The sequence below is a fragment of the Sorex fumeus genome, unplaced genomic scaffold, assembly GCF_029834395.1.
Source record: "Sorex fumeus unplaced genomic scaffold, SorFum_2.1 ptg000072l, whole genome shotgun sequence".
Taxonomy (NCBI): Eukaryota; Metazoa; Chordata; class Mammalia; order Eulipotyphla; family Soricidae; genus Sorex; species Sorex fumeus.
The window spans coordinates 44,766,972-44,880,257 of record NW_026606129.1 but is presented as its reverse complement, the minus strand read 5'-3'; the positions used below and the strand labels follow the sequence as shown (position 1 = coordinate 44,880,257).

At 51.3% G+C, this 113,286-nt stretch overlaps 4 protein-coding genes across 9 annotated transcripts; 3 read left to right on the top strand and 1 right to left on the bottom strand.

Moving 5' to 3' along the window:
* Nucleotides 1–27,275: 27,275 nt before the first annotated feature.
* HIGD1A (HIG1 hypoxia inducible domain family member 1A) lies at nt 27,276–37,124 on the top strand. 3 transcript variants are annotated; one of them, XM_056129326.1, is made up of 4 exons: nt 27,276–27,371; nt 33,826–33,940; nt 34,869–35,003; nt 36,112–37,124. In XM_056129326.1, the coding sequence occupies exons 2-4, from the start codon at nt 33,844–33,846 to the stop codon at nt 36,159–36,161; spliced, it is 282 nt and encodes a 93-aa protein (XP_055985301.1). In that variant the 5' UTR covers nt 27,276–27,371; nt 33,826–33,843; the 3' UTR covers nt 36,162–37,124. The 3 variants fall into 3 exon arrangements, with proteins under 3 accessions (XP_055985301.1, XP_055985302.1, XP_055985303.1); XM_056129327.1 differs by lacking the exon at nt 27,276–27,371 and adding an exon at nt 28,644–28,705; XM_056129328.1 differs by lacking the exon at nt 27,276–27,371 and adding an exon at nt 31,296–31,392.
* A 7,939-nt stretch (nt 37,125–45,063) lies between these two features.
* Nucleotides 45,064–90,486, top strand: CCDC13 (coiled-coil domain containing 13). Of its 3 annotated transcripts, XM_056129554.1 has the most exons (16): nt 45,064–45,137; nt 54,629–54,855; nt 56,829–56,977; nt 57,510–57,652; nt 59,259–59,333; nt 61,605–61,721; nt 62,684–62,788; nt 68,004–68,165; nt 70,085–70,261; nt 71,066–71,272; nt 73,659–73,798; nt 74,272–74,355; nt 76,048–76,170; nt 87,732–87,886; nt 89,367–89,481; nt 90,287–90,486. In XM_056129554.1, the coding sequence occupies exons 2-16, from the start codon at nt 54,632–54,634 to the stop codon at nt 90,444–90,446; spliced, it is 2,136 nt and encodes a 711-aa protein (XP_055985529.1). In that variant the 5' UTR covers nt 45,064–45,137; nt 54,629–54,631; the 3' UTR covers nt 90,447–90,486. The 3 variants fall into 3 exon arrangements, with proteins under 3 accessions (XP_055985529.1, XP_055985530.1, XP_055985531.1); XM_056129555.1 differs by lacking the exon at nt 74,272–74,355; XM_056129556.1 differs by lacking the exons at nt 74,272–74,355; nt 76,048–76,170.
* Nucleotides 90,487–96,041: 5,555 nt separating this feature from the next.
* HHATL (hedgehog acyltransferase like) lies at nt 96,042–104,597 on the top strand. Of its 2 annotated transcripts, XM_056129387.1 has the most exons (12): nt 96,042–96,322; nt 97,825–97,933; nt 98,390–98,457; nt 98,905–99,018; nt 99,147–99,341; nt 99,641–99,850; nt 100,177–100,348; nt 100,797–100,941; nt 101,035–101,070; nt 103,595–103,796; nt 104,138–104,279; nt 104,464–104,597. In XM_056129387.1, exons 2-12 carry the CDS (start codon nt 97,828–97,830, stop codon nt 104,583–104,585), a joined length of 1,512 nt encoding a protein of 503 aa, XP_055985362.1. In that variant the 5' UTR covers nt 96,042–96,322; nt 97,825–97,827; the 3' UTR covers nt 104,586–104,597. The 2 variants fall into 2 exon arrangements, with proteins under 2 accessions (XP_055985362.1, XP_055985363.1); XM_056129388.1 differs by lacking the exon at nt 97,825–97,933 and having other exon boundaries at nt 96,044–96,322.
* A 626-nt stretch (nt 104,598–105,223) lies between these two features.
* KLHL40 (kelch like family member 40) lies at nt 105,224–110,811 on the bottom strand. The gene is made up of 6 exons (XM_056129635.1): nt 109,573–110,811; nt 107,967–108,127; nt 107,442–107,549; nt 107,112–107,297; nt 106,076–106,222; nt 105,224–105,363 (listed from the first exon to the last, which is right to left on the bottom strand). Exons 1-6 carry the CDS (start codon nt 110,740–110,742, stop codon nt 105,252–105,254), a joined length of 1,884 nt encoding a protein of 627 aa, XP_055985610.1. The 5' UTR covers nt 110,743–110,811; the 3' UTR covers nt 105,224–105,251.
* Between the last annotated feature and the right edge of the window lie 2,475 nt (nt 110,812–113,286).

Sequence of the window (113,286 nt, the reverse complement as noted above, 5' to 3'; positions counted from 1 at the left end):
AGCTCTGCAGACACTGTAGCAGGCTCCCAAGGAAAGGCAAATCAGCTTTTAGGTCTAGAAATGATGCATTTCCATATTTTTATCCACTAGGTGGGGCTGCTTCTCACTCTTTATCCGTCAAACATTCACCCACCCCAACATTTTCTTTCTCTTAGCTTCTCTGAGTCTGACTAAAAGAAAAAAGACTAATAATGGTGGTGATTATCCTGACATTTAATACCAAAGGCAAGTTTTGTTTGTTTTAAAACTTAGTTTAGGGGCTTGGTTGATAACTCAAAAGACTGGAGCTGAAACCCAGGGATTTGGTCCCTGAACGTTGTCAAGTATGGCCCCAAAACAAAACAACACACACACACACACACACACACACACACACACACACACACACAAAGAAAACAAAACCAAATAGAGCCATGTATAGACTTGCTCTTCAAGCCAGTGTTCTCCCTTGAACATGCATCTCCCTTGCTTGTTTCTTTCTGTTTCTTTGCTTGCATATTTCCACTCTGGAGAAACCTGTGTTCTCTGTTTCTCTCTTTCTCTTTCATCACATCTCTCTAAACAAATTTCAATAAAAACTATCTTACAAGATAGAGGCTGCAGCTGAGCTGACCCTGGTAGGTTCAATCTCCTGACTCAGGTCACCGGAGCTTTTTCAGGATGGGGCAGGCCAAGTCCCCACCCTATTGGAGGGCCCAGCGTTCCACCCACCCACATCTGCTTCCTCTTACATCCAAAGGGCAAAACCCCACAACTGATCTGCCACAGCTAGCCAAACCTGGTAGGCCCAAGACACAATGCTGTTGAATCATCCTAGTGCCACAGCCGCTGGAGTGCAGGGCCACATGCATGGCTGTGTGACATCTCCAATGTCAGATGGGAACATTGCATAGAAGACCACTAAAGCTCAACGAGTGAAAACAGTAACACAGAAGGCTCAGCTAGCACCAAACAGCTCAGCAAATCCTCCGACAATTGTGTAAACTCCTTGCCGAGGGAGCTGTGTAACACCTTTGCGCTCTGGCTGAGCTGTAAGAGATTACACGTTAAAAGATGTTCCCAGGCTCTCAGGTCGGCTCTCTCTCGCCACCCAAGTTTGGTGCTCTCAGACTGCTTTCCCACCTGGATCAGCTGTTGCCTTGGGTAGACAAAGGAGGAATGAAGGCCAAGCTGGTTGATTATCAGTTGCCGTTTATTCCAACTCTCATCTCTCCCAAACTCTCTCCATAACTCCCACAACTCTCTCCCCGTCTCACCTCAAACTCTCTCCAACTCTCGCCCAGCTCTCTCCAACCTCTCTCTAACTCACTCCACAACTCCTTCTTTAATCCCCGCAGCCACTCTCTACGTTGCACCCTCTCCAATCCCACAGACACTCTCTCTTTTTAATCTCCTGGAAGAAGAAGAGCCCTCTGTCTCTTCTCTCATCACACCTCCCCAACCACGTCTCCACACAAGAAGCACAATCAACATGTTTTTCAAGTCTTCCGGACCACCAGTAGCCCATAAGGGCAAAATAGCACGTAAGGTGTGTTTCTCCTCTCCTTAGACCAGAAACTTAGTTTACATCTTTAATTCTACTTCCTAATATTTACCATTCTGTATGGACACAGTAATAGACACTTTTAGGCTTGTAGGGTGACTCTATTGGGAACATCTCGCCACAGACTCAGACTACAGTGCTCAGGCTGAATTAATTATTCCTAACCCCCAGCAGTGTTCAAATCTAGTTATTACTTTTTGGATCATGACAGAATTTGTCCAGGACATTGCTCTCGACTTGTAGTTAAGCATTATAGCACTTTGGCCAGGCCCATTTCGTTGCCAAGGTAGCACTACTTGCCCTGGGTCCATCCAGTCCCTCCTCAGGACCCTGCTTTGGGGGAATCTAGGAAGTAAGGGTAACTGAGGCTTAAGTTGAGAGAGCAGATGTCCAGGAAGTAATATTATCTGGTGTAAATTAACTCCCAAGTTACAGGCTTAACTTTTTTTTTCTTTTTTTTGGAGGGGGAGTCACACCCAGTGATGCTCAGGGGTTATTACTGGTTCTGAAATCAAGAATTAATCCTGGCGGTGCTCGGGGGATCATATGGGATGCCAGAGATCGAACCTGGGTCGGCCACATGCAAGGCTAACGCCCTACCCACTGTACTATCGCTCCAGCCCCTACAGGCTTGTCTTTTTAACTCTCTTCCTGTGTCCATACAAAAAGCAGCTGCCTTGAAGTAACTAACCATGCAAAGGACATTAGGGAGAAGAGAAACAATACTTACAAGTCAGCAGAGTCTGATCAGGAGGCAAAGATAATTGACAGGTTGGGGGAACAATCAATAAATTCAAGCTCCCTGCCACCAGGGAGGAAGGGCAAACCAGTGTCATCCAACAGACAATGACTTTAGTAACACCATTATGAGATGTATGTTGTAACAAACAATATAACGTAAATTATTTTGTGCCTTCTAAGGGGGACAGGCTGGGTTGGGTAACTGGGGACATTGCAGAGAGAAGGCCACATTGGTGATGGGATTGGTGTTGGAATATTGAACATCTGAATAACTGTATTATGAACAGCTTTGTAAGCGATAGTGTTTAAATAAAGTTCCAAATGGGGGAAAAAAAGCTATCTTGCTGAAAAAATGTTACATATAATATATTCCTTTTGTGTTTGATTTATTTTGTTCAATGTTATGTTTGTAAGATTATTTTCATTGCTTTAGTTTCCCTTGGGTGAATATGTAATAAGTTCACTTGTCCACTTACTCATTGCCTCTGCATTTGATGGATTTCCAGTTCGGAGTTTGTTTTGTGGTTGCTCCATGGGAGGTAGAATCCACGCCTCTACTTGTCCCAAAGTGATTCAGAGTCTCAGAGAATTGTTGAACACACCCATGAAGAGAGTTCTAAAGATGACAGGGCTATCTCGGGACAGCAGGGCCTACACTCAAGTCAGTCTGTCTGTCTGCAAAAATGCTAAGTTACTCTTACTCTTCCAATGGGGCAGGAGATGATGATGGTAGTGACCTTCTCCCAGAGTTTTCGGGATTTGAACTTGCCACAGAAGGAATAAAGTTCAAGAACCTGCTTGAACTGCTTTTTATTTGGGGTGGGGAAAGAAGCCTTGGAGGGGGTTTTTCAGCCACATCCAGCAGTGCTTGTGGGTTGCTTCCAGCTCTGTGCTGAGATTTCCCCCTCTAGTACTCAGGGGATAATGGGTACCAAGAATAAACTCAACCTATGAAGCTCTTTTCTCCAACATGACCTCCCACTTGGGCTTTCTTATTAGCGTGCTCAGGTATGTAGTGAAAGGGAAAAAGTGGGCGGAGAGGTTCGAAAACTGTCAGTAGTCAAACATCCAAAACAGAGTCAGACTTGATTGAATAATTATTATAAGTGGAGCTGCCATAAGCATGCTCATATAAGCCCTTTCTATTAGGTATGTCATAGGAGTGCCACTGTGGGCTCTGTGTTTAGCTTCAGTAAATGAAGCTAATGGATTTCTCAGTGTGACTATACAGAATCACATTCCCTCCAGCAAGAGTTAGGCATATACCACAGTTAGTTTGCACACTCCACAATGGAGGAGTACTTATGATGTTTCTAGTTTTTGTTGCTTTATACATTCCTGCTCAGGTTTTTGTGTGAGACGTAGGTATCCTCATGTGGGCAAATACCTACAAATGGAATGACCCGGTTGTATGATTAGCCTATGTCAGAAGACTGCTAAATGGTTTTTCCAGAATGGTTGTACCATTTTTATATCTACCAGCAGAACAAGAGAGAATCAGTGACCCGTTCTAGTAAGCAGTGAAGAGTACTTCATTTTGGTTTTAATTAACATTTTTCTTATTGAATGCTTACTGAATGTTGATCACATTTTCACAAACTTTCTTACCATCTATGTCTTCTTTGGAGAAATATCTTTTCAAATATTTTTCCTACTTTTTTTTAATGAGCTATTTGTTTCTCCTACTGGTGAGTTTAGAGAGTTCTTTTTGTATCTTTGTTTTTTATGTAGGAGTACTGATGTTTATTCAGCCACTGATTAAGCTGATTGAATTTTGCATGAACTCCACCTTACTTTTTTCCCCATTTTTTTATAATTTTATTTATTGGATCACCATGAGAGCAGTTACAAAGCTTTGGGGCCTAAGTCTCGGTCATACAATGAAACACCCAAACCATCACCAGTGCCCATTCTCCACCACCAAAAACCCCAGTATACCCCCATCCTACACCCTCCTCCTACCTGTGGGGCAGATGATTTCCAAATCACTCTCTCTATACTTTGATCACATTCAACATTTTGACACCAGACCCATCATTATTATTTGGGATTTTACCCCAACACTCAGATCTGCCAAAAAGGCAACAGTAGACAATTTGTTTTCTATTGCTGGTCATGAATAATATATGATGTCACACAGTTGCAGTAGTGGCTGCACAATTTTGAAATTCCGAAATTTTAACAATTAAATCTGGAGAGATTTTCTGCCAAAACCTGCTATGTTCCGAGATCTGTTCCTGAGTCTCTGGGATCATGGCCATTAAGCAGCTTGATCAGGAGACAGAGAGGCCGTTTGTGGGCGGCAACTCGTAGTCTCATTGGGGTGGGAAGGAAAGGGCCGGTTCCACCCCCATCCCATGAGGCCCTGTGTGTCTCGTCACTGCAGGCCCAAACCTGACTGTCCAATGGTCTCTGGCGGATGGCGGCCACCGAGCCACCTAGGGGAGAGCAGGTGGAAGGACAATACCCTTTCCCCCCTGGGGTGGCCCTGCAACAGTAACCTATTGCGTGGCCCACACACATTTCTGCCCAAAGCCACTGGGTTTTGAGATTTGTTTCTGAGACTCTGGGATCATGGCTGTTAAGTTGCTCGATCAGGAGCCAGAGAGGCCGTTTGTGGGCGGTGACTCAGGGACTCGTTGGGACGAGAGGAAAGGGCTGGCTCCACCCCCATCCCATGAGGCCCCGCGTGTCTCGTCACTGCGGGCCCAAACCTCACTGTCCAATGGCCTCTGGAGGATGGTGGTCACCAGGCCGCCAAGGGGGAGCAGGCGGAGTGGCAGCAGCCTTTTCCCCCTGGGGTGGCCTGGCAACAATAACCTACTGCGCGGTCCAGACGCATTTCTGCCAAAAGCCACTGGGTTTTGAGATTTGTTTCTGAGTCTCTGGGATCATAGCCGTTAAGCAGTTAGATCAGGAACCAGAGGGGTGATGCCTCCAATTATATAGCTGAGCCGGAGGTGGTTTGTGGGTGTGTCTCCCACATACCTAACTTTTGGCCGTTTACTTTCTTGGTAAACTTTGCCCCCAAAGGCGCAGCAGCAATTTGGGGGTATCTAGGAGTCTGAAGGCGCCATCAGGCTGCTGATGCACTCGCCTCACAGGTACAGATTGACCTGCTGACGGCACCAAATCCCCTGAGTTCTTTTTGCATCTTGATGCAAGTCTTTTCTCAGGTATATAGTTCGCAACATTTTCTCCTAATCTGCAATGTATGTTTTCATTGTCTTAATATCTTTTGCAAAGCAGGAGTTCTTAATTTTGGTCAACTCCAACCTTTTTACTCCATAGATTTTTTTTCTCCTATGTTTTCTTCTAGACACTTCATTATATCAGTTTGCTATTTAGATCAAAGATCAGTGGGCCTAAATTAGCAAACCTCAGGAGGCTATTGAAAGGGGACAAGGTCTGTGCATTTTGAAAGAAGTTATAGTTTCTGTCCATTTAAGTTGTAGTTTCTATCCAATTAAAATTAAATTAAATTAAATTAAAATCCAAATAAAAAGGGCTGGAGCGATAGCACAGCGGGTAGGGTGTTTGCCTTGCACGCAGCCAACATGACCGACGCGAGTTCGATTCCTCCGCCCCTCTCGGAGAGCCCGTCAAGCTACTGAGAGTATCTCGCCCTCACGGCAGAGCCTGGCAAGCTACCCGTGATGTATTCAATATGCCAAACACAGTAACAACAAGTCTCATGATAGAGACGTTACTGGGTCCGCTAGAGCAAATCGATGAACAACGGGAGGACCGTGACCATGATCCAATTAAATGCTGAAGCTATAGAAGGAGGGTCCTGGTTTCTGTGCATTGGAGCCAGACATTAAGGATTTCTGCTAAGGCAGGGTTCGTTTTTCAGGATAAGTTGCATGAAGTTCTGGGAATAATGAGAGCTGTTTTTGCATTCCAAAGCATCTGGCCAATGCACATCTATGTCAGGGGACAGGGTGGGATGGGAAGTGACAATAGACCTTGGCTAGTCTTTAGAACTTACAAAGGGTCTAAACATACATAGGGAGCAACTTACATAGGGTCCAGCACACTGTAACCTAAAGGTAGAAAATGCAGCAATTGGAGAAAATCAGGACACCAAAGCTGGTTGCATTCCAACAACTGTGATCATGGCAGTAAAGACATTTGAGGGAGGTGGTGAGGGGCAGGGAAGAAGGATCTTGTTCCTAGGAAGCTGTCAGTGGTGGTGGTGATGAGCAAGGCAAGGCTTTAAAAATCCTCAACTGGGGGTATGGTGCTGCCAGCAGATCAATCTGTACCTGTGAGGCAAGTGCATCAGCAGCCTGATGGCGCCTTCAAACTTCCAGATATCCCCAAATTGCTGTTGTGCCTTTGGCCAGACCCCAAAAACTTGGGGCAAAGTTTACCAAGAAAGTAAACGGCCAAAAGTTAGGTATGTGGGAGACACACCCACAAACCACCTCCAGCTCAGCTATATAATTGGAGGCATGGCCTCTCTGGTTCCTGATTGAACTGGTTAATGGACATGATCCCAGAGACTCAGAAACGAATCTCAGAATCCAGTGGCTTTAGGTAGAAATGCGTCTGGTCTCTGCAGTAGGCCACCGGTGCTGGGACAACCCAGGTGGGAATAGGTTTCGTGCCGTGGCCTATTCCTTCTGGCAGCCCGGTGGCTGCTATCCTCCAGAGGCCACTGGACAGTCAAGTTTGGACACGCAGTGATGAGACATGCGGGGCCTCATTGGATAGGGGTGGAGCCGGCCTTTTCCTCTTTGTCCCAACAAGACCCCAAGTCGCCGCCCATGAACAGCCTTTCTGGCTCCTGATCAAGCTGCTTTATGGCCATGATCCAAGAAACTCAGAAACAAATTTCAGAACCCATCAGGTTTTGGGTTCCCTGAAATCCCTCCAGATTTAATTGTTAAAATTTCAGAATTTCAAAATCGCACAGCCACTACTACAGCCACGCGACATCGTATGTTATTCATAACCAGCAATAGAAAACAAGTCGTCTACTGTTGCCTTTTCAGCAGATCTGAGTGTTGGGGTAAAATCCCAAATAATAATGGTGGGTCTGGTGTCAAAATATTGAATGTAATCAAAGTAGAGAGAGACTAATGTGGAAATCATCTGCCCCACAGGTAGGAGGAGGGTGTGGGATGGGGGTATATTGGGGTTTTTGGGAGTGGAGAATGGGCACTGGTGAAGATACGGGTGTTTCATTGTATGACCGATACATAAACCTGAAAGCTTTGTAACTGCTCTCATGGTGAAAAAAAAAAAAAAGTAAGGTGGAGTTCATGCCCAATTCAATCAGCTAATCAGTGGCTGAATAAATAGCAGTATTCCTACATAAGTCTCCCATTTCCCATGCTAGTCCTGAGGTTATTTACCTGACCTCGCCATAAAGATTCAACTTCTCTATTTTCTTTATTCGGCTTTTTTTTTTTTGAGGAACTGAATTAGAGGTGAAGGAGCATGTCACCCCTGGTGGTTCTCGGGGACCACTCCTGACACAGTGTTCATTTCAGCAGTCCTCAGGGGACCATGTGGTCTCCTTTAGAAATAATTTAAATAATTTAAAGACAAGCTGAGAGGTCAGACAGTTGACTCGACCAGTTGAGCACTTGCTTTGTATGTGGGTGCTGCAAGTTCCATCCCTGGCTCTAAATTTTATTTAGTGCCTTGGGAGTTAGAAAGGATTTGTGGTTTATATTTGTGGTTTCTCAGATATATAATTTTCAACATTTTGGGGCTGGAGCAATAGCACAGCTGCTAGGGCATTTGCCTTTCACGTGGCCTACCTGGGTTCGATTCCCAGCATCACATATAGTCCCCTGAGCCCTGCCAGGGGTAATTCCTGAGTGCAGAGCCAGGAGTAATCCCTGTGCATTCCCAGGTGTGACCCAAAAAGCAAAAAAAAAATTCAGCATTTTAAAATGTTGGAAAACCCATGCCATAAGGTGAGAACACTGGTGTGAGTTTAGATACAGTCTGTCTTCTCCCCCATCATCCCCATAGCACTCCCAAAACACAGGTATGGGAGTGTTCTTCTGACTGTTGTGTTATGGCATTTATCTTCCAGTAGAGGTCGCCTCAGGCTAGCTAGATAATAAGTATAACTTAGACCCATGGATGACATCCAAAGGCTCCTTCCTAAGAGTAAGGCAGTGCCGAGTGAAAGGCCCCTAGACTAGAAAACTTGGAGAATGGCTAGTTTTTGTTTGCTTGTTTGTTTTGTATTGGGGCCACTCCCCGCTGTACTCTACTACTGTCTCTGTGCTCAGGAATCACTCCTGTCAGGTGAGCCACGTGTAAAGCAGGGGCCCTATTCACTGTTCTCTCTCTCTCTCTCTCTCTCTCTCTCTCTCTCTCTCTCTCTCTCGCTCTCTGACCCCATACCTAGCACTTTTAACAGCTCCTTCATCTAAGTATGACCTGAGTAAGATGCTGGCTTTGATGAGCAGGGAGAAAGAAGAATGAGGTATCCAAGGACCAGGGGTTGCCCATTTGTTGGAGGCTATAAAAAGCAAACTGTTAAAATCCAGGCAGCCTGGCCCAGGATGTAGCACACTAGCAGACCACTTGCTTTGCATGTCTGAGGCCCAAAGTTCCATCCCTGGTACTTATATGAAATCCATATAAGTAAATGAAGCCATTTCTATGTCTGGATATGATCCCAAACAAATAACAACAACGAAAAAGCTTCAAATGAACAGACACGAGGAAGATTGGAGCACTCTCCCTGCCCTAGTGAGAGTACCCATAAAGCGTTTATCTAGTCAAGGGCAATGGCTCATGCCTGATTCAGAGGGGCTGAGTCTAGAAAGTAGAACAGCCAGTCAACGGCAAGTTTACTTGAGTTTGCTTGGCTGAAGAGACATTCCTTCTCTCAAAAGAAAACCAGCCCTAGGACAGAACTTAAATATAGCATTCCTAGGAGTGTGTGGCAAAGAAGGGGAGTCAAAAGTAAGGCATTAAGGGTTGGCATGGGGGGGTACCTATTTTGTCCCATATTGCTTGTCTGTCCTACTAAGAGCTGTTATTCTTTCTCTTGTTGACTCAAATGATTGGGAGGTGAGGGCAGTAGGCACGAACACAGCTCAAAAACAAGATCTTGGGGCCAGATAGCTTAGATGAAATGACATTTGCTCTGCACACGGCTGATTTGGGTTCAATCCCTGGCATCCCATATGGTCCCCCAAGCACTATAAGGAGTGATTCCTGTGTGTAGAGCCAGGAATAAAGCCTATGCACAACTGGGTGTGGCCTAAAAGCCAAAAAAAAAATAAACAGAACAAAACAAACCAAGATCTTGGCATGGGAGAGAGAGCTCAACAGGTTGAGTACATGCTTTGCATGCAGGTGGCCTGGTTTGATCCCCAGCAGTGCACAGTGCCGTAGTATCATCAGGAGCCATCCCCAAGCACTGAGTCAGGAGTAGCCTCTGAGTACTGCTGGATAGGATGCCCAAAATATTATATGCCTAAAACTCAGCTATCAATAACTTTGTAAATCATATTTCTTTAATTAACTATTCTTTAAAGTTTCAACTTCAAAAAAATTAAAATATAAAGGGGGTACTAAAAACAAAATTTTAAAAGGAGGCCCAATATTGAAGATCTATTAAAGGGTGATAGTGCTTATTAGTGTAGAGTTTGGACTTTAGAACGTATGGTCTGAATCTGAATTTTTTTTTTTGAGAATAGGGTCATGGAAGATGAACTTTTGTCCCCAAACCCTTCCTGCTGCTCCAGGTCACACCCTGGTCTGTGTCCTTTTTGCCTCTGAGTTTTCTCAACAGCAAGAATACACAAGCCAGATGGCAGAGGACAGAACTCAGGGGGAATGGTAGGCAAGATACCCTTCTAATCCCAACTCAGAGCAAATTGGAGGAATAAAGGCTACTCCCTCATTCTTTTTCTTCCGCAGGGTGCAGGTCTATAAGTTCTGTCTCAAGGCCCTGGATCCAAGTGCCATGTCCTGTCAAGGATGAAAGGGTTGACAGAACCAGAATTGGGGGAAAGAAGAAAAGATTGAGCGTCAGGGGCAAGTGACCTTGACCTAGTGTTTGCCTGTGGGAGGGTGACTCGGCCTGGACCACTCTAAATTACCCATCATTCCTGGACTGTCACTCCCATTTTCCCCCGGAGCTCCTTAGGAAGAGAATTTCTGATTAGTCAGAGGTGGACCTTAGTCATCACCTTTGTGCCCCTAGCAGAGTCATGTGGGTGATTTATAGGCACCTACAGAGCTAATCTTGTTTGAACTCACTGGAGTCTTGACACACCTACGTGGACACCTAGAGGTCAACTCTCCTGTGCCTCACTCTCCCAAAGCCCAGACCTGCAGGCTTCTTAGTACTCTGCAGTCAGGTCAATATTGTATCTTACTCAGCCCAACCTTTGTGACTCTCAACTCGACTTTCCTTCTATTCATCCAAAAGTCCCTCATTCTTCCATCCTGCTGTGGCCAGTGGGAGATGTGATCTACACTCAAGAAAGACATGGGGGGCCAGAGCAATAGTACAGTGGGTAGGGCATTTGCCTTGCACACGGCTGACCCAGGTTCAATCCCCGGAATCCCGTATGGTGCCCCCTAGCACTGCCAGGAGTGATTCCTGAGTGCAGAGCCAGAAGTAACCACTGAGCACCTACTTGGAATGGGAAAGAGAAAGGGGGTCTAACCGCTTTTCTCTCTACCCACCTTAGTCACCCAGGGAAGTGCCTGGGGAAATGTAAGAATGTTGAGGGTCCTCAGTGAGTACTTTCAAGCTGCAGACTTTGCATCTCACCACCTGGAGAGGGAGAGGTGGCTATCAAACGACACCTGGGTTCCATTTGTTCTGCCCCTTGTGGGAAATGGTCCCTGACACTCAGTTTCTCAGAAAGCTGTGAACCTGGGCTGGAGTTGATGTAGGCAGGTAGATAGGGAAAGGCTCTCTGCAATGAAACAAAGTCTCATAGAAGAAGAATTCTAGGACCAACCCACCCTGTGGAGACAGAGAATAAGGACTTGATAAGACCATCCCCAGACCCTGAAGATATGGGCCTCCTCCCCATGAAATTCCTCCTTTCCGAGAACCCCCCTTTCAATCCGGTTGACTCCAGCGACCCAGCCCCAAGGTGATTCCAGGACATTCCAAGTCAGATGATTCTCGAACCCCCTTTCAATCCGGTTAACTCCAGCGACCCAGCCCCAAGGAGATTCCAGGACATTCCAAGTCAGATGATTCTCGAACCCCCTTTCAATCCGGTTGACTCCAGTGACCCAGCCCCAAGGAGATTCCAGAACATTCCCAGTCAGAAGGATCTATAAGAACCAGCTCAAAAGAGAGCCCACTTGGCGCTCTCTCCACCCTCGGAGAAGCCCGCGTTTCCTCTGGACGCGTTACTCTCTCTCTCTTACTATCTGCTTATCCCTTTCTCTCCCCCTCCAAAAGCCTCCAAATAAAACCTGTAACTTCACTGCTCGTCTACTCCTGAAATTCTTTTCTGCGAGCGAGACAAGAACCCCAGAAACCTCGGGTAAGGCTTGGGACTGGTCTCTCCTTTCCTGCAAAGAGCAAATTCTCGCCCCAGCTTGAGTCCGTGGCTCCCCGAGCAATCGGGTGGCGGGGATTAACTCCCGTGCCGAGAAGATCAAGTGGACTTCAGGTGTGGCTTGACGGCCACCTTGTGGGGCTCGCGGGGCTTAGGCTCGTGCCGAGCAGGTGCTCACTGCAGACTTTACCGGTCCTAGCCTACCCAGGGTTCCGGGTGGCAGAGGCGGGTGGGGAGAAAGTGGCCGTCTTTCTCCTCCCCACTTCACATAAGTCACCCGTGGGGCCCACCGACATCAGAGTGAGGAATTGTTCTTCGCAGGAACGGAAAGTCAGTCCTAAATTCTTACCCAGGTTTTCCTAGTCTGTCACTTTTTACTCATAGAATTTCAGAGGGAGACAAGTAATAAAGTACAACAAATTAATTTGGAAAATAAGGGGAGAGAAAATGAAAGTGAAGAGAGTGATATATGGTGTGGAGAGAAAATAACTTCTCCAGAGCAGAAGGCAGAGCACATCATGCCCAGAAGACCTGCAGTGATTGCCCTAGATGGAGAATACAAGGAGTAAGGATCTCAGGCAGATGTGGCCACTTCTTCAAAATGAGGAAATGCACCCCAAAGTAAGAAAGTGCATCTCTTGGGGAAAGATGTATGTATTTTGCTTCTGCCAAGTTAGTTTATATGCACTTTTCCCAAACTGCTTCCAAAGTCCTTTGCTAGAATGTTGAGAAGGACTGGCTTTAGAGCTGTTGATAGATAGATAGATAGATAGATAGATAGATAGAGATATAGATATATGATATATATATATATATATATATATATATATATATATCTTTTGGGCCGCCTCAGCAGTGTTCTGGGATCACTCCTGGTAGTGGTAGTGTTGAGGGGGACCATATGGGGTGCCAGAGATCCAAAGCCCTACTTCAGAATTATCTCTCCTGCCCCCTTTTTTAAAAATTTTTTATTTTTTTAATGAATCACCATGACGTGCAATTACAGACTTAGAAACTTTCATGATTACATTTGTCATAAAATGATGGAGTACCCATCCATCCACCAATGCACATTTTCCACCACCAATATTCCCAGTATCCCATCCCTCCCGCCACCCCCACCCCATCCTCCTCCCCACCTGCTTCTATAACAGACACATTCTCTCTCTCTCTTTCTCTCTCTCTCCCTCCCTCCCTCCCGCCCTTCCTCCCCCTTTTTTGTTAGTCAGGTGTGACCTTTGTCCAGGAAGTCCAGCCTTGCTTTTGTCCTGGAAATCTGCATCTTAATGGTTTTCTGGGCTGAGCGCCAGCCATAGATAGGTTCTGTGTCTCAAAGACCTTTATTCCTTTGGGCTGGTTTGTATTTTTCCCAATACAAAATACAAAGTATTTTTCCCAATACACATTCGGAGGGAGGCTTACCCTCTGTCTGTCTGCACTAAGGCTCCAGTCTGTTAACCACCAGGAAACATTCTGTCCTTTCTCTGATTCTCCATTTAAGATGTTCCTTCGGGTGTTGTGCTCAGAGAGTTCTGACTGACTGTCAATAATTATGACCAAGAGGACTGTAATCAAAGAGGCCACCCATTTAGTCCGTAGTTATTGTATTTCAGTGCACTTGCCTTCTCTCCTTCCCAGTTTGAGGCCTCTGTAGCAACCATGTTCTGCCAGATCTTCAGCCAGGCTAAGAAGCATCAGAGCTGGGTCGCCCTCTTTATTAGAACTGGAGCTACTAGTACAGCATTGTGTATCACTTGCCTGGCATTGTTCAATCCGATGTGAGTTGAGACAGAAAGAATAACCCAGAGCCCTGGAACAAACTGGGTTCAAATGAGCAAATCAAGTTTTCACAGTGAATGTAGATTATGGCAAATGAAGAAAAAAGGTTCAAACTTCTAAATAAAATGCTCCACTTATAAAGCTGCCGAAAATGAAAGTCTCACAGAAGCCACTGCACAATTTCCTACTTAACTAGGAAGTATTTCCCTGCTAAATGCATAGAAACAAATTGATATATTATTGGGGGTTACAATGATTAATAAGTATATAAAACTTAAAAAAAAAGATTTGTTTGGTTTGGTTTGGTTTGGTTTTTGGGGCTACACCAGCAATGCTCAGGGATTACTCCTGGCTCTATACTCAGGAATCACTCCTGGGGGTGGGGGAGTTCATGGATTCCAGGGATCAAATCCAGGTGGATCACATGCAAGGCAAGAACCTTACATGCTGTATATGCTGTACTAGCTCTCCAGGCCCCAAATCGTAACTTCTAAATGTAACTGTTTCAAGGATAAGGATGAGTACCTCTTCCCATCCATAGGTGTTAGAAAAGGCACAAATCATTTTTAAAGGGTTTATTGACACAAACTGACAGTATCCTGGTATTGTAGAGTTCTCATTATGAGGGAGAATCAAAGCCACCAAGTTTAGTTAGCTCCAATGCAGGCTCAGTGGAATGGTCTTCAAAGGCTGAATTAGTGGCCAAAGTTCAGATCACATTTATATGGGCTCATTCTAAGGCTGAAGAATGGTCTGCACTTGTGTTTGGTGAGGGCAGCTGCAGAGTTGCATATGACAAGGTGATACGTTGCATCTCAGGGTGATGTAATATAGGAAAAAGCAGGACAGGCAGCAGGCTGCCCCTGATAGTGGTAATGAACAAAAAGCAGAGACAGAAACCAGACCTCTCTTCACAGGAATTCCACCTGCACCCATTCAAATGGGTACAGGCCTCATCAGTCAGGTACCTGAGTCAGGCTTCCCTGATCTTGGCACTGAGAATTCTAGGCTCACAGCTTGCAGTGCTCAAGAAGTCATGTACATCCTTCTGCCATTGGTGAGTACTTTGCTGTTCTGTTTACCTTTTAAGTCATGAGACAAACAGAATTTGCTTTTTGGGTCACACCCGGTGATGCACAGGGTTACTCCTGGCTCATGCACTCAGGAATTACTCCTGGCGGTGCTTGGGGGACCATATGGGATGCTGTGGATCAAACATGGGTTGGCTGCATGCAAGGCAAAAGCCCTACCTGCTGTGCTATCACTCCAGTCCCGAGACAAACAGAATTAAACCATGTAATGGTTATATAATGGACCAAAAAAAAAAAAACCAGAAATCTATTTTCAGTTTGCTGAAGAGTTTCTCTACATGCTGACTGGAGGTCCTTCTTTGTAACACTGTACCCCTACAGGAAAACTCCAGGAATAGCCTGAGTGGTGACCAGTCACCAGAAGTGACCAGTCTTTACCTTGCTTTAGAGCAAAAAGTCTAAGTGGTACATGGAATGAATTCACCTTGCCAAAGCTCACATCTCAGATCTTCCTAGAACATTTTCATATAATGATGGGTGATAGAATAAGCCTCAGGAAATTTCTTTTGGTTTCTCTGGAAGTGACTCTCATAGAGTGAACTTGGTCTGATATTCCCTACCTGATGTCCAGCTTCAGTGTAAGTATTCTTTGACACATTCCACTATCATTAAAGCTTATGATCAAAGCTCTTCGCACTCTCCTGACGTTATATTGAAAGAATCCATATTAGGGCATCAAATTTTTGTGTACTTCAGCTAACTTGCAACAAATGCTTTCTGTAAAACTGCTTGGCTGCTTTGCACCTGGGGAGAGGGGACTTGGAAAGTGAACAGGGCATAACTTCTTTCTAAACCAAGTGTGACAGGATTCAGGTGTATTTACTGTTCCTGAAATGTATTGTCTCAGTAAAGCACCCTGCAGATTTGGGTAAAGGATAACTCAGGATGCAGGTGGTTGGGGGAAATTGCCCTTTCCTGGAATGTATTGTCGCACTAAAGCACCCTGCAGACTTGGGTAACTCAAAACGAGGATGATCAAGGGAGATTACCTAAGGCTTAATGATTCTGGCTATAACCTTGCTTGTGCTGACAATCGATGTACGTAAATGCTGATCTTTGAATCTATAGGCTAAGGAGTGAGGTACTTTTAAATGGATTGGTTAAGAAAGTATATGTTGTTACAAATCTATTGGCTATGAAATGCGCGGGCTTTGCTGTAACAGCCAGTGAAGGCCTATATAAGATCCCCTTTGAAGAAGTTCGGGGCTCTCAGCCACTACCCATTTTTGGGGTATGCTGCGGAGCCCCAGCATGCTGGTCTAAATAAACCCCGTTTTTACTCCTGCAGGAATTGTGTCTATCTCGTCTCTCCGCGCCTCCCAGGGCTAGGGAACTCCCGATCCCAACAACATATATGCTTTCAGGCTTCTAGTCCCCTTAATGGAGAAGAGGAAGGACATATAGCTAAAAAGCAAATCAATTTCTTCCTCCTCACTGAAGTTGGTAAACATCTTCAAGTCATGAGTGGGGATTATTGGGGCTTCTCTATGTGTACAAAAGTGTCCAGGTGAGGCTGCATGATCAGCTGCCAGAGATTGCTGATCTGATGACAGGAAATCACTTATGAACCTTATAACCCTGTGAGTCTCAGGCATGGAGAGGAAGACAAGATGAATGAACCCAAACCCCTTGACTAGAGTCTTCATCTTGGCACTTAGTAGATTCTGTATTAAGAGATTCTGATATGGACATTTTGTCTTTATTGTTGTAGTGGTGGTGGTTTGATTTGGGGGGCACCCACCAGCAATGCTCGAAGGCTACTCCTAGCTCTGTACTAGGGGTCACCCCAGTGATAGTAAGGGGACTATGTGGTGCCAAGGTTCAACCCCAAGCCCCTGGTATATAAAACATGTGCTTAGTCTGTTGAGCCCTCTCTGCTCCCATCTCACTTTTTGGTTTTGTTTTTAGAACACATCCAGGGGTGCTCAGGGGCTGCTCCTGGCTCAGGGGTCACTCTAGGTGGTATTCTGGGGACCATATACAGTGCCTGGGATTGAACAGGGTTGGCCACGTATAAATCAAGTACCTTAATCCCTATATGCTCTCTCCAGCCCCTTGTCTTTTTTTTTTTTTTGACTTTTAAATTTTTTTATTTATTGACTTAATCAAATATCCATTTTACTTACATTTTAATTTCTTGCAAAACCTTTTTTTAAAATTTTTTTTATTAGTGAAACACCATGAAGTACAGTTATAGACTTATAAATTTTTGTGCTTGGGTTTCAGTTATACAATGATCAAGTATCCATCCCTCCACCAGTGCCCATCCTCCACCACCACGGGTCCCAGCATCCCACCCACCCCCCATCCTCCCTGTCCCACCCTGCCTCTGTGGCAGGGCATTCCCCCTTGTTCTCTCTCTTCTTTGGGTACTGTGTTTTGCAAGAGAGGCATTGAGTGGCAATCATGTTTGGTCTATAGTCTACTTTCAGCATGCTTCTCCCACCCTGGGAGGATCCTCACAACACCCTTTATTTGGTGCTCTCTTCTCTATCTGAGCTTCCTTTTCCCCTAGCCTAGAGAGGCAAAAAAGTATAGTCAAAGTGACATCTGCAATTGTTTTTTCATTGCAGCACTCTTTACAATAGCCAGAATCTGGAAAAAACCTGAGTCCCCGAGAACAGATGACTGGTTAAAGGAACTTTGGTACATTTACACAATGGAGTACTATGTAGCTGTTAGAAAAGATGAAATTATGAAATTTACATACAAGTGGTACTACATGGAAAGTATCATGTTAAGCGAAATGAGTCAGAAAGAGCAGGATAGACACAGAAAGATTGCATTCATCTGGGGAACATAAAGCAACAAAAAGGGAAACTAACACCCAGGAATGGCTGAGGTTAGTACCAGGAATTTTGCTCCATGACTTGGAGCCCTTGTCTTTTTAACTAGGTCCACTAGAGGCCAAATGCTCTCTTTCTTCTTCTCTTCCTTCAATTAATCCTGGTTCAGTAACCACAGATTTATTTCATCCTACAAACACATGCTTTAAAAAGAAAAGATTTTTATCGGAAGTTTCAGGAATACGGAGAGTCAACTCAGACATAATCTGTACACAAAAGAAACTCAAAGCAGCAAAGCTTAGGCAGAATGATTTGTGAAGAAAGCAATAGCACAGATGAGCTATAAACCTGGCCATTCATATAATACATATGGAATGGGGCACAGGGTGGGGTAGGACTGAGAGTCACAGCATGTTCAGGGGTATTCCTGGCTCAGAACTCAAGGGTTACTCTGGTGTTCGGGAAAACATATACAGTGTCAGGGAGTCAGTTGTTTGCAAGGCCAATAGCCTTACCTCCTGTGCTATCTCCCCAGTCCCCATATAATAGGTTTTATCAGGGGTTAAGAAAACAAGGGGGGTGGGTAGAAAGGATAAGATAAAAAGTACAATCTGGGTGAGGGGGAGGAGAAGGCTCTTTCGAACTTCACTCAAGTAAAGGAAAGCAGAGGCACAACCTGAATCACATTCTGGTATAATAACCGGGCCCTATCCAGGACAAAGTGATAGGAGAGAGGCCAGCATCATTTACAAACACTTGGGCATGACAACAGCATCTGGTTTATGTCATGTGGAGGAGATGCAGCCAAGACCACAGAAACAGGAGACAGAGCTGGGCTTCTGTCCCTATGGCAAGGAAGTCCCAATATTCACTAGTTGATGAGAACAACTGCTCTCTTAACCATTTTCATTGCTGTCCCAACTTCCCCCCTTGTTGTGACAGGTTAACCCTGGGGAACTGAGGTTACACAGAAAAGTATAATACACAATGCCAGGAATGACTAAGAAAATACACAGTGGTGGAGAAAGAGAATATGCTTCAAAAAAGAAGGCATGGCTATCAGGAAAGATTTTACTTGCAGAGGTATGAACTTGAAAGGATGTAAAAGATCTCAAAAAGTATATTTGAATCATAATAATAACAACATAAATTTAGCAGTATAAATTTGTCAATGAACTTATAAAGACAGAAAAACACAAAGATAATTAAAATCATAAATTATGATACTACTCGGATAAGATCACCAATAACATTTGAAGGATATGTCATTTTATTTTTATCTTTATAAATATATATCTATGAAAATAGATACATGTAAATGCATGTGTTTGTGAACATATGGGTGACAGTATATGTGAAGATAGATAGATAGATCCAAAGATAGATATTTCAAACGGAAAGTTGTGATTGGTAAGAATTCTGATGGGGAAATGAAAGGTCAGAGAGAATAGACATAGGAAGGAAAAACAAAACATAGCACGGCAATGAAGCATTTAGAAAAGCATGAACTAAACAGGTCTGGGCGGAAATCTTACCTCTGCCTTTATGGAAAATCAAGCAAATTACTTAATGATGTTATTTAACACTACTAGCCCTGTATATAATGCTGATAATAATATTACTTGATAAAACTGTTTTGATGATCCTCAGAGATACATTAATGTGTCGAGTGCATAGCTGTATCACTTGGGAATGATAGGCACTGAGCACGCATGTGTTAGTGTTGTAGAGAAGTTTGGGATGCTCCATATGTTTCTACTTGCTTCTGTTGTAAGTAGGTAAGGGGAAGTATAACTAGAAGATCTTGCTCCACTGCCACTCAGAGGCAGGGGCAATAATCTAGAGAACAAACACGACTAATAAATGGCAAAGAAAATAAATCCAAGGTGGCCGATAGAGAAAGAACTTTATTAGCAACAAGCTGGGGTGAGGGATTGCTGGAGATATGGTTCACAATAAAGCATTTATGGGGCCAAGAGATATTAGAGCTGGCAGGGCACTTATCTTGCATGCAGCAGACCCAGGTTCAATCCCTGGCACCACATGGTCCCCTGAGTGATCCCTGAGTGCAGAGTCTGAAGTCAGCACTGAGCACAACCAGCACCCCCCCCCCAAAAAAATAGAGCACTTTCATTGCATGCATGAGGCCCTGAGTTCAACCCTCAGAGCGATCAGGATTGGGAGACTCTATTAGCAACAAACAGTAGGCTCAATCAAAGATGGCAAACACCACCCTGGAGCCCCATAATGCCTACTTGCCCACAAGAAGTATTTTATTTTATTTTTGCTTTCATTACAAATGTTCTTTTTTATTTTTGTTACGTGTAGGTATTCCTTTGAATTAGAAAGTTTAATTTTTTATTGTAGTGAGCAAAAGACATGAGACTTTATGTCTAATTCACAAAATAGCAAATCCAAATGTGCCAAAAATGTATGCACAGTTGTCTATTTCACTAGTACCAAAGAAATGCATATGCAAATTGAAGTTATACTATATCCATCAAGCTGGCATAAAGAAGTATTTTATTTAAAAGAACAGGAAAGCCCACTTTTAGAAAGGGCTTATTTTGTACACTGGTTGGTGCCAGAGTAATCAGTAATTCCCCTTGCAGATTGTCCTCTGGGGCAAAATGGCTCAGCCTACAGGTTATCAACCTTTATAGATTTGGTAGTGGGGGGTAGTAAAAGGGGGGAGGATAAGATAAGGAAAGCATTCTTTACATTCTCCACAGCCAGGCCCAAAGCGTTTGATGGTTTTAATTGTGAATCAGGCTTCTAATTTCTCCTGTTCTAGCTTCATGAGGATAGAAACATTTCATTTTCCCACCCTTGGCACATGAGGATTCCAGATCCCAGTGAACCATAAGAGCATATTAGCTAAAAGTGATAACAAGTCTTAAGATTATTGATGAATTGTCCTTGAAGAATAGCCCGCCCCTCACTTCTTTTGTCTTTTGGGCTACACTTGGCAGTGTTCAGGCTTACTCCTGGTCCTGTTTAGGAATCACTCCTAGAGGGGCTAAGGGAACCATATGATGTGCCAGGGATTGAATGTGGGTTAGCCATTTCAAGGCAAGTACCCTATCCACTGTACTATCTCTCCAGTCCCTACCCTGTTTACTTTATAGAAAAAATTACAAGCTGGATAGTATACTTAACCATCTCACTGCCTTGATTCCCTCTGATCATCCATGTTACACTTGGTAACAGGCCATGATTACCACTTTTTTTTTAAAAAAATTATGCTTTTTATACCCAATTTTGGGGCCAGAGCAATAGCATAGCAGGTAGGGCCTTTGCCTTGCACGTGGCCGACCTGGGTTCAATTCCTCCATCCCTCTCCAAGAGCCTGACGAGCTACCTGTGATGTATTCAATATACCAGAAACAGGAACAACAAGTCTCACAATGGAGATGTTACTGGCACCCACTTGAGAAAAATCGATGAATGGGAGGACAGTGCTACAGTGCTAGAGTGCTACCCAATTTTGAGAGGACAAGGTGGGGACTAGGCCATACCTGGTAGTGTTCTAAGGCTACTCCAGCTCTGTGCTCAGGGGTCAGTCCTGGCAAAGCTTAGGGGACCGTGGCTGTGCCAGGAGTGGCACCTGGGTCAGCAACATGCAATATAAGCACCTTACCTCCTGTACTCTCTCTCTCGGGCCCCCTCATAATTCTAGGAAGACTTAATAGCTTCATAAAGCAGAATATCAGGACTTTGGTGGCTTTGACTTGATGGCTGATTCCCTGAAGATCTTGAGGCAGGCAGATCATCTTTCTTAGCTGGTTTCCTCTTAGCAGGGCAGGCAGGTTCCTGTCCCTGAGAAAAAGTATATGCACCGGGAGAGCCACTCAGGCCCACCTATTTAGGCAAAGTATCTGTTAGCATAATTGATTTTTCTCCAGAGTTATGAAAGTAATTGTCCATCCATCTCTGGCAAAGGAGACAATTATCCTGTCCTTGCTATGATTTGGATCTAATTTAGATGTCAGCTACATTTATGAACCCTCAATTCATTAAGCCATCAATACAAACAGATGGTGCCTGGAAGTCACAATGAGGGTAAAGTGGCCTGGAGAGCCTGGAGAGCAGTCAATAAAAAGCTATTTGTAGTGCCATTGAGTGTGGCAGTGCCTCGCAAAGTGGTGCCTCATTCTCGGAGATTCAGTAGACTGTAAAAATAACCCTAAAACGTTGTTGGGAAGACACAAAGCAGGGGAAGCAGAGTCCATCAGCGTCCAAGGCAGTGGGGAAGAGAGCAAATTTCTGAAAGGTAGACTGTGTAACTGGTGGGCAATTCAGACATTAAGAAGCAACAGAAGCCCACCGACCTGCCCAGCTACTGCAGCCCTAGTATTGAAATGCAGCTGGAGGCACAAAACTCATTTATTGAGAAAGTCAGGGAGGCAATCAGTGTTTATTTATTTATTTGTATTTTGGTTTGGGATCACATCTGCCTGTGCTCAGGGCTTTCTCCTGGCTCTGCATTCAGAGGTCACTACTGGTGGGCACAGGAACCATATGGGATGCCAGGGGTAGAACCAGGGTCAGCCACATGCAAGGCGAGTGCCCCACCCTTGTAATATCTCTCCAGCTCCATACCATATTCTTATATTTTTATGCCTTCCTTGGTACTTATCGAGAAAAGTGTGTACGCCAAACAACAATAACAACATATTTCCATGGAATAATCTATTAAAGACTGAAATATTAAAGTGCAATGATTTTATTCACTAAAGCATCATTACATATACACACCAGTCCTACAGCTACTTTGGTTTCTAGTGGAGAAAATTTTGGTGTGGTTGATTGAAACAATATGAAATAGACTATAAACTAAAGAGATGGGTGGCGGGAGAATAGTACAGAGGGTAGGACACTTGCCTTGCATGTGGCCAACCTGGGTTAGTACCCAGCACCCCATATTGTCCCCCAAGCCCTCAAAGAGTGAACCTTGAGTGCTGAACCAGTAGTAAGCCCTGAGCACAGCCGAGTGTGGCCAAAAAATCAAAAACAAAAAAATAGATAAAAAGGTGCACATGAATTACTTGCTGCTTTACTGAAGTAACTAAATGTGATAATCTTATACTTTATAAGTATCACTGTCACTGTCCTCCCGTTGTTCATCGATTTTGCTCGAGCAGGCCCAGTAACATCTCCATTTTCAGATTTCTTGTTACTGTGTTTGGCATATTGAATATGTCACGGGTAGCTTGTCAGGCTTTGTCGTGCGGGCAACATACTCTCGGTAGCTTGCCAGGATCTCCGAGAGAGGCGGAGGAATCGAACCCGGCTCGGCCAGGCTGGCTGCGCATAAGGCAAACACCCTACCGCTGTGCTATCAAGTATACTTATATTTATTAAATATAAGTATTTGTTTAGATCCTTTATAACCAAGACACTAAAAAATGTAAATCACATAGGCCAGAGCAATACTACAGTGTGTAAGGTGCTTGCCTTGCACACAGACAACTCAGGTTCAATCCCTGGCACCACATATGGTCCCCAGATCCCTGCCAGGAGGAGTGATTCATGAGAGCAGAGCCAGGAGTAAGCCTTTAGCAAAGCCTGGTGTGGCAAAAAGGAAAAAAGAAGTACACATGTAAATGAAATTGTTTTTATGTTAGGTAAATTAGACCTGAAGGGATGCACTAATACCCACAATCACGATCACAATCACGATCATCCTATTGCTCGTCAATTGCCTCAAGCAGGCACCAGTAACGTCTCCTTCATCCTAGCCCTGAAATTTTAAAGTGCCATAATCAAGGCCCTTTCAGGGTTAGGAGAATGAGACCCATCATTTTTACTGGTATTTGGCATATTGGGCACGCCATGGGGAGTTTGCCAGACTCTGCCGTGTGGGCAGGCTACATTCGGTAGCCTGCCAGGTTGTCCAAAGTAAGAATTAAATAAGATGTCTTCCGGGAGCGGCGGGGAGGGGGGCGGGTATCAGTTGGTGGGTGTGACCCCTGCCTACTGGAAGATGGAGGATCTGGGTGGAGGATGCTCAGCCCCAATCCAAGCAGGCTTGGAGATCTCAGCCCAGAGACCTGCATACTTTTGTTCCTCTGCTGGTACCTTCATGCGTGTGGAGACTGGTCTCAGCATGGTTGTGGCTGGTTCTGGAGGTCTTCACTAATACCCACAAATATAATTATGTACCATTTACAATGTGTCATATATTGGGGGTTTTACATAACATTTAACTCTATAAAGAGTACTATCAGGTGGGTCCTACTGTTGGGCAAGTGAAAAACCTGAGATACCAAAGTGATTATTGTGCCCAGTACCACACAGCTAGTAAGTAGCAAACTCAAGAGTCTGTGGTGTAGGGGAAAAAAAAAAGAGTCTGTGGTATGAATTAATGTTATATTGCCTCCCACACAAAATTTAATATGTGTTGTGCCATTTCCCCCTCTGGGTGAGTTTTGTGGTTGCATTTTAGAAGAATTCTTTTCTTTTTTATTTATTTTTTTGCTTTTCGGGTCACACCTGGCGATGCTCGGGGGTTACTCTTAACTCTGCACTGAGGAATTACTCCTGGCGGTGCTCAGGGAACCATATGGGATACTGGGAATCGAACCCGGGTCGGCCATGTGCAAGGCAAACGCCCTACCTGCTGTGCTATCACTTCAGTCCCAAGAATTCTTCTTAAACAGTAGAGGAACTCTTCCTAAAGGGCAGAACTCTTCCTCTATGACAGACTCAAATGAGATATAAGGGGGAGGCGAACAAGTGTGCATCTTCCACACAAGTAGGAATGAACACACCTAAATTTCTTTATTTACATAATTTCATCACAGAATTTATCTAAACCTTTGCTTATATTTTTAAGAATCCAATTTATATATATAAAAGGTTTCCTTTTTAATCAAAATAACTGCTTGTTAAAATATCTGTGAAATGGAGTCAAAAGTTTTAGTTTCCTTGCACCAATCACCATGTCCAATAGTAATTCGTTAAATAAGCATATCTCCTTATTATACAATCTCCTTTAGGAAAGGGCCTGCTTATTTCTGAATAGAACATTTCATTATTTTACTTTAGATATCAGTTTATCGTAATTTTGAAGTCCTTGTTTTATAGTTGCATAATTAATACATGGCATTGGGAATTTTATATATTTTTTTACATTTTTATTTATTTTTAATTGAATCACAGTGAGATAGTTAAAAGATTGTTCATGATTAGGTTTTTGTCATATAATGTTCCAACACCCATCCTTTCACCAGTGTACATTTCTCACCATCAATGTCCCCAATTTCCCTCCTGCCACCTACCACTCACCTCTATAACAGGCTCTTTCTATCTCTCTCTCCTTTTGGACATTATAATTTGCAATACAGACACGAAAGGTTATCATGTATATCCCATGATAGGGAATTTTAAAGCAATGTCAGCAATTACATGAATTTCCTCACTAACCATTACTACATGTCTCCCTCACTTCTGAGTTTCATCTTATTTTTTAAAAATTTTACAATATTGTGCTCATAATCATCATGTTTTGATATCTTCCTGGGCTAGTGATATAATACTCTCTGATCTCCCAGTCACAAATCACAGTAAGAACCCACAGAGGAGCTGGAGAGATAGTATAGCAGTAGGTTGCTTGCCTTGTATACACTGATCTGGGTTTGATCCCTGGTATCCCAAGTACCAAGAGTAATTTCTGAGTGCAGAGCCAGGAATATCATGGAGTTGTGTTTATAAGTGCCACACACTGAACCTGGGTGGTCCACGCGCAAAGAAAGAATCCACCAGGTTTTTCTATGATAGCTAATAACATATGAATTTTTCAGCAGGCCTCATATAAGATGACTTTGCCCAACTACAGAACTTAAGTGTTCTGACCATGTTTAAGATCAGAGAGGCGAGGCTAAATTACAATGTTCTGTAGGTTAGGTGATACTCTCCATCTCATCTCCGAAGATTAGGTGTTTTAACTACATTTTCAATTTTAAAGCGTTGCCAGTTGGGGCTGGAGCAATAGCACAGCGGGTAGGGTGTTTGCCTTGCACGTGGCCAACCCGGGTTCGATTCCCAGCATCCCATATGGTCCCCTGAGCACCGCTAGGGGTAATTACCTAGGGGTAATTCCTGAGTGGAGCGATAGCACAGCGGGTAGGGCGTTCGCCTTACAAGCGGCCAACATGGCCGACCCGAGTTCGATTCCTCCACCCCTCTCGGAGAGCCCGGCAAGCTACCGAGAGTATTCGATATGCCAGACACAGTAACAACAAAGTCTCCAATGGAGACGTTACTGGGCCCGCTCGAGCAAATCGACGATCAACGGGAGGGCCTTCTCAAATTCCTGAGTGCAGAGCCAGGAGTAACCCCGGTGCATTGCCGGGTGTGACCCAAAAAGAAAAAAAAAAGCGTTGCCAGCACTTTTCAAGGGAGTTTTCAGAAAGAAATTTCATTATAAAGAGAGGACAATCATTATTGCAATTGCTGTTTTACAAGGTAAAGGCCAAGGTCATGGTTAATACATGCCATGGCTAATATATGCCAACCTAGGGAAAACCTTAAGTAGGCCTGACCCCATATCTTTGTGGATATTTGTTAAATAACCTTAAGATTTATATACGTCCTCTTGGGGAACAAGCTTAGGTCACATTCTTTGGTCATTCATCTTTGTTATTCTCAGACTCAAGCTCCTTTATAATTTCATCACCCAGAGAGAGTCATTGATTATCCTCTATTGAGGCCCTCTGATTACTGCATCTGTTTTGGCTTTTCTTCCTCTAACAAAATTAAGTGTCGGCTGAGCTCACAGACAAGATTTCAGGGAGATGTTTTTGAGAACCAGACAAAATGGGTGCCTTTCAAGGAGTGGAAAGCCACGGCATCCAAATCTGGGGTTTCTGGGGGCTAGTAGGGTGTTTGCCTTGAACGTTGCCCATCCCAGTTCTATCTGGGGGCACCGTGCCCCGCCAGAAAGCAAATAGGAGTAAGCCCCAATTACTAACTGGGTGTGACCCAACAACAAATTAACTTATCACTCATACAGGTAGCACGAATGTTTACTACGTGATTTCTAAGTGAACTGCAAGCCCTGGAGCCGAGGGGCGGGGTGGGGGGCGGCCCTAGGATCGACCTCCAGAATTCCTCCCCTCCCGCCAATTTTTTTCTCCTCAAATCCTAGGTGGCGCCTATTTCGATCTTTAGGCTAGAGCCCTGGGCAACCTGCCTCGTCTTATGATTATATGAAGTCGTGCACCTTGGCGTCCACCTGCCAGTTACTATTATCCCTCCCACACATTAAGAGCTCTCTGGCCGGGGGTCACTGTCACGGGGGACTTTGACCGCGTTCTCAGTGATTTTTAATCACCAGGTTTGGGTGAAGACACCGTTAAAGGTCCTGCTACAGTAAGCTCCAGAAAGGGGGCGTCGCAGGGCGCTCCTTCACCCACCCGCACCCGTCGGCGCTCGGGCGGGCACGACCACGCTACGCTCCCTCCCTCCCCAGACCCGCGGGGTTCGGAATCCCTCCTCGCCGGGCCCCGCACAGCCAGCCCCTCCCCGGCTCGCGCTCGGGACACGGCGTTCGCGGGACCGTCGGGCCAGCGTCCAGGTGGCTTGACCTCCTGCGAACCCCGGACTCTGGGCTTCCAGGTTCTGACGACATCCCCCGACGTGAGCGTTTACGCGGAGCCACCGCCCGTTACCTGTCGCCCCAGCCAATCGGGAACCCGCTCGGGGACGCCCCGCCCACCACGTACACGCACGCACACCCGGGACCGGCTGGGACCGGCTCCCCACCCCCCACGGGTCGGAGCGCTGACTTCTGATTGGTCGGGGCCGGCCAGAGGCGGGACCTCAAGGAAGCCGGGTCGGGCCGAGGAGGCGGACGAGGGGGAGATCCACACAGGCCGACTGCGGCGTCCAGGGTTTGGGGTGTCTGGAGGCTGAGGTGAGACGCGCGAGGTGAGAGGAGCTAGTGCGAATGCGAGTGACCCCCACCTCGTGATACGGGAAGCGGCTGAGTAACTCTGGGCCTGACCCAGAGCGGCTTGGAGAGGGTTGGGGGGGGGGCGCGCGTCAGAGGAAGGGGGCGAGTGGGGTTCGGGGCCCGGCGTCGTGGGTCAGGGTCGCCTGGCGGCTGTGGAGTAAAAGAGTCTCTGAGGAGACGAAGCCGAAGCGAGGGGCGGCGTGAAACTTGGCCGAACGGGTGGAGCCGCCGGGGGGGGGGGGGGAGGAAACCCCGAAAAGGACGGGGAAGGGGGGGGGGGCCGAGCCCCACCTCGGGGAGCCGGGAGCCTCTCGCGCGTAGGCGGAACCTGTGAGCTTCCGGTGAGCGCGGCCCCTTCTCGCCCGGGGATGGTGGGACGAGGGCCGGGGGCGGGCCGCGGGCAGCCCAGTGCGCCAAGGTCACACCGGCCGGGAGCGAGGAAGGTTGCGCGGGGCGGGGAGGGAGCGCGAGGCCGCGCCCGTCACGGCGCTGAACTCCCCCCTTACCAAAAAAAAAAACAACAACAACAATGCGCCCGTCGGTTCGGGATGAGGAGACGCTAAATGTGGGTTTAGCGTGGGGTGCAGCGCCATCCAAGGGCCTGGCGACCCTTGCGCTTCCCCCCCACCCCGGAGGCGCGGTTGCGGGCAGAGGCGTCCGGGAGGCCTCTACGGCCCGACGGGTCTAAGGCTGGGCCCCCGCCGGACGTGCACATCGGGGTGGGGAATCCCTCGCTGGAAACCCGGGTTCTGGTTCCGTGCAGCGGGATTGCAGGGGAAGGAGGTGGTGCTGACAGCCCCCGGTCCAGGTGCCCGGCTCCGCGCCGGCTGCGGCTGCGTAGGAACCTCTGGGTGGGGCCCTGGCCGCCCTGTGTAAAGTAAACAAGCCCCGCTGGTGGATGCTGAGGCGAATATGAATCCATCCCCCCCCACCCCCCGCGTTGTTTGAGGCGGTACCAGGGGTTCCCAAGAAGAGCCTTCCGTGTCCCATCCTGGATTCGGGGCAGCTCCCTTTCCACTGTGCCTGGTCCAGCTTCCCCAGAGCGTGGTGGTGGGAGTGTCTTTAATGTGGTCTGAAACAGGTGACGAAATAATTCGTGGTTTCCACATGGGTTTTAAATACTGGGTTGTAGGTGCCTCTTTGCACGTCTTCGGCTTTCGGATGGAGAGCTGAGTCAGTTTCCCCTCCCCCCCCCCCCCCCCGCGGGTGAAAAATGAAAGATGATGAAGGGAAGGAAATCTGGGCGTTCTGCTACTGAAAAGATAGTTTTCTAGTCAAGGTCGAAATTGTTTTAGGTGAATTAAGTTACGGGGGGGGGGGGGGGAAGAGAGAAATTCGGTCATACCCCAAAATGCTCTGAATTTTTGGTATTATAAATGTGTTAATAGAAATCGATTCCCCTTACTGTCTCCCTCTTATTGGGCGGGGAGAGTCGGGATGGGGGAGTGAGGAAAGTGTCTGTAAAAGGGGAATGATAATAACACTTGGTTATGGCGCTCACGCGGTTTTGCAGGGGTGCACGCTTGTGGCACCAGGGATCCTGAATCTCGGTGCCTTGGGCTGTACCAGGGATTGAGCTGGGCCTGGTGCCTGTGCTCTGCCACTGGGCTAACTCTGGGCCATGCATGTTTTTCACAGTTCAAATAGAGATCCTGTTAATAGTTGTATTTTTTCCACGTTATAAAACAGCATCATTCAGTTTGCTGATATGGGAGTGTATTGTCGATCAAAAAAAACCTGTACTGAATCGGGAGAGCAAGGTTCCAAATATACTCATACCAGAGGTCTTCATGGTGATGGGCAATTCATGGACTCCATCAGAACCTTTCATCTGTAAAAAAGGCTCTGGGCATGGAGTAATCATCCATTCTCAACTTACATGGCTTGTAGTTACTGATAATTTTTTAATTAACCATTTTTCAATCTTGGTGACTAGATCATGATGACTGGGGAAACTTCTGGGTGGTAATTAGGAAGTTTTCAAAATCTTAAATGCAGAGATTTCCTAGAGAAACATGAGTTAGAATTTATTAGATTATATAAAAATAATTTGAGGAAACAGAGAACTAGTACAGGGTATAAGGTGATTACCTTGTTTGTGACTGACTTGGTTCACTCAGACCTCCTCTTCCTCCCCTAGTTCAATCTAGGATAAAAGTTAATTATAACTTGGGTTTTAAATATTTCTCTTTCCATACAAATTTGCATGTATAGTGTTCTGGATAAGAGATTATCATTAGTCACTGTATTAGTTTCTGTTGGGTGACCATACTCAAAGATGCCCAGGGCTTGCTTCTGGCTCTGCTGAAGTGTCACTCCAGATAGAACTTAAAAGGACCATGTGTGGTAAGATCCCAGGATTGGCTGCATGCAAGAGAAGTGCCTTTTCCTTCTGTATTTCTCCATTCAGTTCCATCACTTTATTTTCCTAGGGGCTACTTTAGGAGGTTGTGCTAGAGGAGGTAATGTAGCTCTGCTGTGTAGTTACAGAAATCAGCCTCAGGTCCTCATGCTGGGTGTGTCTAATAACTGCTTGAGCTATGTTAGTCATTTAAAGCAAATAATGACCCTATGGTTTCCCACATGCAGATTTAACCTGAGGAGTGTTACCTGAGGATTGTTGGCAGATCAGAATTTTAGTGATACAGATGTGAAATTCAGGAAAAACGTCAACTTTGCTTTAGTGAAGTGCAGTTTATTTAAATAAAAATGAGGGGAGAGAAAGTATCATGAGTAAAGAAGTGATGCACCCCAGATAGGATGCAGGCAGCTCCAGAATGGAGTGCCCCCAACTTTCTTGCTTTTAAAGATAATTTCCAAATAAATGATCTCTTAAGATTAGGAATTATGTCAAAGGAAGAAAATGTGTTTATATCTGCTAAGAACTGAGGTGTGTAATAGTTTCATTTCATGGTTACAAAGAACCAAGATTTTGGTTATAATTTCTTCCTTCATTAAGTACAATATAAGAATTTGAAAAGAAAGATAATTATGAAAGGTAGATACAGTTGACCTTTCTACAAATAAAAATAAAAATAAATGTATATATACATATATAATTGTTTTACAAAATATTTATAAACTATCTGAGGTAATTTTAATTGTTGAAAAATTGAGGTTTTGTGTATGTGTTTTTAATGTGTCCAGCAGATATTTTGTGGTATGCTTTTACATGCAAGGCGTCATGCCAGGCAGTGGAAATGCAAGCAAGGTAGTTGCAACCCCTGACTTAAAAGATTCTAGCAAGAGAGGCTGGAGAGATAGTACAGTGGTAAGTTGTGCTTGCCTTGCATAAGGGTCTCCCAGCACCTCCAGGAGTGATCCCTGAACACTGAAAAGAAGTAAAATTCTAGCATGAGAAACAAAACAGGTATTTAAAGAAAGAGAAAGTACAGGCCAATTTAGTAGACTGCATAACAAAAGCATTTAGCAAAGCCTTTCTAGAGGAGTTCAATTAAAATAAGTATAGGATGCCTTGGGCTGGCACTTGTGGGCTTACTCTTGTGTATCTTCTTGCTTTCTGATTCCCAGTATCCCATATGGTCCTTGGCGCACTGCTGAGAGTAATTCCTGAGTGCAGAGTCAGGAATTAACCCTGACATCGCCAGGAATGGCCCAAAAACAAACAGAAAAAGAGTAGGAGTTTTATGCAAAAACTTGAAAAGTATACAGAGCATCTCTAAAAGTTTTATTTGCCACCCCTGGGTGTGCTTACGGGGTTACTCCTGGTTTTATGCTCAGGAACCATATGCAGTGCAGAGGATTTAACCCAAGTCAGCCACATGCAAGGTAAATGCCTTACTCCCTGTACTACCTGTCCAGTCCCTTCTATTTTTTTTTTTTTTTTTGCTTTTTGCTTTTTGGGTCACACCTCGTGATGCACAGGGGTTACTCCTGGCTCTGCACTCAAGAATCACCCCTGGCAATGCTCAGGGGACCGTGTGGGATGCTGGGAATCGAACCCTAGTCGGCCGCGTGTAAGGTAAACACCTTACCCACAGTGCTATTGCTCCAGCCCCTCCAGCCCCTTCTTAAGAATTTTAACTGGGTTGGGTTATAGTAACTCATACGTAGAACACTTGCCTTGCCAGTGTGAGTCATGCCCTGGGTTTGAACCCTAGCCTTTTCTCATTTCCCAAAAGGGTGATTAGAATATGGGGTTGGAAGGGAGCTGAAGGAATTTGTGATAAAACAGACAGGACTTTGAGAATTTTAGTTATGATCAAGTGTAAGGTATAACTCCAAATTCCATTCTCATTGTCTTTGTTGTACAGTAACCATTATTATTTCCGTGTTTATGCTCGATTTCTTCAAATACATAGTGACTATCCTGAACCTTGAGCTTATTGAACCTTGTGTTATAAAAAGCTCAGCAAGTAGGAGTTTATTCCCTTAGAGGTAATGAAGTCTAGTTATAATAGGACATTTCCCCCATCTCACCAATATACTGTACTATTTGTCTGAATTGAGGTTTTGCTCTTTCAGGTGACAGAATTATACTTTTGCTGTAACAGGGTTGGGGTCTTGGAGGGATGACTACACTGCTCAAATGAAGCACAAAGCCTCCTCTCTATAGTTGAGTTTTATATGCGGGCTTTTGCTACTAAAACTCCTTATTAGAAAAATGTTAAAAGAGCTGTTATCTAAGGAGTAAGATACATATTTGAGAGAGAAAAACGAAGGTAAGCCTTCTTATGGGTAGTGATTTTTGGGTTTAGAGGACAGCCTGATGTCAGGTGACACCAATCCCTGGCCTAGGGGTGAGCTCCGGTGGAACAGTACAGGGGATGGGGTTCCCAGCCCACCTGGTGCGTGGCTGCTCTGAGTGGATTTCTATGGATAGTGACTTTTGAGTTACTGTAATTAAGACTAATCAGAGGCATATGTATTTACATACTGTGACTCCTTTATTTTATCTCTGAATAAAGTTAGCAGGCAGTTCAAATCAGCTCAGTGCAGTGTGTGTGTGTGTGTGTGTGTGTGTGTGTGTGTGTGTGTGTGTACACATAGTAACTATGACTAAGGTGAAAATGGATTTGTTGTGGCCTCATTGCGGTAGAATACCTGTTGATTTACTGTGTGAAGATAACTGAAAGGGGGCTGGAGCGATAGGACAGAGGATCTGGTGTTTGCCTTGCACGTGGTTGCCCCGGGTTTGGTTCCCGGACATCCCATATGGTCCTCTGAGCACCACCAGGATTGATTTTGGAATGTCGAGCCAGGCGTAACCCCTGAGCACCCTTGGGTGTGCCTCAAAAAATCAGAAAAGTAAAATAAATAAAAGATAACTGAATGGGATCTTTGGTCCCTAAGATAATGGAAATTATCTTTCTCCTCTGCCACTTTTATTCATAGAATTATCAAGCTAGTATCAATTTAGTATCAATTTTTAAATACTATTTTAAAAAATTTTATATTGCAAAAGAAGGTAGAGAATTTTAAAAGGGAATTTTAAGGGTCTAGAAGAAATGTAAAGGAAACTAGATCAGATGTTTAGAAGATATCCAAAGTCTGTTTTATGTTCAGTTGAACGTTTATTATGTTTTAAAACGTAAGCATTTTTAGCAGTGTTTCATATAAAGTCTTTATCCTCAAAAAGAGGACACAATGAGGGGTCAGGAGCATAGTTCAGCACATAAGGGTTTGCCTTGCACACTGCTGATCCCAGTTCATCCCAAATACCCCATATAGTCTCCAGAGCCTGCCAGAAGTGATCCCTGAATAGAGCCAGGTATAAGCCCTGAGCACAACTAGGTGTGGACCCAAATTAAAAAAAAAAAATTAAAAAGTACTTGTATGATTTCTGACCTGGTATTAAAGAGGCAAAAAGGAGTAGTGGTTTGATTTGAATAATTAAAATGATTAAATTTGATTAAGGATGAAAATAGCCAGAAAATTCATAGCCTATATATTTTAATGGATAAAATGGTTTCAATTAATTTTTTTCACTGTTTTAACAATGTGATGGAATTAAAAAAGGAATTGGTAGTAGGTATGAGTTCTTGGGTTCAGTTCCTGGCATCAGAAGAAAAGGAATTAAATACACAAAGGATCAATAAAGAGAACAAATATTTTGCGAGTGATTAAAATAATTGTTATATAAACATAATATACTTAGTCTTTGTGAAAATAAGGTTTAAGTACAGGCTGTCATTTAACGCTCTTAAGTCGTGAGATCCCAAACTTACTTGGTCTACCACCCTCTTTTCCATAAAACAATCACTCAGCATCTCTCTACCTTTAAGTTAACAAATGGAAAGTGACTCCTAGTTGCATCTGCAGCTACTACTGCTCTCCTCCCACCCCGCACAGTCATTCAGCACAACTGCTCACTCCCCTCCACAGTATCAGGTCCTTTGGGAAACATTGCTCTAGATAATCTCAGTTGTAGAAACTCATGGACATTTTCTTTCAGGGAGAGACTTCGGTCACAATGTCTACCAACCCGGATATTTCTATTTCTTCGTATGATGAAGGTCAGGGATCTAAACTTATTCGCAAAGCTAAAGAGGCACCGTTTGTCCCCATTGGTAAGTTCGACTTCAGTGGTCTAAAATGGAACTATTGTGAACTTTAAATCAAAAGTGGTCAGTCGTTCATCAAGCACTTCCTGAAAACATTTTTCCAGGTATTGTTATATGTTGATATTATTTCAGTGAATGTTTGGGAGACTACCAAGACCATCCTGTCTCCAGGCTTTGCTCAAAGGACTCATAGCACTCAAAAAAGCCGTTTAAAAAAAAACTCACAGTTACAGAATAATACAGTTATTATTTATTGGGTTCTTTCATTGAACCAAGTTGGACCAAGAGTTTTCTGCACTGTTTTTGGGTTTTCAGAACACTTTTAAGTCTTGGAAGGTAACGGACAGGGTTCTCCTACATGCAAAACGTGCATTCAACCCATTAAGCTCTCTAGTCTTCCTGGCACTCTTTTAAATGAATTTATATATGGAATCCACAAACCCACAATTTAAAGAAAATCTTCAGCTGGCCAAAGAGTTAGTATAGGGAGTAATTTGCCTTGTTGTGATTAACCCCAGTTAGAACCCTGACGCCACATATGGTTCCCCACATGCTGCCCAGAATAAGCCCTTGAGCACTGCTGGTGCCACCACCCCACCCCAGCTCTGCCCTCCCAATTAAAAAAAAAAGAAAGCAACTTACTATGGGGCTCTACTGTTTGCTCCCAATTATGTATTGTTCAGGGTTGAGGCAAATAAAAAACTCAGATTGTTATGTAGCACTGCCTTCCCGTTGTTCATCGATTTGCTGGAGCGATCCCAGTAACGTCTCCATTGTGAGACTTGTTACTATGTTTGGCATATTGAATTCGTCACAGGGAGCTTAACTAATGTTTTAATATTAGCATTTTTTTATAAGAACAGTGAATTAAATGATAAATCATCTTGATTACCTACCTTTGCCCATGTAATATTTGAGACTATTTGTTTTACAGGCATGGCGGGTTTTGCAGCGATTGTTGCCTATGGATTATACAAATTGAAGAATAGAGGAAGTACTAAAATGTCGGTTCATCTGATCCATATGCGTGTTGCTGCTCAAGGCTTTGTTGTTGGAGCAATGACTCTTGGTAAGTTCCTACAGGAAATTTTCACATTTGTTATTCCCAGTTAATATTTTCCTTTGCAAACAAAACAGGATAGAAACTTTTAAGTGATTTTGAGACAGTTTCAAGATCTGTTATATTCTCTATTCATGTAAAAACTGAATTAATAAAAATTCAAGTAGTGATAGTTTTACTGTCAGTGATAACTTTCTTAATAAAGTTTTAAAAAATGGAAAAGAGGACAAGGGTCAAGGGTGTACCTTGGTGTGTGAAAGAACCTAGGATCACCAGGTATAACCCTGGAGGTCCTCAAGGACTCCTGGGATGGTCTGCTGGACTGCTAGCATTGAACCATAGACCTGGGAGTGACACTCAGGCTCCCTACGAACTACTTGGGATGTACAGAAGGGGAAAAGAGGGAAGAATCTCTTCAGTGAGGTTATAACTTCATTGAAGATTCTAGATATGCAGAAATGGTTGATACTGGAGGCTGGAGCGATAGAACAGTGGGTAGGGTGTTTGCCTTGCACACGGCCAACCTGGGTTCAATTCCCAGCATCCCATATGGTCACCCGAGCACCACCAGGAGTAATTCCTGAGTGCAGAGCCAGTAGTAACCCCTGAGCATTGCTGAGTGTGACCCAAAAAGCAAAAATAAAACCTTTTAAAAATATGGTTGATACTGTGGCACAGTATGAGTTTCTTTTTGAGCTCACCCACCAGCGCCTATAGGATCATATTCAGTGCCTGTATAGACCCAAGATAACTGCATTCAAAGCAAGGGCCTTAATCCCTATACTATCTCTCAGTCCGCCCCAATTAAGTTTTTAAATATGGGACTTTGTTGACTTAATCTGGTAATATGTAGCAAAAGTAACTACTAAAATTGTGCAGCGTTGATTATCTTCCAAATATTTTGATCGCCTGAGCTAGTCATGCTAGACTTGAGGTACACTGCTAGCAATGCAAAGAATTTGGAAAATGGAAATTGTTTGAGCAGGAAAAGCATCTTAGGATCAATACTGCATGTTACCAGTGGTCTTACTCCTAGCTTTTATAAATTGTTTTCATAATATTGAAGAAAAAGGTTTAAATGATTAACAAACATTCTTTTTTTCTTTCTATTTTTTAGGTATGGGCTATTCCATGTATCAGGAATTTTGGGTAAAACGTAAACCTTAGAAGAAGAAATGCTGTTTTGGTCTTGGTGGTACTTGTTTTAGTTAGATGTCTCATATTGAGGTTATATTTTTATGGCGAAAGTAAATTATTTGAATCAGACAGTAACATGATAATTTGAATATTGGCTTCATTTCTTGCAGGCTTGATTTGCCTGTTGATAAAATTACTGGTGACAAGTTTATTCAGGGGAGTCAGGTTAACACAAAAGAAATGTCATTCAAATGCTTTTGATGGTAAATGTACATCTTCTTAAATTTTTTTGTTGAAATCAGTACTAAAGAAGACAGCAGTCTTTAAATACTCCCGGTTGCTGCAGCCTATCACATGCTTTTTATGAAATGTAGGAGTCCTACTAACCCTGGTTACGTGAACTTTTTCCGTCTTGATTTATGTACTCTTAGAATACTTCAGTATTAAGGACTGGCTGGCTCTTTAAGAACAATGCATGAAAATGTAAACATGTCTCCCCATAATTCAAAATGTGTGTATATGTTTAAACAGGCCTAAAAAACTAATAACAGAACTGTTAAATACTTATTTCAGAATCACACCTGTACTTGTTAAACATGAGAGTAACATTCTGCATTTCAGTTGAATTCTTTTATAATTGCAGAATTTTATTTTTGCTGCTGTTACTAGAATAATTTTTAAATGTCTTGAAATAAAAAAAGGTATTTTAAGAACTAAAGCAAAACTAAATATTAAGTTTTTAATATGTGCATTCTGTTTATTTTCTCTCTTGAAAACAATAATAATCATAAATGTTAAATGTGATAATCATAAATGTTAAACTACCTAAAGTAGAAATGATGATTTATGAGCAGACTGGTTTGGTCAGACATTTATGCAGATTTTGTTATACCACAGAATGTTTTACTGAACTTGTGAAATTCTTTCTAACCTGAATTTACATTCCATGGTGATACATGGTAAATGTAATATTAATAAAGTGAACATGTCCGACATCTTGCTTTTGTTTTTTAATTGGGAAAATATAAACCTCAGAATGCATAAAATTACATTTTCAAAATGGAAAAAGAACATTTTGTACCTTTGGTACAAACTGCAGTCAAAAACTATCCACCTAGCCAGCTTCTGTTGATATTTGCTGTGTCCCACACACACTGCATCCTGCCTTGTGCCACCTGTGAGCACCACAGCGACCTCTGATGAGCCATACAGTGTGCAAGCCCCCGGCTAAAGGAGTGTAATCCACTGAGAACCTGTGCAAGCACCACAACTAAAGCGTGCCTATTGAAAACAGTGCTGCAGGGGAGGGTATGGTGTTTTGTTTTGTTTTTAACCTAGCAATTTCTTAATATCTTTTATTTTTCCTTTAGTGAAACAAGATAGTATTTAAAAATAAGTATTTAAAGATACTTAGAGAAATATGTGGGAAGAGAAAGACAGGTTTTCAAGAGAGAACATGGGCTTCTTCAAAAGGGCAAAAACCAAGAATACATATCCAAGTTTCTTAAGGTACAGTCCAGGGTAGAGAATGAGTATGTTGTACTTTATTTGGTTTCAGTTTTTGTGCCATGACTCTTGATTTGTCTGACTCTGCCATTACATCTGACTCATCTGACTCTGCTCAGCCATCACGCCTGGTGATGTTCAGGGGACCGTATATAGTGCTGCAATAAAACCTGGGTTGGCCATGTGCAAGGCAACACCCTACCCTCTATACTATCACTCCAGCCTTAATACCGTATGTTTTTGAAATATTTGTATATGATTCCTCTCATACTTCTCTTTCCAATTATTCTTGAGGGCATGTCCTTTTTAATTTATAGTACCTGGCACTGGTACCTAATTCATGAGTGTTCAGTGTTATTAAGTATATCAGAGTAAGTTGGTTTGTATTTTGGATGCAGAAACATAGAAAGTTACTATTTCTAGTTTGTGAGCAACAGGGACATCTGGTGGTAAGAGCTAGAATTTGACTTTGCGCTGTTAGAATTTCCTCAGAAGTACAGTCCATTGTGACAGGGACCTCTGGTGGTTAGGGCTAGAATTTGACTTCGCACTGCTAGAATTTCCTCAGAAGTACAGTCATTCGTATCAGCCAGAATTTTCGTTTTGAGATTAGTTTTATTTTAATTTACTACTGCCTTTGTTTTGGGGCCACATCCAAAAACTTTTTTTTCATGGTTTTCATGGATCACTCGGTGGTATTTGGGGAACCGTATAGATTGTGCCAGGGACTGAACTAGGCTGTTTGCAAGACAAGTGTCTTACTCCAAATGCTATCTTCTCTCTCTGCCCCTAGACCAGACTTCCTGAACTATTTTCTCCTTCGACCCTCTTTTGCCCAATAGATGAAGCACAGGAATGTGCTACCAGATACATTTATAGTACCTGGCACTGGTACCTAATTCATGAGTGTGGATTCATGATAGTTGTTTTTTTTTTTTTCTTTGATTTTTGGGTCACACTGGCAATGCTCAGGGACTACTCCTGACTCTGCATTCAGGAATTACTCCTGTGCTGGGGGACCATATGGGATGCTGGAGATCAAACCTTGGCCGGCTGCCTGCAAGGCAAACACCCTACCCACTGTACTATTGGACTGGCTCCTGTAGTTGATTTCTAATTACTTGTTTTGTCCTTGCGTGTTCAGAGATCTTTCAGTGTTGCCAAGATTTTTACAACTGTCACGTTCAGTTATGTGATTACATATGGGTTCAAGCCTAGTGTTTGAGAAACTTAGACTAGGCTTCCTTACAGATGAGGAAATATTGCTGAAACAGTTTGAGGAACTGGAGATTTCCATCACGAATCACGACCATCCTGTTATTCGCCGATTGCCTCGAGCAGGCCCCAGTAACGTCTCCTTCATCCTAGCCCTGAGATTTTTAAGAAAGTGCTATATTCAAGGCTCTTTAGGAGAATGAGACCCATCATTGTTACTGGTATTTGGCCTATTGGGTATGCCACGGGGAGTTTGCCAGACTCTGCCGTGTGGGCAGGTTACATTCGGTAGCCTGCCAGTTTGTCCAAAGTAGGAATGAGATAATAAGATGTCATAATAAGATGTCGCGCGGCCGCAAATGTGGCCACACAGTTCCGGGAGCTGGGTTTTATAGTCTCTGAGTCTGGGCCGTTGATGGGATTACACGGCGCCAGGGGGCCAGTTGGTGGGTGTGACCCCCGCCTACTGGAATTTGGAGGATCTGGGTGGAGGATGCTCAGCCCCGATCCGAGTAGGCTTGGAGATCTCAGCCCCGGGGCCCGCATGCCTTTGTTCCTCTGCCAGTACCTTCATGTGTGCGGAGAGTGGTCTCAGCATGGTGGTGGCTGGTTCTGGAGGTCTTCAGCTGCCAGAGCCCTGGTCGGGGCGGGGAGGAAAACTCTCCCCTTGAGGAGATTTCCATGAGGAACATATAAATCTAACTCTTATCTCAATATCTAGTAGAATGAGGAAAAAAGCTGAGTTCACATGAGGAATTTTAAAAGTTACTCTGATTACCTTAGTGGAATCTGTTACACAGTATGTATAAGCTCTTAAGATGGAGTGAGGAAGCGAGAAAGGAAACCAGATATGCCCCAAGGCTGACTGGATTGCCATTTTCTCAGAGAATGGTTTACCTGATATAAGGTAGTAGAAGAACCAGTACCCCTCATGCTCCTGGCTTTTATTATTAGAGGGTATTTTCACCTTGGGCTGGAGCAGTAGTGCAGCAGGTAGGGCGCTTGCCTTGCACATGGCCAACCCGGCCTACCAGAGTTCAGTTCCTTCGCCTTCGATTTCTCTGCCCCTCTCAGAGAGCCCGGCAAGCTACAGAGAGTATCTCACCTGCAAGGCAAAGCCAGCAAGCTCCCAAGTGACATATTCGATATGCCAAACACAGTAACAAGTATCACGTTGTTACTGCGCCCACTTGAGTAAATCGATGAACAACGGGAGGACAGTGACAGTGATTTTCAGCTTTGTCACTGAAATGAGGTAAAAGAAATAATTTGTCTTCAGCATGACAGAGGTTGGACGTTTACCTCTAAGTTTCAGTAGTGATAAATGATTCTAGAGTAGAGGCCAATACCCAATCATTGGTCCCATTAAGGAACTGGGAACAGGTCCTTTCAGTTTGGTCTTTTTCTTTTTTCCCCCCCCACTGTAATTTTAATTTTTTGGCTACACCCATTTATGCTCATGGCTTAACTCCTGGCTCTGTGCAGAGGGATCCCTCCTGGTGGGATTCAGGGGACTATATGAAGTGCCGGGGATTGAATGTAAGTCAGCCGTATGCAAGGGAAGTTCCCTGCCCACTGTACTATCTCTCTGGCCCCAGAATCCTATTTTTAAATCAGCTTATCTGCTTCCATACTTAGTGTCTTTCCCACCTGTGAGCCTGCCTAGCCTACCCATTTCTCCCAGGGATGCCCTCCTCCCACTCTTGTACTTTGCTTGGGCTCCTGCTCAGTTTCAGATTCTCCAATAAATCTTCCCCTTCTGCAGTTCATCACTAGTAAACCAGTCACCAGGTCCTGACAGGCATTTATAAGCACTCTCATTGCTTGGAATTGTCCTTTTTCTCTCCCTGTCATCACTACTTCAAACCTTACATCCTTCACTTACCTTGCATGCCACTTAGCTCCCCCAGTACCACTTCGGACTGTGTGGACCAAATACCAAAGCCTTTTGCTCACCACTGCCCCAGCACTTTCATGCTCTATGCCTTTCTTAATGTTCCCCCTCCTCATAGTCAATGCAGTGCACATCTTAAAGACCCAACCCCAAATCTACTTTTGGAAAGAAAAAAATTCTAGGTTACCACAAATCTGCCATTTTTTTCCAAATCTTGCCATAGTGTAAAATTTTAGTACATGCTCTGTTGTACTTTGTACAGTGCTTTGTTGTATAGAAGGTCCTCTAAAACTTTTCCAAACTGTTCAACATATTAATTACAGAGAAGAATACTCTGCTATATATGTACACCTTCTTGCATATATACCATTGAGTTTTAAGTAAGAAGGGGGGGTGTTGAAAATAGGGGTGGAGACACACTGGGTAAAGATTTCGAGACAGGCCTCCTTTCCACTGCCACAGATCTGCTACGTTCTTTTGCATCAGTAAGTTGAGTCATTTCCATGTTATACTTTTGGGGGCAGTTTCAAAGATTTCCCTCTGTCCTGTCAGCTGTTACTTAAATAATGAGCTACTGTGGTGATGATTCTGTTGAAGTTTCATTAAACGCCTTTCTGCTTCCTCTGCTGTACCATCATAGTTCTGGTAATAAACTTGAGATGTTTCGTGATCGCCTTAGAATTAAGTCTTCTCTCAAGGACTTAGAATTAAATATTCACGCCAATACTTAGATTCGTGTTCACTGTAGGACTAGATTGGGCACTGGAGCAGTCAGAAATAGTCTCCCACCCCCATTGCTCGTGTCTGGAAGTGTTTGGGGAAGGTTGGGAAATAGTGTTCTTAACTTTTATAGAGAATGATCTTCTACTACTGCCTTCTTGTAAGACGTAATTCCTCAAAGGGAAAGGAGGTTCCAGGTGAAAAACAGCCAAAAGCAACTGATTAGGCTTCTTTCCCTTATAATGCTGATAATACAATAGACCAGTATTAATAATTTCATTAATAGAATGAATGTCTATGTTTGGATGGCTCTGGGTTTCCAGCATGAATTTCTGGTAACCTGTTTTCTGGTCTGTGAAATGGTCAAGTATTTTTATATAATAAAATATAAAATGTATCTTCTTGGGAGCCTTGTTCAAATGTTTTTTTTTTTGGGGGGGTGGCACCACATTCAATGGTGCTCAGGTGCTCTAGGCTCTGTTGTGAGGAATCACTCCTGGTAGTGCTCAGAGGACTTTATATGGTGCTGTAAATTGAACACAGGTGGATCAATCCTGAGTCAGCTGTTATGCAAGAAAAGTACCATATCCCCTGTACTTTCTCTCTGGCCCTAAAATATTTTTAAATGTGTGTCTATGGGGCCAGAGAGATGGCTGAACAGACTGACCACAGGCAAAGCATGAGAGAGGTTCAGGTTTGATCCACAGTACCAGCCAGTCTCCTGCGTATTACCAGTTGTGGTCCCAAAAATGAAATAAAATGTGAGTGCACTATCCCCTTATGGAAGAGGATTTGTACAATTTAGGCATCATCGTGCTGTATTTAAAAAACTAAACAGAAGCTCAAAAATAAAATTTAAGTGAGCAGTGTTGTATGTGAAAATAAAACTTAAATTACTTGCTTACAAAAGTTCCTTAGCTAGTTAACTGTGTTCCTAACTTTAGCAGTAAGGTAAAGTATAATTTACTCAAGGTCATACCTATCACTGAAAAATAGGAAGTAGGACTCAAATTTGGACTTTGAAACCCTTGGCTAAGTGTAAGGTAAAGGCCCTCCCGTTGATCGTCGATTTGCTCGAGCGGGCCCAGTAACGTCTCCGTTGGAGACTTTGTTGTTACTGTGTCTGGCATATCGAATACTCTCGGTAGCTTGCCGGGCTCTCCGAGAGGGGCGGAGGAATCGAACTCGGGTCGGCCATGTTGGCCGCGTGTAAGGCGAACGCCCTACCCGCTGTGCTATCGCTCCAGCCCAAGGCTAAGTGTAGAGTCTATTATGGAATGGAAGGCAGGTATAAAAAGTAATGCCTATTGAAGAAAGCCTGTTCTACCCTTTCTTCATTTCATTATATAAACACTCCCAATCTAGGTTCCAAATTCAGTCATACTAACTATAGTTACTTTATCATATATTTCATATGCAAAGTCTCTAGTCAATATTTGTTTAGGCCTTTATAAGAAGAAAGCTTAAGAGATCTTTACTTACTGACTGAAACAATAGTACAGTGAGTGGGTGTTTGCCTTGCATGCAGCTGTCCTGGGTTTGATCCCTGGCACTACATATGCTTCCTTGAAACTGCCAGGAGTAATACCTGAGCACAGGATCAGGAGTGTTGAGTACTATTGGGTGTGGGCCTCTGCAGCTTGCCAAAAAGAAAAAGGGTTCTTTACTATGGGAATGGTGAATTTAAAACTAATACACAAGTCATTGGGGACTTCATCAACAGGGCAAGAGCCAGTATCCATCACTGAGATGAGGTGACTCATCCTAGTGTTTTGAAAAACCTTGAGATGAGCCAAGAGTGAAATTGAGAAATATGAGAGAAATGGAGAGGTGGGAGGGGGCGGGGGGCACAATATAAAATATATCATCCTGTGCTGAAGGTTTGGAAAGGAATCAGGATAAAAATCATCACAGAAGTCCCTTGGAACTGAAGACTTTAATCTTGGCAGAACACTAAGTTTTTTAGTAAAATCAACATACAATGAGATCACTATATATACAAATAGGAACTATAACCAAAATGACTGTAACCAAAATGGTATGAAGCTAAAAACAAAATGTACTGAGGAAAGTCTGGAAGGGTAATGGCCAACAAAGAAAGGCCATGTCCACAGTGAGTTGGAGAAAGAACTGTTGCATTCAGAACCTTCCAGCAAGAAAGAACTTGGAACTTGTAGAAATGAGCAATAATTATTTATGTGGCCAACTCCCAATTGTGAAATGTATTAATAATGCTTAACCAAAAATATTTTAAGGCAGTTTGTCTCTGCTTTTGTGTTAGCATCTTTCTCACTGTTGCCTTAAAGACCATTTGATTCTGAGAAGAGAGGTACTATGTATATGCACCATAGTCCACTACTTCAAACTAGTAGCTTAGTCTTCTGATTTACATGTCAATCACAACTGGTGTCAGGAGACACTTGGCATATTTAACCAAATCAGATTTGGATTGCAAAATTAAGGACTGCAGGTGGAGAGTTCAGAAATGGAGCAAGCTCAGTAGAGCCTAGTTGTGTGCTACAGCAAAGCTTACTTCATTCTGAGGCAAAACCGCTAACTCTGTAATAGCACATGGCAACTGAAGAGCATGTCACTTTGCAAAAGTACTTTTCATGACCTCTTGATGATCTTGGTAGTAACACTAAGTATCTTGTTACTTTAAGAAGGGAGTTGAGATTTGTGACTCAGGTAACGTCAAAGAAGATCGGATATGGTTTTTGCCTTACTTGTGGCTGACCTAGGTTTGATTCCCATATGGTCCCTCCAGCCTGACAGGAGAGATACAAAGCCAAGAGTAAGCCCTGAGTACTGCCAGGTGTGACCTACTTAAAACCTAACAATAATAAAAGAATACGCAAGGACTTGGATGAATAGGTTATGTGGTATATGTTAATTCACGTATCTAACAATTTTGGAATGACATTTTGGGGAACAAAGCAGTTGTTACCAGGACTTAGGGAGGCAGAGGGAAGTGGGTGTGGTTATAAAAGCCCAACCAAAAGAATCCTTGTGATTACAGTATCCTGACTGGTATAAATGAAACTTACACGTGGACAAAAATATACACAAGCGTACAAAAAATAATAAATATTTTAAAAATCTGTATATTGGTAATAGTTCTTTATAAAATCTGCATAAATTAGGTAGATTGTAAAAGTGTCAATATTCTACCAGCTTTTGTTTTTGCAATTCCTGGATCTGACCCAGGACCTCATACATGTTCAACGGCTGAGCGATAGCCCGACCCTCACTGTCAGTATTCTGGTTGTATACGGTGGTCTTGCAAAATAATGGTTAGGTGCAAGTCTCTAGGATAAATGTGTTATGAGAGGGGAGGGAAAGCTATGAGCTATCTAACAATAACAAAGCCCTGAATAAATATTTGAAAGCTCCCTTAGCTCACCCCCAGATAGCCTGAACTTAATAGTGACTGTCGCCACCCTCCCAGCGCGCCCCCCAGCTTCCACAGTGCCTCCGACTGAGCCTTCTGCGCCTGCGTCACTTCCCAGCCTCCCGGTGCCCGCCCTCCCGGCCTCCGTAGCCGGGCGATGACGTCACGAAGCCGGCGTGGCCGGTTTCCCTGGTGACGGTTGCTGGGGCAGCGCGTGCGGGTGTCCAGCAGGAGTGACGGAGCCGCGGCGGCCGTAGAAGGGAGGAGCAGAGTGACCGCTGTAAGTGCGGGGAAGGGCGATAGGGCCGGCCGCTGGGGATTCCGGCCCGGAGCTGGATTGCACTCTCTGGCCGGAGCGCTGGTCCCCAGCCGGACGCCCTCTGCACGCCGGGGCCGGAGCACTCGCCTCCTCCACTCCCTCCAGCTCCGGACCTCCGCCCGCAGCGGCCCGCCTCCTCGCTCCCGGCCGGCGCCCGGCGCGCGGTGCAGGGGTTCGTTAGGCGCAACGGGGTGGGTCACCCGCCAGTCACTAAACTCGGAGTGACTCGGTTTCTTCTGAGCGACGCCCTCTTCTGGCCGCTGCTGGGAGCCCGCTCGCGCCGCGCTCGGGGTGCTGAGCGGGAACCACGCGGCCAGGCGGTATCCACCCCCCGGGACAGCCCCTTCCTCCCCGAGACCTGGAGCTATATTTCTTTTAGATTGGTTTTCAAGTTGTCAATTTCATAACAAACAAAAAAAGACAAAGCGCACCGCAAAATTAAGAGGAAAGAATAGCGTACCCCTTACTCTGCACTACACACGCTCAGCCTCGCTCCTGCCAACACCCGCAACCAGAGTGATCCGTTCATCACAACTGATGAGCCCGTGTTGCCACATCATAACTCCCCAAATCCACATTTTGCAGGAGGGCTCGGTATCGCTGTTGTGCATTATTTGCATCTGGATAAATGTATCATGAAATGGAACCCCTATCCTGGTGTCCTACTAAATATTTTTACTAACCTTGAAAATCCTGCGTGCTCCCATCTTCTCAACCCGCTCCCACCCTCGATAACCACAGACCTTTTAACTGTCACTGTGGGTTTTTCTTTTCCAGAATATCATATAACAATACAGTATGAGGCCTGAGGCAGGCAGGGCACTTGTCTTGCACGTGGCCAGCCTGAATCTGTTCCCTAGAACCCCTTATAGTCCACCGAGCCCCTTCAATTTTCATTGGAGAAAATTAACAAGTCAGGAAAAAGTGCATATTGTTGAGTGAAGAAGCAGTCTTGAAAAGGCTTCTCTCTCTCTCTCTCTCTCTCTCTCTCTCTCTCTCTCTCTCTCTCTGTCTCCATATATGATGGATAACTTTTGGGGTCATACCTGGGGATGCTCAGGACTTACTCCTGGCTTTGTGCTCAGGGATCACGCCTGTCAGGGCTCTAGGGACCTTATGGAGTGCTAGAATCAAAACCAGATCAGTGTCATGAAAGGCAACCTCCCTCCCCACTGTGCTATCTCTCCAGCCCCAGGGACCATATGTTTATGTGCTCAACTACCGTTGGGCTCTTAAGTTGTTTCCAACCTTTGACTGAGTGAATAATGCTGCGTTGAATATGAAGGTGCAGGCATCTCTTCAGATTCGTGGCTTTGTATTCCTTATATGTTGGATTGTATGGTAATTCTATTTAAAATATTTAGAGCATTTTGAGTATTTTGATGTTGCATTTAAAATAATTATTCATTGGTTTTGGGTTATGCCTGGCAATGCTCAGGGTCTAGTCCTGGTTCTGTACTTGGGGGTTTTCTTCCAGTGGTGTTGGAATGTAGTGTATGTAAGTGTTGGGGATCAAACCTGGGCCTCCCACATTCAAAGCCTGCGCTGTAACTCTTGGAGCCATCTTCCTGGTCTCAAATTTTATATTTCAGTCTCATTATTATTAAAGGTAAAGGTAAAGGCCCTCCCGGTGTTCATCGATTTGCTCGAGCGGGCCCAGTAACGTCTCCATTGGAGACTTTGTTGTTACTGTGTCTGGCATATCGAATACGTCACGGGGAGCTTGCCAGGCTCTGCCGTGTGGGCGAGATACTCTCGGTAGCTTGTCGGGCTGGAGCGATAGCACTGTGGTAGGGCATTTGCCTTGCATGCAGCCAACATGGCCGACCCAAGTTCGATCCCTCCGCTCCTTATTATTATTATTATTATTATTATTATTATTATTATTATTTAGAAGTAGATGTAAGAGGAGTAGAAGATTTATTTTTTTAATTATTTATTTTTCCTTTTTGGGTCATACCAGGCGATGCTCAGGGATTACTCCTGGCAGTGCTCAGGTAACCATATGGGATGCCAGGGATTGAATCCCGGTCAGCGTTATACAAGGCAAACACCCTACCCGCTGTACTATCACTCCAGCCCCTAGGAGTGAGTTGGTTTTGTGGTATGATTGTCCATTCTTTAGGAGATTCTGAGTTTGTTTGGTCGTACCTTTCTAATCTACAGCAATGACTTTTTCTCTCCCACTGCCAGAAGTAGCAGGTGACTGGCCTCTGATCTTCACAGGACCATCCGGTAGTGCCCCAGAAATAAAATTCACTCCCTCTTGGGAGCACTTGCCTAGGTCTAAACCACCTGCAGTTTTTAAACTCTCCAGCTAATAATGCAATCTGAGTGTCCAACAATTCATCAGTTACAGTTGCAAATGTTTTCACTGGCACTAGCTGCAAACCTCACAGGGAGGCTTCTGCTCCAGGGCATGGTTCTGTCTTCACCTGTCTCTTCAGTTATTCAGCAGCTTGTGACCTCAGATCACTGCTGGATCTAAGCTCCACTCATTTCCAGTTGTTGATTTTCTGTTTGTTCCCTTTCATTTCTTGTTATGAGGCTATGTGACACAGTTTCTAAACTCTGCAGGTTGGATATTCTTTTCAGCCTTACTGTGGCAACCCTCTGTCCTTCTGCTGATTCTGCCTACATCTAGAGCAAGTGACCGGACCTTGGTCATGCCCCAGAACACCATACATAGAAAGCATCTGTGTTAAGTGAGATTTTCTTTTAAAAAAGAGATTGTGGTTAAAGCCTGTGTTACAATGACTTTGACTCGTCTATTCACAGAGATACAGCAGCATGCTCTCAAGGATGGTTGGACCTGATTCATTCATTTGTTCCAGAAATATTTACTGCTCACCTACTGTGTGCCAAGTGCTGTACCTTATTTGTAGAAGAGCTTTAAATTAAGTGTATTTAAATGTATGCACTTACCCAAGAACTTATCTACATACTAGTGGGAGAAGGTAGATAATGCAGAATGCAGTGGGAAAAAGTGAATGTGGGAAGGGAGGGGTGCTTGTAGGATGGGAGTTGGGGAAGGGATTGGAGTATTAGAGAGAGGGACCAGGGGTTGTCTCCCTGAGAGGATGCATTTTAAGTACACATGTAGCCTAGGACAGGGAATGACTATGAATACCTAAAATATTCCAGGGAAAGGAACAGCCAATATATAAAACTGTGACTTTTAGGGGTGGGGAGATTGCTCCAAAGACAGCTCCAAGCTATGGTTTGCATGCAGGAGGCCAGGGTTCAGTGCCCAGTACCACATAGTTTTCTGAGCACTGAGCTAGGAATAACCCTGGCATTGCAGATATAGCTCCAAAACAGAACAGAAGGGCTACAAGTACTGAAGCTTCCATCATAATGAAAGATGGGTTAGGAAGTTTGGCTCGTGTTAACACACATAAGATGACTAGGGTTGATATGTTCAGCACAGTGTGTGGGATAGGGCAGATGCAGGGAAATGAGTTAGGGATTGACCTGAGTAGGACACAGCATTCCTTGGTCTAGGGTAGTGTTTCCCAAAGTGGCAACATTCCCCAAGGAGTGTTGGAATATCCAGGAGCTTTTGTTCAATGGGCTTCTTTCTCTTTGGTTAAAGTCTAGAGCCAGAGAGATAGTACAGGGCTTAAGGCTGACCCAGGTTTAATCCCCAGTGCTCCTTTGGTCTCCTGAGCATCACCATGAATGATCTCTGAGCCCAGCTGGATACAGCCCTCAAAAATTAAATTAAAAATAAAAGAAGGTAGTTTTTCGAAGAGGCTCTGAATTCTTCCCCCCTCCCCTGCCCCCAGGAAAGGGCAGTAGCCAATTAATCTAGGAATATTTGGACTAGAGGAATAAAATTAAGAAGTGGGAAGTGTTCAGGTGCTGGACATATTCTGAAGGTAGGTGAACAGAATGTGCTAATGCATTGGTGTGTGGGATGAACATTAGAGTACCACAGGGCCTTTGTACTTGCTGCTGTCTTTCTATCCCGGATGCTTTTCTTCAACTTAATTCTGCGTGTACTGCAGATGTCAGCTTACTTGTTTTGAGATACTCTCTTGGGTTTCCCAGACCATGTCAGACTCGCTGATAGTAGCCCTTAGCACTATGTGGCTCTCCTTCAGTGCATCACTATGTTTTTTGTTTGTTTGTTTGTTTGTTTGTTTTGTTTTTGAGTCAGACTCTTGCAGTACTCAGAGCTTGGTTCTGCACTCAGGGATCACTCCTGGCAGTGCTCGAGAGACCATATTATGTGGTGCTGGGAATTGAGCCTGGGTTGACCATGTGCAAAGCAAACACCATATCCACTGTACTATTGCTCTATCACCCACAATGATGTTTCTTGTTTATTATTATGTACATTTTATTTGGAGATCACATCCAGCTGTACTCAGGGATTACTGCTGACTCTATACTCGGGGATCATTTCTGGTGGTGCTTGGAAGATATATGGGATGCAGGGTATCAAACCTGGGTTGGCCATGTACAAGGCAAGCACCCTACTCACTGTACCATCCTTCCAGCCCTATCTTTATTTATGTATATGCTCATTTGAGCAAAGTCTGTCACCTCCACCACACTAAGCATTCCGTAAGGACAGAGCTCCATCTGTGGCGCTCTGTGCCAGGCCAATAAATCTTTTCCGAGGGCGTCTTTGTTTCATGAGCCAATGACCCTCAGTTGAGCACCACTGGTACTGTTGGTTCTAGGGTCAAAATTGCTCTTGTGATCTTTGTTCGTTCATTGGTGGCCCAGATGGTAATTCAGCACCTGCTGTGCACACATGCTGGAGAGTGACAGTTTCTGCCATCGGCGCATGTGGAAAGGGACAGGTTCCCATCAATTATTTGGACCCTCCAGCTGAAAGTACATTTGATTGGATGTCCATCACAGTGTCATGGAATAGTTGGGAATCAGAGAGGAGGCACCCAGGTACACTTTGAAAAAAGTCTCACTTTAACATTTATGACAACGTGGTTTGTCTTTGTTTGTTTGATTGATTGTATGACTGTAGTTTTAAGAAGCGAAAGTTTCCTTTCTGGTTCCTGGACCTCAGCATAGCCATGGAGAACCATGTTCTGGGTCAAGGATGAGCCCTATCAGGCAACTACCTGAGCTTTCTAGGAAGATGGGGAGAGTATGCTCAGGTGAACTGCTCAAAGGGTCCAGGCCGGTCCTCCCATACCCCCAACCTCATTCCTGCCCCAGGCCTCTGGCCTGGTCCTTGCCCCTGTCTTGCCTTTGCTCAGACCCATCTGTCTTCACATCTGTCTTCACATCATCCGTTCAGTGATGTCCCCTCGCCTGTCTGCTCCTAGCCGTCTCTTCTGCCCTCCTCCCCTTCCATCTTCCCACCCTGTACCCTTTCCCCACACTCCTATCTTACTGCCACACTCAGCACCTGAGGTGCTGGCCAGGCTGCTTGCAGGGCCCCAGACCCACTCAGTCCTTGGTCTGCCTGTCACATCGATGCACAAAGGTCAGGGAATCCCAGCCCGTCCAGTGCTCCTCGACCAGCCCCACCATCTCCCCAGCCATGCCAGCCCAAACTCCCCAGATACCCACCCTTCCACCCCACACCCACATCTGTGCCTTCCCTGCCCACTTGATCCCTCCCACTAAATACCAGTGTCTCCTCTCACCCTGTCCCACTGCCACAGCCTTGGCTTGGGACCATATTTCTTCCCTGAATTATTGGGCCACCTAGACCCTCGCCTCTAGCATCACAGAATGTCAGTACCGCAGGATGGAGGTCAGAAAAGACCTCTCCATTCCCCCCCAACCCAGATCCTCCCCAGCCCTCTGCCCTGCCCTCGGGCTATGCCCACCCTCTGTGCCCTACCCTCATGATTTTTTCTGCAGGTGCCCTTCTAGCAGGAAGACCCTCTGCGCCCCACAGGCTTCTTCTGGGCTCCCCAGTCCACCTCTCCGAGCACCTTTACCCCCTGATCTCAGACCTGGTGTTAAGTCTGAGTTTCAGTCACGGAGAGACCAAGTCCACACACGATAATGCAAAAGCAATGGCACTTTATTGCTAGCTCGAGCTAGGGTCCAAGTCTCATCCAACACAGTGAAGTCTTGACAAGAACCCAGACTCCAAAGCACAAGCCATTTATATAGGAAGCAAGCACTATGGCAACAGTGATCAGGCAACAGTTAAGCAATAGTTTCCAGTAACAGTAACAGGTTTATGGTTACATAAGCTCCTCATTCCTTAGGGTTAACAAAAGATAATTTCTGAGGCATTTTAACTGGGGCATAGTGATTGATTGAGCCCATTTATTTGGGCCCAGGAACTTACCAGGCTGGTTCAGGTTGGCTAGTTACAGACTGTTTCATTGCTGGGAAACTGAATCTGTTTCAGTCCCAGGAACTGAACTTGAGGTCTTTCTGATTTTACTGATTTCTGCACCTGTCATGGCATCAGTTTTGCCCTTATACTGGTTCCTCATTACACTCATGAGGGAAGCTTTGCAGAGACACGGTGCCCCATCGGCGTGCCCAAGTGCCCGGCCCAGTGAGACTGCGGGTGTCTTGCCTTCTACTGTCATCTCAGTCTGGAGAGGGCCGGTGACACCCCATCTCATATAACGAGAAAGAGACCAAGAACTGAACCAAAGGTGCAGCCGTGTGCCAGACACGAGTTCACACACTCCCTGCAGCAGCTGTGCACCCGCCTCACACACAAGGAGTTGAGGAAACGAGCAGGTGCCAGTGTGCATTCAGGGACTCTGATCCCCACCACTTCAGGCCCACATAAAGCAGTCGAGAAGGAAGAAGGCTTTACAAGTGACTCTTGTCGTTTATCTGGTCCTTTTCTCATTCATTCATCCTTTCATCCATGAACGGAGCCTACATTCATTCATTCATTCGACTATTAATGAAAACTATTCTGTTTTGATTTGGTTTTGCTGGTTTAACACCCAGCAAAGCTCAGGGGTTACTCCTGACTCCGTGCTCAGAAGGCACTCCTGGTGCACAAGGGACCATATGGGATGCCAGGGATCAAACGTGTGTGTGTGTGTGTGTGTGTGTGTGTGTGTGTGTGAGATTGTATGTGTACACACACACGTGTGGTGGGGATTTAATCACCAGTGCATGGCTGATGCCTGTGTGTCTCCCACCCCTCCTGGGGTCAGATCACAGGGCAAAGGGGAGAAGAGAGGAACCCAAAGTCTTACTTGTAAAGCCTTTTTTTTTTTTTAATCATAGGCTCTCTGGAGGGGCCCCATTACCCAGAGTGAAGAAAGACTCTTGTGTCAGGGATATTCTAACAGCTTAGAGGTTATTGCCGAGGAGGAGGCCAAGGGATGAAGCTTTCTGGGAATGTGCAGGACTCGCTAAGCTCCTCTCAGGCCAGGCTGCAGGTTTGGTCCCTGCAGGTGCCTTAGTCACCTGGGCAGCACAGGCCGCTCGGTTCCGGTCTCCACTGGGAGGGAAATGTGACTGGGTTCTCTTGGGGTGGGGCAGGCATTGGTGATTTTAGATAGTTTTGCTTGATATTGAAGCAGTTTAGCTATTTATCCAAAGCACAGATGCAACAACACTGAAAACGTGGGATCTAAGCTGCAACCACTGAACTTTGTGTAAGTGGCAGGTGGGGTGGGGTGGGGGATGGGGTGGAGGATGGAGAGAGGGGTGAAGTATGGGAGCAATAGTGGAGGGAAGTTGCGCTTGTGGTAGGATTGTTGTTGAATACATAAAACTCAACTATCAATAACTTTGTAAATCAGTTTTTATAACACGCTTGGATGAGCCTCACACATAAAGGAACCGGCAGAGGAACCCAGGTACCGGCAGAGGAACAAAGGCACGCAGGTCCCGGGGCTGAGATCTCCAAGCCTGCTCAGATCAGGGCTGAGCATCCTCCACCCAGATCCTCCATCTTTCAGTAGGCAGGGGTCAACACCCACAAACTTGCCCCCCTCCTTCCCCGCCAGTGCTGTGTAATCCCATCAACAGCCAAGACCCAGAGACTATAAAACCCAGCTCCCAGACATCTTATTATCTCATTCTTACTTTGGACAACCTGGCAGGCTACTGAATGTGACCTGCCCACATGGCAGAGTCTGGTAGACTCCCCGTGGCGTACCCAATATGCCAAATACCAGTAACAGTGATGGGTCTCATTCTCCTAACCCTGAAAGATCCTTAACTATGGCACTTTTTAAAATCTCAGGGCTAGGACGAAGGAGACGTTACTGGTGCCTGCTCGAGGCAATCAACGAACAACAGGATGATCGTGATCGTGATGTGTATTAACATATATATACATATACATATATGTGTATACACACACACATATATAACCACTGAAAGAAGCCTAGAGTGATAGTACAGTGGGTAGGGCATCTGCCTTGCACAGGTCTGCGTCAGGTTTTGTCCTTGGCACCCTATGTGGTTCCCAAGCCCCTCGAGGAGTGATCCCTGAGTGCAGAGCGAGGAGATAGCTCTGAGCACTACTAGTGTGATCAGAAAAAAAATAAATAAAAAGAAGAACCACTGTGGGGCTAGAGCAATAGCACAGCGGGTAGGGCATTTGCCTTGCATGCAGCCGACCCGGGTTCAATTCCCAGGATCCCATAGGGTCTCCTGAGCACTGCCAGGGCTACTTCCTGAGTGCAAAGCCAGGAGTAACCCCTGTGCATCGCCAGGTGTGACCCAAAAAGAAAAAAGAAGAACCGCTGAGAATAGACTAACTCTAGAACACTGCCCCACCCTCACCCCCCTCCATACATGCCCACAAAACCCAGGGTATCTGTTGGAGATAGAGTGGAAAAGCGTGGATGGAGCAGCAACAGGTGCATGGGGCAGGGGGGGAGTTCTCCCTAGAGGGTCCTGCATATGCTGGGCCTGGGGGAACCTGCAAGCATTGGGACAAAGGAGCCAGATGATATAATTGGCTAGAACTTGGTGTTATGGAGGGAAAACGGGCTGGGAAGGCAGATGGTGGCCAGATCCCCCAAAGCCTTTAATGCCTGCGGACTTGTTTTGGTGGGCTAAGAAGCATCTATAGAAGGGCGCATCAGGCAGTGCAGTGTACTCAGAGAACAAGGCCCCAGCAAGGGAGGATGGACTGTGAGCCGGGAAGGCCAGGCCAGTTGATGTTTAGAGTGGCAGCAGCTGGTGTAGGTGGGTTGGGGAACAGAACCCTGCATCAGTCATTCACCGAATAATTATTTTCTCATTCCTGCTCCAGACTGGGCCCTGTTAGGGCCTGCTACAGGGATGGGGACTGGCAGGGAAGGAGAGGGGTAAGTGGGGCAAGCGACTGACAGATGCATAATGTGTCGGATGGTGCGGAGTAATAGAGAGAAAGGTAAAATGGGAAGGAAAATGACATTTCATACAGACATGCATGCAGACCGAATCAGGGAGCCCCTGGACTGACGATGTGACCACACTTTTTGGAGTTGGGCTCAACTCAGGCTTTTTGTCCCCCCTCCCCCTTCCCTGTCCCGACCCCCCAGAATATGATGGGGACGGACGAGATGGCGCAGGACACTCTGCGGCTGCAGTTCAAGGCCATGCAGGAGATGCAGCAGAGAAGGCTACAGAAGCAGATGGAGAAGCAGAGGGACAAGGAGCTGAGCCTCAAGACCATCGTGGAGGACCAGAAGGAGCCCGTGGGGATGTCTGCCGGCCTCAGCGTTCTCCAAGCCAGGGAGCAGAGTTCACTCAGCAGCTTCCAGCAGAGGTAAAGCAACGCAGGTCTGGACTCTCCTGAGAGCATGGCCGCATGTCCGAGTTCCCCAGGCACTGGCTGACTGGTTCCCATGCTCACAGGTGACCACTGCATCCATTTCACCAGGATTGTTTCCCCTGTTCCCATCACTAAGCCACACATAAGCATGCCTGCTACCAGAAGCTCTGAACGGGTCCCTTGCTTTGTTACTGACAGTGAAAGAAATGAAGGTGTCCAGTAGCTCCCCCCTTTTTCTCTCAATTGGATGCTGCTACCCAGATACACCTTCCTTTAGGTAGGCTATCAAGGCAGGGATGTATTATTGATAGAAAATTCTCTGCCATCATCCTAGTTAAATATCACACCAGCTGGGCTGTCTCTTTGCTTGTTTCACCCAGGATCAGTTTTCTCCATCTCTGAATTCTACTTCCTACGGTTTGTCAATTTTTCAAAATGTTCTCCTAAGGGGGGAAAAAAAGGCTAATTGTGGAAAAAAAATTAAGCTTCCTCTATGGTTGAAGAAATTCACATGGTTTCTACATAATTAATCTAGGTTAACCCCAGACCTAGTTCCCAGAGATCTTTGCTCAAATCAGAGCAACTAGGATTGGTGGAAACGTGAACTTACTGATGGAATAATAACAATACCAGCAACAATAATAAGAGCGGTTAACTAGTAATTATTGTTACCTGAACTGCTGTAACTTTTCTGAGCAGCTGTACCTGGGGACTGTGTTCAGCACAGGCTCAACACAGGACTATGTGCTGAGTTCCAAGTTCCTCAGGAACTTTCCCAGGTGGGTTCAGGTTGGCTACTTGCACATTGTTTCATTGCTGTGAAACCGAGACTGTTTCAGTTCTAGGAGGCCTAGCTGATTTTGCTGGTCTGTGCTGCCTGCCATGGTATCAGTTTTGCCCTTACATTGAATAGTAAAGAGATGATGGAGCCCCCAGTCATGTGTCTTTCATGAAAAGGGCCTCGCAAGGCAACTCATCATGTACATAAGCAGTCTCCTGCTCTGGTTTCCTGATGCAGTGCATCATTTCATAAAAATACATGCTTCATGCATTATAAATTCTCTTGTTCTGATTTCCTCTTAACCTCCAAATCATTTAGGAATGTGTTTTTTGTTTGTTTTGTTTTGGTTTGGTTTGGTTTTTGGGTCACACCCGGCTGTGCTCAGGGATTATTCCTGGCTCTTCGCTCAGGAACTATTCCTGCAGTGCTCGGGGAACCATATGGGATCCCAGGGATAGAACCCAGGTCAGCCACATGCAAGGCAAATGCCCTACCCACCATACTATCTCTCTGGTCTGGAATGTCTAAATCATATGATGGATTTGAGAGCGATAGCACAGCGGTAGGGCATTCGCCTTGAGTGCATCCGGCCCGGCTGAGCCAGGTTCAATTCCTCCGCCCCTCTCAGAGAGCATGGAAAGCTACCGAGAGTATCTCACCCACACAGCAAAGCCTGGTAAAGCGTGACGTATTCGATATGCCAAACACAGTAACAAGTCTCACACTGGAGACGTTACTGGGCCCACTCAAGCAAATCGATGAACAACGAGAGGACAGTGCTACAGGGCTATAGTCACCTTTTTAGTATTGATTCCTAAGGTTAGCCAATTCCTATGTAAGTAACGTGGTTGGTATGGTGTCCACTCAGTAGAACTGACTGGGCTCAGCTCTGTGACCTCTGGTTGAGTGCATTTCGATGCATAATCCATAGGTTCTTGGAAGGAGTCTGTATTCTCAGGGGGAGTTTACATCACTGCTGGTGTAAACTTAGCAAAACATATTTCAACCCTTTCTCCTTTCCCTTGCTTATGGGCACATGTTCCTGCTGGGTCACTCTGCTTTGTTAACAGCTGCGAGTCTCCTGTTGTTGCTTTGTGCAGACCCATCTGTATTTCCCAGTACCTTGTCCAGGGCCTCAGCCCTGCCCCCTCCATTCCTGTGATTCCGCCTTGCCTTCACTTTACAGGGTGTTTGAAGACGAGATTCAACAGCTTCGCGATCAGCTCAGAGAAACAGCGGATGAGAATGGACGGCTGTATAAGCTGCTGAAGGAACGGGACTTTGAAATCAAGCACCTCAAAAAGAAAATAGAGGAGGACAGATTTGCTTTCACAGGTGGCCCCTCCGTTATTCCGGGGGTCGCTGCCCTGGGGCTAGCCCAGCTTCCATGGGGTCTGCGGGGCAGGGTGGGCATCATGCTCCAGCGTTCAGGGCCCAGGGTCAGCTGTGGCCACCTGGTTCCCGGGGGCCTGGAAATGAGGGAGTGGGGGAGGGGGAAGAGCTCCACACAGGGCAGAGAAAGAACAGGGCAGTGGGACAGCCCAGCTGGACTGTGACAGGGGCTCCTTGATGCCTGCCATGTGCTCAGTGGGCCAGCAGGGACTCTCACGACCTGGTGCTCTGCTCGACATTTGTGTTGCGCACAGTGGTGTTGCAGTCGGGGAGAGAGTCCAGGCCTTTCTGACGTCCCCGCCATAGCTGCTCCAGGGAGGTAGATGAGGCAAGGAGTCAGTTGTCCCAGGAGGCTTCTGGGGACCCCGTGTCGAGAGTGGGCCCTGGCCTTTCCGTTCTGGGATGGCCCCCTGGGACTTTTTGCTCTGCGGGTATGGGCATGACCGAAGCCCTTCACCGGTTCCTATCCTTTCAGGGACGGCCGGTGTTGCTGGGGATGTGATCGCCACAAAAATCGTGGAGCTGTCCAAGAGGAACAGGATGCTGATGGCCGAGTCCGAGGGTGCCAAGAGCAGAGTGAAGCAGCTGAACCATCGCATCCAGGAGCTGGAGCGGGAAGTGAGGGGCCTAGGGCACAACCCCCTCTGGAGGGGACCCCCGGGCCCTGGGCCCCCCTCCCAGAGAGGGAGCCATGCTTAGGTGCTCTGGGTCCTTCTGAAGGGCCCCGCGGGTCAGGGTTTGTGGCGAGTGCCTCTGTCTTTCTTGCTTCCCAAGCTGGGTTGCAGGGGCCACCCAGAGAGAGGCCCCCCATCCCCCCTCATCCCCCCAGGGTTAGAGCTGGGCCTTGGAGCCCCACTGCCCGGGTGAGTACCTCAGATCCATCCCTCACCTGCTCACGTCTTTGAGCAAATTGTACGTTTTCTGTGCCTCAGTTCCCTCTGTCCGTCCCATGGCAGTAACACGGGTATCCTCCCCAGAGACTCTTCGAGATTTGCGTCACGTCAGAGGAAAGTGAACTTTGTTCATGTTAAGGAGTGCTCAGAATAGCGCCTGGCGCTATTTGTGACTCTATTTGTCACCATTGTGACAACTGACTCCTTGCTTCATCTGCCTTCCTGGAGCAGCTCTGGCTGGGGCTCGAGAGAAGAGGCCTGCCACGGCCTGCCCCTATAGGCACGTTGTCACGTGCACTGTCTGTCTGTGGGAGAGGTGGACAGCCACCCTCGTCCTTGGGCCTTCCACTAGTGGGCCTCCCTTTCTCCCTCCTATTTTCTGCTGTTCCCCTCCCCATCTGTTCCCAGAGTCCCCCCAGCTAATCCCAGAGTCCCCCCAACTGATCCCGGAGTCCCCCTCCCGGCGGTTGGTCCTGTGGGAGCAGTTCATTGTGAGTGGGAGCGAACATGGCCTCTCCTGAAACTGCAGCCGGGGCTGAGTCTGGAAGAGGCTCAGGGCAGGCTCCGGCCACCCCACACGGGCACGTGACTTCCAAGTCGGCTGCTGTCTGGAATCTTCCTCCATCTTTGCTCAGGCTCTGAGTTGGGGCTTTATTCTGAACATGTGCTTGGAGAACCCCCCACCCCCACCCCAGGCTCCGGACCAGCCCTGGAGCAGCTTCAGTCTGGGCCTTGTCCTCAGGGCCTCTGAGAGTCGGGGTGGGCTTGGTGGGGGTGGGGGGAAGTCGGAAAGTGGGGCTGGGGCTTCCATGCAGATGGCCCAGCAGGAGCAAAGGCCCTGAGTGAGGATAAAGGTGCTGTGGCCAAAGCGGGCAAGACAGGTCAGAGACGGGGCCGGCGGTCCGTCCCGCCCTGGCAGACAGGAGGACGACCCTACCGTGAGGAACAACTGGGCAGCCAGTGGGGGTTAAGGTGGCTGTATCCAGGGGTGGGTGTGGCTCCCGGGCATTGAGCACCTGGGGCAGCGTTATCCACGGCACGGGGCTGTCCCCTCGTCCCTAACACGAAGCCCCTTGTTCCATTCCTCACCACATGCAAGGCACCTATGCCTACCCGGGCACCCAGGCCCCATCTGCAGCCCCGGGTTGGTTGCCCAGGGTCACGCCCACCTACTCCCACTAGCGTGGCTATTGTGGTCTGCCCATCCACGAAAGGTCCCTCTCACGAAGGACAACCTTCCCCCCCATCCGTAACCTGGTGCCCAGTGGCAGACCCCCGGGGCACCCCTCACCCCCTAGAATGGAAGGGTGAGACCTGGTTTGCCTTTCCAGCTGCAGATGGTTCCAGCCAAGGCGCCGGCAAAGGGTGGCAAGTCTCCGAAGGCGCAGCTGGGAGACAGGATCTTGGTATGGACTCCTTTCCGCGTGGGCCGTGTGTGGGGCGCCAGGGCGGGGGCCTCTCTCCAGGGCCCACGCCCACCTCTCTGCAGGTCCTCTCCCCCCTGGCAGCACCCTCAGAAGGAGGAAGTGGTGACTGAGGCCAGTGACTGTCCCATCAGCAAAAGAAAAAAAAATAGACAAAAAGGGCCAAACTGCAAACAAGCAAGAGAGACTGGCCTGAGGACCCCTGTTCAGTGCTCCCTGTGAGGCCGGTGCCAGTCCTGTCCTGTGAATGCTAGGTTGTGGGGCGGGGTGGGCTCGGAGGGGCTCAGCCCTTGCAGGGGCTCTTCAGGCCTGTCCTGGCTCCAGGGAACACTGCCAAGCTGCTCCAGAGTCACTCCGACTGTGGAGTCCCCCGTGGCCCTGACGCATGCTGCCCTGGGTGGGCAGGCAGCCACTTATGCAGACCCCCAAAGATGTGCTGATCCCTTTGACCAGAGATCCAAAGACAGGGCCCCATCCCCGGGGGCGCCGGGCTGGGGTGTCTTCCTGCGGGGAGCCCTCCAGGTCCCTGTTGGCTAGCATGTGGCCTAGAGCCCATGGAGGGGGAGCTGGGAGCTGGTCAGTGAGACTCATAGGCAGCCTCTGAGGGACCAGAGGACACTGGGCTGGGTCCCAGCTCATCAGGATCGTCCGTTCCCAGGGAACTTTGGACCCCAGGGAGCACCAAAGCACGCCTCCCTCATGGCCAACTGTGGGCACCCACCTGTGTCTGCTCAGGCCCCACACACCAGGGCACACCCCGGGGAGCGGCCCAGTGCCCCCCACAGGGGCCTCAGAGGCCTGGCATGAGCTTGCTTCTTCTCATCGTTCCTCACAGGAAAAAACAGCTCACCCCAGCATCCCACAAAGCCGGTGGTATTTCACCCGGGGGAGAAACAGCTCCGGAATGGGGCTGGCTGAGGAGCAGGGAATGGGGGACAGGAGGTGGGGGACATCTGCCAGGCGGGGAGGGCAGGGGCCGGGCCCTCAGTCAGCCTGGTGCCTATGGGGGCTCTTGCCAGCAGGGCCTCTGTCAGACCGCACCCCAAGACAGCACCCCGAATCTGCATTAACTCGGGGGGCTGGTGGGGCATACCCCGCTTCACAGGCGAACACTCGACCAGAGCTGGATGATGTGGTTCCAGTCTGTGGTCTCCTGCTCACGCTCCGAGCAGGTCTCATCTTCCACGGAGACTCCCACTGGGCGGGGCAGGGGGGGGCAGGGGTCTCACAGAGCCGAGGAGATGAGGGCCGAGAGGCGGGACTGCAGCAGCAGAGAAGGGTGGAAAGGCAGGTCTGTGCTCCCCTCTGCTCCCGCTCTGCTGTGGTGCCCACACTTGGATTTTGCGCCCTGGTGGTGATGACCAGACACAGGACAGACTCTGAGGCCGGGGCTGTGGGACCAGGGTCCAGCTCAGTCTTCTCTACCCAGGGGTTTCCACTGCGGTGCCTCTGCACCCACAGAACACCCCACACCCTGCTGTTGGGGTTTTTGTTTTTGTTTTGGGGTCCCACTCAGAGGTGCTCAGGGCTTGCTCCTGGCTCTGCCATCCTTCCTGTCGGGGCTCAGGGGACCACATGAAATAGCAGGGATCGAACCTAGATCGGCTGCGTACAAGGCAAACACCCTACCCACCATACTGTCTCTCCCCCCCTCACCTCCCCTCTGTGTTTGTGCCTCACTCTTGTTCCCAGAAGCTCTTGCCTTGCCCACTAAGGGGCCAGCAGGGACCCCCTACACACACACACACACACACACACACACACACACACACACACACACACACACTCTCTCTCCCCAGAGCCCAGCCCCTGGCCTCACCAGCAGCAGGGGTGCGATGTGGGGTGGGGGCCAGGGTCGTGGACCCCCTAAGAGCCCTACGCCTGAGGGCGAAGTCCTTCCCTCCCTGATCTTCCTGGCATTTCCCATTCCCATTCCTGGATGGTTCCAGCCACCTGCGAATCCCTCTCTCTCACACCCTCCCATGAATCTCAGGAACAAAATCTACTGAAGACGCAGAAACAAAACTGACCCCAAACAGCCCAGCGTCCCAGCAGGCAGCGTTTTTCAGGTTCCTCAAGTGACCAGGAATGGAAAGGCACCCTTGCTTCAGCCTGGGGGGGCCCCGGGAGGGAGCCCAGCTGCGGCATGCGGGGCAAGGGCCTAGTGGTGGTGGTGGGGGGGAACCTTCTCCCCGGGGGTGGGCAGGCCCCCCCCTGCGTGGGCCCTGTCCCACCTGTCCTCTTCCCCGTCAGCCCGAGGCCCCCGTGATCAAGGTCCTGCAGGACAGGCTGGCAGCGGCCAACCTGAAGATGAGTGAACTCCGCAACCAGGTGCAGTCTGTGAAGCAGGAGCTCCGCATGGCGCAGAAGGTGGTGCAGAGACGGGACTGGAGGGTGGACGGGCGGGCAGGGGCCAGGGCTGGGAGCAGCCAGTAGGGTGGGGAGGGGCCGAGGGGGAAATGGGGGTGTGCCAGAGCCAGTCTCCAGCCTGCAGCACACCCCCATTTGGGGAGCCAGTGAGGCAGCCCACCCGCCAGGGTCCCCTGACCTCTGTACCCTTTGGCCCAGCCTCGGGCAGCAGAGGACAGCACTGTCCCTCGGGAGAGTCCCCTCGGCTTTCCTGCACAGTGAGCACCCCGTGCCACATCCAAGGTCTCTGCTCTGAAAGCCGCCTCTCCTCCTAGGGCCTGACTGCCCCCCCCTCTCCGCACCCCTACTGCCCAGGACACTGGCACAGAGTCTGGAGTCTGGGAGATTAAAGACCCTTTCAAAGCGAAAAACTCTCAACTGGGACACAGTGCCCGCGGGGTGCTTATTTATTTTTATTTACATAGAGGATTCTCTGGCATTTGTCTTTCCCTGCTGGAACCACACAGACCAGCCAAAAGATTTCCCAAACAGTGCTCTATTGTGGAGACCAGCCCTGGAGCCCAGCACGGAGCTCGGGTTTCCGTGACAGGCTGCCCAGGGCCCAAGGTGGAGCCTCCAGGAAGACCTGCGTGTGGCCCTCCCACGGCCACAGAGCCGGACCCTTCCAGAACCAGCCTGCCCCTGTCCACACTTAGGACCCTCCCCTGGCTGTGCTCCCAAGAGGGCCTTTCCCCAGAGGACAGCTGCCCTGAGCAGTGCCCTTCCCCAGGCCAACCAGGAAGCAGCTGCGGTCAGCTTGGCCACCCTGCACATTTCCGAGGGTGTCAAGCCCTGCCCTGGGGGCATTGTCAGCTCTCCCTGGGCTGCTGGAAGCATCTCTGGGAAATGCCAGGATGCTGGGTTGGGGGGCTTTCCCCATCAGCCAGCCACCCTGACAGAGGGCCCTGCCCGGCTCTTTTCAGGTTCTGGTCAGCGAGGTTGGGGAGGATGTAAATGTCCAGCAGCTCCTGTCCTCGCCAGGCACCTGGAGGGGCCGGGCACAGCAGATCCTGGTTCTGCAGAGCAAGGTGAGCGCTCGCCAGACCCCTGTGCCTGACAGAGCAAAGCTGAAGATGACCCTCTTCGGGGACACAGCCCCCAGGGAACCCCCAGAGGCCTTTAAAAGGCCTTGAGGTACTGCACTACACACTGTTGCTTTGTTATCTCCCCAAACAAGCCTGGTTTTCATTTGTGCTTTAACGGACGAGCTTTTATGTAACGCTTCCCAGGCGCCAGGCCCTGGCTCGAGTCCAGTGCCAAGGCTTTGCTTCACTCCAGGCACGTAACCCTGATGCCCCGAGCTTGGCCCTGGCGTCCCTGGAGGCACTTCATAGTTTGGTCCAGATGCTTCACGTCTTTGAATCACCCACTAAAGCCTTGTCTCTCTCTTTCTTCATATTTTGGGGCCACAACCAGGGTTTCAGGGACTTGAGGACTGAGGCAGAGGCAAGTGTAATCAGTCCCACTTTACAGGTGAGGGAAGAGTCTGAAGCAGTTCCAGCACCCGTGTCTGCCACCACGGAGGCCCCACACAAACTCTTGACTTGCCCAGGTCACATACTGGCCAGGAATCACAATTTGGAGGAGTCTTTTTTTCTCCTTCATGCTCGGCTTCAAGAAAGCAGCAGAAGAGAACAAGTGCTCGGTTGGTCCCCTGAGCACTGCCAGGAGTATTTCCTGAGTGCAGAGTCAGGAATAACCCAGAGCTCAGAACACTGTCTAGGACTGGGGAATCAAACCTGAGCCTCCCTCCGTCCCTCGTGCTTTGTATGCCCATTAAGCCATCTCTCTGGCCCTCGTCTCCCTCGTTATGTTCTAAGCATTTCAGAGCATCCCTAGAAACGGAGAGTCACGCTGCCTGGCTGCAAGCTCCAGCCTTCCTCCGGGGCCTCCAGTTTCCTCATCAGCTTGCAGGCTGATGACAAGACCTGCCCTGCACGGTTGTTGGGAGACCCCAGGAGTAAAACGCCTGTAGAGTGCCTGGCGTGGCAGAAACACCTGTATGAAGGCTGACTCTAGTGGGTTTCTCTGTTGGCCTTCAAGCCAAGAAAGGGGTGAGTGGGTCCGTGCCACCCTCCCACCCCCCCACAGTTGGCCAAGCATACCTGCGTCCTTCCTCTTCAGAGACTTGACGTCAGGGGTCCTGAGTGGGTGTTTTTTTGTTTGTTTGTTGGATTTTGGACTATGTACCATGCAGCAGTGCTGAGGGGTTGTTCCTGACTCTGTACTCGGGAAATACTCTTTGCAGTGCTCAGGGACCAACTGAGCACTTGTTCTCTTCCCCTGCTGGGTTCTTGAAGCCAGCGCAAAGGCAAAAAGCCTCCCCCAAATTGTGACTCCTGGCCAGCGTGTGACCTGGGCAGGTAAAGAGTTTGTGGGAGGCCTCCATGGTGGCAGACATGGGCACTGGGACTGCTTCAAACTCCTCATGTAAAGTGGGACTGATTATACCTGCCATATCGGGTGGCTGAGGGATGAATTCAAATAACATTTGTAAAGCACGCAGCACAGTGTCTGGCCACAGGAAACCCTCAACATAGCAATAACCATGGTTATTGTTGTTGACTTATATAAATGATAAAAAGTGGGGCCAGGGAGACCGTTCCAAAGGCTGGGATGTATACTTTGCCCATATTTGGTGTTCAGCACTGCACGGTTCCCCTGAGCCTTGCCAGGAGTGACCCCTGAGCTCTGAACCGGAGCTAGCCCCTGGGGCTGGCACCCGGAAGAAACAAAAGATGAAAAAGTAACCCTGTGTTGTTTCAGGCTGAAGGGGGCCTTCCACATAGTGGCCACATGAGGGCGCTGGTGCTTGCTGCCTTTAGCTAGCCTTCTGCCCTCTGCTAGAGAGCCCAGTGAAATCAGCCCCCAGCTCCTGCTATTCACCTTGTCTGCTCCGCAGTGTGGGTTAGGACTGTAGGGGTTAAAGTACAGGGGGTCAGGCTCATGCCTCATGGCTTGATTCCCAGCACCGCGTGGTCCCTGGAGCGCAGCATCAAGTGTGGTCCTGAGACTCCCAGAAGTTGTAACCACAGTCTCCTGACAGCTGCACGGGAGGCCCCCTTCAAAAAATAATGTCACTGTTACTGTCACTGTCCTCCCATTGTTCAGCGATTTTCTCGAGCGGGCCCAGTAACGTCTCCATCATGAGACTTTGTTGTTACTGTCTTTGGCATATCGAATACATCACGGGGAGCTTGCCAGGCTCTGCCGTGCGGGCGAGATACTCTCGGTAGCTTGCCGGGCTCTCCGAGAGGGGCGGAGGAATCGAACTCAGGTCGGCCATGTTGGCTGCGTGCAAGGCAAACGCCCTACCCGCTGTGCTATCACTCCAGCCTCCAAAAATAATATATATATTTTTAATTTTATTAAAGCACAGTGATTTATAAAGTTACTGGTTGTTGAGTTTTAGTCATGGAATATTGCAGCACCGAATCCACCAGCAGTGTCTGTTCCCCCCACCAAGGTGCCCAGGTTCCCTCCCAAACCAAGTCCCTCCAGCCTGCCCCCATGACAGGCACCTCTCAAGTTTGCTTGTTAGGGTTTGACCTCTTGATTTCAGTGCGGTTTGGATATTCGATTCTATCATTCCTTAGCACCACCTTGTGCCTGACTCCCCTCCCCTAACCAGTGCTTCCCATCTGTCTCTCTTCCCTCTCCCCTCCACTCTTTCTTTCCTTCTGCTCCCTAGACTCTGGGGCCAAGGTTGAACAAGGCGTTCCCCCCCCCCCCCACCTCCTGAAACCTTTGCATTTCCTCATCCAGTTTTTCTCAATAACGCCTACATGTGATATCAACCTGTGTTTATCCTGCTTCTGACTTACTTCATTTACATGATGCTTCCCAGTTCCATTCATGTTTTCGTGAATTGCATGGTTTCATCCTTCCTTACAGCTGTGTAGTATTCCATTGTGTGTATATACCACATCTTCACGATCCACTGATCTGTTGTTGGATATCTGGGTTGATTCTAACTCTTTTTTGTTTTTCTTTTTGGGTCACACCTGGCATTGCACAGGGGTTACTCCTGGTTCATGCACTCAGGAATTACTCCTGGTGGTTCTTGGGGGACCATATGGGATGCTGGGAACCGAACCGAGGTCAGCTGCTTGGTAGGCAAACACCCTACCCACTGTGCTATTGCTCCAGTCCCTGGTTCCAAATCTTAGCTGTTGTACTGAATGGTGAAATGAAGAGCGGTGTGCATACGTTCTTTTGAATGAGTGTTCTTCTGTCCTGGGGATAGATGCCCAGAGTGGAATTTCTGGGTCATGCACTGTAGCACTGTCCTCCCGTTGTTCATCGATTTGCTCCAGCGGGCCCAGTAACTTCTCCATCGTGAGACTTGTTGTAACTGCATTTGGCATATTGAATACGTCATGGGTAGCTCGCCAGGCTTTGCCGTGTGGACAAGATACTCTCAGTAGCTTGCCGGGCTCTCCGAGAGGGGTGGAGGAATCTAACCCAGCTTGGCCAGGCCGACTGCGCACAAGACAAACACCCTACCGCTGTGCTATCGCTGGGTCATAGGGGAGCTCAATTCTAAGTTCACTGAGTATCCTCACTCAGCCTGTTTTCCATAGAGGTTGGACTCGACAACATTCTCACCCGCAGTAGATGCAGGTTCCTTAAAAAAAAAAAAAAGATTTTTTTTAAAAGTTAACAAGCAGGTTGCCAATAAAGCTGTCGCTCTGAGGAGTGGCGCCAGGGCCTTTGCTGTGGAACCCACGGGTGCTGGCTCCAGGCTGAAGCTTCCCAGGGCCACCTCAGGACCCTTCTGGTTGCCTGGTCCTAAAAACCACCTGTGCCTGGTCCTAAATAGCACCTGTGGAGCAGCGTGTCTAGTATGCACAGACCCTGAGGTCATTCCTCCCTGTGGCCCCCACAAGTGCCACCAAGCATAGCCCAGCTGTTCCCCAGCAGCCCCAACACGCACCCAACCACCCTTCCCTGGGCTGAGCTCTTCCAGGAGTGGCTCATCCCCTGCATGCCTGCACAGCTCAGGAATCACATGGCCCCAATCTTAAATAATAATAGCACTGTAGCACTGTTCTCCCGTTGTTCATCAATTTGCCTGAGTGGGCACCAGTAACATCTCACAACAAATTGTGAGACTTCTTGTTACTGTTTTTGGCATATTGAATACATCACGGGTAGCTTGTCAGACTTTGCCATGCAGGCAAGATACTCTTGGTAGCTGGCCGGGCTCTCCGAGAGGGGCAAAGAAATCAAACCCGGGTCAGTCATGTTGGCCGCGTACAAGGCAAACGCCTTACCTACTGTGCTATCAATCCAGCCCAAATAATAATAATAATAATAATAATAAATTAAAATAGAGGCTGGAGACATGGAGCAGGGAGTACGGCCTTACCTTGCATGCAGCCAATCTCGGTTCAATTTCCTGCATTGCATAAGGTCCCCCAGACTCTTCCAGGAATGATCCCTGAGCACTGAACTAGAAGTAAGCTCTGAGAATGGCCAGGTATGGCTCCAAAACAAAACAAAACAAAACAAAAAATGGGGGGCAGAGAGATAGTGCAGCAGGTAGGGCACTTGCCTTGCATTTGGCCACCCAAATTTGATCCCTGGCACCCCTGCTGGCAACACTAGGAGTGATTCCTGAGTGCAGAGCCAGGAGTTAGCCCTGAGCATCACCAGGTGTTGCCTGAAAACTAAAATAAATAGATAAAATAAAAGACTGATGCCAGAACCCTTCTGGGCATGTTGGACTAAAGTCACTCCAAGCTGCGTGGGGTGGAGGGGATGCCCCTCGCTCAGACGGGCTCCGATACCGAGTCCCCCGATTCCGGCCCGTCACCCTCAACCATTCACAAAAGCAGCGTCCCTGTCGGAAGGTCCGTGGTGTGCACGGTGGCACAGCAGCGAGGCTGTGGCTGACCCTGCTACCAGCCCCGCCGGCCTCTGCAGAGCCCCACCCCTGCTCAGGGGGTGTCTGTCCAGCTGCTGCTCTGCCCACACCTACCATCCTTTCCCTCCCCAGAACCAAGGGCTGCGCCCCGAGTCCCCTCCGAGACTAGGGGCTCCCTGGGCTCCAAGCTGACCCTTGCCTCTGTCCTCCCAGTGCCTCCGGGCCACCTCAGACCCCTCCCGACTCCGGTCCCCTCCCCATATGAAATAAAAGACTGATCCCAGAACCCAGGAACAGGGTCCAGCTGAGTTGGCCACGCAGGTGGGTCTTCAGGGCTTTCCCTCCTGGAACTGATCCTTGCATCCCCACCCTAGGTCCGAGAGCTGGAGAAGCAGCTGGGACAGACCCGGGGCCGGTCCGCGGGGACAGACAGTGAGGTGCTGTCGCTCTACCCCGACACCCGGAAGCTGTCGGCGCAGGAGAAAAACCTGCTGCGGATCCGAGCACTGGAGAAGGAGAAACAGGAAGGCTGGGAGGTAGGGCCTGCAGGGGGAGGTCAGCGGGGCCGGAGACCCCTGACAGGCAGGCAGGACGCACCTGTGCGCCTCACATCCTGTCTCCAGGACTGGCGCTGGGCCGCAGGACCCTCCCCGGGAGGGACTTTGGACGGCCCCTCACTGACCGCACGGAGACTCTGGGCCTGGAAGTGACCTTGTGGAAGGAGGCGCTGCAGGGCACCCACGGCCCGGGGAAGTGAGGGGCTGGCGGCTGGCTGAATGTCTGTGCATGTAGGGAGCCAGATTCGCAGAGGACAAGTGTGCCGGCTCCGGGCAGTGCTTCCTAAACCCTTCCACTCTCGACCCCCCCCCTTTTTTTTACTTTTTTTTTTCTCAGAGGGAGGCAGGGGTGGTATTTGGGCTGCACCCGGCGATGCTCAGAGCTTACTCCTGACTCTGTGCTCAGACATCACTCTTGGCAGTGCTCAGGGGAGCATACGTGACATCACTCTTGGCAGTGCTCAGGGGAGCGTGCGTGATGCCAGAGATTGAAGCTGGGCCAGGAGCCTGCCATGCAAGCGTCCTCCTCACTGCACTGTCACTCCAGCCCCGTTCTCCTGCCCCCGCCCACCCAAGAAACGCAGCCCGGTCTGGGCCAGCCCAGAGCACCCCGGTCTCACACTGCGGCTGATGCTGAGTGTGTCTCCGGCCCTGACACATTCACAGCGCCTGCACGGTGGCCAGTCTCCTCACCACCCCGTAGGCCATGGCATGATGTCCCGTGGTGGGGCGGTGACCCGCAGGACAAGAAGTTTTGGTTTCGGGGCACACTAGCTTCAGGCGCAGTGCAGCGCCTAGGGGGCAGTGGGGCGGGTGGGGGTGGGGAGCTTGGTCTCGGTGCTCCTTTTCCCAGGCTGAGTTTGAGCTCTCTGTCTCATGCAAGCAGCCCCTCCCCCAACAAAGACCCTCCCAGTTCCAGCCCATATCTGAGTGTTCCCCCTACCTGGAGCAGAGCTGGTGGTGGCTGAGGTGCAGGATGCCTGAGACGCCTCCCCTAGGTCTAGAGATCAGTCGGCCATCCCAGCAGGTGGAGGTGCCCCCCTCAGCACCCAGCCCTGCTTCCTGCACCCAGACCCTGGGCTGCAAAGTAGCCGACCCCGAGCGAGGAGGGCCCGGCCTCGGACACATTCTCACTTCCCTGCACATCTCCATGAGGGGGCCGGGGAGGGGGGAAGGCTGGAGGCAGGGGGCATTGTGGGAGAGGGGCGCAGGGTGCTGGAGGCAGAGAAACCCCCGGAGGTTTTCCTTTGTGAAGGGTCAGCCTCATCAGGCCCGGGGTCACAGCTGGGGGGGAAGCAGATGCCAGTTCCCCAGGGTAGCGTGTGTGACCACTGCCCTGCACCAAGACTATCAGGCCCGGGCAGAAGGGCCGGAGGCGGCCGAGGAGAGGGAGAGGAGGAAAAGTCACGCAGGACTTGCCAGAGAGGGCTCCTTCCCTGCGGTGTCTCTCCTGGCTTCCAGGATGCTGGGCGTCACAGCGGGCGCTCGGGAAACGGGCAAGGAATGGAGGCAGACACGGCCAAGGGAGGCGGGGAGATGCGCGTGTTGGGGTGAAGCCCCCCCTTCTCCCAGACCCCCCAGCCCAGTCAGGGTGAGCCCCGCCACCCCCAGCCCTGTGCGTTTCTTCTCTCTTCCCTGGCTCAGGGCAGGGGGTGGGGTGGCGGGTAGCTGTCCTCTCGTGAGGACACCCCAGGCTGGCCAGGCCCTTTCTCCTGCTCAGTGCCACCACAGTCGGGGTTGTGCGAGCTCAGGAGGGGCCTTTTCTCTGTGAGGGCCTCACCCCTCATGGGTGCTCAGTGTCCATCTGGATCTCTCTTCCTTGGCACGTGGGGCAGCCCTGGGATACCCCTCACACACACCCCCACCCTCCACTGTGCTACTGCGCTTTCTGTTGGCAGAAACTGGCCGGGGAGCGGGACGCCCTCCAGAGAGAGCTGGAGGAGACGAGGAGGAAGCTCGAGGCCGTGAAGTCCCGCAACAAGGTGCTGGCCGGAGAGGTGAAGACGCTCAAGAGTCAGATGGGGACCCTGGCGGAGAAGGGCAGGCACGACGACGAGCTCATCGACGCCCTCATGGTATGGTCGGGCGAGGACAGGGGCCCCTCCACCCACCCAGCCACCCAACCACTGAGCCACCACGAATCCTCCCAGATTCTCCGGGCCTCCCCAGTGAGGAGGCCCAGAACTGGGGGCCCAGAACCCCACTCCAAGGCCCGGAGCCAGGCCGAAGGCTCCCCGGGGCACACCGGGGCCAGTTGAGGCCCCTCAGGTTGCTGGGCCTGGGGACCCCCCAAAGGGGAAAGAAGTAGATGAGGGGGAGAGAGCTGGGAGTGCCCCGAATTATTTTTCATTAAGTGCCAGTGCTGGCCTGTGACGGCTGGAGCAGTAGCACAGCGAGTAGAGCGTTTGCCTTGCATGAGGCCAGTCCGGCTGAGCCAGGTTCAATTCCTCTGCCACTCTCGGAGAGCCCAGCAAGCTACCAAGAGTATCTCGCCCACACGACAAAGCCTGGCAAGCTTTGTGGACCCCCAGAGACTCCTCTGGGATATCTCTGGGGGGAAGGGGAGAGGCTTTAGCAGGGTGCTGAAGAACCCCTCGCCCAGCTGAGCAGTGTTTCGTTCCACCCGAATGCCTCCACACCGCCATCCCCTGAGCCCAGTCTCAGGGAGAAGGGACTGAGGACAGGGAAAGAGTGTGGTCACTTAAGTGGGACCCCCAGCCCTGTGCGCCCCCCCTTCCCCAGGCAGGCAGACGGTGCTGCTCCTGCTGCTTCTCCAGGGATGGCCTGGTAGGGTCCTCCCTGACCTTGCCCCGCCGCCCTGGGCCCACGGCTGACCCTCGCCCTCCCACTCGCCTCCCCACCCCCAACTCGCCCCCCAGGACCAGCTGAAGCAGCTGCAGGAGATCCTGGGCAGCCTGAGCCTGCAGGAGGAGAAGTCACGCGCGTCCCAGCAGCGCCTAGACCAGCAGCTCAACAGCGAGGCCCAGCGCAGCAGCAGCCTGGTGGCCCAGCTGCAGGCCATGGTGGCCGAGCGGGAGGCCAAGGTGCGGCAGCTGGAGCTGGAGATCGGGCAGCTCAGCACGCAGGTGAGCGCGGCGCCCCCTAGTGGTGGCCAGAGATCTCAGCGGCTGCTCCCCACCTGCCTCTGCTCAGGGCTGCGCCACTTCCTCCCAGGCTCCCCTTCCGGCTCCTTCCTAGGCCCCTCCTCTACCCAGATCCTTTCCGCTCCCTTCAGGCACACACACCCGATGGCCTGCATCTGCTCTGCCGGAAACCTGTCCTTGGCTCCTCATTTCCCACAGTCTCGCTCCTGGCCTCAAGGGCTCCGGGCCAACCACCTCTTCCTCTCACACCCCCATAGGACACCTTGAGCCTCATGGCCCAACGTGGTGGCCACTGCACCCGCCTTCACACTCACAGTCGGTTGCCAGAGAGCAGAAGGAAAGCCGCACTCCCTCATCTCTCTGCAGAGCCCCTCCCTGCCCCCCACGCTGGGCTCCGGGGAGGTACTTGTTCCTCACACAGGGGTCAAGGGAGTGGGGGCATCTAGGGAGATGGGATCCCTGACCATCAGTCAGTGACAGGGCTCCCCAAGAGCTGCCCCCAAGCCCTCCCCGCCCACCCAGGCTGGTGCTGCTGGTTTGCCCAGCTCCCACAACCCCCAGATGTGCAACAGTATATGAGAGTGTCACCTTGCCATCTCCCACCCTGTGTTCTGGCCTGTGCTCACTGTGGAGTGTAGAGGGGCTGTCCGGAACATTCCACCATCCGTGACTGGCCACTGGCCAGGCTCCCAGCACATAACAGGGTCGATGCTGCATGTGGCTCAGGCACCTGCCAGGCATGCTTCAGGCTCTGGGTTCAGTCCCCGGCTCGGCTGCAACCCCACACGCTGAGCGCAACCCTGGAGATGCTACCACACGTACATAACGCCCAGCACGTGACCCCATCACTGCCACCATGATGACAGCGAAGGAAGGGGGATGAGGAAACAGGACGCATCCTGCTGTGGTCCAGACGCGACCAGCTGGTGCGGCACGAGCGTCAGTGTTCTCTCAGAAAGGGCAGGCGAGGGGACACATCACGTTGTTTCCCTTTTGGAGGCCACACCCAGCAGTGCTTAGGGCTTGCTCCTGGCTCTCCGCTCAGAAACTATTCCTGGCAGTGCCGGGGGACCGTAAGGAATGCCAGGGATCGAACCTGGGCTGACCGCATGCAAGGCAAAGGCCCTCCCCGCTGTGCTATGGCTCTAGCCCCAGGACACGTCATGTTGTTTGAACTCACACTGACCTTCCAGCCCCTGATGTGGCCTGATTGCCTCAAATGTGTGTGTGTGTATGTGTGTTGTATGTGTGAGTGTGTGTGAGTCTGTGTGTATATGTGTCTGAGTGTGTGTGTGGTGTGAGTGTGTGTATTTATCTGTGAGTGTGTGTGTTAGTGTTTGAGTGTGTGTATGTGAGTATCTATGGTGTGTGTGTATGTGAGAGTGAGAGTGTGTATGTCTGTGAGTGTGTATGAGTGTATGTGACTATGAGTGTAAATGAATGTATGTGTGTGAGTGTATGTGGGTGTGGGTGTGGTGTCTGTGAGTGTATCTTGTGTGAGTGTGTGTGAGTATGTATATCTGTGTGTGAATGTGTATGTGAGTGTGTGTGTAGTATGGTGTGAGTGTGAGAGTGTGTGTGTCTAAGTGTGTGGGTGTGGTGCATGTGAGTGTGTGTGTGTCTGTGTGTGTGGTGTGTATGTGAGAGTGTGTGTGAATGTGTTTGTGACTGTGTATGTGAGTGTGGTATGTATGTGTGTGTGCCTTGAGTGAGTGTGAGTGTATGTGTGTATATGTGAGTGAGTGTGAGTATATGAGAGTGTGTATGTGAGTGTGTATGAGTGTATGTGTGTGTGAATGTGGTATATGTGTGTCTTGAGTGTGTATATGTGAGTGAGTGTGAGTGTGGTGTGGTGTGTGTGTGTGTGTGTGTGTGTGTGTGTGTGTAGGGGTGTTCATCTTCTCATGCTCCTCCATCAGCTGGGCCTCAGCTGCCCTGGAAGAAGTAAGGGGAGGCCTGGGCCCGGGGAAGCCTGGCTGAGCTCCGGCGGCTGGGAGGTCCCAGGGTCTCGGCTGACAGGCAGCTGCCGGGAGTCACACCTGTCACAGGGCAGCCTGCAGAGGGGCCCTCGAGGCCTCAGCCTCTGATCTTGCCATGTCAAAGGCCGTCAGCTTCCCTTGGGGACCTGCATCCAGCAGCTGCCTGGCCAGGCCCGTCCTGGCGCTGAGCGGCTCCTCTGAAGAGAGGCATTATTGGACGTCGTTGTCATGCAAGGGATGTCTTCAGCAAACAGCCCCGCTTTCATTCCTGAAAAGAAGCCTCTTTCACAGCCCCCGACAGTCCCGAAACCAAGCCAAGCTCCCCCGCCCCGCCCCCGCTTTCTCTGAGCCAAAGCCCTAAGAATCGAACCCGTGTCTGTTCCCTGCAGTATCTGCGGAATAAAGGAATGGGGGAGGGGCCAGGTGGGCCCGAGGCCAACCCTGTCTACCCGAAGGGCGTGGAGGACCCCAGTTCGAACAAGCCCCCTGCCTCAGCGGGTGACCACGCCAGCCGACTGGGATTCTCTCGGTAAGGGAAGGCGGGCCGCAGGGGCTGGGCTCGAATATTAATTATCCAGAAGAGAGGCTCCTTCCTGCGCCTCTGACAGGAAGCCAGTGCTGCTGGGACTGGTCCTACCAGGACGCGGCCCTGCCTGTCCCCTTTTGCAGCCACAGGAAGGAGCCTCAGGCCCCGGGTGCGGGCCTGAGTTCAGGCCCCAGGTTCTCCAAGCCTGCTGGCTGCACACCTGCTTCTCAGAGCCCCGGGTGGGTGGTCACAGACTCCCAAGTTTCCTGGATTAGAGCAAGGAAGAGTTCCGGGAAGACAGGCAGCGTGTCTCCCAGGCTGCCCAGACAGGACCGCCGTGAGGGTCAGGCATGGGCCGGCCCCCAGGCTCTCCAGAACCCTGCCCATCCCCTCCCAGTCAGGCACACATAGAGGTGAGGCCCCCAGGGACCCCGCTTGCTTCCTGCGCTGATGCGCCCCCTTCTGCCTCCGCACAGCTCCGTGACCAGCCTGGGCCACATGCTGGTGGAATCTTCTCTCACGTGGCCTTCCCTGCCCAGTCCTCACAGGGCCTCGCCCAGGTACGGACCCAGGACCCTGAGCCCCGCAGTCCTCCCTGTCTGGGACCGCTCAGCTCTCCCATTGGAAAAAAAAAAGGAGGGGAAACTGAGGTCAGGCCAAGTCAGTGTCTCATCTCAGGTCACCTGAGGACATGGAGGTGCCTGAGCCGTAGCCTCCGAGCCTTGACCTGTAGTCCAGGGCCCCTTCTTGCTCCCTCAGAGCCAATAGGGAAACTTACAGGGCCTGGATCCCGGCCCCTTCCCTGACGCCTCCTGCCCCCCAGAACTGTCTCCAGGGGGAGATGTGCGTCAGCGGGGTCCCCACCTTAAGTCACTGATAGCCCCTCAGCTCTCTGCCCGCTCTGGGTTGATAGAATCAGGCCTGAGGGCTCTAATGTGTCCTTTGTCCTTCCTGCCAGCCGCAGACAAAGGCTGACTTTGTCCTGCCTCCAGCTCTGCCCCTGTCGCCCCCCCCCCCCAACCCTGGGCCTGCTGCCCACTCCTGGGCAGGACAGTTGTGGCTGAGTCTCACTTGCTGTGTGGCGCTGGGCACAAGGGCCACCACTTGCTGCATCTCCAGGAAGGAGCCCTGCCTGTGGCCACTGTGGCCCCGGGGCCAGCCGCCAGGCCAGCCCTGCCACCTGGGCTTTCAGCACATGCAGGGATGGGAGTGGACCCATGGGGACCACCGGGCAACGTGCCCCACGTCTCCCACCCATGGTGGGCACAGACAAGGCCTCAGGACGGGAGCAGGACAGTGGACCAGAGCCCGCTCAGGGTCGCTGCAGGGTGTCAGGGGCCAGCAGATCCACACATAAATAACCACTCAGCCCCTTGGAGCTGACCCTTCCCATCAGTGACAGGGAGTGTGTTCGTCAGTCCAGGTGGGGTGACTGCTGGGGGTCCAGTGGGCAGGGCACCGGAAGGCCCTGGACCCTGTCCCCCCCGCCCGCCCTGGGGATAGTTGAGGTGCTAGACAGGGCTTCCTGGGCACAGCGCTGACAGGGTTCTGGCCCAGTGGGGCAGGCTCCGGACAGCCCCTGAGGTAAGGCCCAAGCTGCCAAGAACTCACAAGCCTCTTGGGGAGGAGAGTGTTCCCAGAGCCCCTCAAACAAGCCCTTCATTTCTCAGACAGAGAACGGGGGTCCAGGGAGAGGAAGAAGCCCGCCTCCAGACCACAGAGTGGGTCAGACCCTTGCCCTGAGGGCCCTCCTTGCACCTTCCCGCGGGTCCTGCAAGCTCGAAGAGGCCACCTCAGGTCTCTCCAGGGAAGGGCAGGACAGGGCACCGGGGCCTGCGGATGGGGCGGAGCCCAGCTCTGTGGTGCCCAGCCAGCAGGTCAGGGACCCGGGGACAGGTGTGGTGGGAAGGAGGGACGCAGTGGTGACGGCTGTCAGAGCCACCGGTGGCCCATGAGTCTCACGGCCAGGCCAGGCTGGGAGAAGTAAGGGGACTGGCAGGCTGGCGGGAAGGCCTAGGCACCCCCAGCCCCCAAGAGCCACCGTCCCTAGCAGTGCACGTGAGTCCAGATCCTGCAGGGGCTGGCTGGACCCGGGTGCTTGTGGGCATCTCACCTCGTGGCGACAGGCGAGGTGAGGGCTAGAGGCAGGTGCCGAGTAAGTGTCCTGCAAGTCCCTCCTGCCACCCGAAAGGTAAGTGCAGGCCAGCAGGTAACCCCTCCCAATGACCTCTGCCCCCCACCCTGGCCCCCAGGTTCTCCGACTCCCCTGAACAGAAAGGCTGGCAGGCACAGGTGACAGAGTTCAAGGCCCTCTGGCAGGCCACCGAGGTGGAGCGCGACCGGCTCACCGAGTTTGTCTCTGTCCTACAGAAACGGTAACATGTGGCGTCCAGGGACGCGTCCTGATGGGCCGAGCGGGCCGGGGGGCCTCTGGCAGGCCGGGGCTGCTGCCCCGGATGCAGCCCCCACAGTGTCCACCCAAAGTGGATGTAACCCGCTCATAACCCAGGGTGTACCCCAACCTCCGTGCACCCGAGGGGACTGTCAGGGGCAGGTGGACACAGGCGGGGCCCTTGGGGCAGGGGGAGGGGGCAGACTCTGACTCTCCCTGTGCTCGGCCTCCTGGTGGGAGGGGGGCGGGGGGTTGGAGGGTGGCAGTCACGAGTCCAGCAGAGCAGAGGGGGCCTAGGCTGGGGACCAGGCGGGAAGGTTCTCTCCATTCCACAGGCTTGTTGGCAGCTTCCTGTTCCGATAAATCAGTGCTCCTCTTTCCAGTGACCCTTTTGGCAAGAGCTGTCGGGGGCCCGGGCCAAACACATGGCCTGGCCATGTGACCGCCTTGCTGAGAACTATAAAGGCAGCCGCTGAGTTTCTGCCGTATCACATGTCAGCCCTGGCGCTTTGATGGGCGGCAGGAGGGGCCCGTTCTGGCTGAGTGCAGCAGAGGGCAGGCCCGGGGAAGGCACTGGCAAGAGAGCATCCAGGAGAGCTTAGGGGTTGCCCCGGCCAGAACCCCAGAACAGTCGTTTCCCCCCTCCCCCATCCCAAACCCCTGCACAACACAGTCCCCGTGAGTTTAGGGACAGGCTTAGAGACACATCCACCCCCCCTCCCCCCCACATACACCCAAGCCTCCAGATGCCCCCAGCAGGGAGCAAAGGCAGGAGGCCAAAGTGGGGAGCTTCCCAAGGAGGGGGGTGTTGGCAGAGGCTGGAGAGGCCCGCCTTCATCCTCCCCTCACGCAGGCACCTCAGGGAGGGTGTGGGTTCAGACCCACTCTGTGTGAAAAACCGTGAGGGAGGGGCCGGAGCAATAGCACAGTGGGTAGGGCATTTGCCTTGCATGCGGCCGACCCAGGTTTGATCCCTGGCTTCCCATATGGTCCCAAGCACCGCCAGGAGTAATTCCTGAGTCTTGCAGAGCCAGGAGTGACCCCTGTGCATTGCCAGGTGTGGCCCAAAAAGCAAAAAACAAAACAAAACAAAAATAGCCACGAGGGAGGTAGAGCGAGCAGAAGAGACACACACCTCAGGCTTTCTCTCCCGGTGGCCCCCAGACACCCCCCCCCTCCACCACCACCATCACCAAGTGGCCCTTTCTCCCTCACCATGCTGTGACTGACCAGGGTAGTTCTGCCCCACGCCACAGCCACCGAGAACCCCAGTTCCCCATAACCCCCCTCTCTGTGGGGTCTCCATTCTCCCAGTGTCTGTCGGTGCAGGGCCAGGACAGTAACCAGGCTGGAAGGGCAGCCAAGGGTGCAAAATCCAGGCACTCCCTCTCAGAGGCTGCATGTAACACACTCGGAGGGTGTCCTTGCCCGCTTGGGGTCCTCAGACTCATCCTGCTGCTCTGTCACGTGGAGGATGTGAGGAGCATTTAGAGTCTGCCTCAGGCCCGTGAGCCATGACGTCTCTGCGTCTCTGCCCAGGTTCTCAGGTCCTCACGCCCATTTGGATTTCTCAACACCCCCCCCCCCCGGGGCACAGAGCCTCCTGTCCCACAGATGCTCTATATCTGCTTCTTGCTTTTTTTGTTTGTTTATTTTAATGGAGCATCTGCACAAACCCCCCTCTCCCGGGAGGGTCTTTCTCTGTACTTCCAGCCACCACCCCCAGTCTTGTGTTCTTATCCTACTGAGACTCTGGGGATTGGCATCGACACCCCCTTGCTGCTTTCAGAGAGAGGGTCTCAGGCCGAAACCACGGCGGAGCTGGAGAGAGCTATTTGCCTATGCTCAGTCTCATATCCACCTCTCAGCGTCTGCCACCTTGTCCAGTGTCCAGTGTCTGAAGCAGTGCAGTTCTACATATCCCACCCCAACCCCATTTCCCCTCCCCCCCTTTTTTGGTCTTTGGGCCACATCTGGCAGTGCTCAGGGCTTACTCCAGCCCCTACGCTCAGGGATCACCCCTGGCAGGTTCAGGGACCCATATGAGTTGATAGATATCGAATCAGAATAGGCTGTATGCAAAGCAAGTACCCCACTGCTCTATTATCGTTCCAGCCTCTTTCACCCATTTAGTTTTCTCTGAATCAAGTCCTGGATTTGATCACTGGCACTCCCCTCCTAAATCCCTCCAAAAATCAGAAGTCATGAAATATGTCTCTTTTAAAAAAAAATCCCCCCCCACACACTTTATTTAAACACCATGGCTTACAAAGTTGTTCATGATGCTTTGTTTCAGGCATTCAGTATTCTAACATCAATCCCACCACCATTGTCACCTTCCCTCCACCGTCGTCTCCATTTTCCCATCCCCACTTCAAGTCTACCCCTCTAGCAGGCCCACAATAATTTATTTTATATTGATTGTTGCCATTAAGTGACTAATGGGATGATCAAATAAATGTTTCCATAGAAGAAGATTGTGAAAATTGTTGTATCTCACAGTCCTTGTCTGAGGGTTTTTTAAGCTGTTGTTGCAAGTTCACCCTTCTGAGTTAACTTTTTTTGTTAGTCAAGATTGGTTGGTTACTACCTTATATCCCATCCATCTACAACTGGGCTGTCAGTGTTGTCGATATTGGAGATGTTGTGTGGCTGTGAATGTGGCCGCGTGTTCCAGAAAATTCAGAACTCTTAACTGAGCAGTCTGACAACTGGAGTTAAATTTTTAACTGGGTGGCGGCTTTGGGGTGTGGAGCTGCTTTGGTGGGAACTGGCCCCCCTCCCTCTGAGAGCACCCCAGAGGTCCCAGCCAGAAACAGGTGTCTGAGAAATTTTTGTGACTAGGTGATCTCCTTTGAGATGTATTTATGAGTCTCTGGAACAAGACTGACAGATGAGTTTGGATGTTGGTGGCAGTGGGACATGGGCATAAGCTTCTACTGGGGCTTCTGGAAGTATGGGAGGTGGGAGGAGGTCACCCACCCAACTCTGAACTTACTTTCAATATGTCCCTTTTTTTTCTTTTTGGGTCACACCCAGCAATGTACATGGGGTTACTCCTGGCTCATGCACTCAGGAATTACTCCTGGCGGTGCTCAGGGGTCCATATGGGGAGCTGGGATTTGAACCCGGGTCAGCCATGTGCAAAGCAAATGCCTTCCCCGCTGTGCTATTGCTCCAGCCCCATGTCTTTTTTTTTTAAAGCATACAGTTGTCTTTGCTTGTAAATTCAATCTGAGAAGTTGTGTTTAAACAGTAAAATTTCATTTATATTTGGATAATATCTGATAATAGAGATGACCAAAAGGTCATCTCAGTCAATACTTGCCCTGGTTCTCCTTTGCTCTATTTTCTCATCTCCCTTCTTAAAATTGAGTGATGGTGCTTTAGTTCCTTGTTTACTGCATAAGTTAGGAAGTATAGAAGTGATAAATTCTATTTCAGTTCTTTTAGTAGCTACCTTTCAGTAATTGTTTGGTGCCAGACATGGAATACAGGGCCTTATGTCAGCATGTGATCAACCCTTAACTTTCAACATAAAACTCATCAAGTTCAGGGGCCAGAGAGATATTACAGTGAGCAGAGTACCTGCCTTGCACGTGGCCAATGTGGTTCAGTCCTTAGTACCATACATGGTCCCCTGGGTACCACGCGGAGTGATTCCTGAGTACAGTCAGGAGTAAGCCCAGAGCACCTCCAGGTGTGCCCCCCCCCACAAAAAATCAACTATAAAGTCAATGAACAGTTTTTTGCAGGGGGTGTGGAAGATTTGGGACCACACCCATCAGTGTTACTGGCTACTCCCAGCTCTGTGCTGGGTGACTCATGTAGGTGCTTGATAGAACATACAGGACTGATCCAGGGTCAGCCCATGCAAAGCAAGTGCCTTCATCCTTATATCTCTTCAGCCCAGTCTAGAGTGTTTGAACTGTATTCGCTACCTGCACCTTTTGCATTTCTGTCTTCTAATATTGTTCTTCTTTCACATACTTTCTTTGTTATTATTTTTGTTTTTCATCTGGGGACCATACCCAATGGTGCTCAGGGCTTACTCCTGGCTTAAGCTCAGGGATCACTCCTAATGGTACTCCTGGGAGCATCTGTGATGCTAAGGACTGATACGTATGATCACTGTCACTGTCACTGTCCTCCCGTTTTCATCGATTTGCTCGAGCAGGCCCAGTAACGTCTCCATTTTGAGACTTGTTGTTACTGTGTTTGGCATATTGAATACGTCAAGGGTAGCTTGCCAGGCTTTGCCATGCGGGCAAGATACTCTCAGTAGCTTGCCAAACTCTCCAAGAAGGGCAGAGGAATTGAACCTGGCTCGGCCGGGCCAGCCACGTGCAAGGCAATCGCCCTAACGCTGTGCTATCGCTCCAGCGTATGATAGAATATGATAGAGTATAAAAATAAATAAATCAATAGCTGATGCCTAAGCTAGAGGGGAAGCCATACATGATGCTGGGGATAGAACTTGGGTCAACTGTATGCCTAGCAAGTGCCCTACCCACCATACTATCTCTCTGGCCCCTTTACATATTTTCCCCCCACATACATTTTAAAAAGTCCTCCAAAGCTAATCTTCTAAGTTCATCTTTAAAAAATCAATACATAATAGTCATTTATTTTTATCCCTGTGTTTTCAAATCTCTTCCTTCTCTGTGGCCTCCTGCACCTCCTCCTCTGGACCCAGTGTCCTTCCTGAAACAGACCCTTTCGTTCAGTGAGAACAGGAAGCAGGAGCACCTCTGCCTTTGCTTAGTTTCCAATGTCTTGCTCAAACCTTTCCCTCCGGTGAGAGCTCAGTGGACACAGACTGCTGGAGAGATGGGCATTTGTCTCTGCGTTGGAGGCTCCACTGGTGCCTTCTCTTCTCGCAGTAACTGTTGCTCAGAAATAATTCTGTTAGCCAAACTGTTGGCTTCGTGGACATGGTCCCTCTCCCTGTTTGCTCTTTTTAGTTTCTGTATTCAGTATTTTCAAGCTTTACGATGACAGACCTAAGTATTTTATTTCTTTTCCTTCTGGAGGAATTAGTATGCTTATTTTTTTTCAACCCAAGGATTTCGGTTTCTGTATTGCCAAGGATTTCTCTTCCCCATCCTTCACATTCTTTTTATCTAAAATTCTCCAGAACGAGGCTGGAGAGGTGGTACGGGAGCTACAGGACTTATCTTGCTTGTGGTAGATCCTGACTTGATTTCGTGGTGCCACATATGGTCCCCGATTCATTGTGCTCCCATGGGTCACGATCCAAGAAATCCACCCCCCCCAATTACAAAGTAGAACGATATTCTCACAACATATATTGTACCTCTACATTCTTTCTTCTACAACTGCTAAACCTTCATAATAGAGTTGTGTCCTGTGTGATTTTCATGGATGAATATATTTTTTAGATGCCTGCCTGATTTTATTTATTCACCTAAGTATATGTTGTTTGTGGGGGCCATGTCTTGTGGTCCATTAGCTCAGGGTGGTACCAGGGATCAAACCCCCTGAAGCCCCATTAATGAATTCTTCTATGCCTTTTCCAGCTCACCGGACCTCTCGAGTTGCGTGTCATTGTCCATAAAGCCTATTTAATAACGATTTCCCTTGTTACTAGGATTACATCTTTTTCTTTTTCTTTTTTTTTTTAATTTTTTTATTAGTGAAACACCATGAGATAAAGTTGTAAACTTAGAAATTTTTGTGCTTGGGTTTCAGTTATACAATGATCGAGGACCCATACCTCTACATCCTTTTCTATGTAAAACCTCCTACTCTCTTTCCCGGAGTACTTGTTCTTTCAGTGAAGATTCCTTGCCCTTCTCTCTCCAGTATTTCAAAGTTATTCCGTTTCTGGGAAAGTCGGTCTCTCATCTTTATCACTTAGGATCCGAAGTCGTATCTGCTGATGCCTCCCCAGGGTGAATCACGCCCCGTATGTGGTTTGTGTTGAGGAGTTTGTCTCCTGTGGTTTTCTTCTCCCTTATTTCTTCTGGAAGTTATTAGGTTATGGAAGTTTCCCCCACAGATTCTGCTTTTGTTTCTGTGGAGCCTTTGGGGTTTGGGTTGTCTCTGAGCAGTACTTGATGCTAATTTATTGCTTTAGGATTTCCTGAACAGAAAATGGCTGAGGATTTTTGTTTTCCCATGCTTGGTGCATTTTCCCTACATGAGGTCCACTCCTGCTTACCACTCACAGTGGCTCGGCCCTCTTATCACACAACCAGGTACCTCCAAGCCCTCCATGATTTGGGAGAGAAATCACTTGCTGCCCAAGGGGGTGCCTTCTCTCCTCTTGTTGGTACTGCAGCTCTGCCTTGTGCTACTGGAAGTTTTGTACTTGTTTTCTATTGCTGACATACTTGGTGGTTGCACAAAGTCTCCTTTTCCACCCTATAGCTTCCTATGCACGGGGGGGGGGGGGGGGGGGGAGTCATAAACTTCTAGAATGTTTTCTTCGCAAGGCTAATAAAAATATATGTTCAAGGCCAGAGAAGCTAGCTCAAAGGGCTCATATACATGCCTGACATGTGGAGGTCCCAGGTTCAATCCCCAGGGCTGTGTGGTCCCCGAGCACTCCCAGGTGTGGCCCCGGAGCCCCCTCTCCGTCCCCCCAGCTAGGCAGCATCACCACATTGCTGGGCCTGAACTTTCCCATAAAGCCAGGCCAGGCATCGCTGTCAGTGACCTCCCCAGACAAAATTAAACACACCCTTGTTCTTGGGTGGGAGAATATCTCTATCAGCTTCCCAATAGTTATCATCCCCATGAAAGTAAAAAACGTTAACATCAAAACATTGACTAATAAAAATAAAAAGAAAAACAAATGAAAAATAAGAGCAAAACATTGACTAATTATTTGACTGCTTAATACACGTTACTTTAAAGCTGCTCTTGGGTCAGTTTGGTTGTTTTTTTTTGGGGAGAGGGTCACACCAGGCGATGCACAGGGGTTACTCCTGGTTCACGCACTCAGGTAGGTATTACTCCTGGCAGTGCTTGGGGGACCATATGGGATGCTGGAAATCGAACCTGGGTTGGCTGTGTGCAAGGAAAATGCCCTACCCACGGTACTATCACTCCAGCCCCATGGTTGCTTTTTTTGAAATTCAATAAAAACCAATTGCATATCAAAAAAGAAAAAAAATATTTAAAAATACTTAAGAAGTTCACGTGGTTGGGACCAGAGAGATAGTACAGTGAGTAGGATTCTTGCCAAGCAGGGTTTGATACCTAGCCTGAGCACCAACAGGTGTGGCCACCCCCGCCCCCCACCAAAAAAATAAAAAGAATTTTATATAATTGATGCACATACTATTGAAGAACTGCTAGAATTGGGTTCAAAGCCACCGACAATGGGGCAGACCTAAATTAACCCAGCTAATGATGCAAAATAGCACAACAAGTAGGGGGTTTGCCTTGCACATGGCCGACCTGGGTTCGATTCCTTCATCTCTCTCGGAGAGCCCAGCAAGCTACTGAGAGTATCTCGCCCACATGGCAAAGCCTGGCAAGCTACCCTTGACGTATTCGATATGCCAAACACAGTAACAACAAGTCTCACAATGGAGATGTTACTGGTGCCCACCTGAACAAATCGATGAACAAGGGGAGGACAGTGCTACAGTGCTTAAGGATTCAAAATAAAGAACCCTGGGGACAGAGACTGGTCAGCAGAGAATTATGAGCAGGGTCGGAGATGGAGCTCCTGCGTCACATATATGGGACCTGGTTCCATCTGCAGCAGCAAAAGGAAGAACGAGATGAGCAAAGAGGTCTTGCATAGTAACAGATGGGAGAGGTGGTGAGCCACCGAGGGCAGGCCGTGAGTTAAAGAGTGAGAGAGAGAGAGCAAGCCAGCTTTCCTCCCGAGGAACTGGACGCTGAATTCAGGAGGGGAAAAAAAAAAGAGAAGGCAAGAATGAGAGTTTTTTTTTACCAAGCAACTACATGAATAACATGAATAACAGCGACATGTATCATGCTGGAAATGGCACATTTCAGAGGGAAAGGGGAGAAATCAAGAGGTTGATTGTTCCACAGTTTTTTGTTTTGTTTTAGAATTTATAAACTGCTTTAGCATCTTTATGGTGTTTGCTCTTGGCTTCCTTTATACTTCTCCTGTCACAAATGGAATACAAAGTGGAAAGAAATGCAAGCACTACTGAAATATGGAGCAGGAAAGTGAAAGTTCCCTCACCACAAATAATTGATAATGCCGCATAGCCTCTAACATTGTGCTCAGGTCGTTGGTTGAATTGCATTAGCATTAGTGTTTGTTTTTAAATTTTTAATTCGTTATAAAAATTTTAATTCAGTCATATATTATGCATAATCTTCTGCTGCACACATTCTCTCCATGTTGGTATATATTCTTTTTATGGCTGCAGAATATGTTATTGTGTTAATCTACTTTGATTTATTTGCCCTTTCTTCATGGATGAGTTATTGGTTCCTGATGTGTTAAGATGTTTTCCTCGGTTCTCATTTTGATTCTGTTATTTTTCTTTTTTCTTTTCTTTTTACTTTTTTTTTTTTTTTTTTTTTTTTTGCTTTTTGGATCACACCTGGCGATGCACAGGGGTTACTCCTGGCTCTGCACTCAGGAGTTACTCCCAGTGGTGCTCAGGGGACCATATGGGAAGCTGGGAATCGAACCCGGGTCGGCCGCATGCAAGGCAAACACCCTACCCGCTGTGCTATCGCTCCAGCCCCTTGCTTCTGGTTTTTAAAATCAAGACTGGCCTAGTGATTTGTCAGGATGCTTCTTCGGCATCTGTTGAAAAGGTCAATTGATTTTTTTTCTTTCTTTTACTCTAATCCCAGTGTTTAATCTCATGGCTCTGGTGTTCCTAAACTGTGTTGGGTTTGTTATTTTGGTTCAATGCCATTGGATATTTTTTTCTTTATGCTTCCTCTGTGGCTATTGTGGTCAGAGATGTCTCCTCAAATTCCTGCCCCTTCCCCCTGGGTTGGAGCAGTCCAGTGAACAGGGCAGGATATCACTGCCACAGTCATGGGGGCTTAGATGGCAAGGTGGTTTTTGCAGATACAGTGAAGGTGACCAACTTCATCAAAAGCAAGCCTTTCTAAGTGGCACTGAGACAATCTTATGGACTCCTTCCAGTCAGGCTCCGGAGAGCAGAGACAAAAATTGGAGACTCAGATCCTGAGCACAGAACTAGGAGTAAGCCCTGAGCACCCCCAGGTGTGGCCTCGAAACCAAAAGCCAAAAACAAAAAGCAAAAAAAAAGAAGGAAAAGAAGAAAGAAAGAAAGAAAGAAAGAAAGAAAGAAAGAAAGAAAGAAAGGAAAAGAAAAGAAAAAAGAAAAGAAAAGAAGAGAAATCTGGAGACTCAGAGGCATTCCTGGGCTAGTTTTGCAGGCTCAGATTGCTGTATGGCCGAGGGGACCACGTGCAGAAAATGAGCAGGGTAAGGTGGCCTACTGGAGCTGAAAACTGCTCCAGTCACAACCCAGCAAAAAAAATAAAAAATAAAAATTAAAAAAAAGCACGGAAGTCCCAAAACCAAAGGGATTCTGATTGTCCCAACAAGCTGGTCATGCTCTTGAAGTAGTTCCTGAGCCTCAGAGGAGCAGGCAGCCGTGCCTGACTCCTGCATTCAGCTCAGGGACCCCCAGAGCAGAGAAACCAGTGAAAACCATCCTAGACATCTGTCCCTCAACAATGACTTTTTTTTTTTTTTTGCTTTTTTTTTCCCCCTCTCGATGCACAGGGGTTACTCCTGGCTCTTGCACTCAGGAATTACTCTTGGCAGTGCTCGGGGGACCATATGGGATGCTGGGAATCGAACCTGGGTCAGCCGAGTGCAAGGCAAACACCCTACCCGTGGTGCTATCGCTCCTGCCCCCAAGCAATGGCTTTTGTTCTTCTCCCAGGCCTTCAGAAGTGCTCATGGCCAGACTCCGGCACCACAAGCCTTACTCATGCTCAGCGTTCTGAAAACTCTTCAAACTACCACTGAGCATTCTCTGAAGCTGTTTCTTTCTCCTTTTTTATTCATCTTTGATGCTGAGCATTGAACTTAGGGTCTCACGTGTGCATGGCATGTGCTCTGCCTTGAGGGCACATCGTAGCTGAAAACTCACCGAAGTTCTAGAATCTCCTCTCTTGTCTCTTTCTGCCAAGACTATGGCCACAGGGACATTGCCTTTCTTTGCTCCCCCAACTCTTATGCCCCCGAGCCTTTAATATTATGTGGTGAAAGGGACACTGCAGGCGAAGTTATGTGTATGAACCCTAAAAGTGGAAGATTATCCTGGATTCCCAGACAGACTCAGTCTAATCACTTGAGTAGGGAAATTCCTCTAACGGGGAAATGCTAGAACATCTCAGAGAGAAAGAGATACGGCAGAAGTCAGACCTTCAAAGCAGGACCAGGGTGTGTGTGTCTGGCTGTGAGGGTGGAGGGGCCAAGTGATCTCCGAAAGATGCAAATCATCCTGTCGACAGCTAGAAGCAAAGCATGCCTTCGGCCCTTCACTGGGAATTGGATTCTTCAACCTGAAGGCACCCCAAAGCAGCTTCTGTCCCCAAATCCCCAGACAGTGCGGGGCAGCCAACTTTTGGACCTAAAGCCTGGAGCAGAGCAACCCGCAGAGCAACTGTGGGCTCACCACTTTGGGTCGTTTTAAGCTGCTAGGATTATGGTCATTTGTTCCAGCAGCCGCAGAAAATGAATAAACCACCTCACGTTCATTCAGTCTCCCCAAAGGTAACATAAATGCATCAGGGATGGAGATGTGACTCTGTGGGGGTTTTCGGGTTTTTTTTATGGGGGGGTTGACTTTTGGTTGTTTCCTGCTGACTATACCTGGAGGTGCTGAGGGTTATTCCCAGGCAGAAATTGGGGTTCACTCCAAGTGGCACTGGGGGCCCATGTGGCATCCAGGACCAAACCAGGGCTCCCACAGGCTCCCGCCCTTTACATCCTCTCCCTGGCCCCCATGAGGGAAAGTACGAAACTGAAACGGAACCCTCCTAGGGACAGGGCAGGAAATCAAAAGATTATATTTAACCCTTTAAAAAGAGGAGTACATCAGGGGCTGGAGTGATAGTACAGCGGGTAGGGAGTTTGCCTTGCATGTGGCCAACCTGGGTTTGATTCCCAGCATCCCATATGGTCCTCTGGGCACTGCCAGGTGTAATTCCTGAGTGCAGAGCCAGGAGTAACCCCTGAGTATCACCAGGTGTGACCCAAAAAGCCACCGCCCCCCCCATAAAAAACAGCAGTACACGTGCCTTAGAAACTCGGCCGTAAGTATGCAGAGACATCGCTGAAAGGTTGGGAAAGCCGTTGGCGCCAGTGAGCGGGAAAGTGGGAAGGAGTCAGGGTTGCTGGGTTCATGTTCAGCCATGGTGAGAAAAAGGGGGTTCTTCAGATGCACACACCCCTATCCTCCCACCCCCACCCCACAGCATCCAGTTAGGGAGTGAGCCTCTCCGCCCTGCCACCAGGACCCCCAGCAGGTGGGTGGGGGCCGTCTCTGCCTCTGGGGGCCCGTGGCAGCTGCCGTCTCCCATCCCCAGGGTGGAGGAGAGCAACCACAAGCTGCTGGAGTCAGAGCGGCAGCGGCAGGAAGAGCGGCAGCGTTCCGTGGTTCTGGAGCAACACCTGGAGAAGATGCGTCTGGAGCCTGTGCGGACGGCGGCGCCCCAGAGAGCCGCCTCCCGGAGCAGGACAGGTGGGGGCTGCCTCAGGCCCTGGGGGAGGGTGTCAGGAGCCGCAGACACCATCGAGGGGGAGCCCGCCTGGCTTGCCCCATGGGTGGCCTCCACCCAGGATCCCCTGGTTGAAAGTAGAAGCCCTAGAACGCTGTTGGCCAAGGGAGCCCTGAGCAGAGAGAAGAGGATCGAGGCCCCCAGCCCAGCCCACCCCTCTGCCCTCAGCCTCTCAGCTTCTGGGGAGACCAGAGCCCCAGGGACTAGCCAGAGGGAACTGGCCAGCGAGAATCCCATCTGCTCTGCCTTGGGGCTCGAACGTGCCCTGTCCACGACCCCAATCTCTGCTCCAGACCCCACCCCACGCCCAAAGCGCCTCTTTCTTGCTCTTGGATGGCCGTGTCCACCAGGACCAGGCTGGGCGCTGTAGCTTGTCAGGGTCCGACCCTGAGGTCAGCAGTGCCACTCTGCTTCCATCCCACTGGCCGCTCCTGCACCAGTCCTGGCTGTGGGGAAGCAAGCAAGTCCCAGAGCTCTGACCCCATCCATGGCTCTCGGGGTTCAGACTGTGGGGCTGACTCCCGGCGGGGAGAACCTCCAGTGGGGACAGGCCAGGTCTGCCCCCTCCTGGCGTCCCCAGCCCAGCCCGTCGGGGCTCTGGGCAGGCAGAAGCACTGCCTGCCATTGGGCACACAGGACCACCCCCGCCCCAGCAAGGACACTCGGGGCTTTGTTCGCAGCCTGCAGGAGATTTGAAGGGTGTCCCAGAGTGGGGCCCAGTGGGGGGCTGTGCCCTTCTGGCTTCTCCCACCAGCAGGGCCCGTGGCCTTCTGGGAGCTTCTGAGAACCGTCCTGTGGGCGGCCGGGTCCCAAGCACTGAGGCCCCAGGCATGGCAGAGTGTGTCACCTGGCTCTTTCAGTCACAGGGCCGGGGCAGAGCTGCTGTGTCCGTGTGGCCTCTGTGACCCGGGGAGAGCACTGTCCCTCTCGGGGGAACAGAGCACCAGGCCAGGGGGATTGGGTCCTTTGTGGCAGTTTCACCTGCAGGGCCGAGAAAGGCAGGAAACCAGGACAGGTCAGAGGCGAGGAGCGAGGAGCTGAGAGCCACTGTTGTCTACGGGGGTGACCAGGAGAGGACAGTGGACACCTGATCTGGGAGGGTGGGGTGAGCAGGGGGTGCAACCTACAGTGTCTGGGGGAGGCGTGCAAGCCAAGGTCCTGGGGCCGGGCTCAGTGACGGGATGGGATGGGACCATGAATGGGGCAGAGAGCTCCCTCGCCCTACACACACACACACACACACACACACACACACACCCCGCAACAGCCTTTAGAGCCGGTGTGTGTGTGTGTGTGTGTGTGTGTGTGTGTGTGTGAGAGAGAGAGAGAGAGAGAGAGAGCCAGGGTGCAGACGGAGCAGGCAGGGCGGGGCAGGGAGGAGAGCAGCGCAGACACGTTCACGGCCACCCCATGACAGAACGTGGCCTCTGCTCCCCCACGCAGGTCAGCCCCCCGCCAGCAGCAGACGCGACTCGAGTGGGAGCGAGAGGAAGGAGCCCTCGCTGGCCCAGCTCTCCGGGGTGCCCCTGGAATCCCAGCTGGAGGAGCTGACCGCCAGGTGCGCTGTTGCCCCCGTACGCCCGTCTGTCCATCCGTCTGTGCCCCCACGCAGTGCCTGGGGCGGACACAGCATGTGCCGCCCCCTTCCACTCCCATTTCCCGCTGGAGATGGGGTCTTTGGGGCCTGGGCCCCGGCCCTGCCACCCAGTGGATCCCAGAGGGTGGGGAACACCTCCTAGTTCCAAGAGAAATTTCCTTGAGCTGGACGGCCACCCCCTCTCTTCCCCCGACCCTGGCCCCTTCCGACTGTGTCTCCATCCTGCTAGTTGACTGCCAGGTCTTGTGCCATGACCTCTCCACACACACACACAACCCCCCCACCCACCCATTTACATGTTTTTCACCTGCAGCCCCCTTGGGGCCTCCAGAAGGGCTCACAGGGGAGCCATCCAGCCCCTGGTTGAGAAATGCAGAGTTCAACCCTTTGAGTTCTGTTTTCCATGATTTTTGTTATTTGAGCGAGGAGGCCTCCCCACAGTACCAGGGCCATCAAGGGTACTCAGCAGTTCCAGAGGTCAGAGCCCGGCCCTGTGCCTTCCAGGCATTGCTCCAGACGGCTGAGCGCAGCCTGACCTCCCCTCAGGCTGATGTAGTCACTGGACAGGAAGGAGGGGGCGCTTAGCATCCAGCACTCACCCTCAAGGCAGCTGGCACTGGGGGGCTACCCAGGACCCAGGTAGGAGCCCCGCCCCGCGTGGTGGTGTTCCAAGGGTCCATGGGAGGAGGGGGTGGAGCCTCAGACCCCTGACCCCACACACGCCCCAGCCGGCTCTGCATGCTGACCGTTGTCTCCCCTACCCCAGGCTGGCCATCCAGGTGGAGGAGAACGAAATGCTGAGGGCGGCCCTGGGCAGCGCCCTGCAGGGGAAGGAGGAGGACATCCGGATGTACCATGAGACCCTGGGCCAGGTGAAAGGGGTCTTCCTGCAGGCCCTGCGACAGCAGAAGGTGGACAAGCGCTAGCCTGAGGCCGCGGCCCCCAGGACTTCGTCTGTGCCCCAGGTCCGGGGCCTCTAGCTGAGCCCCTTCTCCGGGAGGAGGCTCCTCCAGGATGACCAAAGCGGACATCTCGGGCCAGAACAGAACTCCCAAGGACCCTCCCACAGCTGCTCACTGCCCTGCCCCCGAGCCCGCGGGGGGCCTGCGTGCCACACACCCGTGCCACATGCGCGAGCGAGCCCTCGGTGCTGGGGCTGGGGGCGCCCTTGGGGTTCCCAGCCTCCCATTCCCTCCTCCCCCACTCCCTCTGTGCACACACCCACCCTCGGCAGACTTGGGGCCGGCTCGCTCCCTGGCCCCCGTTAGCCCCTGTTCCTCAGAGACAGACCCTCCGACCTGTAATAATAATGATTCTTCTCACGACCACCACGGCCCGTGGACTCCGCTGTAAGGACCCTGTGCACAGGGCCCTCCCGCCGGCCAGGCCACTGGGGCCCTGTTTGCCAGAGGCAGAGACTGAGGTTCCCTCCACAAGCCGTTGTCCTCAGCTCCCGCACTCACTGCTTGCAGAGGCACCTTCCGTGGCTTCCGTGCCCGCCACTGGTGGGTACTGGCTGGTAGGCGGCAGAGGTGGCCAGTGCCGTGGATCCGGGCAAGAGGGTCTTGAGGCAGAAAACCCCTTTTTGACTACCCAGAGCTGAGCTGTGCAGGCAGGGCTGCCGCCAACCCAGACCCTCCCCCCCACCACCACCACCATCACCATCATCACTGTCACCATGCCAGCCTGTGGCACCGGAGGCCACCTACTGCCGCTCACCCCAGCTCCAGACACCCCGAGCACGCACAGGCCCCCCAGAGAGCTGCACGCAGATGCCAGCGCTCACACACATTGGCTCAAGGACAGTCCAGGTGCCAGAGAAGAGCCTGAACTCTTCTCGTGTCTGTGCAAGTGCCATGTGGCAGATCAGAGACCCATAGAGCCACAGAGTGACTCCTGCGTATGCTTCCATTGCACACGCCTCGCTCAGGCCAGCCAGGGTCGGGGCGCATTTCCACCTGCAGAGTTCCCAGGCAGCCCCGAGAGCTGCTGTGGAGCTGTGTGCCGGGGGTCAGCACCCCCAGCTTAGACCAGGTCACCCCACACCTCCCCGGACCCTTCCAGATCCAGCAGTTAAAAGTGCCCCCAGGAAAAGGGTCAAGTGCACAAGAGGACATGGTGAGCTCTCGGGGTGACACGGTCAGCTCAGCAGCCCTGCCCCCGGCCTGGGGGTGGCGTAGACCCCTTTCCAGGTCCCTGATCTCCAGGAAGCCCCAGGCAGCCTCTCTTCTGCTGGGGGCTCCCAGCAGGACCCCATGTAGTGGGCGGGGTGGGGAGGGGGAGGGAAGGGGCCCCCATGCACAGACAGAAGGCAGCCCCTCGGCACCTCCCACCTTCCCTGCTGCGGCTCCCAGGCGCTCTGCCCAGATCTGGGGGGACCATCTGCCCTTCAGCAGTCCCTGGGGTGGGGGCGGGGAAGGGGGGAGGGGATGCCCAGGAGCTTCTGGGAACATGATTTGCTATGGAAGAGGCTAAGTAGGGGCCCCCCTGCAAGCTTTAAGCCAGGCAGGCAGGTTGCAAGCAGTCCCTTGTGAGCAGCATCCTCAGCCCTGAGGCAGGGGGACCGCAGGTGGGCAGGACTGGCCCTTCTCAGAGGACACCAGGGCCCTGGCGTGGGGGTGCCGGGACTCAAGGGCAAAAGGAGAGGCCGCTGGTGGGAGCCTCACGTGAGTCTCCCTGGCTGCACCCCAAGCAGGTGCTGCCGTCCAGGTGCTCAGGTTCCAGCACTGACAGGTGAGACCTGGTTGAGCCATGGGCGGAGCTTGGCCACTGTCCCCTTGGGTTGGGGCTGGGTACCACCGCTGAGCCGGCAAGCTTGCTGCCTGCCTCCAGGCCACTCACGCCCCACACAGACTCCCTAGGGGGTCCCTCCTGTGCCCCCTGGCTCCAGGGTGGCCTACAGGAGGGGGGTCACTCTCTGGGCCCCTGACATTCAGTGGTCAGAACCGGAACCCATGGCCAGCCCACAGAGAAGTCTCTGCCCACCCTTCTCCACTGACATTGCTTCTCCTTCAGTCCTGGAGCCTTGCCAGAACACGCGCTCAGGCACACACACACACACACACACACACACACACTGCACACAGCACCAGCATACACACCACACCCACGATGTACACAGCACATAGTTGCCACACAGCAGACTCACACAAGCCAGCGTAGTGATGCACACACAGGAAATGTCCTCTGCACTGTTCAAGCTACTGTGAAAGGAGAGCAGAGCAGGGACTCAGACAGAGAGAGCCACTCTCCTCCCCGTCTGGTCTCTCCCTGCAGCCCTTGAAGCTGGGCCCCAGTCCAGGTGCTGGTCTAAGCCCCATCAGCTTCCTCTCCCCGGCCTTGTGGGATAGATTTGTCAGGTGCCACTCCCATCCCCACACCCTCCCAACTCCCAGGCTAGCCAGCCCCATGTTCCAGGGTATGCATGCATGCACACACACACACACACACACACACACACACACACACACACACATACACACGCTTAGACCATCCCCCAGGCCAGCCAGCCCCCCAGTGCACACACACACACATACACACACTCATACACATACTCAGACCAACCCCTAGATCAGCTATCCCCACGTCCCAGCACGCACACACACACACACACACACACACACACACACACATGCACCATATACACCAACCCCTGGGCCAGCCAGCCCCATGTCCTAGCACACACACACACAAACGCACACACACACACAAACACACACACACACACATATACACGCACACCACCCCCTAGGTCAACTAGCCCCACGTCCCAGACACATACACCACACACACACACACACACACACACACACACACACAACCAACCCCTGGGCCTCCTAAGTGCTCCCCTTCCTCCTGCCACCGCCCTTCTCCTCAGCTCCCTGCAGCCTCCCACTGTGTGGCGTCTCCCATGAACATCGGCGTGGATGGTCCTGTCCCTGGGTCTCAGGACTGAAGGGTCCGTGTGTTCCCCCTGCCCCTCTCCATGCAAGCCAGGCCTTCATCGTGAAGGGAGGTGTCAGAGGGTCCCGAGAGCCCAGAAGCAGGGTGGGAGTGAGCACTTACAAAGGGGTCTGCAGGGGCCTCCCTCAGCCTCTCAAGCAGGGAGGGGAGAGAAACACATCCCTAAGGGGTGTGGAAACACTTTCTTTTGAAAACTTGGCGCTTTCTGGGTCACACCCAATGGTGCTCAAGGATCACTCCTGGCTCTACACGCTATACTTGGATGAACTTACAGCTGGGGCTGGCAGTGCTCAGGGGACACGTGGTGCCAGGGATCTAACCTGGGTCCACCACACGCAAGGGCAGGTGCCCTACCTGTTGTACTGTCTATCACTCTGCCCCCTAGAGACATTTTCAAAAATGAAACATCCAGCCCTAGAAACACCCCTGGCTCCCATCATGAACTTCCCTCTCCTCTAAAGAGCTTTAACTCAGCCTCTGCGCTCTGCTCAGGAGCCCCCTGTTTCAGGAGGACCCCCTGGTCCTTGGTAGTATGGACCCTTCTCAGGTCCTGGCCGCCCCTGGTGTCCATTGCGGACCTCCCCCAGCTTGCTCTACTTGCTTGTCATCGTGCTCGAGATTCCTCCTCAGGGCCCCGGAGGTAGCAACTGGGCTGCCATGTGTGGACTGTGCAGGGCACGTGTGGGGTGCTGTTGGTGCTGGGCACTGCTGGGCACTGTGGGGAGGGCACTGAACTGCCTCCTCCCAGCCCGCAGGGCTGTGCTCCGCTCCAGGGAGCTTGTCACCAGCAGGCAGTGTGGGAAATCAGGTTCTCCTTCTCTGGCCTGAAGCGCCCCTGCTGGTAAGGAAACCTCCTCCCCTTGCCTTGGCTGAGTGTATAGCTGGGGCTGGGCTCAGCGGGGTGGCCTGTCACTCCACTTCTCCAATCCTGGAGACCCTGGCCCCTTGCCAAAGCACGAGCATACCCCTCAACACGGCACAAGTACCGTGTCAGCAGCCCCAGGCTCTGAGGGGTGCTTCCTGGGGACCGTCAAGAGCTGTTTCCCTCATAGGGCCTTCCCCATAACTGTCCCGCCGTTGCTGCCCCCGGAGGAGTCCCCATTGGCTGGGGGCCCGTCATCCTCAGGCGGATGCCAGCCACTCTGGGCGCCCACTCCACCTTACTGAGCCTGCTAGCCCCCAGGACAGGTCCCTATGGGAGAGGGCTGGAATGCAGGGACCCCCTCAGCCACACCTCATGCCACTTCCAATCCAACTAAGCATCTCAGCCCCCCGACCCCATGCCAATGCCTGGCCAGCCAACACTGGCCAAGATGACGTGGCCCAGGGGTCTGTCTCAATCAGCACTCAGGGTCTCAGGCCAACTGTCGGCTCAAGTTCAAGGAGCTGAGCATTCAGGTGTGTGTGTGTGTGTGTGTGTGTGTGTGTATGTATGCAAATGTACCTGTGTGAATGTGTCTGTGTGTGTGTGTCTGCATGTGTGGAAGTACCTGTGTTTGTGTCTGTGTGGGTATACCACCTCTGTGGTGTATCTGTGTGAGTTTGCCTGTGTGAGTGTGCCTGTGTGTGTGGGTGTGCCTGTGTGTGAGTTTGCCTGTGTGAGTGTGCCTGTGTGATTGTGCCTGTATGTAGGTGTGCCTGTGTGAGTTTGTCTGTGTGGGTGTGCCTGTGTGAGTGTGCATGTGTGATTATGCTTGTGTGTGAGTGTGCATGTTTCTGTGCCTGTGAGTGTGCCTGTAAGTGTGCATGTGTGTGAGCATGCCTGTGTGAGTGTGCCTATGTGTGAGTGCGCCTGTGTGTGTGTCTGTGTGGGTGTGCCTGTGTGTAAGTGTACCTGTGTGAGTGTACCTGTGTGTGAGTGTGCCTGTGTGAGTGTATATATGTGTGACTGTGCCTGTGTGTGTGCTTGTGTGTTAGTGTGCTTGTGTGTGAGTGTGCCTGTGAGTAAGTGTGCCTGTGTGCGTGCCTGTGTGAGTGTGCATGTATGTGAGCATGCCTGTGTGTGAGTATGCCTGTGTGAATGAGCCTGTGTGTGAGCCTGTGTGTGAGTGTGTCTGTGTGTCAGTGTGACTATGTGTGAGTAAGCCTGTGTGTGAGTGTGCCTTGTGTAAGTATGCCTGTGTGAGTGTGCCTGTGTGGGTGTACCTGTGTGCGAGTGTGCATATGTGTGAGTGTGCATATGTGTGTGTGCCTGTGCGTAAGTGTGCCTGTGTGTGAGTGTGCCTGTGTGCGTGTCCCCATGTGTCTCTGTGTGTGCCTGTGTGGGTTTGCATATGTGTGAGTGTGCCTACGTGAATGTGCAAATGTGCCTGTGTGTAAGAATGTGCACATGTCTGAGCATGTGTATGTATGTGAGTGTGCATGCGTGGGGTAGTAGGGCTCACCAGTCTGGATAGGCCAGTAGGGTACCCTTGGAAGGCTTCCTGGAAGAGGAGACTCTCAGGCAGCAGTGTGAGAGGGTCACAGGCTCCCTGGACCAGGGGACACTCGGGAACAGGAAGCCCAGGTGTCCTTGTGGGAGCCCTGCCTCTGCCCCCCCCTTCTGCCTCCCTCCCCCAGCCGCCAGGATCCTCCTGCAGCTCCGGGGCCAACAGCGCTGCAGCACTCGGCTCCGCTCCACTCTGCGGCTCGCTCCTCAGCGCTGGCCACCTCCTCCCGCCCTCCTCCCCCTCCTGCTGTCACCACTCACCGCTCAAAGCCTCGAGGGGGTGGGCACCCCAGAGCTGGACACACCCCACATAGCCCAGAGCCCCGCCGGTCGCACGGACACACGGTCGAACGCAGGACCCCGGAGCCCCGAGGTGGGCAGAGTGCCAGGGCCCCTCGCAGCCTCCTCAAGGTCAGTGCCAGCAGGGGCTGCGGGCACAGGGGGCCGAGACCCACGGGCCCTGCCACATCCCCTCCTCCCAGACCCCAGGCGCCCAAGTGGGCTTGACCCCAGGTGGGCGTCATACAGGTGGACCCTGGAAGCACCCAGTGCCCATGGCCTGGGCCGTGCTAGGGGTCTCGCAGGAGAGGTCCTGGGTTGGGGGCCAGCTCGGGCCCTGCTCAGCGAAGGCTCGCTGGGGACACCCCGCACCGGCCCTGAGGAGCTAAAATTGGAAAGTGGCGAGTGGGAGGCAGCTGACAAAGCTGTTTCACGGGCTCTTCGCTGCGCTCCGGTTTCAAGCTCCTGCTCCATTAACCCGATCCCTGGGCCTCCCTCCCCCCACTGGGGTGCTACGGCACAGTGGCCCCGGGGCCGGCGATGCAGGGGTCAGCCCGGTAGCCAGAACTTGGTCAGGTGCACCCGACAATTCTTTCTGGGCCCGGGATCTCCCTGCAAGCACTTGCTCTTGTGTCAGGTTTGCTCTGTGACCTTGACAGCTCACTGTCCCTCTCTGGTCTGTGACCCCCTCATCAGTTAAATGGGGAGAACACTGACCATGGGGTGAGGGTCCAGAAGAGCTGGATGTGTGCTGGTAAGCCATACGGGTGGTGGAGGCAGGGGTGGGGGGAGGGGGGTGTGAGATGGAGACAAGGCAATGCCAGTCACTTCCTGCCCCGGGCCAGAGGGCGCTTAAACAAAATTCCTTCCTCTCTTCAGGCCGTTTAATTTTGATTTTCATGGAGATTCTGCTGGGGCCAGGCCCGAGCTGGACAGGGGCTAGCTAGGGCCCGGGGACCAGCTAGGCCCTGGCAGAAGGCACTGACCACGCCCATCCTAAGCCTGCTACTGGCTAGCACCTTGGACACTGGCCAACACCCTCCCTGGGTCCCCTGCTGGGCCCCCCACAACCACCTCCAGCCAGTGTCCAGGGCCTGGATGCAGAGAGCAGAGGGCGCCAGCCGGTGGGGACAGGAACGCAGCAGGCTGGGTCAGTGAGGGGACACAGGGAGGTTAGTGCCGGGCAGCAAAGGGAGGTGGAAACCTCAGGAGCTGGGAAGGGGCGTGGCTCAGGAGGGCGGCAGCTCTCAGCCCAGAGGGGCTGGGGAACCTGGTGCCAGCAACCAGCGACCACCCTGAGGCCCACCCCGAGGCCCTGGATCTGGAGATGGGGTGTCTCAGCTCCGAGGTCCGGCCGGAGCGTTGGCATGGGCAGTTTTAGGGGAGGGTGGACACGGGTGACCCCGCAAGGTAGGAAGAGAAAATGAAGGTGAGGAAGGAGACTGAGAGCAAAGAGGAGACTCCAATACTGGGGAGCACCGGGGATGGGGCACCAAGTACCGGGAGAGCTGGGAGGAGTGAGGAGGAAAAATGGGAGGAGGAATGGCAGCATGGCCCAGGGCAGGAAGCCCATCCCGCTTCCCATTCCCTCGGGCGGGCCACTTCTCATCCACTGTCTCCCCCAGCCCGTCCAGGCTATGGGCATCAGGACAGCGTTGCCTGTGGCGGAACTGGGCCTGTACTCCCTGGTGCTGAGCGGGGCACTGGCCTATGCCAGCCAGGGCCTGCTGGAGGCTTCACAAGGTAACCGCAGGGGTCCAGGGACGAGGGTGCGGGGGTGCAGTGGGGGCTCTTGTGTGAGGATGCGGGGATGCAGCTGTCCCGCAGGGCCTGTTCCAGCCAGCAAGGCCAGACTGGACTGTGTAATAGGCCCTGACAGAGTGACAGAAATGCAGGGGCAAGCCCGAGACTGGACTTGCAGGCTCAGAGGGAGACAGAGACAGACACACAGACTCGGAAGACAGTCAGAGGCCCAGCCAAGACACCTAGCCAAACCCCGGGAAAAGCAGAGGCCGAGTGACAGAGAGACAGAGGGACACCCGACCCACTCCCCTCGACAGCACTTGATTCGTGCACGCGAGGGTTCATGCACGCATGTGTCTGTGCACATGTGTATCTGTGCCTGTGTGTCCATGCACACATGTCCATGCACGTGTGCATATGAAGGACACCCTCCCCGAGGCCTCGCTCTGTTTGCAGATGGAGCCCATAGGAAGACCTTCCGGGAGTCCGTGCGGCCCGGCTGGGAGTACATCGGCCGGAAGATGGTAGGCACCGTGCACCCAGGCCCCGACTGACACACATACCCTACTCTATCGCCCCCACCAGCCTTTCCCAGTCGGCCTTTTGTGGGTGGTCCCCTTGAAGAGAGGTTGGCTGCAGGGAGAGTCTCGGGCTTGAGCAGCAGCTACTGTAACCAATGAGCTGGTTCCTCCTGGGTCTTCCTGAGTCATGCTGGGTCCACCCTCGGCCCTGCTGGGAATGAAGCCTGAGGCGGGACAGCACAGCTATGGGAGACATCGGGCAGACAGGGCTGTCTGTGGGCCAAGGCCTGTATCCTCCCCACCTTCCTGCCTGCACTTTCCTCGGAGGGAAGGCAAGGGCCCCCCAGTCATGAATAAGAACATGGGTTCCAGGAGGTGCTGGCCCCCCCCTGAGAAGCCCGACCCCTTCCGTCCCCCCTCATCCTGCCCCCTCCTCCCGGGCCACCCCAGGACGTGGCGGACTTCGAGTGGGTGATGTGGTTTACCTCCTTCCGCAACGTCATCGTCTTCGCCCTCTCGGGACACGTGCTGTTTGCGAAGCTCTGCACGATGGTGGCCCCCCAGGTGAGCCAGACCCAGCCCCTCTGCTGCCTCTGGCCAAGCTGCCTCAGCTCCCAGGCAGTGGGGAAGCCAGTCTGGGGCCACCCGCCATCTGCGTGGGGGACACTAAGGGGGCATGCTCTCTCCCGCAGTTCCGCTCCTGGATGTATGCCCTGTATGGGGCCTTGGCCGTGCTGGGCACCATGGGCCCCTGGTACCTGCTGCTGCTGCTCGGCCACTGCCTGGGCCTCTACGTGGCCTCCCTCTCAGGCCAGTCTTGGCTCTGTCTGGGCCTCGGTCTGGCCGGCCTCGCCTCCTTCAAGATGGACCCCCTCATCTCCTGGCAGGTATGTTCTGGGGCCGGGCAAAGGGGGAGGAACTGGGATTGGCCCCAAACCCTAGACTCCCCAAAGTGCTCCCCAAGCATTTCCTTGACACCCCCCCCAACACATGCACACACACACACACACACACAAGGGGTTCATATCAGGCACAGCACGGCCACGCCCAGCCCCCCACTCCCACTCCCGCAGTCAGCACACCTGTGTCCCTGTGGGCTGTGCAGCTGTTGGGATGCGAGTGGGGAGGCGGCTGGTTCCGAGACGGGGGCACCTGGTGAGCCGGTGGCCTGTTCTCTCCCCTCCAGAGCGGGTTTGTAACGGGCACTTTTGATCTCCAAGAGGTGCTGTTCCACGGCGGCGGCTGCTTCTCGGTGCTGCGCTGCACCAGCTTCGCGCTGGAGAGCTGTGCCCGCCCAGGGCACCGCTACTCCCTGGCTGACCTGCTCAAGTACAACTTCTACCTGCCTTTCTTCTTCTTTGGGCCCATCATGACCTTCGACCGCTTCCATGCCCAGGTGAGGGAGGGCTCCCCCTGCACGCAGGGCCTCCACCCTGGCACGCTGTGTGGGCCCGAGTCCCTTCCTCCGCTGGCCCCAGGAAGCCGCCTTACCTCCACTCTCAGACATGGATCAGAGGATGGAATTGTGCCTCCTCCTTCAGACAGGAGTCCCCTCCCTCTCAAACTAGGCTCTGGAAGCAGAGGTTCCCCCAAAGCCCCCCTGTGGAGACACTGCCGGGTGTGTCTCCACCCTCTGCTCCAGCTGCCAGGAACCTACCTCCTCCCTCAGACAGGCGTCTCTGGCTGGGTTCATCTCCCCCCTCAGACCCCGGCCTCTCCCAGGTGAGCCAGGTGGAGCCGGTGAGGCGCGAGGGTGAGCTGTGGCGCATCAGGGCGCAGGCGGGCCTCAGCGTGGTGTCCATCGTGGCCGTGGACATCTTCTTCCACTTCTTCTACATCCTCACCATCCCCAACGACCTCAAGTTCGCCAACCGCCTCCCCGACAGCGCCCTCGGTGGGTGTAGGCTGGGCCCAGGACGGGGACCAGGGCGAGGCTCCCAGATCAGATTGACCCTCCTCCCTCTACAACCCTCCCATCCCCCCTCACACACACACACACACACACACACACACACACACACACACACAGGGTCTCAGGTGGGGAAAGTAGCTCCAAGCCCAAGGTAGGTGAGGCTGGGACTTATTCTTGGAATTGTCTGGAACTTGGGGTGGGCCCTGTCCTGTGAGAGGGGTACCCCACAGAGCAGTCCATCTGCACTAGAGCTGAGTTCCCAAACCCAGCTGTGAGAGGGGAGAAGAATCTCAGGAATGGGGGTGCAGGGAGAGGATGTCCCAGTGTCCACAGTGGTGGTGGCTGCAGTTCCTGAGGGGAGGGTGCAACTGCGCCCCAAACTTGGGGCTTGGAGAAGAAGAGGCGGGCAGTGACGTGGCCCTGTCCCCAGCTGGTCTGGCCTACTCAAACCTGGTATATGACTGGGTGAAAGCGGCCGTCCTCTTCGGCGTGGTCAACACGGTAGCGCGCCTCGACCACTTGGACCCGCCGCAGGCTCCCAAGTGCATCACGGCACTCTACCTCTTCTCCGAAACGTGAGTGTCCCCTGCAGCCCACCTCGCCTGGTCCAGGGTCAGGCCCCACATCCCGCTCCTGCCGACTCACCCCATCTGCTCTCTCCCCTATAGGCACTTCGATCGAGGCATCAATGATTGGCTTTGCAAGTGAGTGAGGGCAGGGGACTGTGGCAACCACGCTGACCGGTGACCAAACAGCAGTGCCAGGGCTGGTCTACATTTTGCAAGGAGGGCCGGGCAGAGGTCTCTTGGGTGGGGGTGGGGTGGGGAAGAGCGAGAGGCCCACAGTTGGGTGCAAGAAAATGTTGCTTTAAGGAGAGACACAGCCTGTTAAGGCTAGGGCCAGGGGGGGACGTTGGAAGCCCCCCAGCGTTGAGGAGGTCTGGGTGCAAGAACTGCCTCATTGGAATCTGGGAGACATCCAGGTGGAGGCTGAGGTTCGAGGGCTCTGCAGGGCTGATGGCGTCAGAGTGCAGAGGATGGTTAAGGCCTTGGAAATGGAAATGAGCTGAGGACAGAGGTGAGTGAAAAGAAAAGAGACCACCAAGACAGGGCCCGCAAAGACTGGGGGAGTGACCAAAAAGCAGGAGAAATCACCAGCAGGGATAGGTGAGAGGAATGGGAGAAAAAATCAGGCCAGGGGCCACCTTGGGGAGTTTTGGAGGTTGGTCTTGGCATGAGCCCGGCTGGGTCTGACGCTGCTGAAGGTCCAGGAAAGCAAGGCTGAGCTCTGGGGCTGGAGGGCTTTGGTCTTCCCAAGGAGGGGCCGGGACCCAGAAGTGAGAGGAAAAACTGAGCAACCCTGGGGGCAACCTTCCATCATGGGAAGCTCCTGAAAAAGTCAATTCTGATGAGAAAGATGGCGGGGGGGCGGGGGGGGGGACACGGTGCAGGGACAGGAGACATGGAGGCTGAGAGTTAGTTGCTGAGAGCACCTGAGAGAACAAGAATCTGGTGGTGCTGAATGGACAATGAGTAGCGGGTGAAGTCCCTGGAGCGGGACTGCAGAACTGGCTGCAGGTGGAGGAGGCTGCAGTGTGGAGCGAGAAGGTGAGGATGGAGAGTGTGGACAGACCCAGAGGGTGAGGCAGTGAGTTTGTGCAGCTGCAGAGGATAGGGCAGTGAGTTTGAGAAGTCGGGGGCCGGGGTGACTCTGCCTGCCAAGTTCCCCTGGAGGAGAAACAAGATTACCAGCCATGGACACAGGGTCAGGAGCAGCATGTGTCTTCCCTCTGCCCTGATGACCCGGGTGGCCCTCACTCTTCGGAGGGGAGCCCTGGGCTGTGGCTACTACAGAACATGGTGGACGGGAGAAAAACTGACCAGACACTCTGGCACTAGAGCCAGCAGGCGGGGTCCTTAAGGTATAGAACTGGGGGGATCGCCCAGTGGGGCTCAGTGGGTTCCTGTGAGGAGAAGGTGGGTATCGGACTCTGGACTCTCCCCGCTGGCTGGGAGGGGAACAGTGAGGGACAGAGGCAAGTAACAGTGCATTTGTAACAGTGTGTCATTGCTCCTGGTGAAAATAGAAACTTCAGTGAGAGGCAGAGCTGGTGTAGGGGCCAAATCAGGAGGGGGGCAAGGGGAGGAGTAATGACAGAGCAGTGAAGTTTCGGTGGTGACAAAGCTGGGGTGTGGCGGAGGTGAGATCAAGGACAGAGACTCATCACTCATGGGTCTTCCCTGAATTGCTTTAACCATTATTTATTGAGCATCTACTCTGTGCCAGGCATTGCTCCAGGCACAAGGTGGGGAGGGGGGCATGGCAGCAAGCATGGCAAAGACTCAGACATAGGGAGCTTACAGAAAAACGGAGAAAGGGATCATTTTAGAAAACTAAAAGGTGTCACGGAAAGGAAGCTGACGGCAGGACAGAAACTTGATTAGAGGTGCTGGGCAGGCCTGTGTGTGCTGATATTTGTACAGAGATTTGAGGAAATCTGGGGAAGGGGATTTCCCCAGAAAGCAAGTGCAATGGTGGAAATCCGCCAGGACTGAAGGACAAAAAGGCCAGGAAGCCCCGGACACAGGCGCTGGGGATTTCCGGGTCGGAGGCAAAACCAGACGGTAACAGGTCGGCACCTCAGAGAGCAGCCCTTGTAAGCAGGAGGCATTTCTCGCTGTCGTAACAGTTATGGCAGGAAAGTTTGAGGTCGCACCCTCAAAAGATGCCTCCAGCTGCCCTATGCTAAGTGAAATGCAGGGGGACAAAGACGAAAGGAGGGAGGCCATGTCAGAGGCGCTGCCTAAGCACTCTGAGAGGTGACGGTCTGGACCAGGATGGTGGTGAGCGGCCATCAGGATTCAGTGGCGCCAGCAGCATTTGCCAGCTGGGTCTAGGGGGAGAGGGCAGCTGAGAAACCAGGGTGGCACCTGGGCTCCTGGCCTACAGCCGCAGGGAGGGCACAGTTACTCACTGAGCTGGGGCCAACCAGGTGCAGGCACGGATGTGGGGCTTGGTCGTGGAGGGAAGGGTGTGGAAAGAGGGAGAACCAGGGGTCAGAGAAAGAGACTGAGGGTGGAGGGTCGGGGGAGGGAAGACACCACTTGGCTCAGCAGCACACACTTCAGGTCTAGAGTCTAGACGAACTCACCAGGGAGGAAATGGAAGCTCGGCTCCGGTTCTAAGCAGGGCCGCCCCTATTCCCTCTCTCCCTGCCCTTCCCCACAGGTATGTCTACGACTACATCGGCGGGGAGCACTCTGCAGTGATCCCAGAGCTGGTGGCCTCCGTGGCCACCTTCGCCGTTACCATTCTGTGGCTCGGGCCATGTGACATCGTCTACCTGTGGTCACTCCTGAACTGCTTTGGCCTCAACTTTGAGCTCTGGGTGCTGAAGCTGGCAGAGTGGGGGCCCCTGGCACGAATTGAGGTGAGCAGGAAAGGGTGAGGTTGGTGGGGGGAGGTTGCCAGGAGGTGGGGGTTTCCTGCTCTGGAGGCTCCTAGAAGTTTCTCACCACTCACCTCCTGCTGTCGAACCATCACTTGCTCTGAGACTGTCTGACCTGCTTAGGGTCTCCTGAGCTCACCAGGAGTGCTCCCTGAGCACAGAGCCAGGAATAAGCCTGGAGCTCTCCACCGGGTGTGGCCCAAATAACCAAAACCAAAACCAGGGAGGGAGAGCTGACCAGAGTCTCTCAGGACTCGGGTGACCATGAGGCCAAGCACCTATGTTCAACCCCGTCCTCCTTCTCTGGCTCCCCCCAATCCCAGGCCAGTCTGTCGGAGCAGATGTCCCGCAGAATCCGGGCCTTCTTTGGGGCCATCAACTTCTGGGCCATCATCATGTACAACCTTGTAAGCCTGAACAGCCTGGAGTTCACCGAGCTGGTCGCCCGCCGCTTACTCCTCACAGGTTAGGAGCAGCAGGCAGGGGGGCGGGGGGACCCCCGAGGGTGCCAGGCATCCACCTCAAGCACTGTGAGTGACCCCCTGAAACATGTCATCACCTCCACCAGTGGGGCAGGGAGGGGCGAGACAGGTGGGGAGAGAGATGAAGAGGGGTGCCCACCCGCGCCTCACGACTGGCTCCCACGCAGGCTTCCCCCAGACCACCCTGGCTGTCCTGTTTGTCACCTACTGTGGGGTCCAGCTGGTGAAGGAGCGTGAGCGAACCCTGGCCCTGGAGGAGGAGAGGCAGGACAAAGAGAAGCCGGAATAAGGGGGCAGTGGGGAGGGGTGCATGCTCGGCTCCGGGGTTGGGGGTGGGGTGGATGGGCCCAGATCCAGGCCGTGGAGAATAAAAGACTTTTCCACCACCCCTTGCTGTTGCTTGTCTGTCCCCTCTGACCTTGCTTGGGCGCACAGCTGGAGGTGAGGGACTCGGGGACAGGAGTACACATGGGGCAGGCAGAGCTTAGAGAAGTGGAGTGAGGCCCCTGGCCCAAATTGAGTAGTAGAGTCCTGTGCCTTAGGAAGTTGAGTCTGCTGACCCATGAGCCTACCGCTAACTCCCTGAGCCCCCTCTACCGGGCCTAGCCCCTGGGCGCCCCATGCCAGACCCCAACCGCTCCTTGGAAGGTCCTTTATTCTTTGGAAAGTCTCCCCGACGCGGTCCAGTGTGCTCTGGGAGGGACACTCCAGTCCAAGTCGGAGACACAGTCCTGTGCAGGTGGAACTGACCGACCAGTGCACATGGCCGGGGATGCGTCCCTCTGGTTCCGGCTCACAATGACCAAGGAGACCCTGGAGAGCTCTGAGGCTTCTCATCGCCGAGGCTGGTCCTCTCAGGTCCCACGACAGGATCCAGGCTGGCTCTGGCCACTGAGGCTGCTGTGCTGTCCGGGTGGGGGTGGGGAGTGGTGGCCGGCGCAGGCTCCCAGGGGCCTCACATTTTAGTGAGTCGCAGCACGTTGAGGCGCACCGGGAGGAAGGTGGCGCCCGCGGCATAGGCGATCTCCCGCAGGACACCCTCCCACTTCTTCTCTTCCTCGTTATACCTGTGGGGGTGCACGGGGGCCCAGGTCAGCCCAGAGTGGGCAGCAGGCCCACCCTAGAGAGTGACACCCCGTGCCAGTCCATCTCTGGGGTGTGGGGTCTGCTCTCGGGGAGTTGCCATGCTCTGCAAATGTGTGTGTGGGGGTTCTACTTCCACAGAACATGTGGGTACCATCCTGCACTGCCTGAAGCTGAGCCCCCTCTGGGAATGTTCCCTGGTACCCCAGCATTCCATGATCCCCTCCTCCCACCCCCACTTTCAGATTGGGCTCTCCAGGAGCGTGACGGGTCCCTGGTCACTGCTTGGACCACAGAAGGGGCCTCAGGCACCCAGACTTCTTCTCTTACCCCCCAGGAGGAGCATGGAAAGCAGAGGCTCAGGGACATTGGAGGTGCCATGATTCTTAGCCCAGAGGAGCCGAGGCAGGCAGTCTCTTGAGGGTGCCCTCTCCTCCCTGGGGTCTGTTTCTTAGGAGTCTGTGATCTCAACTGGGGCAGCTCCCAAGGGGCACATGGTGCATGCTCCACAGTGAGGCGAGGCACCACGTGTGCCAACCCAAGCTTCCCCTGGAGAGCCCTGACCCTGGTGAGGGGACTTCTGATAGGGATCAGCTCTGCCCCCCATGAGCCTGCCAGGGGCCTGACTGCCCAGCCATGGTGCAGTAGGGCATCAGCCTGGCCCAAAATTCCGCTCATCCTTTGGGCCCCTCTCACCTCCAGATGTCATTAAGCTCCGTGGGGACCAGCTCCCCGGACTCTGTCTCCAGAGTGGCAAAGCCACCAATGGCGTAGAGCGTGCCCGCGAGGCTGACGAGGCTGAGTGAGCTTCGCTCCTGCGGGAAGGCTTCAAAGGGCGTCCACCTGGTGGGGAAGGGAAGAAGGTGAGGATGTGACGAGGGGCGGAAGGGGCCCCTCAATTCACCTCTGAAAACCTCAATGCCAACACAGCCTCCTGTGTCCCAACCCCTCCCACTGGTCTCGGGTCCCATCCCTGCTTCTCCCTTTCCTTGGCCATCACTTCCTGACCCCTCCTCCACGGCAATGAACCCCTGTTTCCAGACCACCTTCACTATTTGCAATACAGCTGCACCCCTGCCTCCTGGGAAGGCCCCTACTCCATTCTCAAAGTCAGTTTCCATGAGGCATCTAAGTCAAACACAGATGGGGGCTTGCCTCCCTCCTCTCACCTGCCCTCCACTTCCCTCCCCTCCATTCATTTCCCTCCTCTCACCTCCCCTCCTCTCCCTTCTCTACTCACTTCCCTCCACTCACCTCTCTCCACTCACCTCCCTCTACTCACCTCCCTTCACTTCATCTCCCTTCACTGCCTCCCTCCAGCCATCCTAGGCAAAGCCTTTCCCCCAATGGAACTGAAGTTCTCTCCCCTACTGCCTTGGCACCAACTTTCCTTGGCCTGGGGCATCTTCCTCCCAGCAACTCTTGTGCCAGCTCACTTTTCTCTTTCTCATCCCTGCAGCCTGGCAACCTCTGTCTTGTTCACTGCTGATTCCCTAGGGCTAGGCCAGTGGCCCGTCCAAGTCTGAAGAAAGAACCCAGCACTGCCCACTCTCTCCTGCCCTAACCCTAGGTCACTCTGCCCCACCGAGTGCCCAGAGCCTCCAAAATGGCTTCATCACCACCGCCCCCGCCTCGCCCCCGGATAGGGGCTCTGGTCCCACCAGAGCAGACCCAGTTCCGGAGCCCCAGAGCCAGGCTCCTCCAGTCCAGCCCCTAGAATACAGGGCCGTACTTGTTGTCTGTGATGCTGTACACCTCAGCGGAACTGGTCAGCCCTGTGTCTGTGACTCCAGCAACCACGAAAATGCGGCCATCATGGATGGTGGCCCCAAAAAGTGAGCGGGCAGTCTGCATAGGTGCCAGCTCCTTCCACTCGAACTTCTTCGGGTCATAGACACACATCTTGTTCAGGCATTTCCTGTGGGAGGGGATAGGCAGGGAGAGGGTGGGTGAAGGTCAGTGACCAGCTGGGCCTTCCCAGGCCCCAGCCCCTCCAGGGCTCACTCTGGTCCAGTCTACTCCCAGTCCCACCTTCCACCCTTCGGCTGTGCTCACTCCTCACCTGTTGCTGCCTTTGCCCCCAAGGACATAGACCAGGTCCATATGTGAGAGCACCGCGTGGCCGTACACGGCATAAGGCAGTGGGTCCGATTCGCCCCATTTGAACGACCTGGAGGGGATGAAAGTGGGGAGAGCGCCCGGCTCCAGCACACGGTCAGTCCCAGGCCTTGCATCCCCCAACCTCCAACACTTATTCAGGGGCTCCCAAAGCGCTTCGGAACTTGCCCCACTCCACTTCCCAAACCGGGAACCTCCACTTCTGCCCTGTCCCAGGGCTCTGGCTCAGCTCCCAACACGCGTCCTGCCCCTGGGATTGGCCCCGCCCCCGGATCGGACTGCACGCCTGTCTGGCCCCGCCTTCCAAGCCCCCGATTGGCCCTACCTGTGGGACTGCCCCGGCCCTGAGATTGACCCCGCCCCATAGTTGGCCACGCCCCCTTCTGGCCACGCCTTCCTCTCCCCCAATTGACCCCATCTGCGGGGCTGCCCCCGCCCCTGGGATTAGCCCCGCCCCCAGCGCGCTCACTGTCGGTCGTAGCACATGACTGAGTCCAGGCTGAGCTCGCCTTCCTTGAGCTCTCGGCCGCCCACCACGTAGATGGAGTTGAGGGCCTCTCCCAGGCCGAAGAGGCAGCGCGGCGAAGGCAGCGGCGGCATCCCCAGCCACTCTGAGTCCAGGTGATCAAACTGCGAGTCAGGCATCTAAATCAGCCACTGCTCAGGCTCCCGGCCCCTCCCTGCCCTACCTCCCCCAGGAGCACCGTCTGGGGCTCAGCTGATGATTGAGGCTCAGCGCAGACGCGGGGCCTCTGAGGAAGAAGTCACTGGAGCCCCCGGCCATGCCCCCAGTGAATGAGGCTGCCTGCTTACTTAATGTTCCCTGCCCAGTCATTCCCTAAGGAAACTTCCAGATGCAGCCCAACCACTCACCCCTTAAGCCTGCAGCCCGCCCTCCCCATGCCACTTTACAGGAACCAAACTAGGTGCTCTTCTTCAGGGGACTGAAAAGGGTAGGAATAAAACTTTAGGCACATCCTTTAACTTTTGTACAACCCTATCAAGCAGGAAGATAAATACACCATTTTCCAAACAAAGGCGGAGAGAGAATGAACAATGTGCCCATGATGCCTGGCTGGTAACTGGAGCTACACACCTCCACCTCATCTGGATCCCTCCCTTCCCCGCTCCCCAGCACCCACCTTGCCCCCTCCCCTGGCACCAGGCTGCCCTTGCCTGTCTCACATACAGTCAGACCTCCCTGACCCACACCAATCACTGACCTCATTCCCATTTCTGTCCCTTGCTCTCTGTTCTGGGCTGGAGCCATAGCACAGCGGGTAGGGCATTTGCCTTGCACACAGCCAACATGGCCGACCCGAGTTCGATTCCTCCGCCCCTCTCGGAGAGCCTGGCAAGCTACCGAGAGTATCTCGCCCGCACGGCAGAGCCTGGCAAGCTACCCATGATATATTCGATATGCCAAACACAGTAACAACAAAGTCTCCAATGGAGACTTTACTGGGCCCGCAGGAGCAAATCGATGAACAACGGGAGGACAGTGACAGTGACAGCTCTCTGTTCTGGCCATGGACACCACCTCTTCTCTGTGTTTCCAAATTCCACCCATCTGGCAAGAGTTGAACATACAGAGCCAGACTCCAGGAAACCATTTCTGCCCTCTGCAATCCAACAGTCATGCTACAACTTGGACTGGGCACCCCACTCTGCAACTGCTTCCTGAGGCCCACTTTCCTCACTTAAACAGTGGGGGACTGGGATGGCATGGACCATACCCCTTCCACTCACTAGCTCTGACCTTCCCACAAAGACCCTGCTCAGGTCCTCTCACTGACCCTGTTCCTCTTCTTCCTGGTACCTGCCCGGCTTCTACACAGGGCCAGGGTCTCCTGCAAAAAACCTTTCCCCTCCAGAGCTACTATTCCAATGAAACGAAGGCACCACTTGTCAGCTGCCAGCATCTGCCTTCAGTCTATGGTGTCTGCTGCCAGGGATCCCTCCTCCATTCCCCATCTTACTCTGATCCAACCACCAGCCAGCCCTCAGCAGCAGACACGGGTCTGCAGTGCCCAGAACTCAGCACCAGTTATCCGCTCCCAGAGCTAGCCAGGCACCTGCAGGAAGTAAGCACTCATGGGGTCCTCTTTGTTGTCATCGTTGTAGAAGAGGCCCCCAGCCACGAACACCTGGTTCTCCTTGGTCGTCAGGCTGACATGGTTCTTGGGGATCTGGGTGGAAAGCGAGGCACAGTAGCATTCATTGGCTGCCGGATCATAAGCCACGGTGCCCTCCTCACTGATCATCAAGATGAGGTCCTGCAGGAACATGCCAAATCGCAGTGTGTCATTGAGGATGCCTGGGAGGACGCGCTCCTCCTCCTCGTCCTCCTCCTTCTTATCCTCTGCCTTGGTGGAGTCGGGGCCCTTGTCCGCCGCCTTGGCGCCAGCTCCCCCCTTGCTCGGGTCCTTCTTCTTCTTGCGCAGCACCGTGAGGCGGCCGTCGTGCGCATCCTTCACCATCTGGAGCTTGCGCAGCAGCTCGGGCTGGGCACGCACGAGAGGGTGGCGCTCCACGCGGCTTTCCAGGAAGGCGCGTGGCAGCAGGCGGCAGCGCACGCTCTCGAAGACCGTGGGCAGCGCGCGCTGGCGCTCGGCCTGCGCCTCGGCGTCGCCGCTGCCCGCCCACTTCATCACCGCCTCGAACACCGCCTCCTCCTTCTCCACGTTGAGCCCGTCGCTGGAGATGATGGCGATGAGCTCGTCGGCCGAGAGTCCGAGGAAGTCGGCGTCGCGCGCCACGAGCGCGAAGCGCGCGCAGATGAAGTCGCGGGCGGCCACGGCGAGGCGCGCGCAGTCGAGCAGGAGGCCCAGGCGGAAGACGGCCAGGCAGTTGGAGAGGCACAGGCGCTTCTGGAGGAAGGACACGCAGATGGTGAAGATGGACGGGATCTGGAAGCGGTGCGCGGCGGCGAACAGATCCTGCACGCTCGCCTCGTCCAGCGCGATCTCCGACGTGTACAGGTAGTGCAGCACCTGGGCCACCACGTCCGGGGACACCTCCTCCAGGCGCAGCTCCCTCGCGCCCTCTGGCTCAGCCAGGAAGCGCGCGCGGAAGAAGGGGCTGCAGGCCGCCAGCACCAGGCGATGGCACGGGAACTCGCGCTCCCCGACCCGCACCACGCAGTCCAGGAACTTGCCATGGTCCAGCATGTCCTTGAGCCCGTCCTGCAGGAGCGTCTGCTGGTACAGCCGCTGCTCCTCTGCCTGTTCCAAGCCCAGCGCCATGGTCGGTGGCCCGGGATGCCGCGACCTTACCCAGGGGTGCCTCTCCTTCCGAACTGCCCCACTGTCCTGTGAGCCGCGCCCAGTCTGCGCAGCTGTCCCTGCGGGCCTATATATAGAGGAAAGCCCGGCCCTGTAAGGCGAGCTGCCTGGCCTGCTTCGCATGGCGCATGACGCAGCCGCAGCCGCAGGGACAGACAGCTGGGCAGAGGCCCCCTTCCTAGACCAGCCTTGACTCAGTCCGGAGGACTCAGGGGAAAGGAGTGTCTCATCCAAATAGATGAGTGCTCGCTGCCTCATTTTGGCCACACCCAGATGTGTTCAGACCTTACTCCTGGCTCTATGTTTTATGGGGGGTCACTTGTGGCAGTGCTCTGGGTAAGGTAGTACCGGGGATCGAATATGGGTCAGCCAGGTGCAAGTGCCTAAACCCCAGTACAATCCATAAAAATGTGATTTGGACTGTGAATTCCTTGGTCAGACAGTACCCGTCAGGGATAGAAATGACCCAAGCTCATGAGTCCAAAGACAGGAAGTATTGGGGTCTCTGTTCCAGTTTCTCCTTTCCTTCATACCTTCCAGGCCTTTCTGCCCAGTCTGCTCCGTTCCTCCCTGGAATAGCCTCAGCATCCCCACTCCATCCCCCTGCCACCACCACTGTACCAATTACATGGGTTTCCTGCTCAGTGAATTCACTCTTTGGGGACCTTGTTACCCCACTTTTACCATAGGGTTGTAAGGGCGAGAGTGACGCCATGACAAGCAGCACAGATCAGCAAAATCTGTGAAGCCTCAGGTTCAGTTATGGGAACTAAAACAGTCTTGGTTTCCCAGCGATGAAACAATGCGTAACTAGCCAACCTGAACCCACCTGGGAAAGTTCCTGGGCCCAGCAAGTGGACTCAATCAATTAATTCTCACAATGCCCCAGAACCCTAAAAGAATGAGTAGCATATGTAACCATAAACTACAAGTGGAAACTTGTTTAACTATTGCCTGACCACTGTTACCCTAGACACTTGCCAAAGCACCTTTGTTTGGTAACTAAGATTTCTTTCTGAAACAATAAGGCATGTACTACTTATGTAATCAAACCCTATAAAAAAAAACTGCTTTCTGCATGAAGTTGGGATCACTATCAAGAGATCACTCTGTGGGTGAGATAGTTGACCCCAGTACACTGGAATAAAACTCCTACTGCTTTTGCATTATCGAGTTAGTGTCTCTGTCCATCTTGCCCATTGGGAACCCATAGTCAGGGCTTAGCAGGAGGTCACGTACTTCTTTCAGTGCCAGCTCTGAGAATTTCCATGAACTGCAAGAAAAGCAAAAGACACCCTAGGCACTCTTTTCCTGGACAGGACAGGCTTATCTTCCTCCTGACGAGCCTCAGTTTCCTTTCTGCACAGTGAGAAGGTGGAGGAACTAGACTCAGAGGGCTTGTGTTCAATTCTGCTGAGACTCTGAAGGAAGGAGCTTCTGCACAGAGCATGAGAGCGCCCCATCCCATGGTTTCAACATTGGAGGGTGTCAGACAAGTAGCTTTCCGGGGATTCTGCTATTTGCTACTCTGCTATGTGCTATCTCCCATAAGAGGCATCTAAACCACTGGGGTTAACATTGTCTCCGATGACAATCTTGATTCAAGTGTTCAAGGAGTAGCCCTCAAAGCACTTTGGTTATTAGCTTTGGTTTTGCTCAATTTTCCTGGTTCATACTAAGCTTGGCCTGAGCCTGCGTAGCACCATGTACCCCATTTGAGAACTCAGGGTAGAGGCACAGGACAGCCTGTCCTGATGCCCACCCTGCTCTAGACTCCTGACCCTCCTCCCTGCCTCCATGCACGCACATCAGCTGGGGCCACCAAGATTAACTTGTTCCCTAAGTGTTGGAGGCTGCAGCTGTGGGTTAAATTTAGCCCGAAGGACACTGGGGAAAGTATCTCAGGGGCAATCTCCCATCATCCCTCTGAGTCATTGGTTTGTAACCCCAGGCTCGGAAGATAGGGGGATTGGAGAGGCAACCTCAGGCTGGACCAGGACTGTGTCACCTCCTGTTCTGTGCCCTCAACAATATCACCTCCTTTCCCCTGAGCAGTGCCATTTTGACTATTGCTCACTTTCCCCTGGCCCCCCAGCAGAGTGGAGCAGGACTCAACCCCTGGGCAGGCCTGGAGAGTCCTTAAGTCTTGAGGAAAAGACAAAGCACACCAGAGAGCAGGAGTGGCAGTGCCCTGGCTATGGGGCACTTCTGTCTTGCACTGCCAATGAGGAGACCAAGCTCTGAGAGGCTGACTGACAGGCCAAGTGATATGGGTAGCTAATGAATCGGCCAGGTAAAGTAGTCCTGCACACCTCGTAAGACTGCAGGAACCTCCCCCCCCCACACACACACTCTCCTTACTGCCTCCCACAAATTAATAAAAAATATCTGTGGACCATAATCTTACTTCCCAAAGCTCGGGACAGAAGGTACTGAGTGAACAATTAATTTATATTTATCAGATGACTCAGTGGTATATTTTTAGATGATGATGATTCTCCTTGT

Bases quoted from the DNA above. Each gene is read 5' to 3' on its own strand.
- CCDC13 (XM_056129554.1), top strand. From the start codon at position 54,632: ATGATGGGGACGGACGAGATGGCGCAGGACACTCTGCGGCTGCAGTTC. The intron at 71,273-73,658 runs GTGAGCGCGGCG...TGTTCCCTGCAG, and splicing joins TCGGGCAGCTCAGCACGCAG to TATCTGCGGAATAAAGGAAT. The intron at 76,171-87,731 runs GTAACATGTGGC...TCCCATCCCCAG, and splicing joins GTCTCTGTCCTACAGAAACG to GGTGGAGGAGAGCAACCACA.
- HIGD1A (XM_056129326.1), top strand. From the start codon at position 33,844: ATGTCTACCAACCCGGATATTTCTATTTCTTCGTATGATGAAGGTCAG. The intron at 33,941-34,868 runs GTAAGTTCGACT...TTTGTTTTACAG, and splicing joins GGCACCGTTTGTCCCCATTG to GCATGGCGGGTTTTGCAGCG. The intron at 35,004-36,111 runs GTAAGTTCCTAC...TCTATTTTTTAG, and splicing joins TGTTGGAGCAATGACTCTTG to GTATGGGCTATTCCATGTAT.
- KLHL40 (XM_056129635.1), bottom strand. From the start codon at position 110,742: ATGGCGCTGGGCTTGGAACAGGCAGAGGAGCAGCGGCTGTACCAGCAG. The intron at 107,550-107,966 runs GTGAGCGCGCTG...CATCCCCTCCAG, and splicing joins GTCATGTGCTACGACCGACA to GTCGTTCAAATGGGGCGAAT. The intron at 106,223-107,111 runs GTACGGCCCTGT...CTTCCCCACCAG, and splicing joins TACAGCATCACAGACAACAA to GTGGACGCCCTTTGAAGCCT.
- HHATL (XM_056129387.1), top strand. From the start codon at position 97,828: ATGGGCATCAGGACAGCGTTGCCTGTGGCGGAACTGGGCCTGTACTCC. The intron at 99,342-99,640 runs GTATGTTCTGGG...TCTCCCCTCCAG, and splicing joins ACCCCCTCATCTCCTGGCAG to AGCGGGTTTGTAACGGGCAC. The intron at 100,349-100,796 runs GTGGGTGTAGGC...CCCTGTCCCCAG, and splicing joins CCTCCCCGACAGCGCCCTCG to CTGGTCTGGCCTACTCAAAC.